Source organism: Erinaceus europaeus, chromosome 7, assembly GCF_950295315.1.
Source record: "Erinaceus europaeus chromosome 7, mEriEur2.1, whole genome shotgun sequence".
NCBI classification, from domain to species: domain Eukaryota; kingdom Metazoa; phylum Chordata; class Mammalia; order Eulipotyphla; family Erinaceidae; genus Erinaceus; species Erinaceus europaeus.
In genome coordinates, this window is record NC_080168.1 from 44,719,626 (window position 1) to 44,863,804 (window position 144,179).

General features: G+C 44.6%; 1 protein-coding gene across 1 annotated transcript; it reads right to left on the minus strand.

Moving 5' to 3' along the window:
* Positions 1 to 39,022: 39,022 nt before the first annotated feature.
* On the minus strand, positions 39,023 to 118,422 carry NUAK1 (NUAK family kinase 1). Its single transcript, XM_007537104.3, has 7 exons — positions 117,476 to 118,422; positions 79,928 to 80,048; positions 61,371 to 61,522; positions 57,839 to 57,904; positions 48,775 to 48,894; positions 46,496 to 46,628; positions 39,023 to 41,995 (listed from the first exon to the last, which is right to left on the minus strand). Exons 1-7 carry the CDS (start codon positions 117,728 to 117,730, stop codon positions 40,836 to 40,838), a joined length of 2,007 nt encoding a protein of 668 aa, XP_007537166.1. The 5' UTR covers positions 117,731 to 118,422; the 3' UTR covers positions 39,023 to 40,835.
* Between the last annotated feature and the right edge of the window lie 25,757 nt (positions 118,423 to 144,179).

Consider the following 144,179-nt stretch of genomic DNA (forward strand, 5'->3'; position numbering starts at 1 on the left):
TTGTGCTACATTTCCTGGTGCAACCACCTGCCCTACTCCACCACCCTCTCTATTACCTTCTCTCTTTTTTTTTTCTTTTCCTTTTTTTTTCAGTATTACAAATCCACTTCTCCCAACAGCCTTTTTTATTTATTTTTTTTCTCTTTCTATTTTATTTGATAGGACAGGGAGAAGTTGAGAAGGGAGGAGGCATAGAGAGAAAGAGAGAAACACCTGCAGACCTGTTTTACCACTTGTAAAATTTGTAGGTGGGGACCAAGGACTTAAACTCAGGTCCTTGAGCATTTTAACATGTGTGTTCAACTGGGTCTACCACTGCCAAGCCTCTTCCTAGTGATTTCTTCCTCCTACATGATACAAATTAGCCCTTCCTCTTCTCACCACCTAGATGATACACCATCCCATCTCCCATCCAGACCTACCTATAAGAAAGGCTCTTTACCTTCATCCTTTGTCCCCAGCCTGTCAACACTACTCCATGAGAGGCAGCGTATACATTAATATATATAGTAATAATGTGTATACATTAATATATATAAATAATATATATAATAATGGTAGCTTTCTTCTGTCTCAGATTTGCTTTTATAATCTTGCTATTTAGCCCATCAAGAACTGAGATCTAATTTCCCTACTCTTTTTCTTAAAAGTTTATTCTATTTTTTATTTTAAAAAAGTGACATTAACAAGACCATAGGGTAAGAGGGGTAAAACTCCACACAATTCCCAAAACCAGACCTCCATATCTCATCCCCTCCCCTGATAGCTTTCCTATTCTCTCACTCTCTGGGAGTATGGACCCAAGGTCATTGTGGGATGCAGAAGGTTGAAGGTCTGCCTTCTTTAATTGCTTCCCCACTGAACATGGGCATTGACTGGTCGATCCACACTCCTAGCCTGCCTCTCTCTTTCCCTAGTAGGGTGGGGCTCTGGGGAAGTGGAGCTCCAGGACACATCGGTGGGGTCGTCTGTCCAGGGAAGTCTGTTTGGCATCATGCTAGTATCTGGAACCTGGTGGCTGAAAATAGAGTTAACATACAAAGCCAAACAAATTGTTGAACAATTATGGACCTAAAGGCTAGAATAGTGAAGATGAAGTGTTGGGGGGGGGGGTCCTCCATTTTGTAGATAGCTAGTAGGCATATTTCAGTTATATTTCAAAGGGCCTGTAGCTATACTAGTTTTTTTTTTTTCTCTGAGCCTGAAATCTGATATGCAGGTGGATCTAAGTTAGTGTCTGGGGAAGTTTTGTCATGGCTGGAAAAGGGACAGAAAGCTCAATCAGGAAAGAGAATAGCTCTCTAATATAGGAAAGGGATATAAATATTGTTGACTATAAACCCCATCGATTTGATTTGGTCTGGGGCCCATATTCAGCTTAGGAGCTTATATGACCTCTGTATCCCTGTAGATATGAGCTCACATTCTGTGGTCATGAGTAGTAACGTTCCAAGGTGCCCCAATATTAACCCATCTTCATCAGGTGTAGCATAGAGTCTGTTGTCCATCCTCCCTTAGGAAGATGGAACATTTTCTACCATAGTTGATCCAAGTTGAGGACAAAGTCCTATGGGGGGCCCATAAAAGGGTCTTTTTTATTATTCCTGATAGAGATGACCTGAAACAATGGAGAGAGGGATTTATTTGAGGTCTAGGCCCATCAAGTCTGTTTGGGAATCTCAGGACTCCCTGATTAGGGCCCCCAGCTGATAGTGACTAAAGAGTCATCATTAAAGCATGCCAGTCTCTTGCCCTTATTCAGCTTTTGCAGTCCTTGTTTTGCTAAGGTTAACTTTGGAGTGAGTGAGAGAACTGTAATAGGAAGTAGGTGAGGAGGGTATCTAAGTCTAATTAGATACTGTTTCATTAGGAACTTTATACTTACTCATTGCAGACTATTGTGTAGTTTTTCTTTCAGGTATATATTTTGCCCTAATTTATGGATACATGTGAACATATGCTCTATCTCACGGGACCTGGTCTATATCTAGGTTTTGGGGGTTTGTTAGGAAGTGAACCACCTGGAATGGAATTAGAGAATACTATGAAAGGAAAGGTCTCACCAGAGTAATGAAGCTGAAGGGTTGTCATTCCACACCTGAAGTCTCTGGGCACAGTCTTAAGTGAAGCATGCTGAGGTGGTACTCATTGCATTGATTAGGTCGAAAAATGCAGAAGAATGAAACTGAACCACTTTATCTCACCAGAAACAAGTCAATTCCAAAAGGAACAAAGACCTGGATGTTACCAGAAACTATCAAATACTTAGAGGAAAACATTGGTGGAACACTTTCCCACCTAAGCCTCAAGGACATCTTTGATGATACAAACCCAATTGCAAGGAAGACTAAAACAAAAACAAATCAATGGGACTACATCAAATTAAAAAGCTTCTGCACAGCCAAAGAAACCATCACCCAAACAAAGAGACCCCTCACAGAATGGGAGAAGATCTTCACATGCCATACATCAGACAAGAGACTAATCACCAAAATATACAAAGAGCTCAGCAAACTTACCAACAAAAAAGCAAATGGCCCCATCCAAAAATGGGCAGAGGATATGAACAGAACATTCACTACAGAAGAGATCCAAAAGGCTAACAAACACATGAAAAATTGCTCCAGGTCTCTGATTGTCAGAGAAATGCAAATAAAGACAACATTGAGATACCACCTCACTCTTGTGAGAATGGCATACATCAAAAAAGACAGCAGCAACAAATGCTGGAGAGGTTGTGGGGACAGAGGAACCCTTCTGCACTGCTGGAGGGAATGTAAATTGGTCCAATCTCTGTGGAGAGCAGTCTAGAGAACTCTCACAAGGCTAGACATGGACCTTCCAAATGACCCAGTAATTCCTCTCTTGGGGATATACCCCAAGGACTCCATAACACCCAACCAAAAAGATATTTGTACACCTATGTTCATAGCAGCACAATTCATAATAGCCAAAAACTGGAAGGAACCCAGGTGCCCAACAACAGATGAGCGGCTGAGAAAGCTGTGGTATATATACACAATGGAATACTATGCAGCCATTAAGAGCAATGAACCCACTTTCTCTGACCCATCTTGGATGGAGCTAGAAGGAATTATGTTAAGTGAGCTAAGTCAGAAAGATAAAGATGAGTATGGGATGATCCCACTCATCAACAGATGTTGAGAAACAAGAACAGAAAGGGAAACTAAAAGCAGGATTTGACTAAATCTGGAGTAGGGCACCAAAGTAAAAACCCTGGGGTGAGGGTGAGGGTGGATATTAGGCTTCCCAGGGTGGCGGGGGCAGGGGTGGGTGGGTGAGATGGGACACAGTCTTTTGGTGGTGGGAATGGTGTTTATGTACATTCTTATTAGTTTGTAGTCATATAAATCACTATTTAATTAATATGAGGTGAGAAAAATTGATTGTATGTCTCAAACTTTTTAAAGCACAGACTGAGTCTTTTTAATACATAGGCTAAGTCTTTGCTATGTTGACTCTTTCAAAAGCCTAGACCAGGAAGAACAGAAGCAACCAGTGGCAAAGCTATATACAAATAATGTCAAAGGACATAAATTATGGTGGTGTTGGGTATTATACAGCAAATCCTAAAAAAGGGATTCTTAAAAGTTAACCCAATTACCAAATAATGTGATTATAACAATAACTATCTATTGTTTTCTTAAACCGTAAGACAGCAAGAACCTCACATTTCCACTATAGAGCCTATATTTCCCCTAGTCCTGGAACCTCAGGGTGGGGTGCACTTTCCTGCATGCTTCTCTCAATTCATACCAAATAATATTCTATTTATTTTATGAGAGAGAGATAGAGAGGTGCCAGAGAGCACCACTTCAGTACATGCAATGCTGGGGACTGAACCAGGAGCCTCAGGCATGCAACTCTGATGTTCTACCATTGAGCGATATCCCTACTGCTCATTTTCCTTCTGTTGAATAGGGAGTTCAGCTCAGCTGAAAGATGACCATCATAATCTAATCGGGACACAGGTCTAATCACTGCTAAGTGGGCTCCCCCATGGTGTGACCAAGAGCCAGCCAACAGTCAAAGAATCAATGTTTCACAGCAACAGAGCCCCAATCCAGTGAGGAGGAAAGGAGGGGACGAGGGGGCAATCCAGCCTAACACACAGCTGGATCTTCCCTTCCTCAGCCCCCTAGTTAATGGATGCATGAAATAACTGGGCTCACTAATGAGTTAAGAAGTCATTTCCTGGAGACACCCAGGGCAGGTGTCTCTCTGGGTCAGATGGTGGTTGACTCTGCTCTTAGAGATGAAAGGGACTCTGGGTTGACCTGAAATAATAGACTTTAAGATCTAGATCCCACTGAGTGCTCATGGACAGTCACAGAACTGTGGTTCTGGAGCCATAGAACCGATAAGAACAAAGGAAATAAGACAGAACTGCTTGGGGGCCTGGAGCCTATATGATGTGATGGCAATCTTTGAGAAAAACCAGGCAGACCTTACATGGAAAAATTGCAAGACCATCTAGTACCAAGCAGTCCAAAAAGAAGGGAATCAGACTCAGCAGTTTAAAATATATATATTGGACTGGGGAGACAGCAAAATGGTTCTACAAAAAGACTTTTCTTTCTTTTTAAAAAATATTTATTCCCTTTTGTTGCCCTTGTTTTATTATTGTAGTTATTGATGTCGTTGTTGTTGGATAGGACAGAGAGAAATAGAGGAGGGGAAGACAGAGAGGGGGAGAGAAAGATAGACACCTGCAGACCTGCTTCACCACCTGTGAAGCAACTCCCCTGCAGGTGGGGAGCCAGGGGGCTCGAGCAAGGATCCTTAAGCCTGTCCTTGCGCTTTGTGCCACTTGTGCTTAACCCGCTGCACTACCACCCGACTCCCACAAAAAGACTTTTCATGACTGAGGTTCTGAGATCCCAGGTTAAATCCCAGCATCACCATTATCCAGAGCTGAGCAGTACTCTGGTATCATAGTACTATTTATCTATGTATTATCTTATCTTTCTACTCTCTCTCTTCCTCTCTCTCTTTAAAAATAAATAATTTTTTAAAGGACTATACTGTGCCCTTTGCGACTTGGAGTTGTAATCACTGGAGTTGGCAGTGATTACAATTAGTAAAGTAAGGAAGGAAGTGAAGGACAGCTATGGGATGATTTCACTCAAAAGTGGAATATAGGGAATTGAAATGCATGAGTTTGGAAAAAGAAAAAGCATTCGACCCCTAACTGTGTGACCTTGGAGAACCATAGTGATTTTACCATTTCTGCAGGAGGAGGGGCAGGCACAAGACTTTGGTGGTGAGAGGGGTGTGGAATTATATACCTATTATTTTATAATCTTGTAAATCAGTATTAAATTACTAATAAAATTTTAATTAAAAAATAGTAAAATAAAAAGAAGAAGAGGAAAAGGAAGAAGAGGAGGAGAGTGGGAAGGTATCAGAAAGAGACAACAATCCAGGGTTGGCAAAATAGATCACCTCACCTGGGAAAGTATATGGTCTATCATGTGGGTGCGACCAAGGTTCAAGCCCAGCTCCCTGAACTGGGGGTATACTCTTCATACTGTGCTCGCTCTCTCTCTCTCTCTCTCCATCTCTCTCTCTTTGAAGTCAGCTTGGACCAGTGAAGCCCAAGCAATGGAAAATTAATTAAATTAAATTAAGGGGATAGCAGTCTTAGCACATTGCAGTTTAAATGTCTTGGGCCAGGAGATGGCTCAGAGGGTGAATTGTGTGTCTTACTGTGTGTGAGGTCCCAGGTTTGATCTTCAGCATCCTGGAGCACTATGAATTGTGGCATAGTGCTTTAGTCTCTATCTATCTATCTATCTATCTATCTATCTATCTATCTATCTATCTATTTCTGTGTGTGTGTGCATGTGCATGTGTGTGTATGTATGTGTGTGTGTATGTGTGTATGTGTTCTCCTCTCTTCTCTCCCTCCATATCTCTACTTTTAACTATTGAAATATAAAATGTGAAATCTGAGCCTGGGAAGCTATTGAGTGGCATCATGCATGGGCAAGTCCCTACCCATTCCCGAAGCCTCATTAAAAAAAGATAAATATCTTTAAAAAAATTAATGGCTAGAAAGACAGCAAAATGGTTATGCAAAAGACTTTCATGCCATCAGCTCTGATGTCCTAGGTTCAGTCCTCACCACCATCATAAACTGGAGCTGAGCAATGTGCTGGTCTCTGTATGCATGTGTCTCTCTGTCTGTCTCTGTATCTCTTCATTGAAGTAAATAAAATATTTTTTTAAAATCTTACAAACATGTGTGGCCATGTAAAGATTAAGGCAGAACCTCTGCTAAGCAAATGAGAAACCTCCCCTCCCCCAGCATCACCATAAATACACTTCTCAAGGGGAGTGAAGACCAGGAACTCCTGAGTTTTCCACCTTTGCCTCTTGGTGCCATTCCATTGACCCAAAGAAGCCTAGTGCCATGGACTTCAAAGCTGGGCTGTCACTAAGGACACTGTCCCCACAGATGTGTGCAGGTTGAGACTGGAGAGCCAGTGCCTGAGACCACCCCCCAACACACACTGAAGGCACTCCCTTCCTAAAAAATATGTGCTGAGATTGTTTGTTTGTTTATTTTTTAGATAGAGAGACAGAGACAGAAAGTGAAAGAGATCACAGTACCAAAGCTTCCTTCAGTGTGGTGGGACTCGAACTTAAGTTGCACTCATGGCAAAACAGCACACTATCCAATGAACTATTTTGCCAGTCCTGTACTAAATCTCAAATTCAGCAACTTTAATATTTGGTGCTTCATGACCTGGGCAGACATCAGAGCCCAAATTCTTCTAAAGAGTCTGGATGTTTAAGAGAATGGTGAAGAGAGAATGAGAGAGAGAGAGAGAGAGAGAGAGAAGGGAATGGGGAATAGAAGAGTGACAACTGCTCCACTGCTTGTGAAGCCTCCCCCCTGCAAGTGAGGACTAAAGATTTGAACCCAGGTCCTTGAGCATAGTGACTTGTGCACTCTGCCAGGTAAGCCATTAATGTTAACAAAACCCTCACAGTCAGGAGAAACATTCTGAACCTGACCACCTCTTCTCATCCTTATGGTCACCTCTGGAGTGGAGGCCACCAGACTTCCTTGCTTGAGAGGCTCTGTCCTCTCCACAGAGTCCAGCATCCACTCCACCCCCAGAGCTCTTCCCAACAGGAGGCAGACTCCACTCTGTGAAATGCAAGGGCCTTGCTCCCTGCTGGAGCCAGAGAGCTTGCTGTGGCTCCCAGGGCTGCACCTGCTTTGGTCCAGCCTGGGAGACCTCACCTTTCTGTCCAGGATCCCTCTCCCCCCTGCTCTCCTGCTGGCTGTCAGAGAGCCAGGATGCTCTCCTGTGGGGCTTCACCTCCATTTGCTTTATAGTCTGAGCTAGGAGTCTTGCTTCCCAGCTTATGTTTGTTTCCAACAAGCCCCCCCCCCTTTTTTTTATTCATGTGTTCCTGTGATTTGGGGCAACAGTACTTGCAAGCAAGTGCATCTGTGTTCTGAACTGCATTTTTTTTGTGGGAGGTCTCCAAGGGGGACAAGTTGCAGATAGTGGGATAGGACTGTCTGCTGGAGTCTGAGAGAAGTAGCTGGCTTCATGTTGAGGCATAGGTGTTTCCACTAGGAGTTGCTATATCAGGGTGTCCTGAGTGGTACAGGAAGAGCATCTTAGGGGGCCAGGCTATGGTGCACCTCATTAAGAGCAAGTTCTAAGCATGAGGACCTGCATAAAGATCCTGTTTCAACCCCCCAGCTCCCCGCCTGCAGGGGGGATGCTTCCCAAGTGGCGAAGCAGGTCTGCAGGTGTCTATCTTTCTCTCCCTCTCTATCCCCCTCTCCTCCTCTCTCAATTTCTCTCTGTCATCCAATAAAATGGAAGAGAGAGAGAGAGAGAATGGTGGTCTAGCCCTTCCCCAAAGTAAGCTGACAGGGGCTGGAGCATCATGGGTAAGTATAGGTTTGTAAATGAACCTTGGCTTCCCATTCTGGCTCTGCCATTTTACCACCTCAATGCCCTTAGGTGGTTCCCATAACTGTCTTCAAGTTCTGTCACCTCACATGTAAAATTGAGGTGATGATAATATCCACTTGATAGAGGTGGAAAAGGTTAATTAAGATAATTTACATACAACACTTGGCCCAGTTTCTGACCTATAATCACAAGATTCTTAATCACTGGGATTAAAAATAAATTGGGCTGAGGAGACAGTCATGGAAGTACACTGGGCTTGCATGCCTGAGGCTCCAGAGGTCCTAAATTAATCCCTGGCACCCATATGCCAGTGCCAGTGCTCTCCCCCATGAAAATCAATCAACCAATTCATTTATGCATTTGATAGAGGTAGAGAAAATTGAGAAGGAAGGAGGAAATGGAGAGAGAGAAAAAAAAGACACCTGCAATACTGCTTCACCATGTGTGAAGCTTCCCCCCTACTGATAGGGACTCAAACTCAGGTCCTTATACGTGACCAGGTGTGCCACTACCCAGCCCCCAATCAACTGTGTTGTTGTTGTTTTTTTTAAAAAGAGTAAATCTACTGTCCTTTCCTGTTGTGAAATACATGTTTGTTTCTAGACTAGAACTCCTTTGTTGAAGCCCCACTCCTAAAGTGATGGAATTTGGAGATAGGACTTTAATGGAGGCAATTAAGATGAAATGAGGTCATAAGGGCGCGTCTCTGATCCAATAAGATGAGTATCCTGAGAAGAGATACCAGAGAACCCTCCACCAAGTGAGGGCACAGGGAGAAGTCAGGCTTCTGGAAGCCAGGAAAAGGGTTTTCACTAGATATCCAGCTTGCCAGGCTTTTATCTGCAATTTCCAACCTTCAGATTTATGAGAAAATAAACAGCTGCTGGGAGGGTCACCTGTGACTGCAACAAGGCAGGACTAGAATGACTTCAGGAACTCACTGAATCACTGGTTCTCCAAAGGTCATGTGTTCACTTTACTGAAGTTGATTACACCTGCCAGCAGAAGCAGCCTTGGCAAGACTGGGAAGTGCTGTTATCAGAGCCTCAGCCCAGAGAGGCAAGGCTTAGTTTGGCCCTGCTATTCTAAACCCAGGAGCATGAATGCCAGTAGCAGAGAACACAGTCACACAAGAAGCCTGGAGTTGTGATTGCTGTACTCACTCATCAGGAAAAGTGTGCAGGTGGCCTGGGGAAGAACATGCCTACATGGGAGGTTGATGTGAGCATGGTGCATTCCTTATACAGTAGGTAGCACCACCCAGGTGGCTTTCTCCACTGGAGGCTGTGGAAGACACATGGGGTGACCTGCTTTAGTGGTCTTCTAGCTTTTATGGGATGCTTGAATCAGTATGATTTTAAACAAAACCACTCTGCATCTTTTATTTTATTTATTATCTAGAGCACGGCTCAGCTCTGGCTTATGGTGGTGCAGGAAAAGAACCTGGGGTGTTGAAAACTCAGGCATGAAAGTCCTTTGTGTAGGCTGCTTGCTTTCTTTCCCCCCCCCCCCCACACTTTTCATATCTACCAGTTTAAAAATCATTCTAAAAACAGCTTCCACTGCTTGAAGTCAAAAGTTGGAAATTCTCTAACATTATTTCAGTCCTCTCACAAGGCAAGTGAAACTCAGGTAAAGCAAATAAATTGCTAGTAATATAACAGAGAAGGAAGATAAGAAAAATTATTAGAGAGAAAAGCTTTAATTTGCATCTTTACATTTTAAGGAAGAAGAAATTGTCAGAAAGAAAAAACTATAACTTATCGGCTGGTTAGACAGGAAATCAGACATTTACAAAACACACTTAAATCAACCTCTGTACCTGAACAGAGGAAACCAGCGGCTGTATATCCTGGCTAAATAACAAAGGGACATGTGACTTGTAGCCATGTGGCCAGTGTAATGGGGGTGGGGAAGAAAGACAGACCTGGTAGGGTAAATCTGGACATGACCCCCATATTCACAGGATACCATGGTTTCACTTGGTTTTATATGTGTTTTAATTAATAAGTATTTTTCCCTTAGCACTAGTATTGCATTGTTCTGTAATTGATTGTGGCCAGATAAACTAAAATGTTTGTAAGGTATTCATATTTTCTAGGTGTTATTTCAGTCATGTAGCAAGTGATGAATTAGAATGTCCAATGCTAATACAGGGATAAAAAGTCAGAATAAATAAATAAATAGCTGCTGTTTAATTCACTCTGAGCTGGCTAATGCAATTCCATAGATCACTCCTTCCCATAAATAAAACTGTCTTTTGTTTTTTAGTATTGAAAATAAAAACTATCTCCAACCTCCTTAGTTAATTTGTAAGAATAAATTATCCAGGACCTTTTTTATTTCAGTTTGGTGGGCCTCTCTAGAATCTAGCTGGTCAGATTGGATCAGAGAGATCGGTAAAAATCTATCAATGATCATCTCAAACAAATATTTACACATTTGCATCAGCTATTGAACTTCACCCCAAATGTCATGTGTGATCCAGAAGGAAGGCATTGTCCAGGGTCATTCAAAGCTGGGTTTTCAGGATCTCAAAACAGAAATCAACTCATATAAAACATGTCCAGTTGCTGGCCTATTGAAGTCAGCTTTCATTTGAGGAGTGTCAGAGCCCTGAGACTGAGGGCACCAGCTCCTGGAGGAAAGCACATCCCCATGTGTTTCTTGAAAACCCACTACAAACAAAATAGAGCCACTGTGGGGCTCCCAAGTCACCCCAGCCTGGTGGTGACTACACATCTGAGAAACACGAAACCTGAGCTTAATGGCTTTTCCTTCCCTCTGACAGGTGAGGGGCTTTCAGAGATGTCAGTACATCTGAGTCTCATGTGGAGCTTGGAGACAGGAGAAAGGGGCAAAGCAAGGGACAAGGGTCTTTTGAAATTAAATGAGACAAAAATCACTTTCTCAAAGCTAAATTTTAGGGGCAAGGGAGATAGCATAATTTTTATGCAAACAGACTCTAATGCCCAAGGCTCCAAGATCCCAGGTTCAATCTCCCACACTACCATAAGCCAAAGCTCTGGAAAAAAATCTGAGGCCAGACAGTAGTGCACCCAGTTGAATTCACATGTTGGCATGTGCAAGGACCCAGTTCAAGCCCGTGCTCCCTCCTGTAGGGGGGACACTCAAAAGTGGTGAAGCAGGTCTACAGGTGTCTCTCTGTCTTTCTTCCTTTCTATTTACTCCTTTCCTCTCAATTTTCCTGTCCTATCTAAAAAAAATAGAAAGAAAAAAAGGAGAAAATAGCCACTGGAAACTGGACTCATAGTGCTGGCACCAAGACCCAACAATCCTGGTCGCAATAAAAAAAATATTAAAAATGAAAAAAAAGACCAATTTTAGTTGTACACATCACTTTTCCAGCCATAACCTCATTTTGGCTAACTAATCCATCCACCCCTGTAATCCCTATGGAAGCCTACCAGACCAGCCTGGAACAGAGTGGGGAATTATTCTACTGTGTGCATGCAAATGCGTGAGCACGCACATACACACACACACATTCTCATCCACATGAGTGTATGTACATTCAAATGCATGTGCATGAACACTGTGCCTATTCATGCCTCCAGGTTTATCCCAACATATGCAAAAACAGAAACACACACACACACTATGGGGGAGCTGGCATCCCCTTAGGCAAGCTTACCATCCTCACCCCTAGATGTGGTACCATCAAATGGCTGAATTAATCACTGAATTAAATGTATTGTGTATTTCCTCACTGAAATGCATCACCCAGTCAACGCCACTCAACAACCCCATTCAGATTCCCAATTTCATCCAGAATCAAGATGGGAGTTTTTTTTTCTTGATTTATATTCCAGGGCTGTACTTCTGTCATGACAGCCGGGATGCAATCTGTCACTGACATATATGGAAGCGCCACAGCAAGGAGGTGTGATCCAGTGAAAGGCCACAGCTCCCCCACTTATCCAGAGCTCGGCAAACAAAACACCATGGTGCATGTTCAGTAGAATAGGTGATAAATCCCAAACAGACCTTAACAGATTCAATTTAGCCCTATAACAAGTGTGAGAAGTAAGAGGTCTACCAGTGACATTCACGAGTTATTCACTGTGTTATTTGGGCTCTCAACTCCTTGCCAGTGTAGTGTTGGCTCAAATACAGAACAACAGAATCAAATAGATGGGTGAATATGATTAAAACTGCACATATGTTGGAAAAGCAGGAGTTTACAGAAACAGGTGGAGAAGGTGACAACTTAAATCAGAAAGAAAAAAGGAAAGAACAGCCAATATATGGTATTGACATGGGAGCTCATGGACCAAGGAAAAAATAAATCTGGATCTTACTTAATGTCACTCACAATGATAAGTCCCAGATGCATTAAAAATATGAATCAAGGAGTTTCTCGCCTCTCTTCTCAAAGGTCAACTAGGAATACCAAAAGAGACTACCTGGGACCACAACAAGACAGGACTAGATGATTTCAGGAACCCACCAAATCACTAGTGAGTGCAAACACGTGTGGCTCATGGACAACAAGGAGACTAGGGAGAGATTAAGTGGCTAGTAACAGTCCAGCAGTTTAACAGTTAAGACACCACCTCCAGTCTGTTTCACCAACAAAAAGATGGCTGAAGGGAAGAGAGGACTCCCCTGAGACTCACCAAATGCAACTGTGAGTCTCCATTGCTACTGCCCTCAGAATCAGAAGAAGTGGCAGGGATTCCCTGTGCTGACACCAGGGGACAGAGAACTAATCAGGAAACTCAGGATAAGATCTATAACTCGGTGGCCTGGCAGTGGAGCTGTGAGAGTCTCTTTGTATAATGACTGGATTATCTATGCCCCACCCTGCTTTATCTATGCCCCACCCTGACTCTTGGTCAGGAGTCAGTGATTAAGCTAAGAAGCCTACTTATAGTCTAAAAGCCCTCAGGCTCCCATAGCCTACCGGGAAGAAAAAGAACAAAAGAGGCTTTTAAGGCACTGTGCTCTGACTCAGGGATTAAAATACTATTGAAACAACTGTCAATTTCCACAGCTGTGAACCCTTTAAGTACCTTACTTAGACACAAGTCAATCCAGGCAAGAGTGATCAGTAATTTGAAAAATACTGAGAGAGATACCTCATAACATAATATATAAAATGGTTAAACCAACAGGAAGAAATATTGGAAAAATGAATGAGGAAAAGAGCTAAAAGCCTCCCAAAGGTAGAAGTACAAAATAATGAGGTCAACATCCAAACACTAGTTAAGGAAATAATAACAGAAATGAGTAAAGAGTTTGAAAGAATTGTCACCAGAAATGCACAAACAACAAATGAGACTCTGGAAGAAAACACTAATTATCTCAAGGTTATTAGAGAGCTGAAAGCTGAAATAGCTGAGCTAAGAACACAACTAGCTGCACAAGCTAAAACAGTATCAGAACAGGGTAACAAAATAGATGAACTCCAGAAACAGTAGAGGAGACAGAGAATAGAATCAATGAGGCTGAAGACAGAATTAGCAAGATCAAGGACGAATTAGAGACAACTAAAAAAGAAGTAAGAGATCTCAAAAAGAGATTAAAAGACTCTCAAAACAACAACAGAGACCTATGGGATGACTTCAAAAGATATGCATTATTGGCTTAACAGAGGGAGAAAGAGAGGAAAGGGAAGAAAGCATTCTTCAGGCGATAATAGCTGAGAACTTCTCTAGTCTAGACAACATCAAAGACATACAGGTTCAAGAAGCCCAGAGGGTCCCAAACAGAATTAACCCAGACTTAAAGACACCAAGACACATCCTATTTAGAATGGAAAGGAATAAGGATAAAGAAAGGATCCTGAAGGCTGAAAGAGAAAAACAAAGAATCACTTGCAGAGGAAAACCCATAAGATTAGCAGCAGACTACTCCACATAAACACTACAGGCCAGAAGATTATGGCAAGATATCTATTGAGTGCTCAATGAGAAAGGCATTCCACCAAGGCTAGTGTATCCTGCTAGATTGTCATTCAGACTAGATGGAGGCATAAAAACCTTTTCAGACAAGCAACAGTTGAAAGAACCAACTATCATCAAGTCATTCTAGTCCAGTCTTGTTCTGGTCACAGGTGGTCTCCTTTGGTATTCCTAGTTGATCCAGGAGAGGAGAGGAGAGAAACACTGCTGCTGCTCCGTAGCCCCGCCTCCAGAAGTGAGGCTCCACATTGTAGTTGGGAATATGTCTGATCTCACTGCCAGAGTTATGATGGGGTTCTAGTATACTAGAAGAGTACAGGAATGGGTTTTTGTTTTCTTTTTCTCTTTTACAGCCCATTGAGATGAGAAGACTATGGCAGAATTCAGAAACTGTAAATTAAAAAAGAAATAAAGGGGATTGAACGGTAGCACAGTGGGTTAAGTGCACTTGATGTGAAGCACAAGGACCAGCCTAAGGTTCCTGGTTCCAGCCCCTGGCTCCCCACTTGCAGAGGTGGTGATGCAAGTCTGCAAGTGTCTATCTTTCTCTCCCCCTTTCTGTTTTCCCTTTTCTCTCAATTTCTATCTGTCCTACCCAACAACAACATCAATAATAATAATAACCACAACAATAATAAAACAACAAGGGCAACAAAAAGGGGGGTGGAATAGTCTCCAGGAGCAGTGGATTTGTGGTGCAGGCACTGAGCCCCAGCGATAACCCTGGAATCAAAAAATAAAAAAGAAACAAAGGAAATAAAAAAGAAAAAGACTGACAGTGGTGACTACAGCACAATTTAAAATCCTATCAAATTAACACCAGTGAAGTTCAAAAGCGAAAAAATCTTACTAAAAAATTCCAAACTATCTTTAATTATTATGATAGAGACAGAACGATAGCATCAGTGGGGGAGAGATAGAGAGACAGACTTACAACACTACTTCACCACTCATGAAGTTTCCCCTCTTCAGGTGGGGACCAAGGGCTTGAATCTGGGTCTTTGCACATGGTAATATGTACACTTGATGGTGTTCACCACTGCCTGGGTCCCCAAACATTTTTTAAAAAGAAATTATTAATACATTTAATATAGTCATTAATTATATTGTCATTTCTGGGATCTTCAGTTGTTACAAAAATGATGCAAAGATTTAAGTATAGGTGTGAAAAAAAAATTCCAGGACACACAGAGTTAGGGGTCAAAATTGAGATAGTTGGGAGAAAGAGAGAGAGAAAATTCAAAACACCAGACTTTGAATCTGAGTCTCACATATGGCAAAGCAGCACACTATCCAGGTGAGTTATTTTGCTGGCCCTACTATTGTGTTTTAAATAAATGATCACACTGGACTGTGGTAGACATCTCCCAAGGCAGGTATCACTTGTGCTTTGCATATATGGAAGCTGAAGCCCAGAGAGTAATAATCAGAAGTAACCTTCCAAGCTACATGGTGATGCAGCTGGTTGAGCACACACATTACCTGTGCAAGGACCCTGGTTTAAGTCCCTGATCCCCATCTGTAGGGAGGAGGGGAGTATAGGCGAGAGTTTCAAGAGTAGTTGTAATAGTGCTGTAGGTATATCTATCTATCTACCTATCTATCTGTCTGTCTGTCTTCCCCCCTCGCTCTCACTTTCTCTGTCTGTATCCAAAATAAATTTTAAAAATACAGAAGTAACCTGCCAAGGTCTTGGAACTAGAGGGAATTTTGGATCTACACAGTGGTGCTAAGATCACTGCCAGTCCCTCCTGTGTTCACCACTCCACATCTTGTCGTTTTCTCTCTCATCAGGGATAGTGCTTACATGGGGTTAGGGAACACCCCAGAATAGACCCAGGGTGAACTCCAGGAAAGTTCCCAGCCTGGATGCTACATAGTGGGGACAGCCTCAAGCTCACAGGCAGCATCTGGAGGTGCCTAGCTCTCACTCCCAGTTCCTGGGAAAGAGATAATACCTTAGTCAGCTTGAAATTCCACAGGTCTAAAGGCTCAAAGAGCTATATACATCTGGAAGGGGAGTAAAGCTGTCCTTGTAAACACAGACATCAGGGATTCACATTATAAAACCCTCTAACCTGTTCCAGACAGCTTGGCCCCCCATTCTGGGGAATAAGTAGCCTTAAGTCATATGCATCTCATGTGGCTATTGCACTTGAAGGGAACGAATTTTAAATTTTATTTAGTTTTATATTTTAAGACTGATTAGGCTTTTTATTAATTGCCACCAGGGTTATCACCAGGCCTCAGTGCCTACACAACAAATTCTGCTGCTTCTCCCTCTTCTTCCCTCTCTCTCTTAGAGAAACAGAAAGAAATCAAAAGGCAAGAGGGAGATAGAAAGGAAGAGAGAGAGACACCTGCTTAATCACTGTGAACCCTCCCATGCTCCCCCAAAGGGAGACTTGATGTGGGTCCTTATCCATGATGATGTGTGTGCTTGACTGTGTGCACCGCCACCTCTGTTTGATTGATTGACTGATTTTTGTGGGGAAGGATAAGGAAAGAGAGAGAGAGAGACAGAGAGAGAGAGAGAGAGAAGAGGACGAGAGAGAACCACTAGGCTCTGGCATATGTGGGGTCAAAGCTGGGGCCTCACACTTGCATGTCCTATGTTTAAAGGTACTGAACTCTCTTCACTTTCCCTTGTGACAGCAACATATAACTAGTGGTAGCTATATTGGTTAACATGAGGCAAGACCTCAGAGCACACCCCATGAAGAAGAGCCAGACCCCATAACAGCAAGAGGAGGAATTGCTGCCTGATCCACCAGAATCTGTTCATATCCCATGGCTGCAAAACCAGGCAACAAAATTTCATGGCTTAAAGAAACACAATCTTTATATCCAGGAAACCCAGCTGTAAGAAGCCCAGCACATTTATCTGACTGGGCTAACACCAAGGTATCACATTGCTTTCTGTATATGAGAAGGGGAGAACCCTCCTGTACTCTTTAGATTATGGCCTCTCTCTCCATCTGCAAAGCCAGCAGAGCAGCAGAGAAACGTCAAGTTTTTCCCTTTCCTCTTACCAGCATATATATCCTGATTGGAGCCCACCCAGATAATCTAAAAGAAGCTTCTCATCTCAAAACCATTGACTAAACCACAGTTTCAAAGTACTTTTACCATGTAAGGTAACATAGTCAGATTCTGGGTGTTAGGATGTGGACATTTTTTGAGGTTTCAAGTCACCTACCACAAAAACCTCTACTGAGGTGGAGGAGATGGATTTCCAGAGATGAAAGAAGCCAGCACCATGGTCAACTCACAGGGCTTCAATCTCTTCCTTTTATGCAATTGGGGCCCCATAGAATTTTGCAATGTTCATCCTGAGCACCTGTATGTGTGACTCTGGGAGACACTTCTGTCCTACAAACAGGCCATCATAAAAGGAGAAAGAGAGGTACAAATAAGCACGTATACTCAACTCCACTCTGATTTGACCAATCAGGTTAGGCCCTTTTCATCCCTCAGAGGAAGAAGATTCAATGAATGAATAAGTAAGAAGTGTATCACCTCCAAATATTCCTGGTATTTGAAAGAGGGAGCAAAAGTTCCTTACTGAAAAGGGGGACAAAGGAAATGTCTCTGAAAGGGCTGTCTGCCTCAGCACTTCCAGCTACTGGATGGCTAAAGGATTCTTCTACAAGCCACAGCACGTACCCAGTACTTCACCACATCAGATGCTTCCAGCTAATGCAGTCAGAATTCTGATAAGACCATAAGGTCCTCACCAACTGTGATCACCCATTTCAGCTGGCCCACAAAAATGTCCTGTGGGGTTGACCTTTCCCTGCTGTGGAGGACTGAGTGAAATCAGCATTCCTTTGAGTTCTCTCTGCCTCAGTTCAGTTAATCATACCCCCCTCCCTTGAAGCAAAGGATTTGCAATTTTAGCCACAATTTTTCCCTGTCTCCAGTACCAGTAACTAAATTTTTCTGACTTCATCCTCAGACAATCTGGAAGCTCCAACTACCATTATAATATACACCCCCATCCCTCCCATGAGTTTTGTGTGTCCTTGGGTTGGGGATCAAGATATCTTACCAGTGTCCCCTCCTAGCCATCAGGAAGCATCAACCACTCTCCTCCTCCTCCTCCTCCTTCTTTTGAAGGTTTATTTAAGTTGATATGACATAGAAATTGAGAGGGGAAGGGAAGATAGGGGGAGAGAGAGAGAGAGAGGCATGTAGCATGCTTCCCCACTTATGAAGTTTCTCCTCTGCAGGTAGGGACCAGGGGCTTGAACCTGAGTCCTTGTGACTCTCTCCTGCTTCTGAAGTGACACCTCTTAACCTGGGTCACAGTTGTTCCTACTTCTTTGATGATGTTGCAGTCTGGGCTAGCTTTCAGCTTAGTTCACTATTAGCTCCAGCCCCTGTCACAAAGCCTACAGCATGAGACATGGCTTCCCCATTGTTGAATGTTTCTTCCTACTTTGTCAGGATGAACAGTGTCATTTAGATGATGTTGGGTCTTAGGAAAACAGTGAAACACAGAGATAAGAATTGTGTGACCTGAGCTCAAAAGGAAGTGAACTTTAGTGAAGCAGGTGTGACACTTCTCTAAGATTTTAATAGAGACCTGACCCATGTCAAGAGGCAGCATGCAAAGCCCAACTGTCTCTCAGGCTTCATGAGAACTATGCAGACTATCTGAGGAGAGAGGAATACATAGCAAGGGCTCAGTCATATGAATTCCTCAATAAAAGAGTTACAATAACCAGGATATATTTCTACCTGTGTTCCCCTCAGGAGTTTCAATGCCACCCAGACAGCGGTCAGAGTGTGCATTTGTGACCAAGCATCCTTGGAATCCAATCTCATTTCCACATGGTACAGGCAATAAATTCACACACCACTCAATCTCCATCACCTTGACTAAAATTTGTAGTTGTACTGACCTTGGTTGTTGTGAAAGCTAGAAATAATGTTTCTAAGATGCCTGGGGCTTCAAATAAATGATAACTGCCTGCAGTATCCAGTATAGAGAGAAATGAATTGCTACATCCATCAGCTTTTTGAAGAAGTTCTGCCCTGTGCAAGACACAGGGCTGGTGACTGTCACAAGTGATCATGGTGAGCATGTTGTTATCATGAGAGAAAGACTAGTAGGATTCCCATCATACAAGCAAGTAGGATTCCTCAACTTAGCTAATAAAGACATAGGGTTTTTAGTTAAACTTGAATTACACACAAATAATGAATAACATTCTGGTGGCACTTACTTATGCTTTTTTAAAAAATGAAGCACAATCTAGTAACATTTTGATATTGAAATATGCATTGTATAGCTGATACATGACAAGTATGGCCTGGTAAATAATAAGACAGAATCTCAACCTATGAGGAGTACTGTAAGCATTAGTAAGTACTATAAGTACTGCCTGAAAGCATTAAGGGCCAGTCTTTTTGAAGGGAATTTGTCAACAATTATCAAAGACATTAAAAGGAGCCCTGATCTTTGACCTAGAAATTCCGCTGCATAGGATTTTCTGATGTGTTGGATATATTTTTTAAGTATTTCTAAATACTTCAGACAGTCTTTGCAAAGCATCTATGAATGCAGAACATGAGTATTTTCAAGAGACAAATGAAAAAAGAAATCATGGAGACTAATGTTCTTACAGTTATTGGAAGTTATTATGGGATGAATATAGAGGGCCTCCCCAAGCCTCAAATGATTATGTTGGAGGCTTAATCCTCAGAAGGTGATATAATTTGGAGGCAGAGTCTTTATGGCTTTATGGGGGGAAATGACAGTTTACAGGAAAGTTGTCACATGCAGAGAGTTTCCAACTGCCCTTTGATAATCATACCATACGTGAGGTGTGAGGTAGAGTCTTCACAGAGACTTCAAGTCTTTCAAGTCAAAATATTAGACTCTAGTCTTATAAGGCTAGTGTCTTGCTCAAAATGGGGAAAATTGCATGCAGAGATAAACACACAAACAGCGAAGGTGATATGAAGAGGCACAGAGGGAAGCTGGTCAAGGACAGAGGCTTGGCAGCCTTCCCTCACAACCATCAGAAGCAACTGACCCTGTGAACACCTTAATTTGGGGATTGGTCCTCCCTCTAGACTGTCCTAGTTATCTAGTACTTATTATATTTCCTCTAGTTATACAATCAATAAGCACTGAGTACCTACGACAAACCAGACCTGTATTAAGAATGAAACAGTTGGGGGTGGGGGGCGCACAGTAACACACTGGGCTAAGCACACATAGCACAAGGACCTGTGCAAGGATCCCGGTTCGAACCCCTGGCTCCCCACCTGCAGGACTCGGCTCCCCACCTGCAGGGGGTCACTTCACAAGTGGAGAAGCAAGTCTGCAGGTGTCGTCTTTATCTCCCCCTCCTCTCTCCGTTTCTCTTTGTCCTATCCAGTAACAACAGCAGCAGCAAAAGCAACAACAACAGAAAAAAGATAGCCACCAGGTGCAGTGGATTCATAGTGTAGGCACCGAGTCCCAGCAATAACCCTGGAGGTACAAAAATGAAAAAAAAGAAACAGCTGATTTAGATATAGTTGATTTTCTTTTTTGTTTGTTTTTGTTTTGTTGTTTTTGTTTGTTTGTTTTTTGCCTCCAGGATTATCACTGGGGCTTAGTGCTATTGACAGTGACTTTTTTTTTATTTAACAAGAAAAAGAGAAATTGAGAAGGGAGAAGGAAATAGGAAAAGTCAGAAAGACTCTGCAAGCTGTGTTCTGATGTCTGTCCTTCTATATCTTCCTTTGCAAGATATAAGAGGGGAGGGGAGAGGGGAGGGGAGAGGGAAGAGGGGAGGGGAGGGGAGGAGAAGAAAGAAAATATAAGATGAGATGGTAAAAAAAGAGTTGAGGGGCTGGGTGGTACTACACCTGGTTGAGTGCACATGTTACAGTGCACAAGAACCTGGGTTCAAGCTCCCAGCCCCTACCTGTGAGGGGAAAACTTCATGAATGGTGAAATAATGCTGTAGATGTCTCTCTTTCTCTCTTTTATCTCCCTTTTCCCTCTCAATTTATGGTTGTCTCTATCCAATAAATAAATAATGTTAAAAATAACCTGACACATTAAAAAAAAAAAAAGAAGAATTGAGCCAGGTAGGCCACTCAGTTGCACGAGACCCTCAGTTCATTCTGTGACTCCACATTAAATTAAACAAAAAGTCAAGGAGAAGAATGAAGATGCTTGAGTGAGCTTTATTATTGTTATTATTGATTTAATAATGATCAACAATATTGTGGGATAAGAAGGGTACAATTCCATACAGTTCCCACCACCATAATTTCATATTCTATCCCTTCCATTAGAAGTTTCCCTATTCTCTATCCTTCTGGGAGTATGAACCAAAGAGCTTTAAAGTAATGGAGCTGAAGGGTTGACATCCCACGCCTGGCATCTCTGAATACAGTCCAAAGTGAAACATGTTGAGGTGGCACTGGTTGCTTTGATTTGGCTGAGCTCAGCAGATGCAGTATCAAATGGTGTGGATCAAGAAAAGCATGGAGGAAAACAAGCAAAAGCCCAGAGGTTCCAGGACTGGGGGAAATACGGATTTTACTGAGAATGAGGAATGTTCCTTGCTGTCTTAGAGTTTAAGAAGGTAATAGATAATTATTATTATAAGCAAGTTATTTGGAAACTTGGTTTACTTTGAAAATCCTGTGGTTGAGATTTTCTGTACCATACAAGACCTTACCATGATTTATTTCATTTAATGCTATTCACAAATAACAATATCTTATGTACCCTGACAGGACCAGTTGTTTCTGGTCTCCCTGGCCTAAGATTATAGGTGATTTAATATCTTTTAAAAGTTATTATTAGAAATGAATTTTTTTTGCCTCCAGGGTTATTGTTGCAGCTTGGTGCCTGCACTATGAATCCACTGCTCCTAGAGGTCATTTTTCCCACTTTCTTGCCCTTGTTGCTTTTCTTATTGTTATTGTTGTTGTTGGACTGGCATAAAGATCCAGTTTGAGCCCCCAGTTCCCCACCTGTAGGGGGTTGCTTCACAGGCAGTGAAGCAGGTCTGCAGGTGTCTATCTTTCTCTCCCCCTCTCTGTCTTCCCCTCCTTTCTCCATTTCTCTCTGTCCTATCCAACAACCACGACATCAATAACAAAAATAATAACAACAGTGGTAAATAATAAGGGCAACAGAAGGAAAAACAATAGCCTCCAGAAGCAGTGCATTTGTAATGCAGGCACCAAGTCCCAGTGATAACCCTGGAGGCAAAAAAAAAAAAAAGTGGGGGCATGGGGAGAGCAAGTGAGGAAGGGAGGGAATGAGGAAGGAAAGGAGGGAGTGAGGGGAGCACTCCTCAGCTCTGGCTTATGGTGGTACAGAAAGCAGAACCTGGAACCTCAGAACCTCAGGCACAAAAGTCTTTTGGCATAATCATTATGCTGTCTTCCCCATCCTGAAATTAAAAATCTTGTGCCACGTTGGAGGAAAAGAAAATGATTACGGATATTTCAGAAAGCAATCTACTAGCCCTGAGTGAAATTAAATGTGCAAACATCGTTTGGGGTACATATATCCTAAAGAAATTCTATTTATGGTAATGGGCACTGCTGGAGGAATAACAAAGTTAAGTGTAATGAATGTGTTTGTGGGAAGGCAATACAGCAAAAAGAAGCAACAAGCTCTACCTCCCTCAAGCAATGTGGATAGATTTCGAAGGAATGTTATTAACATGCAAAATGAGTAAGCAATCAGAAACACAGGAACAGACATAAAAGCTCATGCATAAGAAAAAAAATGAAAATCAAATCTATACTGAGATACCCACTTTTCACCCCTCAGATTGCTAAAAATAAAAAAGTTAGACTTCACTGTGTTGGCAGGACTGCAGATTAGCTGGCATCTCAGACATGACACCATCTTATGGAGAGTAATTTGGAAACAGCTCATGAAGTAGTGCTGAGTTTGTCCTTTGAGTCCATTTCTTGGAATCAACCCTGAAAATGTGCCTCCTCAAATTCAACATTTACCCAGGATTACTTTCTGTCACAGCGTCTCTGTGAATAGAAGAATGGAGGCAGCCATATTTTTCAGCAATAGGAAATTGAAAAGTCTACTATACACTGGCATGATGGAGCTATATGAAACTATTTTAAAAATGGAGAAAACAGCTATATACTGATTTGGAGCCACTCTTAAGATATACTGCATAGAATATAGGTATAGAATTCTGCATATGTATATGCTACATGGCATGTAATCATAAAGAGGAAAATGTGTGTGTGTGTGTGTGTGTGTGTGTGTTGTCTGGTGTTTCTTTTTGTAGAAAAGTCACAAAGAAAAAAACCATAAACCAATCATAATAGTTATCCTTATGACTATGAAACCCACAGAAGGGTTAGGATGGGCTGGAATGATCTTTGAGTGGAATTCTTAATGTGGTTTTGTCTTTTGATCTATGTGTTTTATATGTTAAAAAATTAATTAAACCAAAAAGAGGGGATACAAATATCAAGACAGAAAACCCACTTTAGAATACAAGACCTAACTACTCATCCTTAGTGGGCTATATTCTATAAATAACATTCACAACAAAGGAATTTTTCAAAGAAACCTTAAGTTTCAATCAGTAGCTTTATTGTTAGTGATGATATTTGTTTAAAATAATGCAGAATTGATTTAAAAAGCAGGAGGAGAACAAGGCGTATAGCACAGTGCCATATGTGAAAATAAAGAACACGTTCACTGGTTATATTTTACAGATATGCCCATATGTAAGACCCTCTAGAGCACACAGAATGAATAACTGGTATAGCAAGAGAGAATGGGCTTGGTGCTGGGGAAGACAAGAAGTGAAAGCAGAGTTTTTGCAGGGACTAAGGATGACAAAGTATCATGAGCCAAGAGGCCTGACTTTCAAAATTATAAAAGAAGCAAAGTATGGTGATAGTAAACAATGAAATGCTAGCTCTAGGGCTGGGAGACAGCATAAAGAATCTGCAAAAGACTTTCATGCCTGAGGTTCTGATGCCCCAGGTTCAATTCCCCAGCACTGTATATGTCTCTGTCAAATAAGCCAATATATAGGATTAAAAAAAAAAACAGTATTGAACCTCTTTGAAAATTATTTCTAAGTGACACCCACCATTTTTAGCAATGAGAGATATCTGAGACACTGTGGCAGCTTTGGGAAGGAGGGTACTGTGGAAACACTTCTGTTCCCCACCTGAGTGGTCAGTGGGACTATGCAGATACAATTTAGCTTCCATCGGTTGACGTTAAGATTGAGAGATTGCCCAGGAAGGCCTGTGTGATCACACAAACCATTAATTGCAGCAGAAGGAGATAGACAGGCAAGTGAGGTCTGAACTGCATGAAGAGGGTCCATGTGTGTTGCTGTCATGAGCATGGAGAACAGTTGAGTCCTGGAGTTGAACACAAGGACTACTGAACACCTACTATGTGCCAGGCATTCAATGCATAGGATCTTGTTCACTAGTCACAGTGGATCCATAGGAAGCTAGACCAGGGATGATAAGGATCTAGGATTTAAGAGAAGGAAAAATGCACAGGAGCGGACTGGATGGCGGTGCACCCAGTTGAGTGTACACATGGCCGGGTTTGAGCACCACTCAGCTCTTGCTTATGGTGGTGCAGAGAATAGAACCTGGAACTTCAGAGCCTCAGGCATGAAAATCTTTTGGCATAACCTTTATATTATCTCCCCGACCCTGAAATTAAACATATTATGCTATAGCATATTGGGAAACCAAGAGAAGCAGGTTTGCCAATGGAGGGGGTGGGGGTGGAGTGGTTCTGATTTGGATCTAGTTAATTTGAGTTGGATTGGGGTGGGGGTGGGGTCCCTGAAGAAGATGCGGATAAAAATGCCCAGAGGAGGCTGAGGAAGAGAAACAACAGAGACACACTGACAGCACCACTCTGCTGGCTGCATCCGCCCACTCGCCTGTGATCACAAACTCCCATCTGCTGCACCATCACGCTCCTTCGCTCTTCGGTTGTTTCCAGAGCTCAGTGCTTTCCTGCTGCCCTGGGAAACTGCAGTCCGAGCCAGTCCTGCCCTGCTGACTTTGAAGCCATAAAGGCTGTTTCGGACTTCGTGAGATTCCAGATGGCACTCTGGCAGCCCTGCCCATGTGCCTTCTGCCTCCCACGCCCCGGAGGGGCTCTGCTATTTGACAGCCCTCTGCCTCCCATCTCCAAATGCTCCAAACAACACCTTCTTCCTTCTGTGCCCTTCCCCTGCACCTCCTTCATTCTTCCTGTAGCCCTGCCTTCTAATACCCTGGAGAGATCATGGGTTCTGGAATCAGACAGACCTAGCTTAGTCCCTTCACCATGTAGTCTAGGGCAGCTCACTTCACGTCTCTGAGGCTCAGACTGTTCACATATTGTAGCAGGGGAGTGAGAGGAAACAGGACAAAGGACACAGAAGTCCCCTCTGAGCTCTGCCAGTAGAGTTCTAGACTAACATCTACATGGAAGAATCAGAAGAGAAATAACCATGTTTCAGGGAGACAAACATTTATTGAGACAAAGTAAGGATATAAAAGAGAAGTATGCAGACTCCCAAGAGAGGCATACAGACCTGAGAGAGAAAGGAGGGGAGAGAGAGAGAGAGAGAGAGAGAGAGAGAAATATGCAAAAGTTCAGACTTTCAGGGAGTCCGGCGGTAGCACAGCAGGTTAAGCGCACGTGGCGCAAAGCACAAGGACCAGAGGAAGGATCCCGGTTTGAGCCCCTGGCTCCCCACCTGCAGGGGAGTCGCTTCACAGGCGGTGAAGCAGGTCTGCAGGTGTCTGTCTTTCTCTCCTCCTCTCTGTCTTCCCCTCCTCTCTCCATTTCTCTCTGTCCTATCCAACAACGATGACATCAATAATAACTACAACAATAAAACAACAAGGACAACAAAAGGGAATAAATAAATAAATGTAAAAAAAATTTTTTAAAAAAAGTTCAGACTTTCCCTGTTTTTAAACTACTAGGCTTGGGGGTGCATGGAACCCTGAGGGGATGCACTTGAGCCTTTGTCTCCAGGAGCTCACATCCACATTTTATGGCAATGGAAGTCACACGTGGAGAGGGAAATACTGCTGGTGCAGGATGCAGACACATTGATGCTTCTGGCCCCTCTTCCTGGCTACTTGCAGGGTGCAGGGGGAAGGGTTGCTAATACCCTTTCTTCAGGACTCTTTCTCTAGGCAGACCCCTAACAGTATCACAGGGTAGCAGCACTACCTGTCTTGGTAGGCCTGTTGTGAGGAAAATGTCCAATGCAGGGCCTGGTACAAAGGAGAAACACTGTGATGTGTGTCTCTATCTGGCTTTCAGACCCCATGCTTGATTCTCAGTGACATGATAGACCTTGATTCTCAGAGACATGCTGCACCATCTCTCTGACATTATTCGAAGGAGAGCTCCTGTCCTCAAAATTAATAAGGTCCTCTCCTATATGAGATTCAAATCACTAATTAAGACTATTACCTCATTGGGGGATTAGCATAAGACTAATATGTTAATTCATTGAATGAAAATAGAGCCTAATTGCCTTAAGTTAGTGGAGTCAAAATACTCATGAAAGAAATGTCCAGGATGATTGCTTCCCCTCCAGTCTTGCTTTCTCCCTGGATGGTCCAGCCCTCCCTCATATGTCTTCTGTCTGTTCAGCTCAGCTCTGTGCTTCCAGTTCTGCCTACATCTCCTTCTTCAGTCCTCCCTCCATGCTGCTGTTATATTGTCCTTCCTCCTCTCTCTCCTGGTATTTAAGACCCAGAGTCAAAGATCAGATTATAGGTCCTCTCCTGTTCAATCATTGGCCTTGCATCCATCCTTGGGGGCACATTTTCCTTTCTTTGTTGCATGGTGCCAGGAATTCTGGGAAATGTAGTTATTCTGTATCAAGCCACATACCTTAATTATTTATTTATTTTAAACTATATATATATTTATTGGATAGAGACAACCAGAAATCTAGAGGGTGGGGAGAAGATAGAGAGGGAGGGAGACAGAGAGACACCTATAGCCCTGCTTCACCACTCACAGATCCTTCCCTCTGATGGTGGGAACCAGGGCCTCAAAACTGGGTCCTTGCACATTGTAACATGTGTGCTCATCCAGGTGCACCACCACCGGTCCCCACATACCTTATTTCTTTAGGATTATAAAGCAGAGGTAACAGCTAAGTAGTGATCTATAACAGCAAGTAAGAGGTCTTGGGTTTCATCACTAGCACCACTAATGGCCAAAACTGAGCAGCACTCTGGAAAAGAGAAAGAAGAAGAAAGGAAGGAAGGAAGGAAGGAAGGGAGGACAGAAGAAGAAAAGGGAGGAGGAGGAAGAAGGAAAAAGAGGTGGAGAAAAAGGTGAATGACTAGGAGGAGGAGACCCATGTGCAGGAGCCTCAGCTTCCCATTGCAAGGCCTGCCTCATTATCCTCATGCCCCCTGGACTAGTCTCAGGCAGCTCTCAGTAAATGAACTGTCACCTGACCATCAGTACCAATGAGAAGGGATGGGCTTGGCTGAGACAGTAGAGGCTGAAGGAGACAAAGAACAAAGAAGGTTGTTTTTTGATGTTCATTTCTACCTCATTCTTATTTAAACAAACCACCACAATGAGCCAAGTATCATATTCACCACCACCACCAAAAACAAACAAACAAACAAAAACTGCCCAACATGCCTGCCCTTTCAGCATTACTTAGTTACTGTGTGGTGCAGCCCTAGAACTATAAATCATGGGGCAGCAGGAAATGCATTGATTTCACTACCCCAACCTCCAGCCTTCATGTATTGCCTCCTGGTGCATTAAGGCCTGCAACCCCCCACTGCAAAGACACTCACTGCCTTTCACTTTCCAGATGAGGGATTCAGACTCCCATTTATTTACTGCTTCTCCTAAAAGGCTCTTCCTTCCCAATCCCATTATCAAGAGGTTCTGCAGAGATTCATGATGAGAACATCTCCACCGCCTTTTATGTGCCTTCTTCTGGTCTTCGCAGGATAAGCTGGCTTTTTCCTTGTGTTCCAACCAGCTGGGCATGGAGGGGACAATTGTGTCCTTTCCCCAAGATTGGCATGGAATATCTAGATATCATACAGGAACCAGGATGACCTTTGGCACAAAATCTGGTGCCCACAGAGAGTTTGTGTTGGTGAAGTGCTTGCTGATGGCATGAGTGACAAAAACAATGATTATTCATCCACAGCAAGCAGCTCTGCAGGCTCAGGTGGCAGGGCAGGATTGGTAAGGGAAGCCCTGGAGTTAGATGGCTCGAGTTTAGATTCAGGTCATGTACTTACTTCCCAACTGGATGACTTGAGGTCTCCATTTACTCGTCTCCCAACTTCCATTTCCTCCCCAGTATTACTGTTTACCTTCAGAGACCAAGAGAAGACAGCTTCAAGTGAAAAAAGAAGAGGGCAGGAACCACAAACTACCAGCTGTCAAATTGGCTCTAACACCCAGGCCCAAGAAGGACAGAGGTTCCTGTGTGACTCTGTAGGAGGCACAGTTTCAGAGTCTATCCTTACCACCCTTCCTGTGAGAGTTCCTTTGCTATTTGTTTCAGTCCCAATTCTCCTGGTGCCTGTCTTGTTCTTCATTCTCTCCTGAAAATTTAATGGCTGTTTATCCTTATGGAATTTTCATTTGATATATAAAAGCTTTTTAATTTGATATAGTCCCGTTTATTCATTTGTGCTTTTGTTTCTCTTGCTCATGGGGTGGAGTCTCCAAATACATTTTTAATGTTAAGGTACTGGGAAAGCTCTCCATCTTTGACAGAATATTAATTTGCTGGGGTCCAGGTGGTGGCACAACTGGTAGTATATATGCTACAGTGTTCAAGCCCCCAGGCCCCCACCTGTGGCAAGATATCTATAGAGTTCTCAATGAGAAAGGCTTTCCACCAAGACTACTGTATCCTGCTAGACTGTCATTAAGACTAGATGGAGACAAAAATCCTTCTCAGACAAGCAATAGTTGAAAGAATCAACTATCACCAAGCTTGCCCTGAAAGAAGTTCTGAAAGGTCTCCTATAAACAGTCAGACCACCATAAATAGGCCATATATCAGAACACTCTAAAAATCTACAAGAATGACGTTAAAATATCTTCAGTCTTTGATATCAATAAATATAAATGGCCTGAATTCACCTATTCAAAGGCACAGAGTAAATAGGAAGATGGATCAGAAAACACAACCCAACAATATGCTGTCTACAGGAAACCCACCTAACTCAACAAGACAAACACAGACTCAAAGTGAAAGGATGGAAAACTATCATACAAGCCAATGGCCCACAAAAAAGGGCAGAAACAGATATTCTCATATCTGACACAATAGATTTTAAAATAAATAAAATTTAAAAAGATAGGGATGGACACTACTTAATGCTCAGTGGATCAGTCAACCAAGAGAACTTAACAATTATTAACATATATGCACCCAATGAGAAGCCATCTAAATACATCAAACTTCTACTGAAAGAGCTACAGCAATATATTAACAGCAACACAGTAATAGTAGGGGACTTCAACACCCCACTCTCTCAACTTGACAGATCTTCCAGGCAGAAAATCAATAAAGACATGAGGGAGCTAAATGAGGAGATAGATAAACTAGAACTATTGGACATTTGCAGAGTCATTCATCCCAAGAAACTGGAATACACATTCTATTCAAGTCCACATGGCTCATCCTCAAGGATAGACCATATGTTAGGCCACAAAGACAGCATCAGCAAATTCAAGAGCATTGAAGTCATCCCAAGCATCTTCTCAGACCACAGTGGAATTAAACTAACACTTAACAATCAACAAAAGATTAGTAATAGTCCCAAAATGTGGAAGCTCAACAGTACACTACTTAACAACTACTGGGTCAAAGAGGAAATCAAGGAAGAAATCAAAATGTTTCAAGAATTCAATGAAAATGAAGACACAAGATATCTAAATATTTGGGACACAGCTAAGGCAGTGTCTGAGAGGGAAGTTCATAACCATACAAGCACACATTAGGAAACAAGAAAAAGCACAAATAAATAGCCTGATTTCACATCTTAAAGACCTCAAAGAAGAAGAACAAAGGAACCCTAAAGCAACCAGAAGGACAGAAATGACTAAAATTAGGGCAGAAATAAATAACATTGAAAATAAGAAAACCATACAAAAGATCAATGAAAATAGATGTTGGTTCTTTGAAGGAGTGAACAAAATCAACAAACGTTTAGCCAGAATCACAAAACAAAAAAGGGAGAAGACCCAAATAAATTGGATCATAAATGAAAGAGGATATATCACAACAGACACCGCAGAAATTCAGCATATCATGCAAGACTTCTATGAACAACTCTATGCCATGAAGCTAGAGAACCTGGAAGAAATGGACGATTTCCTAGATACCTATGAACTTCCAAAATTAAATGAAGAGGAACTAGATAACATGAACTGGCCCATCACAGCTAATGAAATTGAAACAATTATCAAAAACCTTCTCAAGAATAAAAGTCTTGGATCAGATGGTTTTACAAATGAATTCTGTAAAACCTTCAAAGTAGAACTAATACCTCTACTTTTAAAAGTCTTCCAGAAGATTGAAGACACCAGAATACTCCCTTCCAGCTTCTATGAAGCCAACATCACTCTGATACCAAAAGCAGACAGGGATACAATCAAAAAAGAAAACTATAGACCAATATCTCTGATGCACATAGATGCAAAAATATTGAACAAAATTCTAGCCAACCAGATACAGCAGTATATTCAAAAGATTGTTCATCATGACCAAGTGGGGTTTATCCCAGGGATGCAAGGTTGGTTTAATATACATAAATCAATCAGCGTGATCCACCACATCAATAAAAGCAAGACCAAAAACCACACGGTCATATCAATAGATGCAGAGAAAGCCTTTGACAAAATACAACATCCCTTTATGATCAAAACACTACAAAAAATGGGAATAGATGGAAATTTTCTGAAGATAGTGGAGCAAACCTATAGCAAACATCATACTCAATGGTGAAAAACTGGAAGCATTTTCCCTCAGATTAGGTACTAGACAGGGCTGCCCACTATCACCATTCCTATTCAACATAGTGTTGGAAGTTCTTGCCATAGCAATCAGGCAGGAGCAAGGAATTAAGGGGATACAGATTGGAAGAGAAGAAGTCAGACTCTCCCTATTTGCAGATGACATGATAGTATACACAGAAAAACCTAAGGAATCCAGCAAGAAGCTTTTGGAAATCATCAGGCAATACAGTAAGGTGTCAGGCTACAAAATTAACATTCAAAAATCTGTGGCATTCCTCTATGCAAACACTAAGCTAGAAAAAGTTGAAATCCAGAAATCAATTTCTTTTACTATAGCAAGAAAAACACTAAAATATCTAGGAATAAACCTAGAAGAAGTGAAAGACTTGTATACTGAAAATTATGAGTCACTACTCAAGGAAATAGAAAAAGACACAAAGGAGTGGAAAGATATTCCATGTTCATGGGTTGGAAGAATTCATCAAAATGAATATACTACCCAGAGCCATCTACAAATTTAATGCTATCCCCATCAAGATCCCAACCTGGAAGCAACCCAGGTGTCCAACAACAGAAGAGTGGCTGAGCAAGTTGTATATATACACAATGGAATAATACTCAGCTATTAAAAGTGGTGACTTCACTGTTTTCAGCTGATCTTGGATGGACCTTGAAAAACTCATGTTAAGTGAAATAAGTCAGAAACAGAAGGATGAATATGGGATGATCTCACTCTCAGACAAAAGTGGAAAAACAAGATCAAAAGAGAAAACACAAGTAGAACCTGAACTGGAATTGGCATGTTTCACCAAAGTAAAAGACTCTGGGGTGGGTGGGGGGGGGGGGGAGAGAATACAGGTCCAAAAAAGGATGACAGAGGATCTAGTGGGGGTTGTATTGTTACATGGAAAACTGAGAAATGTTATGCATGCACAAACTATTGTATTTACTGTTGAATGTAAAAAATTAGTTCCCCAATAAGGAATTAAAAAAATGAATATTGATCTGCTGGGAAAGACTATGAAGAAGCATTTCCCATAAACAGGGATAGAGAAAAGGCTTCCCAGCCTAAAAGCAACAGGGAGCAGTACAGTGCTGTACAAATAAACCAATATATGCCCACCCCTGCATGCTGTGAGAGCCCAGTGAATGACTTGGTGTGTCACTCTATCTGTACAGCATCAAAAAAGATGACTGAGACCAGCAAGTTGCTGGAGGAGACACTACAGGCTAACAGGAGCCAATTGTTAAATGTCCAGGAATTTTGCTAGCTCAGTGGTATCTAGAAACTGAACAAGATGAGAGAAGTTATAATATAGGAACTGGTAGACTGCAAATCATGTTATTGCCTTAAACCCATATCCCTGACCTTGGGTAGCTATTCACTGGGCATTTACTGGAATACTAAGATTTAAACACACACACACACACACACACACACACGCGCGCGCGCGCGCGCGCACACACACACACACCACTACAAATCCACTGATCCCAACTGCCTCTTTTTTTAAATTTCTTTTTAATTTTATGTCTACTTTATTGGATAGAGATAAATTGAGGAGAAATAGAGAGGGGAAAAAAAAGATACCTGCAGACCTGCTTCACTACTCATGAAACATCCCCCACCTCCTTCAGATGGGGAGCAGTGGCTCAAACCCTGGTCCTTTGGCATGGTAATGTGTGTGCTTAACCAGGTGCACCACTGCCCAACCCTCCCCACTTTTATTTATTTATTTTTTTAGGAAGACACAGAGAGGTAGAAAGACAGTGCATGGGGGTCAGGCTCAAATGTGGGCAAAGCAGCACACTGTCCAAGTTAGCTACTCCACTGGCCTATGGGTGGGTTTTCTAAATCTCAGTAACTCACATTCCTTGTTCACTCTCCTTGGCCAAAGTGGCTACTCTTTTTTTATTATTATCATTATTGTAATTTTAGATTTACCAGATGTGATTAAGGAGAGGACAGCTCTGAGGCTCTCAAGAGCCTGCCACTTGTCCAGGGGACCACAATGACAGATGTATTATTTGACCTCCACAGCTGGTCCTTTCACTTTAGAATGCTCAGTGAGTAGCACTCTCAGTAGCTTCAATTTAGCCATCAGCTGAGGCTGAATTAGCCACATCACATGGGCAACCTCACTCCTCTACATTAGTTCCCCAAAAGAGAAGCTGTTTCCCCAAGCTAGCTAACCTGCTTCTTTCCATCCCCAGCCTGGCATCCAGCTGCTGGTTTGTGCAAAGAGTCAGTCTGTTCAGGGCTCATGGTCAGGGACCAGCTGTGTGTCCCTGGGCAGGACTGCAGCCCTCACCTCTTTGGCACTGACCAGGAAGCTTGGTTCTGGGGCCTGCATCTGGCTTTCTACTTTGCACACATCCTCTTGTCTGGCCTCCAAAACCTGATGGCTGAAGTTTCTGAAATGCCCTAGGCATCTGCTGAATCAGATGGTTTTCAGCTTCAGTGATTCACAAATTCCAAGACTGCAGAACTTTCTCAGGATAGCTTAAGATAATTTTTTTTTGTTTGTTTTTTCTTTAAGTCCCGTTTCCAGCTGCATATTCCTCATCTTCAGTTTCTGTGGGCAGTGAGGTGTCCCTTTGGAAGTCCAAGACAGGGCCATGTCTATGTCATTCCACCCCTGATCTTGGCTTTGATGACATGGTGATGCTGTTTTTCATGCAATGGAATTCGCTGTTGCTATGCCTGACCCAGACAGCCCCGCCTGACATCCTGCATCTCCATATGGTTTCCAGCAGTGACTTTGAGCTCACAGACTTCTTGAAGCCATGTCCCCTGTGTCGTATGCTTTACATTGGTTTGTTCTAGCCCCCCCCCCCCCCGCCAAGAGAATTGGATCAGTCCTGTTAATTTCGTGGGCCTGCTTGGCCCCGCCCCAAGGAACCCCGAGAGAGGGTTTCTGAGTCCGAGAGTTCCTGAGTTCCTGAGTTTGAGAGTTTTCTGGGTTACAGAGTAAGAGAGAGTTCCAGTGTGCCAGAGTTTTAGAGGGTTCCCCAGTATGAGAGTTCCAGAGTTCCAGAGTTGGAGAGTTCCCAAGTTCGAGAGTAAGAGAGAGTGCTTGCGCCGCCGCAAAGAGACAGCAGAGTTCTGTTTGGTGATTAGTTTGTCTTAGTTTATGAATCGTTGTTCTTGAATAAAGAAATACAGCTTCCCTGCCCAGCCGTTGTCTCCGCGTCTCTGTTACCCGCCGTGAAGCAAGCCGGCCGGCCTCCAAATTTTAACAACACCCCTGAGGCACTCCAGCACCAGAAAGAGCCAGTGCAGCCCTGTTGGGAGGGAGCATGCAGTTGAAAGCACAGCTTTAGACAGAAGGGACTCAGCCACTAAAGGCCTACGGTCTCAAATGAGTTCTGAGTCACTCAGCATGGAGGCTCACTCCTTTCTGTTTCACTCTAGAGGCATTAAGAACTCTGAATCTAGGGAGGGAGGAGCCACAATGGTTACAGCACTAGACTCTCAGGCATGAAGTCCCAAGTTCAAACACTGACATTGCATGTGCCAGAGGAATACTCTGCTCCTCTCTCTTTCTCATAAATAGATCTTTTAATGATGAAATTAAGGAAGAACTCTAAATAAATTCCATCTGCTGACACAGAATCTTCAAGAACCTAATACCAGTGGAGTCCTGATGGACAGTAGCTTGCATCGCTGTGTTTGTTTGGAGAGGGCAGTGCCTTTATTCCTTGATGTGTCTACTTTGCTCCAGCAGGGCAATACCATTCACACAAAAAGAGATGATGACAAAGTGCGGTTTGTGAAGCACTACACTGAATGGCTGTCTGACTTGGGTCAGTTCCTGCACACCCCCAACACTTAGGTTTCCTCATCTGTGAAAACAGACATCCGGGTACCCTAGGAGGCTCATACAGATGTTTGTAAAACTACTGTACACTGCCAGTAGCTCTCTAGCACTTGAGTGATAGCTAACACTAGTAATTGCCCTTTATGCTGGATTTTCTCCCCACAAAACAGACAAAAGCTATGGCAGAGACAGTTATACATTTATCTCATTTCATTTCATTGTCTACTCTGAAGTTTTCAGGAAGTTAGGTTGGGGGTCAGGTGACTTGAATTCTGGCCAATGGGATGTGAGCACAGTGATGGACATATTCAAGAGTGGGCTTTAAAAATAAAAACTAACGAATATTTGCTTTGTGTTTTCTCTTTCTCTCCTTGTTTCTTAAGTTCTTCCTTTGAGTGAGATCATCTGGTATGCATCCTTCTCATTTTGGCTTATTTATTGCACCCAAGCTAAGGACTCTGGGGGAAAAGGGAAGGCAGGAGCTTGGGGGGGGGGACTTAGGGGTACTGGTGCATGATAGCATAAAAAGACCTCAATTGGGGGTGAATATTTTACAGATCCTATCAAAGGGAGAAGAGAAAGTATCTCTATGTGTCAACAACTGTACTGTTAATGCCCCAGTAAAATGATTTTTAAAAATCCTGATTTGTACTCTGCCCGCCCCCACCCTCTTTCTTTCTTTCTCCCTCTTTCTCTCATGTGCAAAACTCAGAATGGAGGAAACCAAGATGGAAGAACCACAGGAAGGAAGCTCAAATACCTGTGTGCTACATGGAAATACAATGACAAAGAGAGCTGCCCTGTCTTGAACTCAGTGCAAGTAACAACACAAAAAAAAGTCCTTGTTCAGCTGAGCCAAAGAGCTTTCAGAGTTGGTTTGTCATGCTAGTGTATCATAACCTATCCAGAATATTTCATGTGAACTAGTGCACAAATGGATATAGGAGTAGCTAGTCAAGCCAATAGTGGATAGTCCCAGTCAAGTAGAGTCAGTTTTTCATCATTAGGACAATAGTTATCACCATTATTTTTATTTTCTTTTATTTTTATTTCATAGGACAGAAAGAAATTGAGAGGGAAAGGATAGAGAGAGAGAAAGAGACTTGCAGCACTGCTTTACCATTTGTGAAGCTTCTCCATTGAAGGTGGGAAACTGGGGGCTTGAACCTGGGTCCTTATGCAAGTCATTATTTTGGAACAGTTGCTAGGCCAGAGAGGCAACTCAGAGGTAGCATGTGCCTTGCATGTGTTTAACTCCTGGCAGCTCAACTTCAACAGCAATAAATAGCAGAGTGACACTCTGATCACTCAATGAAAAAAGAAATTTATTATGATTGTTAATTTTCCATAAGAACCAGACAGTTATGACACCATAGGACAGGTTTTGTGACATGAAAACCTTAGTCTGCACTTGTTTTTCTTTATCTAGGGTCATTTCTGCTGTACTTTCATGTCCCCAGACTTTGCCTTACTCTGTGAATTAAAAACATCCTCTTCATAATTTTTCTCTTTAATGACAGGGCATTCCTATAGTGGAAACATATTCTTATTTCAATTGTATGTCATGGCATGGAGCTCATCTGGGGACCATTTCTCATGAAAGGCACACAGAGCCATAAATGATCCCAGTCAGTCCACTTGAGAATGTGGCCACCACACAGGCTGAGCAAAACACCACACTCCTGGACCATGGACTAAGGTTGTCCTAGCCAACGAGCCAGAGATTAACCCTGTGCAGTCTGTTTTCAAGATTCTTTCCATACACTGCCTGAACTGCTCATTCTTCATCTTCAGACAAACAGTGGCCAGGACCTCTTTTGAGGGGTATTTTTCTAACACTCTTTCTATAGGAGTCACCTCCCCCTCCCAGATTTTTTTTTAATCTCTGAACCCTATCTATTTCCTTCCTAGCATCTAGAGCCAGCTATCTCTTTTTTGCAGGGGATGAGGGAGTTTATTCTCCATTGCTCCCACTAGATCTACTAACTATAATGCCTACCTTCTCTCTAGAATTCCATGTATGTGAGCTCATAAAGCTCCTATAAGGTTGAAACAGATCCTGGTTGGACCTACAGCTATTATAGCTGAGTTCCCAGCTAAAATCTTTCTAACAAATGTATTACTTTTCTATTCTATTGCATTGTTAACTCTGAGAGTGAGGAATTATGTAAGGCTATGTTATAGTGGGTAAGAAAGTTGTGGCCCTTAAAGTATATATAGTGTGGGTTATTTTTGTCAACCCCTGCATACCTTCCTTTGGGGAAGTTGTCCTCCCCAACTTTTGTGTTCTGAAAGAACTGTCATTCAAACATGGACTGGGCACATGATCCAGGCTGGCCAATCATAGCATCGCTCTATCTGGACTCTGATTGAGTGGGAGGGAAACATGTGACCCCAGCTAAGATAGTCTTTGGCATATAACATCTGTGCCATGCCAGGATCCTCTATTCCCTTTCTACCTTCTGGGAATATGGACCTTGTATGTCCTATTGGTCCAGTTTCTATGCCATGCACATGCTGTTCCCTCTCTTGAGGCTACAAGAGTCAGAAAGATAGCATGTGGCAGAATCCAAAAGAGGGCATGTGTCCCTTGGATCCTGCTTCTCAAATCCTGCTTCCAGCTGCAATGCCAGCTGTGTTTCCTCTTCAGAGAATTCCAAATACCTTCTCCTTCTGTGCTCAAACAAATCTGGGTGGGTTTTGCTGCTGACACCCATTCTGTCACTTACTTAACTAAGAGAAAAACAACCAAATAAAGAAGCAAGGTCAGTACAGTTCATTGCAATTTATTTAATTTAAGGAAAAAAAAAACAGAAACAAGAACAAAACAAAAATCAGTTTCCAATGAAAACATAAACACTTTGGGTGGCTATCCAGCTTTATTTGTTTGTTTGCTTGTTTCCCCCTGAAGGCTGTTCTGGGCTCAAACCAATCAAATGAGTGAAAACCGGTTTCTGACTGGAGCCATAAAGCATGTTGCACCGATTAAATTACACCAATATATTATTATAATACCTTTGAAATGCCTTTCAGACCAATAAATTAAAAAAGACAAATTCAAATAAAAAAAGTCCACTTTTATTACAAAAAATAGAAATTAAATAAAAGTCACAACATGGATTTTTTTTAATGTGCAGTCAAGTTTCTCTCTCTCTTTTGTTTCTTCTAGGAATGATACCATGCCAGTAAATCCCTACAGGACATTTCCAGTTTGGCAATTAGCAGTCAGTTGATCATTCACATTTGTACTCAAGACCTTAGGCATATTCAACACTCCCTTGAATTTCACCTTGAAAAGTGCTCCCATCACTAAAAAGCAGCACCTCCAAACAGGGCAGGAAATTCAGAGAGTACTTAGCATTTTTTGTTTGTGTGTTCGGTTAGCCTGGGGTCTTGAAGCACTTCCTGAAAACTGATCAAACCTTGAAATTTACCTGTAAAAAAAAAAAAAGAAGAAGAAGAAGTAATAATTCTACTCCTTTGGCAAATGTGTAAACGAAGACACAGAAAAGCCCACTGAGGCTAGGAAAGGACCAGGAGAAGTGACAGGGGATCTCCTGTTTGGTCCACCAGCTCACAAGAGTGTCTCTCATTTGTAATTCCACAGCAATGATTGGCTGGTAGGGATGAGAAGATTGAATCAGGAAGCGGGGGAGACACTCTTCTCACTGTCTGCCCTTTGCAAGGGTAAAGTCAGCATCATATCTAGAATCAAAGCCTGTCAGCAGACATCAGAACAAGTAGGGTCTATAGGACCTACTGATCCACTCCCCTCCAGTCCTCACTGGAGGGAAAAACATAGCCCACAAAATACCACAGGTGCGCAAGGCCACCAATGAGTTGAGAGCAACACCAGGACTCAACTCTGATCTCTGCCTCTGAGTGAGAGACTCTCTTTGCCACAATCCACAGTCTGGGTTTATTTACAAAAGAGAACACACATGTGTTTGGGGTGAGGGGAGAGAAGAAAAGATGTAGAATGGTTTCTCTTAATAGTGTCAGGTTTACCTACTGCTTAGGGGAAAAAAAAAGGAAGATGCTAAACAGATACTATCACTTGGCAAAAGGAAAAAATATATCAACCAGCAGGTGTTATATCTAAGTCACAGGCCAGCTGCCAGCATGGAGAACTGGCAGTGTGGCAGTTCTGGCTACTTGGAATTATGTAAAATGAGATAGAGGATGGAATTTAAGGGTGCAGAAGGCCTTCTACATACCCCTCACTGCCCCCCCCCACTCACTCACACGCTTCAGTAGCTATAGTTTTTTTTTTCTCTCTCCCTTTGAATCTGTAAGGAATTCAGGAAGGAGATGGAATTAATTGAATGAAAGGAAACTGAGAAGCTTCTCGTAATACACTTCTTAGTTCCCATTTAACTATTTCTTCTCTCCCAATGAATTGTTGTTGTCTGTTGGTTCTCAAGAAAACACCCCAAACTAGTCCTCTTTATAGTTCCAGGTGACCAGAAGTTCATTCACCACCTTAAAACAGGGTTTTGATAATCCCAGGCCCAGAGAATCTAAAGTCCTTCCAAACTCCCATATAATATCATTGATTCCAAACCTACTGTCTGAAGATGCTCTATTGTGGCGGAGATGTACCGTCTCCTGTCATCCAAGTGTCAAAAAGGAAAATACCCAGTTGCGTTGTTTTTTTAAGCTAAGAGTCCTGTTACTCCTCTTCTTTCATCTCGAAGACTATCTGGGTGGTTTCTAAGGGAATTTTCTCTTTTCTATAGGCTTCTTCCTAACCTGCTCAGTTCTTTCAACACCAAATTCATTAAATGAATGGAATTTCTTTCCCCCAAAAAACCTACCTACTTGAAACTATGACTCAGAATGCCTAGATTTGGGGGGAGAAAGCACATCCTACCTAACTTTCCTTCTTTCATTCAAATATCCCATCTACACTCTGACTCCCTAGAAGCAATCTTGCCTACATCAGAGGATACCATTTGCTATTAGTGAACTGGACAAATGGCTGAGCCAGTTAGTTACTCTTTTAGAGATTACAGAGAGTGTTGCATCTAACTCAAAGCATTCATGCAAGTGGGAGTTCAAGAGGCAGCATTCCAGTTAATATTGAGACTAAAAAGAAGTTGACAAGTTGTCCCCTGATCAGTGTGGATCAATTTCCATTCTGTGCAAAGATCAGAGGGTCCCCAGCTTCATTCTACACAATAGTATAGACGTCTGACACCACCATCTTTTTCCCTTTCTGGCCTCGGGAGGTCATGCTGAAGAGCAAGGCAGACATCAGGAAAATGGAGGCAGATAGCAAGAAGCCCCCAGTCACCATGGGCTGACTCTTAAGTCCTTGGCATTCTTTCTTTGACCAAACCTCTGTCTTCTACAGAAGGCAGGAGAGCAAATTCATAATTGCCACACCAGCATCATGAAAGTTATTATAGACCCCTTAGAACACCTTAACCTAGCAGCCAGAGTTCATCCAGGTCAAGGATCACAACTACATGACATGAGTACTGCTACCCCCTTCTCCTTTCCATGGCAGCCATTACTATTCAATCAACATACTCCTTCCCCATGATCCTGGGCTGCTCAAAAGCAGCATACCCAGAAGCCATTACCAGTTAATCACTGATTCTATATCAGGTTGCTGACAGCTTGCCAGCCCCAAGCAGTCAGATAAAGGTTGCTCTGTGAGGAGAGGGGGAGCAAGCTCTCTGAGCTCACCCCAAACAGATGACTCCAGTCTCTCTTGCTCCTCCAACAGAAGCATTCAGAAGACTTCTAAGGAGTGCTTCCTCTCCCATTCACTTGTTCCCCAGGCCCTAAGTGTTGGCCAACACCACCTCCCCATGGCACCTGCAGTCCTCTAGAATCTGCCAGAAGGCAATGCCAATTAAGACCCCAATTTGGGCCAACAATTGGCAGGACTGGCAGAGAACCCCACTTCTCTCCTTGAGGGGCTGGCTCAAGACTGCAAACTTGGCCAAGCCCAACGGCACCAGTCTTTTTCCAGTCCATTGCCACAGTCGGCAAAGAGGTAACCAGCTCACCAGCACAAGTCACTGCTCCTCATCCTCCCTTCTTCCTTGTGCTCACTCCTGGCCCCCCGCCCCCCCCCCAAACCCCAAGGCAGCTAGTTGAGCTTGTTGCAAATCTCCAGCGCCTTCTTGTAGACCTGAGTCACGTCATCCATGTCCGTAAGAAGGGAGAAGCTGCTGTCTCCTAGTCGGTTCCGGTACCGCTTCAGGTACTGCGGCCGAGATCTGTTCTGAAGCCCCTCAAAGTCCTGAATCTGGAGGAAGTTCTCAGCGGAGACACAGCTGCGGATGCGCTGGCGGGTGGGCCGGTTCTCTTGCAGATCCAGTAGGTCAAAGGAGTCACTGGACAGGACACTGTCATCGCTGATAACACTTGAAGGCCGGCTGTAGCTGCGGGACAGACCCTCGGCTAGGCCACCACACGGCTCCCCCCCCAAGGCTTCTAGGATGGGCACATTGGGGCTGGCGAGGGCTGGGTCCAGAGGGCCTGCTGAGTACTTGCTGTTGTGTTTCAAGATGCCCTTCCTGCGGCAGGATAGGCTAAGGGAGGGCACCCTGGCTGGGTCTGGGGGGCTGGGGGAAGGGGGACCATCGGCCAGGCTGTCATTCCCATCCAAGAGCTCTGAGGACTCACTGCGCTCTGGGGATGAGTAGTAGCCTGACTCTCTCTGTTGGGTCTTTTTCAAGATGCCTTTCTTGGGCATCGTGGCTGACTGCTTGGGGCTGAGTTTACCTGGCACTTCTGCCTCAGGGGAGCTGGGGAGGGGCCCCACAGTCCGACATAGGTCCTGCTCCATCTTGAAGGTGGAGGGCAGGGCAGGTCCAACCACGCCTTCGATGAAGCCAGTGCTGTGAGAGCGATGCTCACTGTTGCTGCGCTTCTTGAGGATGCCCTTGGGCCTCTTGGAGCTCAGCTTGGAGGGGCTTTCTGGCACTGAGTCTGGGCCTGACTGGACAAAGTCACTCTCCTTTTTGGACTTCTTCAGTGACCGCTGCCGCTCCAGCACCACCTCTGAGGCCCCGGGTTTGGCCAAGCCCTTCAACTTAGCCTCGGTCTCGGCCTGCAGCCCTGTGGAGCGGTGGTGCCAGTCAATGATGCGAGCCAGGAGTGGGGACTCAGAGGTGTGGAGGGCGTCACAATCGCAGACGCTGCTCTTGTAGCCCCAGTTCACCCACCAGTGGTTGGCAATGTCCTCAATGGTGGCTCGACGGTCAGGGTTCACCATAAGCATCCACCGGATGAGTCCTCGAGCATCTGCAAGACAGGAGGCAGGAGGAAGCAGGCATTACACAGGTACTCTGGGCTTTGTGACAGCAACATTCAGGGCTGACACTGGGGACTTGCTCACTTTAGGGGAAACCAGCTGATGCCTCAGACCAGCTATGTCTTCCAGAGTGAGCAGCAGAGCATCTCTGAGACTCAGCCATGATCTGTGCCTTATCACATCCTTGTCCTGTCACATGCTTGTCCACAGGAGCTTGCCATCAACTCAGAGTTTAGAAAAATGGGAAGGTGGCTCTGTGGTAGAGCACAAGCCTTGCATACATGAGGGCTTAGGTCTGATCTTTGGCCCCACAGAAGGGAGCAATACTGGTAAAGCAAGTGACATCCATGCTGGGAAGGCAGCATAATGTTTCTACAAAAGACTTTTATGCCTGAGGCTCCAAGTTTCCAGGTTCATGGCCTGCTTTAAAAGGGGGGGGACACAGTGGTACAGGGGGGGCCTTATGGAGGGCAGAGTGGTGCTTTGCAAACTCTCACCCATTAAAAAATAAATAAAATCTAGGGGGCAGAGCCAAGATGTTGACTTGGAGGCAGCTGCTGCCATGAGCTCCAACAACAGTGGCTGGATAGGCCACCAGGTTCCAGATGCTAGCAGGATGTCAACTAGACTTCCCTGGACAAAAAACCCTACCAATGTGTCCTGGAGCTCCACTTCCCCAGAGCCCTTCCCCACTAGGGAAAAGAGAGGCAGGCTGGGAGTATGGATCGACCTGTCAATGCCCATGTTCAGCGGGGAAGCAATTACAGAAGCCAGACCTTCCACCTTCTGCATCCCACAATGATCTTGGGTCCATACTCCCAGAGGGTTAAAGAGTAGGAAAGCTATCAGGGGAGGGGATGGGATACAGAGGTTTGGTGGTGGGAATTGTGCAAAGTTGTACCCCTCCTTATCCTATGGTTTTGTCAGTTTCCTTTTTATAAATAATTTAAAAAAAAAAAAGAACAAAGAATGAAACATGTAAAAAATTTAAATAAATAGATAAATAAATAAATAAAATCTAGGCTGCAGTAGAGTAAAGCTTTGCCATGTGTGAGGACCTAGGTTTGATTCCTTGTACAGCAGTCAAAAAGCAGAAAACAGGGCTGACAGAATAGCTCAAGAGAGACAGGGCCTGAATTCTATCCTGGGAAGGTACTAGCTCCCCTTGGTCATTTTTGTTGTTGATCAATAGCTGGCAAGGTCCTGGGTGACCTGAACTCCTGAGAAGTAAACAGGATGGTGGTTTATCTGGGAACTTAGTCACTATACCCTGCACCTCTCCAATGAACCAGGAATCCCCACCTTTTTTTGCCAGTAGGCAAGTAGGTGAGGCAAGTAAGACTGATATCAGGGTTCCTCTAAAATTTCTTAAATAACAAAAAAGCCAGTTTTGGGGACTGGGCAATGACATACCTAACTGAGTCCACACATTATCATGTGCACGGATCCAGGTTTAAGTCCACTGTCCCCACCTGCAGAGAAAAGCTTCACAAGCAATGAAGCAGTACTGTAGGTCTCTCTCCTCTATCTCCCTCTCCCCTGTCAGTTTCTCTGTCCTATCAAATAAAACAAAAGAAAAAGAAAAAATGGCCACTGGGGGGAGTCGGGCGGTAGTGTAGCAGGTTAAGTACACATGGCTCGAAGCCCTAGGACCGAAATAAGGATCCTGGTTTGAGCCCCTGGTTCAAGCCCCCGATTTGAGCCCCCGGCTCTCTACCTTCAGGGGAGTTGCTTCACAAGCAGTGAAGCAGGTCTGCAAGTGTCTATCTTTCTCTCCCTCTCTGTGTCTTCCCCTCCTCTCTCCATTTCTCTTTGTCCTATACAACAACAATGACAACAATAATAATAAATACAGCAATACAAAAACAACAAGGGCAACAAAAGGGAATAAATAAATAAATATTTTTTTAAATGGCCACTGGGAATGGTGGATTTGTCTTGCAGTTACCAAGCCCCAGTGGTAAACTCAGTGACAATAAACATATATTTTTTTAAAAGTATGATACAAGATAAAAATCTTTAATGCTGTAGAAGAGATAACATCATGGCTATACAAATAGACTCTAATGCCTGAGGCTGTGAAGTCCCAGATGCAATCCCCTGCACTACGATAAGCCAAGAGCTGAGCAGCGCTCTGGCTTAAAAACAAACAAACAAACAAACAACTTTAAGGAAAAAGATAAGATACATGCTATTCACATCGCATCTAATCTACCTGTTTCTCATTAATTCACTTACTCAGATATGTTTCTGTAAGATCGGTGATCAAGGTGTTTGTTTTCCTGGTCATCTGCCTATATTCAAAGAACAGCAAAAAACTGTGTGTCTTTCTCTCAGTGGTACGCGTGTGTTTGTCCAGCTAAAGTTAAATGACTGGATGGCACTCAGCTTTCTTGTTTCTGCTCTCCTGCTGGAAAACGGTGAGCTTTCCAATTTGTCCAGTCTACAACATTCACACCGTTCGACCACCTGTTGCTGATTTTGTTGTTTAGAAAGGCCCTGAGCATCATGCTAAAGGGTTGTCTAGTGTCTAATGTACTGAAATGCCCACTGTTCTGATGGGAGCATCTGCTGTGCCTTATGGGGGAAGGGTGTGTGTCAGACAAGCTCCACTCAGGCAGGAGCTTTAATGAATCAGCATTTTACAGGAGGTCTTTTCAGACAGCAGTGTACATAAAATAAGATTACAGATTGATCAGTTGATAAATTAATATAAGAGTAGGATCTGGAAGAGCTGTAGCTCATCTGGTAGAACTTTCCCCATGCCATGTTCAAGGATTTGGGCTCAAGCTTCCATGGGAGTACCATGGACAGCACCAAGGGAGCTCCATCGATGGTGGAGCAGTACTGTAGTGTCACTCCTCTCTCAGCACCATGGATAGCACCAAGGGAGCTTCAAGGATGGTGTAGTGGTATTTTTCCTCTTTTCTCTTTATTTCTCCCTTTCTCCTATCTCTAGATCCCTCGCTTAAAAAAAAAAAATTGGCCCAGGAGGCTGTTTATCAATATTGTACATGTGTGATGGCCTGCCTGAGTTCATTCTCTATCATATCACTTTAAAAAATATGGGTTGAGACTCACAGCAGTATAGTCTATTATCCCAAGAAGCAATGCCATAGAAACTGTATAAGACATAACTAAGGTGGGGGCTAATAAAGGATAATATAATGGTTATGTAAACAGATTCTCATGCCTGAGGCTCTAAGGTCCCAGTTTCAATACCCCACACCACTATAAGCCAGAGCTGAGCAGTGCTCTGGTAGTAATAATAATAATAATAATAATAACTAATACAGTGAGAATTAACTGTGTAACTGTGTGGGTATGGATGCACATACACATTCAGTGGGTACATTATAAAGTGTCTGTGTTCTAAGGATAGTCACCTATACACAGCAGCCTGTTTATACTTGTGTAAGTCTCCCATCAAGGGATGGAGCTCACGGTCTTGGTTGTTTTGACCAATAGAATATGGTAGAAGGGACACTATCTAGCTTTCAAGAACACACAGTTAAGAAGGGCTAGCAGTTTCTTCATTTTCCTTCTTAGAGCCCTGAAGGACAAGTAAGAAATCCAGGCTCTTTCTGTATTGCAGAACTGTAGGAGAAGCCTAGACAAGGTGAGAAGAGCTCTAGCTACTCTAGTATCTGCAGAGATGTGGCTGGGTGGTGGGTTTTTAACAAACTGAATTTATTTGGGGGTAATATGGGATGGAGTTACCATGTAGCAATAGATGAAGAGGTAGTACCTACATACCCACCAGGGGCATAACACCTAGAGCTCGTACAGGTTAGTACCCTTGGTTTCTATGTCTGTGGGACTGGGAAGGAGTTACTGGCACAAATTCTCCAAAATGTTTTGTATTTTGCCTCAAGGGTTATTGTTGGGGCTCAATATCTGTACTATGAATTCACTGTACCTGGAGGCCATTTTTCCACTGTTGTTGTTATTATTGCTGTTGTTGTTGCTGTTGTTGGATAGGACAGAGAGAAACTGAGAGAGGAAGGGAGGACAGAGAGGGGGAGAGAAAGACACCTACAGATCTGCTTCACTGCCTATAAAGCAACTCCCCTGTAAGTGGGGAGCCAGGGGCTTGAACCCAGTTCTTTGTGCCAGTCCTTGCACTTCACACTATGTGCACTTAACCCAGTGCATTATCACCACCACCACCCCAAAAAAATGTTTATTTACAGTGGAGAGAAGCCTCCAAAGAAGATATGGGACTTCTCCAAGTTCACCCGGGACTTGTAGCCAAATAAGACCCCTCAGCCTGACCTTGTCAGAGAACCACTGTTCTAAAGTTTTCATTTGAGACAGTTTGGGTAAAGTGGCCTAGGAAGTCAGCTTTGCCAAAAGACAAAGATATGAAGAGAAGAAAAAGAAAGAAAAGCAGAGACACCTCACAGGCACTGAAATGAAAGCAGAAAATCTGATCTAGGGCAGGTATGCGCCCCCTCCCCCATACCTCTGCCCCCCCGTTAGACACACACCTGAGGGCTGCGTGGGCTCCCGGTACTCCCCACTGCTGATCTGCCGAATGAGATTTTTGTGATCAAAACCATCGAAGGGCATCGTTCCGTAAACGAGAGTGTAAAGCAACACACCCAGGGCCCAGCTGTCCACCTGGAGCAGAAAGACAGGACATAGAGAAGCTGGGAAACAGATTCCAGGAGCCCACCTGAGCCATCAGCATCACAGCTTGTAAGCCATCTCCCCCAATGACCCCAGGGCCCCAGGAAATGAAGTGAGCACCTGGCAGATAAATTCCCACCAAAGTTGCCAACTGGTGCTCAAGGTACCTGGTCCCAACCTCTATAAGAACCCTCTTAACTACATTATCTTCTTTAAATTTCACTCTAACTGTGTGAATCAGGGAGGGCCTAGATGGTTTTTACCCCCATTTCACAGGTGAGACTACTGGAAGGAACTAGTGGTTTCACCCCAGCCACGGAAGTAAGACTGAGAAACAGAGACAAAACTGTGGAATGTATTCATCTTGAACAGACAGCCTCTCCCTGCTCCTTGCTGCCACAACTCATAGGCCCAGCACCGCAAGATCTTTTATTTATATTTTTTCAATAGAGATTAGACTTCCATGTGAAATCTCCCACTTATTAACGGTAGTTGTTTGCTTGTTTATTTGCTTTATACTAGTAGAGCATGCTTTCAAGGCCAGATTACATTCTGCTGGTTTGGAAACTCTGAACTTGATCATCAGAGGCTGAAAGGGCATTCATGATCTGTGATGAACTCACAGTCTTGAGTCTCTGCACTTTTGCAAATTGAATCCCATTCTCCTTCCTTACCCTTGTTTTAGAAAGACTTTCCGCTTTCCCTGCCATTGGTAGTGGCATCCTTTCCTCACCACCACCATCACCCTCACCACTCCGCCACAACCCAAAACACTCTCAAACAGATAAATATTTAGAAGGGAACATATAAGCCCATTGAGAGGCTGTAACTCAAAGGCTATGGAATGGATGAATCCCTTTATAAAGAGAACCAGCTTTTCAGAAGAGAACAGTCATCCATAATTCACTCTAACTCAAAATAACCTTTCCACAAGTACCCCACCCTGAAAGTTTTAGGCACATCAAGAAGTATATTTCTGTGAACGAATACAATGAAGATGCATTGTCATAACAAAAAAATGCATACTGTCAAAGACATGAGTAAAGAAGGTATTATTCACTGTTAAGTCAGGGGCTTTTGGATTTGTTTTTTATTTTGCCTACTATATTAGGGGCAAGTGAAAGCTGTCTAAACCTGGGGAAGTGATATAGTAAATTATGGCATATTCAGATAGTCAAACATTACATCATCATTCAAAACTGTTTTAATAATAATTCAGAAAATGCCACAAAATAATCTAAGTTATACAAAAGATAAGCTAGACATAGGATTATGTACACACATCATTATCTTACTTATTTTTTAAATGCAGGGATCTACATTGGAAAAAAAATCTAAGTGTCACAAAAGTATTAAGTGGTCATTAGCTTGCAAGAGTTTTGCAGGTAATTTAATTTTCTCTTTTAGAATTTTCAAAAAAAAAATTTAGGGGGGCAAGGCATTAGCACAGTGGGTTAAGCACACATGGCGCAAAGCAAAGACCAGTGTAAGGATTTCGGTTAGAACCCCCGGCTCCTCACCTGTAGGGGAGTTGCTTCATGGGTGGTGAAGCAGGTCTGCAGGTGTCTATCTTTCTCTCCCCTTCTCTGTCTTCCCCTCCTCTCTCCATTTCTCTCTGTCCTACCCAATAACAACATCATCAATGACAACAATAATAATCACCACAACAATAATAAAAAAACAAGGGCAACAAAAGGGAAAAAAAAAATAGCCTCCAGGAGCAATGGATTTGTGGTGCAGGCATGAAGCCCCAGGAATAATAACCCTGGAATCCATTAATTAATTAATTAATTAAAGACAGAAGCCAAAGGGTAGAGAAATTAAAAGCACCAAAGCTTCCTTCAATGTGATTGTAGCTGGGGTTGAAACTGGGTTGAGTGCATGACAATGCAAATCACTACACAACTGAGTTATTTTGCTGAAGCCTAGAATTTTCTAGATTTCCAAATATTCTCATAAAAGGGTATATTATAATTTTAATCAGCATGTAAGAGAAAGGTTTTGTTTTGCATGTCTTTTTTTTTCAAGTTATTTCCAGAATCCCTCTAGATTTCTTTCCTTCCCCTACATCTAACCCCAGTAACACACACACACACACACACACACACACACACACACACACACACACACTGCTCACCTCAGGACCCCTGTAAGGCCTGCCATTGACAATTTCAGGAGACGCATAGAGTGGGCTCCCACAAAACGTTTGCAAGAACTTGTCCTTCTGGTACAGGTTGGAAAGCCCAAAGTCAGCAATCTACAAAGGGAAAAGGCAAGATACCAGGATATTTGTTAGATTTTTTTTTTCTCCTACTCTTTCTTAAAATTTTCAGGTAGAGGGAGAGAGATAAACATTAAACCACCACTCCAGTACTCACTGAGCCTCCCAAGATGCTACCTATGGTGTTTCATGCAGTGCTGGGGCTCAAACCAGGGAGCTGGCATATGGTAAGGGATATATTCTACTGGACACACTATCTCTAAGTTCTTTTGTTAGATTTTTCAAGAGAAGTCAGAAATCAGAACTTTATGTGAAATCTCCTGATTACTAATGTTTTCCATTATTCTGTTTTTAAATATTTATTAAGCAGACAGAGATAGAAATTGAAAGGGAAGGGAGATATAGAGAAGGAAAGAGAAAGAGAGACACTTGCAGCACTGCTTTACCTCTTGTGAAGCTTCTCCCCTACAGATGAGGATCTGGGGCCTGAACCCAGGGCTTTGTGCATGGTAACCCATGAACTCATCCAGGTACACCACCACCTGACCCTGTTTTATTTTTAAAGAAAGGTTAACCACACACACTTACAAAGTCACACCACCTCCACCACTGGCTTCTGCCACTCCCCCAGCTGACTTCCATTTAGGCTTTTCAATAGGCCGAGTAATTCCCATCCATGCCCGGAAAGCAGCCCAGCCGGCCCAGGGGCCCTATTTTGAATGCAATCTCCAGAATAAGCCAGTTTTGTCATAAGTCGGCCCTGAATGAGTGGAATGTCAATGAAAGCACCAGAGGGACCAATGCTTTCAGGAAATACATTCTCGAGGGCTTATACCTCGAGAATGCATTTAATTGCCCCAGATTCCACTTTCTCATCAGAGCCCCTGACTTGCTAGCAGGAAATGGGTTGCAGGTTTTATGAAGTGTGGCCTGTCAGTCAAAGGAGAAACCCTGCTGTCTCCCATGGCAGCAAAGCAGGATGAGAAACGTCCCATCCACCATGTCTTCGTGTTTGGGGACGGGGTGAGCTTCCAAAGACACATGCATGAGAGGGACCCACATTCATGCCTCCAACTCTCCCAGCCTGGACACCCTTGCTCTCCTGGCAATGTGTTCCAGCCCCTTTCTGCCCTCGGACTGATGGCTATCAGGCTCTATAGGCAAAACTGTCATAGCTGCCGACATAAGATTAATAGGAACCCAGATTAGCCCCTGTTCTTGGCAATTGGGTGGAAAAAGCAGCATCCACTGACACATACATACAGGGAGTTCTCAAGTCAGAGCCACCTGAACTTAGGCTTCAGTGCCAGGATGCCATGTTTATGGAAATTCTTACCAACTCTGAGAAGAAATGGCCTCTAGTCAGGAAATGTCTCAGAAGTCTGGGTTTTTACATCTGTGGAATGTCTAGCCTATCCCCACCACCACCAGTGTCAAGGTCTTCACCCAAGTAAAGAGGGTGGGGGGGTAATAATGGTTAATGCAAAAAGATTCTCATGCCTGAGTCTCCACAAAGTCTCAGATTCAATCCCCTGCACCACCATAAGCCAGAGCTGAACATTCCTCTGGTAAAAAAAAAAAAAAAGAGTAAACGATATAAAGAATACAAAAGAGGTTGGAGACATAGCTCACCTGGTAGGGTGCATGCCTTGGCATGCACATGGCTGAAGTATGAGCCCCCCACACACACTATATACAAGCTACTATGGCATCAGAGAAGGCTCCAAGTTCTCGCTCTCTCTCTCTCTCTCTCCCTCCCTCCCTACCTACCTCTTTCCCTCTCTCCCTCCCTCCCTCCCTCTCTCCTTATTCATGTGTCTGTCTCTCTGATTAAAAGAGTCGGCCCTGGAATGACAAAATGGCACGTATGTGAGGCCCTGACTCTACAAACTTTTACTTATTTGTTACCCTATTTAATTTAGGTTATCAGTGGAGCTCAGTTCTGGCACTATGAATTGATCCCTCCTGGTAACACCCCCACCCATTTTATTAGATAACAGAGAGAAACTGAGAGAGGAGGAGACAGGGAGAGAGAAAGACACTTGCAGACCTTCTTCACCACTTGTGAGGTATAACCCCTGCAAATGGAAAGCAGGGGCTGGAATCTAGGTCCCTGGAAATGGTAATGTGTGGATTTAGCTGGTACCACTGCCCAGCCCCACATTTTTGTAAAGGATATCAAGGACTTAAGACAGGAATGAGCACAATCTAATATTATTTGCTTCTCACCTTTAAATCCAAGCAAGTCACTTTATTAATAGTAACTTCATGACACTCAAAAGAGGGTGTCTCCCAACATCAAAAACCCTCAAAAGTGAAGGAAGAAGAAAGCTCTAAGTGAGAGAGATAGTCCTGGAGTTTAAAGCACATTGAACAATAAAAATGAGAAGCCCATTCATTTCTCAAGTCTCCCTCGGCCTTAAGTCAGAAGGTCTCCGCTGGGCACTCATTCGTCTCCAGCAGCTGCATGTTCATCAAAGAGAGAGAGGCCCCAGGCTCACCACTGGTGGCAGAAGCCAGCATCAAACTAGAAAGGATTAACACTGTTGGTTTTCCACCACACTCCATAAAGAGAGCCTGGAGCAATTGCTACCCGCTTCTGAGACTGCACTGTGTGAGGGAATGTAAGGGGTGCAGTGTTCCAGCATCTCTGCATGCAGATCCAGCTACCCACCCACCCTCGAATCAGCATGAAACCTCAGGCACTTTCCTCCTCCAAGCAGCCTCAGAGCTCTTTGGAAGCTTGTTACTGAGAGTCCAGATCCCTGCATGACTCAATGCACTCATGCCACTTGGAATCTGGGTTTCTACTTCTATGCAATGGGGATGATGGTAAAAGCACAAGCTATCTCCAAGGGCTGATAGGAATTGCAAGGGCTGAAAGACAGAAAGTGCTTCCTTCATCTGTGCCAGGCTCAGAAGGAACCTTCAATGTTTGCAGTTGCCACTTAAACCTCTCCAAGTCTGACTTCTTGCAGAGAAAACAGAATGGCAGAAAGCCCCAGCCTGGAATCAGGTTAACTGAGGTGATGGTAACAGCAGCAATCGCAGCAACACTGCTATGTACTGATATGTACTGGTCATTGCTCTGTAAGTACTACATATATGAATCTATTCAACCCTCCCAGGAAGTTACCATCATGCCCATTTTGCACATAAGACATACAGACAGAATTGTCTGGCCTGGGACATAGGGAAAGAGCCCCTTGACCATGAATCTCTACAAAAGGGGAACACCAGTGGTTAGGGAGTAGGTTTTGGGGAGGAACTTTTCAGGTGATAACAACCCATAAAGGAAGACACACTCCACAGCTCCTTTCCAACTGGGGTTTGACTGCTGTGGCTTTGTCCCTTCTGCCAGGCTCCTGAGCTGTCAGAAAGTTAAGGTAGGGGCTGGAATAATGAGCAGAAGTGAAGGCAGCCTTTGCTGACCCAATATCAGAGCTCATCCTGCCTCTCTGGAGAGACTGGAGATGATCCAACAGAGGCAGCTTGGAAAGCATTAATTGGAGAGCAGAGAAAGATGAAAATGTAGGTGCAGACACACACACACACACACACACACACACACAAAAGAACAAATGAGCAAGAAGTTTGTGCATTCACACAATCAAAAGCTGAGAGGCCTCTATCTTGAGCTTCTTGCTTTGTCTTGTTAAGCCTCAGAAGTTTCTAGCTCATCTCAGCTTGGCCATTCAAAGCTTCTTTCAGCTGCTCCTCTTATCCACAGCAGCTTAGTCACCAGGGCCACCAGGCCACCTGCCCTGTGCCCCCCTCTCCTCCCCAGTCCTTTGGAGGGTGGGAGTTGGGGGAGGGACAGAGACCCAGTCCCTGCCTGGCCCCTCAGTGCATTGTCAGGCTCTTTTTATATTTTCCAGGAGCCTTCTCTGGGAATTGTCTGCATTCCGTTCTCCCAGTGAGTGGGCTGGTGGGCCTGGCCCATTTTTATTAATTTACAAATTAATGCTAGGCTAGGCGGCTATTTTCGTAGCTGGTGCAGCTTCCACAGAGGGCGGCATGTGGCGCAGAGAAAGCGCATTGCTCTCATTCTTTCTAGCCTGCAGACTGTGAGTATTTTTAGAAGCCACGCCCTCTGGCACTGGCCAGAGCCAGTGTTTCTAGTGCCAGATGTGCTAAACATCAGGTGAAGAGGAGTAAGCTGCAGGGCTCACACCAAAAACTGCACGGCAGGGGAAGAGTTTCAAGTGTGCAGGCTCTCCACCCTTGAGATGGGAGATGGACCCAAGCTTGGAAAAGCACTCTGGTGCTCAGACTCTGGTGCTCAGAGCTGGTTAAAACGCTGTCATCCCCCGCCCCATGGAGACACAGATGAGATAGGCTTGCTTGAACACAGAGCCCAGCTTGTGGCCATGTGTCTGCCTGCCTCTGTCACAACTGCCTTTCTAAGCGGTAACAGCAAAATGCTGAGTCAGGAAGAGTGCAGGAACGCAGCCGGAAGGCAAATCTACACCAGCTGAAAGCCATCTCCAAAGACCTTGGGAGTGGGTGTGAGATGATGAAAAGAGAACTGGCCTGGAAGTCAAGCATGTGAGTTCTCATTCTGGCTGTCAGGCAGGCAGCTGAGAGCGCTGTACCGCATTTTAGGGAAACAACGGCAAGCGATGGCGTCTATCCTCATTCCCCATGGGCTCTCAGGCTCAGCACCGTGAATTCCAAGGCCAGAATCATGCCCACAGTAGGGGCTGGAGAAGGACTCTCAAGTTTCCATCACTGTTTGTGTTTTTGTCATCACTGAGGCTTCACTGCTCCAGAATGACAAAGAAGCAGAAAGAGAAAGACCACAACACCGAAGCTTCCTCCAGTGCAGTGAAGGCTGGGTTCAAACCTAGGCTATGCACATAGCAAAGTAGTGCACTGTCCAAGTGACCTATTTCACTGGCCCCCTCAAGGATTCTGTAGTCTCTAGGAGTCTCATATCCTATAAGCATTCCTCAAATGAGCAGAAGGAAGGATTCATTAATGCCAGAGACTAGAAGATTTGTTGTTTAGGGGAAAGAGACAGGGGGGGGGGGGAGAGACTGACTTACCTTGAGAAATTTCAAAAATTCTGAAGGTGGCTGGGGACATATCATAATAACTATACAAAAAGTCTTTCATGCCTAAGGCTGAGGTCTCAGGTTCAATCCCCAGTACCACCATAAACCAGAGCTCAGTAGTACTCTGGAGAAATAAAAAAAATAATAAAATATAAATAAAATGAATTTTGGGCAGGGAGATAGCATAATGATTATGCAAAAGACCTTCATGCCTGAGAATCTAAGGCCCTAGGTTTGATTCCCCAGCACCACCATAAGTAAGAGGTGAGCAATGCTCTGGTCTCTCTCTGTATCTTTCTCTGTATATCTTATTAAAATAATTTTTTTAAAAGATTTTAAAGGAAACTCTAAGGAAAAGACAAGAAGAAAGATATGACCAGCTCCTTCCCTTGGATCATGTCACATGTGTCTGCTGTTTCTCTACTTAGTGCACAGGACTCCTGCCTGAAGGGCTTGGTCCTGGGAGCTAGGAGGCCAACCCTGGTCTCAGTGCTTATGCAAACACCCCAGCCTCCAGGCCCCTGCCCCATTGTTCCTAGCACAATTGGTTTTAGAATTCTGACCATTCATCTCTTCCATTGGGGAATGCTATGACTCCATAGGAAGCTATGTGCCTTATCACTTCTGGGACTACATCATGGGACAGAGAGGTCACACTGTGCCACAGAACCTAGTCCCCAAGCCAGAGGCTCACATTCCAGGCCTTGTAAAGGCTATATTTTGTGGTGAGAGCTCTGGGGGCAGGTGGCAGGGAGAATCTGAAGAGAATGCTACAGGGTGGATGATATAAACCCTTAGAACAGGCCCCTCAGACCAGACCCAAATTCTCTGCCTGTGGTCTAGCCACCCCTCTTGGTCACTCACTGCAGCTCAGTTTCTCTCCCTAAGGCCAGGCATTCCAGCAGGTGCCATGGATATGAACAGTCAAGCCCTAAAGGCTTCAACCACAGCATTAGCTAAAGTTCTGGCATTTGTCATTGGCACCCAAGATAGGACACATGGCAGTCACACAGTAACTGCTTTGAAAAGACTCCATGAAAAGGAATGAATGAGAGGTCAGAATATATTGGAAGACCCTAGCAGGAGCAGATAGCATAATGGTTCTGCAAAGAGACTCTCATGCCTAAGGCTCCAAAGTCCCAGGTTCAATGCCCCATACCACCATAAGCCAGAGCTGAGCAGTGCTCTGGTCAAAATTTAAAAAAAAAAAAGTTTTTTGCAAGACCCAGGTTCAAGCCCCAAATCCCACCCGTAGGGGGAGACTTCAGGAGTGATAAAGTAGGCCTGCAGATGTGTCTCTCTCCCTATCTACCAATCGCCTCTTAATTTCTCTCTGTCCTATCAACTGTATGAAAGAAAAAAAAAAAGATAAAGCAAAAACTTAAAAAGAAATGAATGAGCAACCAGTAATCCCCAGAAATATGGGCTAACAGCCCCAGTGAAAACCTGAAAGTAAAGCCATTTACCCAACCCACTAACTACAGTGACCACTGGCTGAGACTCACACCAAAACTCTTAACTAGACTTACAGCCCAGTGCTCAGTCTTTTAAAACAAGCCTGCTGGGATATTTCTCACTCAGTAACACAGTTGAAGATATAGGGTTAAATGATGTCCCCAATGGCAAACAACAATACAGGGTGAAACTGTCTTTTTCTGGTGTCCTTTTTTTTTTTTCTGAAATGAAGACTTGGGGGAAGGTGGGCCTGGAGGGTCTCCAGCATGTGTCATATTCTCAAGCTGCCTCCACAGTCACCATGGAGCTCCCTCACTGCCATCTTTGGTGCTCCCTTGTGTTGTAGGATACCAAACTTGGGCCTCACACAGTAAGGTCTACGCTACTGAGCCATTCCCCAGCCCCAAGGTGAGGTTGGCTAACTCAGGGCTGAGCAGTGGTGGACCCAGGTAGCAAGCACATGTTATAATGGTCAAGGACCCTAGTTCAAGCCCCAAGTCCCCACCTGCAGGGGGAGGCTTCATGAACAGTGAAGCAGGGCTGCAGGTGTCTCTCTCCTTTCTCATCTCCCCCTTCCCTCTCAATTTCTATCTCCACCCAAAATAAATAAATAAATGAAACAGAAATATTAAGAAAGAAAGGGAAATTGTCTAACTCTGCATAGCCAGTGCTCCTGCTAGAACAACTCAGCCATCTGACCAGTACTGGAAGAGACCCTGAGGTTCCACTTCCTGCTCCTGCAGAGAAGGACTTAGACCATCTGTGCCTCTCCTTACCCTCAGGGTTTCACAGAAATAGGTGAGCATAGCGAGTCAGTCTGCAAGAAGCCACGGCTTCCAAGGCTGACAGTGAACAATGGTCACCACCATGATCTGCACACAGAATCCAAATGCCAAAGAAGCTTTGGCCTGCCCAGCAAGGAAACAGTCTCCCAGCAGTGCACCCCTCAACTGAGAGCAACCGGAATAACAAAGTGAACAGTACAAGGCCATTCCCAGGCCCAGTGCAGAGAGCAGGGGTGAGACACTCACATCACCAGAGGCCAGCTAGTGGGAGCCCCCCTGGATACTGGGAGACAAAGGCCATTGCATAATGAGACCCATGCTGCGAGTTCCATTTATTTTGAAGCCATCTTTGCTTACTTTGCAGACATGATCAAAAGGACATGGGGAGCACCCTATAGGAGGCACTTGAGCCCTGCTGGACAGGAGAACTTTGTCCAGTTCCAGTGGCAGCCAGCAATAACACCCCCCCACCACCATCACACACATGGAAACCCAGTTACATGGGGGGTGAGGAGATTGGGGAAGAGTTAGAGGAAGGGTGGGAAGTAAGAAAAATAGGAGACAGGGCAGGTGGTGGTGCACCTGGTTGAGCACACACTTAAACCATGTATAAAGATCCAGGTTCAGGGGCTGAGCAGTGGCACACTGAGTTACACATAGTACAAAGCACAAGGACCTGTGCAGGGGTCCTGGTTTGAGCCCCCAGTTCCCCACCTTGATGGGGGGGTCACTTCACAAGTGGTGAAGCAGGTCTGCAGATGTCTATCTCTCTCCCTATCTTCCCTTCCCCTTTCAATTTCTCTTTTGTCCTATCAAAATAATAATAATAATAATAATAACAACAATAATAATAACCACAAGAGCATGGAGCATGGAGCCCCAGTAATAACCCTGGAGGCAAAAAAAAAAAAGATCCAGGTTCAATCCCCAGTTCCCCCACCTCACGAGTGGTAGAGCAGTGCTGCAGGTCTCTCTCTGTCTCTGTTTATCTCCCCCTCTCCTCTTGATTTCTGTCTCTATCCAATAAGTAAGTGAATAAAAAAGAAAACTTGCCAAAAACTAAAAAGGAAAATAGGAGACCTGGGCTGGGCTGGGCTGGGCTGGGCTGGGCTGGGCTGGGCTGGGCTGGGCATGACAGAAAGTGGCCAGGGAACAAGGTCCAATTAAAAAAAAAATTCAGAGCCCTGTAAGGCAAACAAAGCACTGGTGGTTTGAACTTGACTCACCCCTGATTCCACTGCCAACCACTGTGCTACTTCAAACTAAACAAAGTGACTGAGCCTCTCTGTGCCTCAGTTTCCCCTTCAAGGAAACGATGCAGGTAGCGTCAAGTGCATGTCTTGCCAGATTGCTTTGAAGACTGGATGGCAGCACTGGGACACACGCAGGCTATGTGCAACTGTTATACGTGTCAGTGGTGATGAATGGAGACCATAAGCTTCATGAGATTAGGGCTGCATCCCAGTCACCCCCGTTACCCCAGCCTGAAGAACAACATCGGGCATGTGGTAGGAGGTACACATGTGCCTGCTGGATTTCACTGCTGGAAGCAAACTGTCCTGCCTGCCCCCACCCCCAACCAGAGAGGAGAGCAGCCTCCCTGGTTAGTTTCCAGGCTGCAGCTTCCCACAGGCCTGTAACCCCCACCGCAATGCATATCAATCAAGGTGACAAGAGCTTTACCTTAATGTTGCAGTTGTCATCCAGCAGTATATTTTCCAGCTTCAAGTCTCGGTGGACCACGCCGTTCTGAAAAGAGAAGGCAGGCGAGGGATTGAATGGGAGCGGCTGGGAGGAGGAAGGGGAAGGAGGGTGGTGAGCACAGGGAAATGTTTGACAGATGAAAAAGACACGCCAGCCCCGGTGGTCTTCCCCTCCAACCTGGGGGCTGCTCACTGTCATAGAGCTGCTGCCCCTGCTGCTCCCCACTCTGTCCTAAGAAGGGGGGACAGGAGAGCATTAGTCACTTGCTGTGTGGTTCAGGGAAAAATGACTGGAATCCATTCTCCCCCAGAGCCTGTAAAACAGCAGGGGGATTCTTTGTGGGAATGTAATTCCACTGTGTGAAAGCAATCCAGTTGCAGACAATGTCTGTCTGTGATGTGATTCCCAGGGAAGAAGCTGATTTCTGTACTGGGGACTCAGAACATTGTGGGGTTATGGCCCCTGCTTGTCTGTCTGTCTGTTCGTCTGCCTGCCTCTCCATCACTGGGTAGGGGCCTGGCTCAACTTCTCCTGTCCTAGGATGCTAATCCACACATGTCGTGAATATCATCACACAGCTGTCCCAGACTACTTCCTAAGCAGCTGAGATGGAAGGTTCTGGAGCCGCTCTCTGATTGGCAGGACTCAACACAGCGGGGAGGAGGAGGGGCAGTGAGAGTGGGGAAAGTAAAGGGGACCACAGCCACTGGCTGAGCAAAGCAGGTTGCTGTTTATTGTACTGGGTGACTTTTCCATCTGGGCAGGGTGGAGAACTGAACTGCAACCACATCACTGAAAGGCAGAAGGAGTTTCTGATAGGCTATAGGGTTCAATTCTTGCCAGCTGTGACAGGTGCAGGGTTCAAATCTTTCTAAAAAAAAAAAAAAAAAAAACTCAAAGAGTTTATAAGGGGTTAGCCCCAGGAAGAGAAGTAAAACTGAAAAGCATTAGTTATTTGGGACCAGGTGGATGACTAGCAGGGAGTAGTTTTTTTAATACCCTTCAGCTTAATTGGACACTTGCAATAGAAGCTGTTCTTTTAAGCAAATCACCTGGTCTTTCATTCAAGACTTTTTTTGTTGTTGTTGTTAAGAGCCTGCTTGTTCACAGTGAGTGCTTAACTGTTTATTTTCCACTCCCCTTAGACAGTTCCTCATAGCTCCAAAACACTGGCTGGAGAGACAGAAATGAGTATTTCTTCTCCTTTTTCAAACCCAGGATTTGAAGGATGAAAAGACAGGGAACACTAGATATCTAGTTTTGTTGAGTCTTCAATGCATTACTGCATTCCTGGTTTTCTTCATAAGAGAAAGTGAGTCTTACAAAGTCCTATTCACACAAAATCTGAGTATTCACACACTGTAAACCATGAGAATATGGTCTGTGGTTCTTTATGGTGATGTCTGATCATAATGTACAAAATCCTCTGTGATCTGAATAAGTGCCTTTGAGTCAGCCAAGAGAAGCCAAATAATGTTCGCCTGGGTCAAGGGTTTTAGATTTGAATAATTTCTTAATAAAAATCTAATAATTGCCAGAGCTGTTCTCAGTTAAGCAGATTACTTAACAAACCAGCAGGACCCAGGATGCAACAACTTAGATGAAGAAACTGGCTCTACTTTGGCTGCCAGGGGCTTTAAGTCTGCTGTCTTCAGACCAAATAATTGTTGCAGGTCTCACAGTTTGGGGAATAAAGTTTGAATGGGATGGGGATCACAGCTACAGTGACTGGTGACAACAGTGATAAATGATTTGGAATTATCTGTGTACTTTCTTCTCTAGAGACCAAAGGCAGCTAACTCGCATATTGTATTGTATTGTATTGTATTGTATTGTATTGTATTGTATTGTATTGTATTGTATTGTATTGTATTGTATTGTATTGTATTGTATTGTATTGTATTATTAGTGATTTAGTAATGATTAACAAGATTGTAAGATAACAGGGATATAATTCCACATATTCCCACCACCAGATCAATGTGTCCCATCCCCTCCATTGGAAGCTTCCCTATTCTTTATCCTTCTGGGAGTATGGACCGAAGTTCTTCATGAGGTGCAGAAGGTAGAAGGTCTGGCTTCTGTAATTGCTTCTCTGTTGGACATGGACATTGGCAGGTTGATCCATACCCCCAGCCTTAAGCTGGTTGTTTTATGAGGTTACCCATTAGGCATGTTGCAATGAAAATACATGCATGATAAAATAACCATGTATGTAGGTCACATACATGTATATACCTATCTATGCAAGGTTCAGAGAAAGGGTAAGAACCTAGGACCTAGAATTCCACTTCTGGAATTTTTCTCAAGTAAAGTATTCAAATGACAGGAGAAGGCCAATAAAGAAGTTGATAACTATTTGTGATGACCATAAATCACAACCAGCTGAAATGTCCAACCACCACAATAGTCACAGAAGATTTTTAATAATAGAAAATGTTTTGATTAAAATACAAGGTTAAAAAAAAAAAAACACAGACTACATGCAGTATGGTACTCCAGGTTGGGTTCTGGGAGAGAGAAAGGTCACTGGTGGAGAAACTGGTGAAGCCAAAATGAAATCTGGAATTTCATTAATAGGGCGTATGAATGCTGGCCTCTCAGCATTGACAAATGTACTCCAACCAGGCTGATGAAATAGCTCACTGGACAGTGGGATACTTTGCCATATACATGACCCAGGTTTAAGCCTGAATCCTACCCCACTGAAGAAAGTATTGGTGCTGTGGTCTCTTTCACCCTCTCTCTCTGCCTCTCTGGAAAAAAAAAAATTATATTCTGGTTCATGTAAGATGTTAACATTAGGGTGTACATAGAGACACATAGGAAGTCTCTCATTACAGTCATGAGACAGCAGTTTTCAGACATTTTTTTAACATAAAAAAGTTTAGGGAGTTGGGCAGTAGTGCAGCAGGTTAAACACAGGTGGCACAAAGCACAAGGACCAGTGTAAGGATCCCAGTTTGTGCCCCCGGCTCCCCACCTGCAGGGGAGTCACTTCACAAGCAGTGAAGTAGGTCTGCAGGTGTCTATCTTTCTCTCCCACTCTGTCTTCTCCTCCTCTCTCCATTTCTCTCTGTCCTATCCAACAATGACAACATCAATAACAACAACAATAATAACTACAACAAGGGCAACAAAAGGGAATAAATAAATAAATAAATATTTAAAAAACAGAAATTAAAAAAAAAATTTAAAAGTTTAAGTGGGGGCCAGGAGATAGCACACAGGACTTAGACAGGACAGGTTCCAGGTTCAATCCCTGGCACCAACAATAGCCCAAGCTGAGCAGTACTCTGAAGAAAAAAGGAAGGAAGGAAGGGAGAAATGGAGGGAAAAAAGAAAAGTTTAAATGAAAATGAAATGAAATGTTAGGAAGATTGGAAGGGAACAAAGAATGCCGATGCAGCTGGTGATGTCCTGCTTTCTACACGTTCATGGCAATGAACGGATGCCATTGTAACCATGTGGAAAGAGCCCAGCGGGCCCTAGAAGCCACCTGTGGCCATACCTTGTGACAGTAGTGCACAGCAGAGACGATCTGCCGGAAGAAGTGTCTGGTCTCCCGCTCACTGAGTCTGCGCCGCTCACTGATGTAATCGTACAGCTCCCCTTTGCTGGCGTACTCCATGATGATCACAATCTTATCCTTGTTCTCAAACACTGTAGGGGGGAGAGCACACACAGACACCCTGTTTATCCAACCCGCTCACTCAGGCCAACAAGAGATGGTGGAGATGTCACTCGGCAGGGGACCGACAGAGCCCAGTCAAGATGCAAGTGTCACGAGGAGGACATGAGTCAGTTTTGCAGCCAGGGGGGACAATGACAGCACTGCTTTGTGTTGTGCTTTTGGGGAACCTGCCCCCTTCCTCAAAGAGACCCTCTCCTACTAGAATCACTCCCCTATAGACAAAAGAACAGGAAATAATGAACACAACCACCACTTACTAACCATTTGGTTTTAACTTACTATTATCTATGTATTTTTGAAGGGACAGAAAAATTGAGAGGGGATAGGAGATAGAGATATACCTGCAGACCTGCTTCAGCATTTTTGTTACACAGTTCTACGGAATGAACTCAGTACTTCACACAAGCACAACCCCACTGAATAATGACCCCAGCCCAACTTTCTATGCTTCTTTCTCTTTCTTTCTTTCTTTCTTCCTTTCTTCCTTTCCTTCCTTCCTTACCTTATTTTTTGAAAGAAAAAGAGGGAGAGATGGAGCTAGGGATATAGCATAATGGTTCTGCAAAAGACTTTCATGCCCGAGGCTCTGAGGCCCTAGGTTCAATCCCCAGCAACACTAGAAGCCAGAGCTGAGCAGTGCTCTGGTCTCTATTTTTCTAGCTGTTATCTCTCTCATTCAAAAATAAATAAAATATTTTTAAAAGAGGGAGACAAAGCAAGAGTGAGACGAGAGACATCACAGCACTACCCCACCATCCACGGAACTCCCTGGCACCATCCAGGATCAAATAGTTTTGGGGATAAGTGGTGCTAGGGCTTAAGCTCACATAAGGTGTGCACACTACCAGGTTAGCTACCTCCCAACTTCACCTTCAAACCATTTGATAAGGATCAGTCAGCAGGATCGACAAGCTACTTCAACCCCCAAATAGGTTGCTGATCAGTCAGTCGCCTCTTTGCTCAAAGTCATTCCACATTTATCCTCAAAATAAAACCCAAAGTTCAGGATGGGGCTCACCAGGCAGGTACTCAGTGATCTGGGGACATTTGACTATTACACATCTCAGGTGACACTCTGCTGGAATATAAGTAGCGATAGGTCTAGTCTATTCACTGAGTCTCCCCTGCTCTCTCAGAACACTGGTCAGCATATATGGTGGTGGTGGTAGTACATGTGTTTGGGGTGTGTCCAGTAAATCTATTAGGCTGTTGGAAAAACCATGACATATTTTTCTCTCTGTTCTTCTATACAAAAATGTGTCATGACTTTTCCAACAGCTTAGTATTACTGAGTAGACTCAAAAGCTTCCTAAGTACATCCTGGGCCATTACAGTAAAAAAATCACAGATTACTAAGCACTGCTAAAAGAGAGCCTGACACTCTTTAGCAGTGACTACTCAACTGGGGAGATGCCCATGGAGTGTTGGGGGAGACCAGGAAGGACAAGCTCTCAGGCCACTCTCAAGTTACCTGTTTCAGGATCTGGGTTTTCGTGTAAGATGTTTTGAGTGGTCTAGGGAGTCAGCCTCGTGATTATGGGCAAAGACTTTTTCATGTCTGAGACTCTAAGGTCCCAGGTTCAATCCCTGGCACCTCAAGAGAGCAGCAAAGAGAACTCCATGGGTAGTAGACTGGTGCTTTGCTGTACTGTTGATGGTCTGACTGGCTGGCTGGCAGCTCCCCTTCCTCTGAAGGACCATCCTCTAGGCTCAGACACTGAGAAGAAGGAGTTTTGGATCTGTTTCACAATTGCTGTGTGACTCCAAGGGAGCAGCTTTTCCTCTCTGGGCCTGTGTCAACTATAGAGTGTGGGTGAGATCTGTAAGCTGTTGGAGGAGTTACTGATGTTGAGCACAAGGTGTTGAGCACAAGGTTACTGATGCTTAGCACAAGGTCTATACCTTCCTACGATATACACTCATGATGCTGGCATTATTGTTGGCAGTGGTAGTATTGGACCCCAGAGCCTACCACTGAGGCAGGCAGGCAGACAGACACACACGCATGCAAGCACAGACAGCACACAGCTGCGCTGGAAGCTGCCCAGGCCCAACCCTCCCCCCTTCCTCCCACACCTTGTCACTGGCTGCTAGAATCTCAGGCCCCTCCATTTCCTCTGTGGCTCCTTCAAGTCCAGCCAAACCTCTCTGATAAAACCAAAGGGGGAGAAAGAGGGCAGGGAAGGGGGAAAGGAGAACTGCCAAATAAAGTTGGCTGCTCCGGCGCCTGCTGGCCTTGGGGTGCCCTGTCACTTTGGCTTCTGCCAGGGACTGACCACAGCCTGCTGCAAGCTGCTCATGAACAATGAACATGGGCTTCAAGAATGATCCAGGGACAGGCCCTAAAGAGAGCAAGTGGAGCTTTCTGAATTTATGAAAGATTGAAGGAACAATAGAGAGATAGCTCAGAGAGTAGAGTGCACTGTATGTGAGTGAGGCCCTAGGTTGGATTCCTGACATCTCACCACACCCTGGTCAGCACCAAAGCAACTTCATGAATGATGGAATGGTGCTTTGGTGTCTTTATCCTCCCCCTCTTATCTCCCTATCTCTGTCTCTGTTATTATATAAAATAAAAGCAAATCAAGCAGGGGTGGCTGCCTGGTGGTGCTGTGTATGTGTGGTCCTCACTTCATCACCTGGCACCACTTACAAAATAAAAACAAAATAAATTTGTTATAGGAAGTCTGCCGGTTATCCAGATGAGAGAACTGTCCAAGGGGCCAGACCTGGCTCCAGGACAGAAAAGTCTCCACGCCCAAAAGCACAGTCAAGGCCCCGGCTGTCACTCCAGGGCAGCTAAAGGCAAGCAGCATGTCTACCTTTGGAGCATAAGGGACTCATCAAGAAGGCTGCTTGGTGGGCTGGGGAGACAGCAAAATGGTTATGCAAACAGATTCTCAGGCCTGAGGCACTGAGGTCCCAGGTTCAGTCCCCCATACCACCACAAGTTAGAACTGAGCAGTGCTCTGGTAAAAAAGGAAAAAAAAAAAAAAAAAAAAAAACCCAGAAGTAAAAATTTTAGAAAGGAAATCTACTTCCTGGTGTATATGGAGCTTCTTGTGCCCTTTCTACTACCAGCAGCATTCCTGAAGACCTACTATGTGCAGGCACCGTGCCAACAAACACTGGCATGAATTCAGTCCTAGGAGTAACCTTCCACAGATTGGGAAACTTGGGAACTTGGCAGATGACTACCCACAAAGTCATTAAGAAGCATGTTTAATATCTGCATGGCTGCAGGCTACACTTTCCATGCCCTGAGCTCCATACCATTACACACCACAGTAGCCTCTCCAAGCCTCAGTTTCCCCACTCAGTCAATAATAATCCCCTGACACAGTGTGCTGCAGGGTCACACATCCTCAGCACAGTGCCTCGGCCAGTGCTCACTCAGTGGAAGTCACCTCAGAATTTGTCCATCACCCTCTTAGGAAGCCTGGTCAACACAAAACCCTGTGACTTTTTCCCTTCCCTGCCAGCATCCAATTGTTCTTTGAAATATGCTGTGGCTGCTGCAGAGTCACGGGACTTTCAAGCAAGAAGAAACTCTAGAGATGAACTCCTGTTTTGCCAGAAGCTCCAGGGTTGTGATGGCTGAAAGCAAAACCTTGGGAATTCACCTGAATTCCTGCACCACTGGCCCAAGTCCCCTAACCTAGAGATAGGTCCCACTTACTGGAGCAGTGAGGTGACAGCAACCTCTCTGCCATTCTTCTGGCAAAAAGGGCTGCCTCCCTTAGGCACTTTGACAGCAGGTTATTTATAAGCCCAGAAATCTTGTCTGTGTTTATGTTATTAGTCACTAAGCAAAAGCAAAAGCTTATTTTCCACCAGTTGGGAAGGGTTTCCTTTCTGAAAAGAAAAAGGAAAAAAAAAAAAAAGAAGAAGAAAGCCTGTCTTTTGGCCAGACAGCTTTGCCCAGAAGCCTGGTGGCTCCAGAATGGTCAGGAAAAATCTGGCCCTTGACATGCCAGGCCTACCAGGAAAGCTCCATCCCTGAATAGAAACTGAGTTCAGCCTGAGTCAGCCAGCAGGCAGGGCCAGGTCCATGTGCGGCAGAGCTGAGCTCCACTGGAGCCACACACATTCTAAAGTACTCACTGTGGGGACGTGGGGACAGCACCAGGGATATTAAAACGAGTCTTTACCAGGGTAAGAAAAGAAAGAAAGGCCGGGGAGATAGCTGGCTCAGAGGTAGAGCATGGCACGTGCACGCCTGAGGCCTGGGTTCAATTCCCTGTACTGCCAGAAGCCAGAGTTGAGTGGTTCTCTGGTCTCTCTCATAAATAAATAAAAGAAAGTAAACATGGGCCAGGCAGAAAAGGGAGTGTAAGAACAGAAATAGAAGCACCAAATGCAGACTCACCAGGAGTTGGCAGATGTCTGGGATCTGGGACAAGAGAAGAAAGAGGCAGTGCTTGGTGAAGCACAGGGAGCTTTGCAGGCTCCTAGGCCACTTCAAACAATGCCAAGGGTGAGAAAAGACAGATCAAAGGCCAAGGTAGCATCCAGGGCTCTGGACCTCTAGAACAATCCGTGGCTCACTTTGTCCCCAAGGTCTTCCTAGACACTTCTCTCTCCTTCCTCATCTCTAATAACAAGAGTTAACATTTACTGAACCATTGCTGTGTGTTACAAATTGTCACATTAGCTCCTACCAACCATATAAATGAATATTAATGTCCCTACTCTGTAAATATGGAGCCAGCTCTCAGGCAGGCAAACAACTCAGCCAGTACCCACAAGCTTCCCTGTGTCTTCTTTCTGTAACTAACCATCTCCCAGAGGACACATATAAGCCAATGTCACAAATGTGATCAACTAAAGGATTTATCTTCAGGAACACCAATTTTGAATTTTCTAAGAATGGAATCATACTATGCAAGTACATCCTTTGGGGTCTGGCTATTTGTCTCAACATTGTGCTTAGGAGAATAATCCATGTGATCACAGACTGCTCCCCCAGATGCTCTGGAGAACTCCACTGTGTGGATGTGCCATGGCTTAGCTGTCAGTCCATCCTGCAGTTGATTGGCAACTGCATTGTTTCTGTGTGAGAGTCATTATGAATAATGCTGTTGTGAAGAGTCTTGAGCATGTTCTCAATGTTCTTCTGTGTGTTTCGATGCTCTTCTATTGGGCAGAGAGCTAGTAAGAATTTGACCCCAAGTGTGTGTGGTCCCAAATGTGTATGTTCTTAACACAACTCTCCACCATCCTCCTCCATCGGGTTTACTCAATAAAGAAACTCAACTCCATCATTAAAAAGAACTAACATCCTAGGGCCAGAAAGATGGCTTAGCAGGTAGAGCACAAGCCTTGCATGCATAAGGTCCTGGGTTCAATCCTTGGTATCAAATATGAGAGTGGCGCTCAGGTCTCTCTGTGTGTCTGTGTATCTGTCTCTGTTTCTCTCTCTCTCCTCTCTCATTAAGTAATTTTAAAAAGAAAAAACCAATACCACTACCTTTTCTAAAAATGCTCTTTAGTCAGCCCATCTAAAGTATCTATCTGAGCATTTTGCTATGTGCAAAAGGGGCTATAAACACAATACAGTCTTTTTTCTTCAAGCAGTGTTGCAGTTGAGTACAACAGTTCTTACAAGATGAAATCAAGTAGGAGCTAGTGTAATATAGATGATAAGTACCTAGATGATCAGAGAGAAAGATCTGGTGAGGTCTTTGGAACAAACTAGAAAAGATTCCTAGAGAAGCAAACATGGAACTGAACCATCAAAAACAACTTAAGAGCTGATTTTTTTTTTTTACCATTGTTTGGGCATATCCAAAATATCCAAACTCTCATTTTTCTTCTACTGTTCACAGCAAGGCCTTCTTCCCAGACACGCTAACTTGAATTATTTCTCTTATTTTCTGTTTATTTTCCATTTCAAGGGAGAATGGAGAGGGGTTGCTATAGTAGCAGCTACTTCTCCAAGTTAACGCTGAATTTCATCAGATGTTCAGTTTGACAGTCCAGTTCTGCCTTCTGATTGTCTGGCTTCCACAGGCACACTAATTACTCAGCCCCTAACGATTCCCTCCTGCTGCCCTCGGGGTTAGTAACATAACTTAAGAAAATGTGTATTGTGAAAACAATGCTCTGGCCTGGGAGAAAGAAACCCTCATGAGTGAGGAGGTCTTGGGATTGGTAACCACCCAGTGAACATTTTGGAAGCAAGTGTGTGAGGCCATTTAGAAAGAAAATGCACTCTGGAAGGGAGTGGATGGAAATCAATATGCAGGGTGCTCTGTGGAAGACAGGTTGTTTAATATATATATATATATATATATATATATATATATGGAGGCTATGTTTCTGTTCAAGAGAGGAAGACTGGTATGTTGGCTTTATGCAGGAAGGACACAGGCCTGGGGTGGACCAGTCAGAATTCTCTTCATGCCTTTGCTGTCTTTGCTATCAACCCCATCTCCTAAATTATTAGTTCCAGGATGCTGCAGTTCATTGCTGGAAGAGCCTCCTCTCCCCTGTGGCAGCATTTTTACTACTTTCCTAAAAACCACTCCACTCCACATGGGTGCTCTCTTATTAAATGCCAGTAGGCTTTTTATAAAGAGTAATTGCTCACTTCAGAATGGAGGACTGGAGAGATAGTGTAGTGGTTATGCAAAAAAGATTTTCAGGGGCCAGGTGGTGTTGCACCTGGTTGAGCGCATTCGTTACAATGCTCAAGGACCCGGGTTCGAGCCCCAGTCCCCACCTTCAGGGGAAATGCTTTGCAAGTGGTGAAGCAGTATTGCAGGTGTCTCTCTGTCTCTCCCTCCCTATCATCCCCTTTCCTCTCGATTTCTGGCTGTCTCTATCCAGTAAATAAAATAAAGATAATAAAAAAATATTTTTTTTAAAGATTTTCATGCCTTGGTCACCATACGTCCCAGGTTCAATCCCTAGCACCACCAGAAGCCAAAACTTAGAAGTTCTTTGGTTAACATGAAAAAGAAAAGAAAGAAAAAATATATGAAACAAAGTCATCTTTCATTTGTAAGACTTTGCTGCCACCTGGAATGCAGGAATCAATCTTGAGGGATAGGTGGTAGGGCACCTGGTTGAGCACACAAGAGCCAGGATTCTTGTCTCTTGATCCCTGCCTTTAGGGGGCAGGGAAGATTCTCTCCAACTCTATCTCCTCCTCCCCTCTCAGTTTCTCTCTGTACTATCAAATGAAAGAAATAAAAAGGAGAGAAATGGCTACAAGGAGCAGTGGATTCATCATGCAGGCACCAAGTCCCAACAGTAACACTGCTGGCAATAATAAAAAAGATTCAGTCCTCAAGACCTTCCCTTCTGGAGCTCAGTTGCAAACAGTTTACACGTCTGCAGCTTCACAAACTGCAATTCTGAGCAGAAGGCCCAGCGTAGTGAAAGTGAGCAGCGTACTTAGCTGGGTGGGCAGTTCTCCCACAATGAAGGAGTCAGTCGGCCCTGAGGCAATGTGTTTCCTGGTTTGGACAATGCCAGGCTCTTTAATGCACTCATTGTCTTCTCTTAAACCCAAACCCCTTTCTGGCTAGTGTGCCCAAAGAGAACCACAGTCAACAAGGCCACCCACAACCACCAGTGGGTCTACAGAAGAAAGAACAAATGGTAAAAAAAAAAAAAAAAAAAAAAAAAAAGCTTGTGAGCCACCTTGGGAAGATGGACTACAGGAGGATCACCAAGAAGCATCTGTTCCTGCTAAGCTCCTCAGTGGATGGGAGAGGACCAACATTAAACCCTAGAAAACTTGGTCAGGACAAAGGGAGAAGTGGCCTGACAGAACCAATCCAGGACACTATGTTGGAATGGCCATGGGAATCCATCCACCTTCTAAAACCACCCCTGGGGTATTTGCATAGAGCAGACAGAATTCTCACTGAAGAGGCCTCTGAGATGCCAGAGGCCTTCCTAATACGCAAAGCAGATGGCCCAGGTAAGCAGAGAGCATCCCAGTGAGATTCAGAAGAATCTCTAGGAAAAACCAACAGGATTCCAGTTGAGCTTCCAAGGGCCAGGTGGTGGTGCACCTGGAGAGCACACACACTCAGTAGAGCACAAAGATCCAGGTTCAAGACCTGTCTACACTTGCAGGGGGCAGAAGTGAGGAAGTTTCGCAAATGTGGAACAATGTTACAGGTTAGACTGACTCTCTCTCTGTCTATCTATCTATCTCTCCCTCCTTCCCTGTCTCCTTTTCTATCTCTCTGTCTTTCACCCTCTGTCAAAAAAGGGGGGGAAAAACCAACAAAACATGGACACTGGGAAATTGTGCAGGCACTGAGCCCCAGAAATAACCCAGTGACAAAAAAAAAAATTTTTAAAAGAAAGGAAAGAGAAATGAGTTTCTAGTACAAGTGTATATTATTCAGGCACTAGGAAATACTGCATTCCAGGAAGCCCAGGAGGGTGAGGCAGGACAGCGCAGGAGCAACCTTCATGTTCAGTTATTTGATTTCTAATCTCCAGCCTGAGAGAAAAACCGCTTAGGTGTAATCAAAAGAAAACAATGAAAATAATACACTTGAAGCATCCAATAGCACAGCTATATACAAGATACTGGATACTGTACAGCAAACCATAACAAAAGGACTTTTCAAAGTTAACCCAATTACCAAATAATGTGATGATAACATTAACTATCGATTGTCTTTTTGAACCCTAAGACAGCAGGAACCTCACATCTCCACTATGGAGCCCCTACTTCCCCCAGTCCTGGAACCCTTGGATAGGGCCCACTTTCCCATATGTGTCTCCCAATCCATACCAAATAATATTGCATCCACCGATCACAACCTAACCAACGCAACGATTGCCACCTCAACATGCTTCACCTCAGACTGTGTCCAGAGACTTCACGTGTGGAATGACAACCCTTCAGCTTCATTACTCGGGTGAGACCTTTCCTTTTATAGTACACTCTAATTTCATCTCAGGTGGTTCACCTTCTAACAAAGTCCCATAACCTAGATATACACCAGTTTCTGTGAGAGAGAGCTTATGTTCACACATATCCATAAACTACTGTAAAATATATACCTGAAAGCAGAAGTACACTAGAGTTTGCAGTGAGTACCCCCCTAACACTTCCTCTCCACTATTCCAAGCTTGGGATCCATGATTGCTCAACAATTTGTTTGGCTTCGTATGTTAACTCTCTTTTCAATCACCAGGTTCCAGATGCCACCAGGATGCTGGCCAGGCTTCCCTGGATTGAAGACCCCACCAATATGTCCTGGAGCTCAGCTTCCCCAGAGACACACCTTACTAGGGAAAGAGAGAGGCAGACTGGGAGTATGGACCGACCAGTCAACGCCCCTGTTCAGCGGGGAAGCAATTACAGAAGCCAGACCTTCTACCTTCTGCAACCCTCAATGACCCTGGGTCCATGCTCCCAGAGGGCTAGAGAATGGGAAAGCTATCATGGGAGGGGGTGGGTTAAGGAGATTGGGTGGTGGGAATTGTGTGGAGTTGTACCCCTCCTACCTTATGATTTTGTTCGTTAATCCTTTCTTAAATAAAAAATTAAAAAAAAAAATAATAATACACTTGAGGGTCAAACAGCTAACTTAATAGGAAACTCATTAGAAATGTGGCTGGATAGACTCAGGGCCAAAGAATTGGCCTGTGTGCCTCCAGTGTTGTGTTATTAACAGAAGGTGGGGTGGGCATCCTGATCAGCTACTGGGTGTTGTTAAAAGGCTCAGCAATTTACCATGAGTTCAAAAGAGAAAACTGGAGCACAATGCAGCCAAGTTCAACAAGCTGTTTCAAGGGCCTCTGAACCCCTGATGAAGGCAGCAACCAAACAGCCAAGTGAGCAAACTCAAGCCAAATGGTGGCCCTCACTGTTTGCTGCTGATACTCCATCTTCCCTGACGGCAAAGGACCAGACAAGAGTCTCCAGCAGAGCCCATTTCCTCATGATTCGGGGAATAAGTCCATGTTTCTGCAGGTGGATTAAATCCAAATCCTGTGATCTGGGAGATGGTGCAGTAGATAAAGTACTGGACTCTCAAGCATAAGGTCCTGAGTTCAATTCCTGGCAGCACATGTACCCGAGTGATGTCTGGTTCTTTCTCTCTCTCCTCCTATCTTTCTCATGAATAAATATCATATTTTTAAAAATTTGAATTTGAACTTTAAATTCAAATCCCTGGGTTCACTGCCCACTCTCAGTAATACTTACAAGCTCTCCATGAGATTCCACCCGGCCTTCTTTGCCTGAGAAACCCTGATCTGGGAGATCTATTGTCAAGCTTCTCTGCTAGCATCTTCCAAGCGATAGTTTCTAATCCAGCCAGAGAAGACTTCTCAGGTCTCTAAACATCACCATCAAGAACAATCAATTCATTGAATAATTTCATTCATTATCCCACTTACTCCTCACAGTCTTATTTAGAAACTAGGTTGAGGGGGCTATGCAGTGGTGTACCCAGTAGGATGCATATGGTACCATGCACAAGAACTAGGGTTCAAGCTCCTGATCCTTCCTCACAAGGGTGAAGTATTACAGTGGTGGAGCAATGCTGTTTAAGTTCATGTGTTTCAGCTCTCTAGCTTCCTTATATGAGTAAAACTGTAGATTCTCAGAAGTCTTCTCCTAGGCAGTATATTTAATATAGATTTATTATATACTTATATAAAATACAATGTATTTAATATGTTATTAAGAGGGCACATCCTTAGCAGCTCTGGAAGTCACACACTTACCAATGAAGACACATTGGTCGGCCTATTTGTGTCTTGCTAGGTTAGAAAAATGTTTTGGGGGCCAGGTGGTGGCATACCCAGTTGCACAGATGTATTATAATGTGCAAGGACCGGGGCTCAAGTCCCTGGTGAAGCACTGCTGTAGGTGTCTTCTTTCTCCCTCTCTATCTTCCCTACTTCTCTCTCAATTTCTCTCTGTCTCTACCCAGTAAATAATAAATTAATTTTAAAAAGACTATTTCAAAGGAGATCACAGCTAACAAGCAACAAATGTACATCCCATTTTATCTCAGAAAGTCCGGACCACCCTTATCTATGATGGGAGGTGTGATGAAAAGGTGGACCGTCCTAACATGTCACCTTGCTAAGAGATAATAGAGAAATGCAATCTCCTAGGGCCAGGATGCAAGATTTCCAGAAACAAAATACCAGGGCATGAAAGCAAAAGCCCAGGCAGAATCTCCACAACTCCCCCCCACACCTTTTTGCTGCCACCAGATGGGGTGTGAAGGCAAGGCTCAGGGTGCAGAGAGGTGGTCAGACTGGGTCTGGGGCTTACAAAGGGGAAATGGGGGTGGGTGCAGGGGTGGAGGGATAATGTGCCTTTGATGTTTGAATTCCTGAAATCAGAAACTCAGGCCAAAGTTTTTTTGTTTTTTTTTTTTATCTCTTCCATCCTAAGGGACCAAGTTGAAAGCTCTGGCTGGCACTTCCTTTTCAGCTGCTCTTCCCAGACTGTCAGTGGCCTCCCTGCTGAGAGAGCAGGTGGCAGTGCTTTTGACTGGAAACAGGGGTCCATCCTGAGATGGTGCCAGAGATTTTGCTCTTCCTCACTTATTAGGTTACCTTTTGTTTCACACGCCCGCCAAAGTGTATTTCTTTCTTTTATTTACTTAGCATCAGAAGCCAGTTACAATGTGCATTGACAAATTTGAAGGTTAATCACCTTCACTCCTCAGGGTCAACAGGAGAGCAACCCCAGGGTTTGGTGAACCAGTTGAAAGGAATGTTCTTCGGGATTTGCTAGGAGGGAGCAATCATTCCTGGAAGCCACTAATTTTATGAGCCTGAGAGGATGGGGACAAAATTATAAATCACCTACATTTTCATGCTCTAGTGTTTAGAAAACACTTGACCTCTGAGTAGACTGGGTTTCTTCCTGAGATGCATGCAGAACTATTTCCTGTCATACCCACAGAGCTCTCCCATATATCTAAAGCAGCAAATTCTGAGAAGGTCGTGAATTCTGCCAGGAGTCTAGGACCATGTTTGTCCCCAACACTCCAGATGACCTGGTTAGGGTTAGAACTGGCTTCAGGATATTGTCAATTGGACTCAATGTGCAAATCTACCAGTCATGAGTTGATGTAATTTTGCAAAAATGTACTTAGCCTTTAAGTGGAATGTTCCTTCCCATGAATTAGTTAACAGTTTGAACTTCATGGCTATGAGGATTCAATGAGACATGCACACATCCATGCACGCATACTTCAAAAACTCAGCAACTCCTGGCTAGCATTAGTATTCATTATTTTATTTTATTTTTTACCAGAGCACTGCTCATCTCTGGCATACGGTGGTACCGGGGATTGAACCTATGACTTTGGAGCCTCAGGCATGAGACTCTCTTTGCATAATCATTATGCTGTCTCCTCATATTCACTCTTTTAAAAGTGTAGTTTTTTAAAATTTCCCTTCTCTCCTTAAAACTAGTGTTTTGCCCCTGTCCTTGGTATTAAATGCACAGTCCCTCCATTATCCACTATGGTCAAGAGCTGGCCCTCTGTAGCCCCAGTCACTCCTTCCAGCACAGGCTGCCTCCCGCCTCAGAGCATCTGCACAGGCTGTTCCTTCTGCCTAGAATGCCAAGGGCTTCAAGAGTCTTCCTTCTCCCCCACCCAGATCTCAGGTCAAAACCACTTATTTGTTCACTCATCTACTTGCTGAATGCCAGCCCGTCAAGACCAGAACTTGTCTTGTTCCCCCTTGTATTCCAGGACATGGCACAGTTACCTCTTTGTTTGTTTGTTTGTTTGTTTGTTTGTTTTTTTAATATTATTGTCTCTTAGAAATGGTACTGAATCACCTGTTAATGCAATCCAAAATGGTTCATGAAAGCCCAAAGCTCCCAGACAAGACAGGGTTTTTTAAGTCGTTGCCATTTCTGTTCTTGGTACAATTGCTGCTTCTGGTGGTATGTAATGGTGGTGGTGGTGGAGAGAGAGGGAGAGAGACAGAAGACACGCACACAGGTTAATGGGGAGGGTGGAGAAGGTCCTGAATCTGAGAGGTAAGTTGTAGAGCCAGCAAAACAAGAGTCTGGAGCTCTGTGTCAGGGGCACCAGCTAGCAGTGATGCCCAGTGCTATGAGCTGAAAACTGGGCCTTCTCACTTGAAATTCCTATGTTGAAATTCTAAATACAGCACCTCAGAATGTGACTGCAGTTGGAGCTAGGTTTTAGAGAAGTAATCAAGTTTAAAATGAGGTTTATTTTGTTTTGTTGCCACCAGAGTATTACTGCAGTTCAGTGCCTGCACTACTCCACCATTCACCAGTGGCCTTTTTCACTTTCTTTTTTGAGAGAGAGAGAAGCAGGGACCCTTACAGTGCTGTTCTACTACTCATTAAGCGTCCCCCCTGCAGGTGGGGGCCAGGCACTTGAATCCAGGTCCTCAAATATAGGAACACGTAAACTCTGCCAGGTGAGCCACCACCCAGTAGAAGATGTGATGACACAAGAAGAGATAGCCTTCCACAAGCCAAGGAAGGAAGCCTTAAGTCTAGAAAGCAAGTCCACATCCTAGACTGTAAGGATCTTGGAATCCAAGATAATATGAGACCAAAGACTCCTATAAGGACCCCAGCCCATGGTACTTGTTTATGGCAGCCCAGACTGACAGGCCCAGCAGATTATTAACCTTCTGGTGTCTTAAGAGTTTCCCAAACTGCAAAACTCCTGGTGTGCCCTCCTCATAGGCTTGTAGAAAAGGTCAAGTAGAAGTAGGCTTTTTTTTTTTTTTTTGGGGGGGGGGGCTTTGCATAATCTACAGAGTTCCACAGATAACATCAGCATGTCCAACTTCACTCTCAGACCAGAGTGCTGGGATGCTGGATAATGAAGCAGAATAAGTCCTGGGACCTGGGGCTAGAGGGGTAGGAGCTGGGGCAGTGCCCTGGCACCCTCCCACTCATCATTCCCTGTGGAGGAAGGGTGCTACCCTCCTCCACTGCGCTTCAGAGAATGTGGGAGAAACAGAACTTGCGTGGGAGAAGGGAAAGAGAACAGAATAGAAACCAGAGAGCTCTAAGAAATGAAAAGAAAAAGAGACCAAAAAAAAAAAGCCATAATTAAGTCCCTGAGAGTGTTTTTGGATATAATCAATACCTTTTCCTTGCATGGTAATCTGCCAAGTAGTAGGGCTGGTTTATGTTTGTTCATTTTGTTTTGTTTTAATCCCTTTGAGAGTCTGATGGAAGTTCTGAGCTCTGTCCCTAGAAAAATATAACGTAAATACTTAAAACATTAAGTATCAGCATAGCTCGATCCAGCAATGACAGAAGGGTTCTATATCTGCAAATGTTCAAAATGACAACAGCCAGTCATTGTGTCCTAGAACTGTGGCCAGTGCAATTGAGGAACTGAATTTTTGATCATTTCACTTAATTTCAAGTTAAATACCCATGCTTGTCCAGTGTATTTGATAATATTGATAATATTGTTAGGTGTTACTCCAGGCAATCATAAATCGTTTATGGTTCCCCCCTGAAATGCCCTTGTCAATGGATTCCACATTAAGAGCCAGTAATGATTATACTATCTTCATAATAATTATCTTTTGAGAGGATTACTAGCATATATGTCATATCATCTATCAAGAAGCCTATGTAAGAGGCAGACCAGTTATACTCCCTTTTATAAGTGCTACCACTAAGGCAGTAGAAGGGTCACCATCTTGCCCAAAATCTCACATATAGGCTATGACAGGGGACTAGGACTTAAACCCAAGACTGTCTGATATGAGAACACAAGCTCTTTTTTTGAGGTGTTTTTTATTGTTTTATCAAAGGATGGCTATACTCTGGTTTCTGGTGGTGCTGGGGATTGAACCTGGAACCTTGTATCTCAGACACAAAGGTCTTTCTGCATAACCATTATGCTATCTTCCCAGTCTCTGAGGTTTTCTGAATTGAAACCTAAGATCTTAGTTGAGGCCTTGATGGACACTAATCACTTAAAGTATTTTTTTCATGCTTGGGGTCATCATTAAACAAATAAGCAAAAGTTTCTCTTAAGATCTCCACCAAGGCTAGGACTAAGGCCAACTTGACCAGATAAGGGGCTATTCTTCCATGAAGGGTACTTTATGGGCTTTCCTTGGGTCAAGGGACAGATTCTTCTTCCCCATCAGCCTGGATGTTCCCCAATCCTGTGATGCTAGTGAAGACATCAAGCTTCTCCAGCCACAAACTACCTCCTCCCAAAAACAAAGCCTGGGTATCTGGAAGCTGAGAAGACACTCTCTGCAGTTCCTATGAAGAAATTCTAGCTCTAGATTGAGAAATCCCAAACACAGAGAGTTGAGCCCACACCTGTCAATACCACACAGCTCATCCTTCACGACTGTTTTCAGGTTCCTGTGGTAACTGAGACACATGGAATTTAACTGGATTTAATAGAGCTCACCCTCATTTTGCATTTTGTGTTTCTGCTCACTTCTACCTTCTAGAAACTTCTCTCAGGGTTTGGGTGGTAGCGCAGCAGGTTAAGCGCACATGGCGCAAAGCGCAAGGACTGGCTTAAGGATCCTGGTTCAAGCCCCCGGCTCCCCACCTGCAGTGGGGTGGCTTCACAAGTGGTGAAGCAGGTCTACAGGTGTCTTTCTCTCCCCCTCTCTGTCTTCCCGTCCTCTCTCCATTTCTGTCTGTCCTATCCAACAACAATGACATCAATAACAACAACAACAACAATAATAACCACAACAATGATAAAGCAACAAGGGAAACAAAAGGGGGAAAAAATAGCCTCCAGGAGCAGTGGATTCGTGAGTGGTGCAGGCACTGAGCCGCCCAGTGATAAGCCTGGAGGCAAAAAAGCAAAGACAAAAACAGAAACAAAAAACTTCTCTCATCTACCAGGCATACTGAGATTTGTTTTTATCAACCTGGAATTCTACATGCACCAATTCTTCCTCCAAAGAACTTCTTTGAGTTCTTCTGCATCTCCATGAGAACCTCTTTCTTTTTTCAGTAGCAACAGAGAAGGCAGAGGAGCAGATGAGAGAGGGAATGAATGAAAGAGATCACAGTTCTGAGGCTTCCTTCAGTGTGGCAGGGCTGAGCTCAAACCTGAGTCACACACATGGCAAAGCAGCACACTACCCAAGTAAGCTAGAAACTTCCAATCTCCAGGCCTCCATGATCGTAGGACAAGCTGCTTACATATCTATATAATGCTTTTTCTATCACACCTTCTACTGCTTGAGTGTGGGATCTATAGCATATTCCTCTTTAAATTTCTCACTGCAGTTAACAAGAAGCATATACTCAGTGGAACAGTGATTCCCAAACCTGCAAAATACCAACTGCTGGGCCCCCCTCTGAACTCATGACCCAGCAGAAACTAGGCAAGGCCTGAGACTCTGCATTTGTGATATTCTGTGATATGTTTAACAAGAGTGTGCACTTTGGGAATCACTGCAAAAAAATATCTGTGAAATCAATAAGTGACTGAAATGGTGACATTTCCCTTGAAAACCTCTATCTTCCCAAGGAATCCAAAAACTGAACATTAAAAAAATTCAAGATGAAAAATGTCATCAATATGTACTTCTAAGTAAGGAGTAAAAATAGAAACAGAGGAAAAGAGAATGACAATAAGGGAAAAAGGAAAGAAAAAGAAGCAGAAAATCAGAAGAAGGGAAGTTCTAAATATCAGAAATTTTTTATGGTAAAATCTGGTTTCCTCCTAGCCCTTACTGTATAACTTAATGTGATCATACCAGAAATTAAAAATACATTCATTTTGAGAGTTGGGCAGTAGCGCAGTGGGTTAAGCGCAGGTAGCACAAAGCACAAGAACCAGCATAAGGATCCTGGTTCAAGCCCCCGACTCCCCACCTGCAGGGGGGGTCACTTCACAGGTGGTGAATCAGGTGTGCAGGTGTCTGTCTTTCTCTCCCCCTCTGTCTTCCCCTCCTTTCCCCATTCCTCTCTGTCCTATCCAAGGACATCAATAACAACAATAATAACTACAACAATAAAACAACAAGGGCAACAAAAGGGAATAAATAAATAAATATTTAAAAATATATTCATTTTTTCGGCCTCATCCATACATCAAACAAGCAAGCTGGTGAAACAGTATGACTCAGTAAATTCAAGGCTAGGAATTTTTCATAAGAAAATAATCAGTAGTGGATGTAAAAATAATTCAGGAGAGTCACTAAAACCCTGTTTAAACAACCGAAAACGTGAAACAATTCACATGTTTAACAACAACAACAACAAATTTTTGATTCACTAAATTATGGTATGGCCATAAATGGTATACTACAAGGTTTTTAGTGTCCTTATAGAGGAATATTCATTAACATTAGAACAGATGCATGAAACAATGAAAAAAACTGAAGCTTAAGAGCATCATAGATAGTATGATCTAACTTTGGATTAAAAACCACATGCAATCAAAGACATAGATAAAAATAGAGATATAGAATAGAGTTATTTCTCAAACTGGAAATTAGAGCTGAAACTGCTTTTTTAATTTTAACACTGGTATTCTGATCATCTCTACAACAAACATCTATTGTTTGTTCAAATCTGTCTCAGAATCTATTAATATGTGTGTATGCATTTCTCTCTATTTCTCTACATAATGGCCCAGAGTTGAACTATGAACTTTTTTCTTTTATCCCACCAGGATTATCACTGGGGTTTGGTGCCTGTATGAAGATTCCATGGTTCCCAGTGGCCTTCCCCTCTCCCTTTTACTATTATTTTTTTCCTTTCTTTCTATTTGGAATATAGACAGAAATAGAGAGCAACACTGCCTCACCACTCATGAAGCTTCTCCCCTTCAAATGGGGATGGGGGCTTGAACCCACGTGTTTATGCTTGGTAGCATGTATACTTTACTGGGTGTACCAGTATCATGATCATTTTCAATTTCCTACTCACCCTGCCATCCTGCAAATACCAAATGCAACTTGGATTTCATTTTCTTTCTCCCTAATTCCTGGCCCCACCCACTAAAATGAATTCCTCAAAGAGCCTCACTTTGAGTACCAGATGCTAGAGCTTCAGCTGTGGACAATGATATTTACCATGTCTCTCCACTGTTACTTGGTCATCCAGCAAACCACCATGTTTCTGAAACCAGCACAGTTTCACATGCTGGCTTTCAAGAAGGAGGGTTGCCTAGCAACCACCCAGGAATAGGGAAGAAGGCAGCTGCCAGAGCTATTTTATGACCCAACTCTGGCTGTGTTCTGTGTGTCTGGTTGCATTCAAGGTAACCAAATCAAGAGACAACACCCGGCTATTTGCATCATGAGGAAAAATACTTGGATCCTAGCCAGATAGGCAATTACCTAAAAATCTTGGCAGGTCCCATGATATGAGAAATGGTAACTGATATGAGATAGGGAAAAAAAAAATCACTGACCTTCATAAATACTGATGATATGAGGATGGCTGAGGGATGACATGATCTCAATCTCTCGTCTGATGTGAACCATGTCTTGTTCATCCTTAATTTTGTCCTTACGGATGGATTTTATAGCGACCTATAAAGTCAGGAAATGAAATGTTACTCGGGAGAACTAAACAGATGCAAATCAGCCATTGGGGGGGGCTTGGAAAATAAATACAGATGTTCCTCATTGGCAAAACCAGCAATAACCAAAACAAACCTTCGAAATACCCCCGCCACAGCTTTCACTTATAGCAAAAACATCCTTCTCCCAGCAACAGAAAACATTAGGTTTTCAACAGCCTGGGGTTGAGGAGGTGTTTTTGTTGCTGTTGTTGTTTTCTTTTCACAAAGCAGAGACTGCTTAACAAGGCTAGATTCATTTGCCTTAGGAATCCTGATCCTTTGAAAGACAACGAGAGAGGGAGGAGGAGAGGTTGGCTTACAGAGTACTTGTGATGTAACCTGGCTAAGTGAAATTAGCATCTTTTCTGTGTAGATACTGTACTGATGCAGGAAAGCTCTATCATGTGGGCCTATCTGCAGCCTCCAACCTCGGGCTTTAAAACACCATCCAGCCAGGGCTCTGCTTATGCAATTGCTCTGAAGACAGATTCTTCCCAAAGCCTTCTTCTTGCCCAAGGCACCTTCAAAACCACTTGATATGACTCCCCACTCCCACCCCTGCCAAAAAAAAAAAAAAAAAATACTTCACTAGAGAAAATGCATGGTAAAACACAGGGAGGGATAGTTAAGACCCCCTGTCCAGCCCTGCTTAGTTGATTCCAAAAGTTACATCCACGCCAATGTTGCCTGCAAAATTAGACTAGAGCATTGTCATGGCCCAGGCCCAGGCCCAGGCTCAGGCCCAGGCCCAGAGCTGTGACTCAGAGAAGCACTCCAATAAACAGGCATTAAATGACAACAGCAATCTAATAAGGAGAAATACATCTGCTTGCGGGTTCCACTTTGTTCACCAAAGTTGATTTGGTAATTTAATCATGTGCCTTTGGGATGGGGGAGGGTTTGTATGTACCCAAGAAAAGAACATCCTTTTTGTCAGCATTCCTCTCTTTTTCCCCACCCCACTCCCTCCCTTACCCTCCACCCCCCCCCAGCTAAATCATTACTGTTGTGAGTAAAACCAGGCCAGACCAGCCTTAGCAGGAATGCCCTGGCTTCTATGAACATTCACAAATTCCCGGACTCACACCTGGTCCCCAACAAAGATTAAATGTGAAAACATTTCTACAACAGGATCAGAGGCCGGGGTGGGGGGTGCATGCCAGACCAAGGTAAGGCTCTGCATTTGATCTCAACACTACCTGAGACCATGGACAGAACCATGGTCAGTACCAGTGGAACTCCATGGTGGATGATAGAGTAGTACTTTGATGTCTCTCCTCTCCTCTCTCATCTTCCAAACAGAACAAAAAAAGTGGGTCAGGTAAACTCCCCTCCCCCAGTAGTGTCATGCATACCCAAGACCTTCATTTCATTCCACATATAAAGATTAACTTAATCAAATATGATCAGGCCATCTATGACTCTACAAGCATTGGAAAGCTATTATTACTACCTATTATTACCTATTATTACTACCTATTATTACTACCTTTGTCCTCTATTCCTTAATGTGACTAACAGATCCCTGCATTTCTCCTTTACAGAACCTTCCCCAGTTGCAGTGAGATCAGTATTTGTGTTGTCACTTGACCACAGGATGCTGGGCATCTTATTCAGGGCTTTATCTCCAGCACTTAACACTGGGTTTGGCACATAGCAGGCCTGAGAAAACATCTGTGTGGGCAAGGGGGGAGGGCAGGTAAACAGAAAGGGAAGAAGGGAAATTGGAGGGAGGGGTTGATGGTATCAGGTGATAAGAGACCAGGCAGAAACAGTGGTACTGAGACATTAAAAAAAAAAACTTTTTAAATTTAATTTAATTTAAAAAGGAGAACTACTGGGGCTGGGTGGTGGCACACCTGGTGGCACACCTGAGCGTACATGTTACAATGCGTAAGAATCCAGGTTCTACCCCCCAGTGCCCACCTGCAGGGGAAAACTTTGTGAGTGGTGAAGCAGTGCTGCAAGTGTCTCTCTCTTTCCATCTCTATCTCCCCCTACCTTATTGATTTCTAGCTGTCTCTATCCAATAAATAAAAGATAATAATAAAAAAAATTAAGAACTACTCCTGGACAGAAACTGTAAGATGATGCCTTACGACTTTCTTTGAGGGGCCAGGCAGTGGTACACTCTGTTAAGTACACTCTGTTAAGTGTACACATTATCATGCACAAGTGCACAAGGATCTGGGTCCCAGGCCCCACTCCCTTCCTGTAGGGAGGATGCTTCACAAGCAGTGAAGTAAGTCTATAGGTATCTCTCTCCCTCTTTGCCTCCCCCTTCCCTCTCAATTTCTGTGTCTATCCACAATTTAAAAAATAATTATTTTAAAAAGACTACATTTAAAAAAATACTTTTTTTTGACATCCTACCCACACAGGCCACCAAGGCATGGAACATGCAGATATGAAACACAGGAGAGCAGTGGTAAACCCAGGGGTGTGTGGGTGTATGTGTGTGGGTATGTGGGAGTGTGTGGGTGTGTGTAGGGGGACCAGCATGCCTCCCCCCCAGCTGGTGGCAGACTATGCATCCAAAGGCCCCTTGCCCCCAAGCATTCTGCCAGGTTCAGAGCTACCAAAGGCCCTCACAGCAGCCCCATTCCCTATGTGGCCAGACAAAGCTCTCCCTCCCACCCACTCCCACCCCCATGCTTACGTCAAATGGAAAGCTGTGACTGGGAGGCTTTCTTTTATCAGAGCATTTTATGTCCCTACTTAAAAACCTGCCATCCTCCAAGCCTGTTCTTGGAGGGAGCAGACAGTGAACACACACAGACTGGGGAGGATGTGGGTGGCTATTGGACCATGTCCTGCATTCCTCCGAGAACTAAAGATGGGCCCAGGGCAGAAGCCACCCCTTTGATTGAGTAGCAGGCTGAACTTGGCCCCAAGGAGAGCCTGTCGTCAAGTGGCAATGGGCATACATTCTTGACCACCCAGGGTCAGGGGAGGATAGCAGCATTTGGAGGGAGGGGAAGGTGTACTCAGTTATCAATTCCCACCACTAGCATGGAGCAGGAAGCTGACAGTCCCACGGTGCATTTGCCAGGATGCTGCTCCCAGCCCAGTGTGAAAAGGCGAGTGCCCACATTCTAGGTAAAACCTTGGCCGACACTGAGGAAACGAAAAGGGCTCCATAAATGTTAATAATCGTAGAAGCTGTCCTTCCACAAAAGCTTCCCTTTCTTCCTCCCATGAATCTTCTATTGAGCATGGAAAAGAGGACTCATTCTGTCCCAGGTTCCAAGATGCAGTGTGGGAAGTCAAACGTGAGGGATCACTAAGAACTCTGCCAGTGCCCAGGCAGAAGGGCAGACGCTGGGCCCAGCTCTCAAGGGCAGCAAGGTGGCTTAGCCAAGGTCACAGAGCGGCTAATGGTAAATCTCAGAGACAACGGCAGCAGCTACATAAGAGCAGGCGTTCACTATATGGCCTTGTGCTAAGTGCTTTCCAGATCTTTGCATCCTTCTCATCACTCAAGCTTCAGCATCTGCCACCCCCTTAGGAAGATCCTAACTGCTTCCCCCCTGCTGATAAGGCCACTCCTGGCCACCCACCTCTCTGGCCATATATCCCCCATCTTATCTTCACACCATCTGAGAGTATCTCCCTTCTTCCTCCTGCTACATATTTGACCTATGAGTGCATCCTGCTCTGGGCCTGTTTTTATGGGACCCAGAGAGCTAAGAATAATCTTCACATATTTTTCAAAGAGTTGTTGAAAGAGAGCTCTAAATGTAGTTCCTATAGTACAGAGTCTACTTCCTGAGGTGATGACTAGCCTGAATGCAGAGCACTTGTCCAAGGCTAAGTCACGGCTGAAACTACTCCTTGCTTTTGTGATCAGGTAACTTCTCTGTGCTCCAGTTTCCTCATCCTGTCACGTGGGGAAATAATGGTACTGGTTTCATATATCTCTTGGGAATTAAATGTTAGGTGCCTAGATTGTGCCTGGCCCAGGAAAAGTACTCAATAAATGTCAGTCCTGTTTAACCTAAAAACATGCCCCTAAGGGACATGAGATGGCTCACCTGGTAGAGCACTAGTTTCACCAAGCAAGAGGCTCTGGGTTCCATCCTAGACATCATATAGGAGTAGCAAGGACAGCACCAAGGGAAGCCCTATGGATGGTGAAGTAGTGCCATGGTATCTTCTTCCAGTGAACGATTTCTCCTTTATTTTGAAGAAGCATCAAAACTGCCTGCTCTGTAGCCTGCAGGGTGTACTTTTCAACAAAAGCTAGGCAACTGAGGAGTTGGGCAGGCTTGCCAGGGGCTCAAACTTTTGCTGGCTGGGGACCTGGAGGAATCCATACTTGACAGGTCTCAGTTTCCTCCCCTGATAAATGGGCTGAGCCAGCCCTACTTCTTGGACTGTTGGAAGGAGGGGATATGACACAAAAACAGCACTGAACATGGTAGTAGGTGTCTGCTGAAGGTCTGTGAAGGAGACCTATCAAGAGTGATGCAGGGCTGGGGAGGCAGCATAGTGGTTCTGTAAGACTTTCGTGCCTGAGGCTCCAAGGTCCCCAGTTCAATCTTCAGCACCACCATAAGCCAGAGTTGAGCAGTGCTCTGGTAAAAACTAATAATATAAATAAATAAATAAATAAATAAATAAATAAATAAATAAATGCAGGAGCAGCAGGAGAGACAGCATAATGATTATGCAAAAGACTTTCATGTCTGAGGCTCTGAAATCCCAAGTTAAATCCCTCACATCACCAATAAAGTAGAGCTGAGCAGTAAAAAAAAAAAAAAAAAAAAAGGGGGGAGTTAGAATTTAGGCTCAGACAGGTCAGGTCCTGATAGGAGGGATAATAAACAGGGAGATAAATCAGTAGATAAAGCACCAAACTTGCATGTGTGGAGGCCAGGTTCAATGCCCTGCACCAGAGCAGTATTCCAATATCTCAGAAGATAACTAATGGGGGGGGGGGGTCTAGGCAGTGACACTCCTGGTTGAGTCATGTACAAGGACCTGGGTTCAAGCCCCTGCTCCCCACCTGCAGGAGGGAAGCTTCACAGTGAAGCAGTGCTGCAGGTGTCTCTCTCCCTATCTCCCATCCCCCCCCATTTCTTTTTATCCTATCAAATAACAGAAAGAAAAAGAAAGTGGGGGGGGAAAGGCCACTTGGAATGGCAGATTAGTTCTTCAGACACCAACCCCCTAGTGATAACCCTAGTGACAGTAAAAAAAATAATAATAATAAATCAGTAAGTGATAAATAAATACAAAGAAATTGTTCTTTAAAGGTAACTTTAAGATAAGATGAACAGGGGGGTCAGGCGGTAGTACAGCGACTTAAGCTCACATGGCACAAAGTGCAAGGACCACGTAAGGATCCTGGTTCGAGCCCCCGGTTCCCCACCTGCAGGGGAGTCGCTTCACAGGCGGTGAAACAGATCTGCAGGTGTCTATCTTTCTCTCCCCCTCTCTGTCTTCCCCTCCTCTCTCCATTTCTCTCTGTCCTATCCAACAACAAATGACAGCAACAACAACAATAACTACAACAAGGCTACAACAACAAGGGCAACAAAAGGGGGGAAAATGGCCTCCAGGAGCAGTGGATTCATGGTGCAGGCACTGAACCCCAGCAATAACCCTGGAGGAAAAAAAAAAAAAGATAAGATGAACAGAAAAGACTTAGAGGACCCCGAGGGTCTCCTATGACCAAGGTGATGGCCCCTCAATGCAGATGAAGTTTCCTGGTGTCCTATGGCAGCCCAGGGGGCAGTGGGGGACAGAGCAGTGGGGAAGGAAGGTAGTCACATATGGCTTTAGGATCACTAAGTAGAACAAGTTGGCCTTCTAATCCTGTCAACAGCAGCTGGCAGTGTCCCTGCCATTCACAAGGTGTGAGCTCACCCTAGCTACGCTCCAGGAGCTGGTGGGACTGACTCACAGGCAGCCCTGGGGATCTCCACTTACCCAGGGCCCTGACCTTGTCTAGTTGGTAGACAGAGATTGGGCCATACAGGTTCAAAGCCCCCCAGGGCCACCAGTAGCTGTCAGGAATTTTGTTTTTGTTTTTCCTGGGTTATTGCTGGGACTTGGTACTGGCACTATGAATCCACTGCTCCTGGTGGACTTTTTAGTTTTTGTATAGGACAGAGAGAAATTGAGGGGGGGAGTAGAGAGGGAGAAAGACAGATACCTACAGACCTACTTCACCACTCATGAAGCATCCCCCATCCAGGTGGGGAGCGGGGGTGGGGGGGAGGGTGGCACGAACCTGGATCATTGCATGGGTTCTTTCGCTTAACCTTCCAGCCCCTCAGGCAGTCTTTCCAGAAAGGCTGTGCTCACAGGCTAGGCAGTGGCATATTCAGTGGAGTGCACACATTATCATGATCAAGGACCTGGGTTCAAGATAGCTGATGATGCCAAAAGCTGGCATTTTCAGGCCCAGGGTTTGAGCTTCTGCACCACATATGCTCTGGCCTCCCTCTTTTCTCTCTCCACTCCCTTCCTCTCTCTCTCATAGTGTGTGTGTGTGTGTGTGTGTGTGTGTGTGTGTGTGTGTGTGTGTGTGTGTGTGTGTGTGTGCCACCAGGATTATTGCTGGGGCTCAGTGCCAGCACTATGAATCCACCTGTCCCAGCAGCCATTTTTCCTTTTCCCTCTCTCTCTCTCTCTCTCTCTCTCTCTCAATCTATCTATCTGGGGGAGTCTCAGAAAAAAGATTTGAGCCTGAGTGGATTTTGGGACAGCTCAGATCAAAGGGCCAATGGTGGTGATTGACAGGAGTCATTCACTATAGAGCAGAGCTCTTCCTTACCCATGTCGTACTCCCTGGCATGGGGCACCCCTCCCCAGAGCCTGTTGATCTAACTCTTGGCTTCCAACCTGCTTCTGTCTATAAAAACATCCATGTTGTAACAACATGAAGCAACAGGTCAGAGAAGAAGAAGCCCGGGGCCCTGCGGCAAGGCTGGCTTTGGTCCCTGTGGGGCCGCCTGCATTGTGTCTGTCCTGAGTTGGCCAGGCTCCTCATGGAGAGTTAGGGGGATAGGGAGGGGTCATTTAACTCACTGCGGGGGGTTGGGGGGTGGAGCTCGGGCTTCAGGCTGGCCTGTGTGCATCCCCACCCTGACTGGTGGGCACAGCCTTTCTATTTATTTATTTATTTATTTATTTTTATTGCCACTAGGGTAATCACTGGGGCCCAGATGCCTGCACTACAAACCCACTACTACGCATAGCCATTTTTTCCTTACTATTTTATTTGATAGGATAGAGAGAAATCGAGAAGGGAAGGGGAGGGAGAGAGGAGAAATGCCTGTGGACCTGCTTTACCACTCTTAAAGCTCTCCCCTATAGGTAAGGAATGAGGGCTGGAACCCAGGTCCTTGCACATGGTAATTTGTACACTCAGTTGGGTGCACCACCACCCAGCTCAGTATAAATATATTTTTCAAAGTGAGCAATAGTTAGCACACCACTTAAGATCCTTTGACCTGATGGGAAAACTTAATGAGACAGGGAAGGCCCCAGATCCGTTGAACTGGGGTGAGGGGACCAGGTGGCATCAGCCTCATTCACGAGCTGCTCCAGTGATTTTTCTGTGTCCTGGTGGTTCAGAAGAGCCATCCTGAGCCAAAGGGTCATGGCCATAGGGCACCTATTGTTCCGGAACTGAACTACTCCCATGCAGTAGCAGGGGTATTAAACATCAGCTGATGAATGAAAAATGAATGAGCTGTCCAGCTATCCAGAAAGGAATTGCAAACAAGCTGCTCCTTGGGGCATTCTGGTGACCCGAATTAATTTTGCCCTGCAAAGTGGGGGGCCTGTTCCCAGCAGACACTCAGCTGGTCCTGGCCTGAAGGGAGGGGGGGGCAAGGCCACAGGAGCTGGGTTATCTCCTGCCCTGCCTGGGAAGCTCCCTTGGGCTCCCACACCTTCTACAAATCAATACATCCCAAGGGGGTGGGGGAGAATGAGCCTTGGTGCCCTCAAACCTGCCTGCTCAGTTGAAAAGGATCTGGCTGGGGTTGTGAGGCTTCTCTTCCCTGGATCCTCTGAAATGTTCTTCCAGCTCTGCTTTAGTAAACTCCCCCTGAATGAAAAGGCCACAGGATCACAAGGACCCTAACACAAGCAACACCAGAGTCCTGGAAACAGTGAGCAGGCAAGGCCGATCAGCAGGAGTGGCCAAGCAGCTGTTTCTTTTTGGACTTGCATTTCCCCAAAAACCAAATGAAGACCTCCTGCAGAACTAAGTGCGACTATTTGTCTTTGAGGTTTTACAGTTGTCCCGGCAGGAAGAGACAGGGCTAGACCAGAGAGGGCTGAGGTTACTTACAAGTTGGACAGCCTCAACTAGTAGCATCTGATCACAGATGCTGTTTATAATACAGTGTGAAGAAGCTGAGGGTTATGCAACTTTTATTCATCAGCCTCCGAGGCCAACAGGGTCCTCCTCCTGGCCAGGGCTGCAGAGTCCCACAGTGGAACATTGACTTTGATATCCACTAAGGCCCCTTGGTCCTGGTGGCCCTCTGCACAAAAAGGGTCTCAGCCAAGCACATCACAGGCTCTGTTTCCTCATCTGCAAATGAGGGTGGTAAGAGTGCCAGCCCTCCAGGGAGACGGGGCAAAGGCAGAGCACAGGTTGCATGAGTGAGGTTCCGGATTCGATTCCTTGCACACCATGTGCCAGAGTTGAGTGGTCCTCTGGTGTTTTTCTCTCTCATAAATAAGTAAGTCTTTTTTTTTTAATTTCTTTACTGGGGAATTAATGGTTTATAGTTGACAGTAAGATACAATAGTTTGTACATGCATAACATTTCCCAGTTTTCCACATAACAATTCAACCTCCATTAGGTCCTTTTCTGCCATCATGATCCAGGACCTGAACCCTCCCCCCCCCCACCCCAGAGTCTTTTACTTTGGTGCAGTACACCAAAATAAGTCATATATATACACATATATATATATTTTTTTTTTTGATATACCAGAGACATTAAGAGGGGAGTTGGAGTAAGAGAGAGAGACACCTGCTTCTCTGCTTGTGAAGCATCCCCTCACAGGTGGGAAGTGGGAGCTCGAACCTGGGTCCTTGCACATGTGAATGTGTGCTCTCAACCAGATGTACCACTGCCCAGCCTCCTAAATAAGCCTTTTTTATTATTTATTTTCCCTTTTGTTGCCCTTGTTGATTTTCCTTTATTATTGTAGTTGTTGTTGTTGATGATGATGTTATCATTGTTAGATAGGACAGAGAGAAATGGAGAGAGGAGGGGAAGACAGAGAGAGGGAGAGAAAGACACCTGCAGACTTGCTTCATCACCTGTGAAGTGACTCCTCTGCAGGTGGGGAGCCGAGGGCTTGAAACTGGATCCTTATGCTGGTCCTTGCACTTTGTGCCGCGTGCGCTTAAGCCGCTGTGCTACCACCCGACTCCCTAAGTTTTTTTAAGGCATGTCAACTCCATGAGATTGCTGGAAGCTATAGGAAATAAAAGACCCGCAATCACTATGGAGAGTGATGAGCCCAGCCATCACCTGCAGATGCCAGAGCAACAGACACCGCCAGATGTCCTAAGCCATCATGCTCGGTTTACAGATGAGAAAACTAGGGAAGTTAAAGGCACTGGCCCAGGATGGGAGATAATATGCCCCAAGTAGAGCACATCCTTTACCCTGTGTGAGGAGCCAGGTTCAAACTCCTGGTGCTGCATAGCAGCACCACGTACAACACCAAAAAACATTGTAGGAGGGGAGTTGGGCAGTAGGTAGAGCAGCAGGTTAAGCACAGGTGGTGCAAAGCGCAATGTGTCTTTTTCTCCCCTCTCTGTCTTCCCCTCCTCTCTCCATTTCTCTCTGTCCTATCCAACAATGATGATATCAATAACAACAATAATAATAACTACAATAACAATAAAAAACAAGGGCAACAAAAGGGGGAAAATTTTAAAAAAACATCATAGGAAAGGTGGAACAGTGCTGCAATGCCTCGCCTTCCCTCTGTGTCTCTCTTTGTCTCTCACCCTTTATCTAGAGGAAAGGGGGAACATAGCCACGGGGGACAAGTAGACTGAGGCAGGCAGGGAGACACAGCAATAACAGCTCCACTGGACCCAAAAATAAAGTTCAGGTGCATGGTAGTCAAGATAATGTTAGTACTGGCCAAGGAATCATAATCAAACACCTAGCCTCTGGGCTGAAATCACCATAAAGAGGTTTAATGTTTACAAGTGAGGCAGGTCTCAGCAGGAAAGTCCCCAGAGCTACTGCATTATTAATAGCAGGAGCAAGAGAGTGACAGAGACCTCTGTGCAGGTTGGCAGATGGTGACATGCTTCACAACAGGACACAGCATTTTATCTTCACCTAATGCCTTTGGTTTCCCCCACACAGACACACTGGGGACACTGTTCCCAATCCAATTCAGTCTATATTTCCTTCCACTTCCTGAGGCTTGACTTGACATCATGGACTTAGGAAGTTTTCCTCCTGTTACCTTTTTAATTTATGGGAGATATCATTTTTAAATCTTGACTTCAGGCTGCCTTGGGGATAATAAACAAGAAACACAAAAGACCCCCAAGAAACAAATTTCATTTTCCTAAGAGAAAGGAAATTGGGCTGTGAAGTCTGGCTTATCTACTTGAGCAGAAGCTGAACACAAAGGCTTTTAATTTCCTAAGTGGTTAGATAGAGCCAGAAAAGAAAAAAGGGGGGGGGGTGACTTTAAATTTTATCTACTATTTTCACCATGGGTGATGTTATAGATCAGTGACAGGGAGAACTCTCCAGAAGTTATACTTATCTGACAATAATCTTCTTACTGATAAATCTGATTTCTAGCAATTTAGAGTATGCACAGAGTTGGGGCTAGATGGTAGCACATCAGGTTGAGCATATACACTGCCATTCACAAGGACCCAGGTGCAAGCCCCTGGCCCCCACCTCCAGGGGGGAAGCTTCATGTGTGGTAAAGCAGGTCTGTAGGTGTCTCTCTTCTTCCCTATTTTCTTCTATTCCTCTCAAATTCTCTCTGTGTCTATTAAAAGGGGGGGGGGTGGCCACCAAGAGTGGCAGATTCATCATGCAGGCACCAAGCCCCAGGAATAACCCTGATGAAAGTAAATGAAATAAAAAGAGCATAAAGACATATCAAATAGGCAGGAATGGTAGCCCAACTGCAGCCTGCATCCCTGGAAACCTTGTTCACCAACTATGAGAAGTTCTGAGGAGTGGCCGTTGAAGCCCTCTTTTTCTGTTACCTAGATAGGGAATATTCTGGTCCCTAGTCCAAAGCCCCAGTGCAAAGCCCATCTGGAAGCTTCTCAGCCGGCTTAATACCACCCACAAGCCTGCCAGGGATGCTTGTCACTGCAGCCCCTCTGGCTATAGTGACATAGCTCAAAACAGTGACAGTTGGGTCTCTGGGGAGCTTACTCAAGACAGGACATGCTGACCCAGCACCGTTGCTCAGTTCCTGTCCCGGGGAGACAAGGGCAGAGGTATATATATGGTCATGATAGAGGCCCAAAGAGCAGGTAGCCTGGGAAGGGGAGTACTAACTCTCTGAACGTTTGTATGTGTCATTCTCTCCACTCACCCTCCATCATCTACAGCCAATAGCCTCAGCAGACTAACCCCTCTACTCTGTCCGCTGCAAGGCACATACAGGCCCCTTTCAGAGTCAAGCTCACCAGGATGTGTGGGGTGTGTGGGCTGCATCCCCACAGATGCTGCTTCTGTTTTAGTCATACAGTCTCCAGGGCCTCACAGGTGCCTGGCACGTGGCATGTGCCAAAGAGCTGTCACACAGGCAACACCTGAGCATGGTGTCATGTGAAATAAGTTAGACAAAGACAGGCAGAGACAGGCACCTCTATGTGTGGCATCTGAAAGAGCCCGATTCAGAAACAGAGAGTGGAACAGAGGTTGATGGGTAGGAGAAATGGAGAAGGCATTGATCAAAGGATACACCTGGGAGGTGGTGCAGCAAATAAAGTGTTGAACTCTCAGGCATGAGGTCCAAAGTTCGATGCCTGGTATCACAAGTGCCAGAGTGGGTTCTTTCCCTCCCTCCCTTTCTCTTTCTCTCTCTGATTGAACAGATTGATTAACTAATTAATTAGAAAAAGGATTTCCAGCTATCAGATGGATCAGCTCTGGGGATCTAAAGCCCCAGCATAGAGACTGGAATTATTAGCATTACATTATATACTTGAGAATCGTTCAGAGCAGACCTTAAATGTTCATCAACACACACTGAAAAACAGTATCATATTGGGCCGGCTGGTGGTGCACCTGGTTGAGCACACACATTACAATGAACAAGGACCCAGGTCTGAGACCCCAGTCCTCACCTCCAGGGGGAAAGCTTTGTGAGTGGTAAAGCAGGGCAGCAGGTGTCTCTCTGTCTCTCTCCCTCCCTATCACCCCCCCTCTCAATTTCTGAATGTCTCTATCCAATAAATTAAAGATTAAAAAAAATAAAAAAACATCATATGAGGTTATCAGCCAGATCATGATAATCACTCTGTGATATGCACATGTATCAGAGCATCACATTCAACACCTCACACTTACATGTTATCTGTTTACAACAGTTCAGGAGCTAGAGAAGAAAAGACTCCTAAGAAAAAATAAATATTTCTTTAAAATGTGTAAGACTATATACACTTTAAAACTTTAAAATAATTTCTGAGAAAAAAAAATACTCTCTAAATCTTCAAATTAAACCATTTGATTATGAAAAGTATATGTATGTAAATACACACACATAAATGAAACCAATGGAGGGGTCACAAGAACTTTAGTGGTGGGTGTGCTAAGTTGTACACATAAATGTGTAGGTAGGAAACTATGCCCCTGAAATCTAACTTTATAAAACAATGGGGAATCAGTACAACTAGAAACAAAACATACATGTTTAACCTATAAAACATGATATATATTATATATCACATATGTATATTCATATGACATAAAATATATATGATTTTATATATATATGTCATCATAGGAAGCTCACCTTTTCACAGCTACCTACCACAACATCTTCTCTTACCTGTCAATCTCTCAAGTGTTGGGTCACAACTTGTTCTGAAATCACTGAACCTGAACTTGTCTCTTTAACATGAAGATAATGATGGTGCCTTCCCCCCCCCTGCCCCCCACAGAAAGGCTGGGAGACGACTCACATCGATAGCTCACAGTAATTGTAATAATTACCAGTGCTCAAGCCCTTCCACTGTGCCAGGCACTGGGCACCATCCTGTTAAATCTCTCAACATTTTGCTAATAAAATTCTGCAGAAACATTGCTACTTCTCCTTTCTTAATATAAACTGAGTTGGAGGAAGATTAAGTAACTTACCCTGGAATGCCCGACTAACACACAGGAGAGGTGGGTCTTGCTTAAAAGACCATACTATTATTTTTAAGGTGAACTTTTCTGTTTAAGAAAGAGAGCGAGAGACCAGGCCATCACCCCATCAAAGACAGTGCCAGGGATCAAATCTGGGACCTCATGTATGCAAGGTCTGAGCACTGCACACTGAGCCACCTCCCCAGTCCAAGAGCCACACTCTAAGTTCTCCACCACACTGACAAGGCAAGTAATACAGCACCTGGCATGTCGCAGGTGTCTGATAAACAGGAGCTGAATCAGGATCTCTGGAGGTGAAAACCAGAGTCACACTGTCTTGTTCTCATGCTTGGTGTTTTATCTTGTTTTGTTTTTAGTTACTATGTAAACCACTTGCATTTTCAAAAGCACATTTAGTTGAGGAACCAGGTGGTGGCACACCCAGTAGAGCACACACATTACTGTGCTCACAGAGCAAGGTTTAAGCCCATGGTCCCTGCAGCTATGGGGGGGGGGGGGGGGGGGAGGCTTCACAAGCGCTGGAGAAGTACTGCAGTTATCTCTTTTTCTCCTTCCCCTCTCTCTCTGTCTCCTTCACTCTGTCTCTGTTACAATAAAGGAAAGTAGAAAGAGGGGAATACTAAGACTACTGAGAGTGGCGGTACTGAGGAGCCCCAGAAATAACCCTACTGGCACAGGGCAGGTGGCGGGGGGGGGGGGGGGGAGCATACTTGGAAGTGTTCCTTGCTGCTCTCTGTGAGGTTGGCCGATATAGTCAGGCAAAAGTCAGAATCAGAGAAAGAAGGGGCAGGGAGACCAGTCCCGAAAATGATGCGATCGTGAGTCAATTCTCCAGCAAACAGTTTGGGAAGATCTGCTCTGGATAAGGCACTGGTTCAGGTCGCAGAGAAAATGGTACAGATCTGACCTGCACACTGTTGACAATCTAACTGGAAAGGGGCAGTGGACTGAGCAGCAACTCTCTGCCCTGCACCCTTTCAGCCTTCCAGTAGGAGCACTCTGACTTGGCTCTGAAGACTAATCCTACCCTACTGATGCTGTTTGAAAAGATTTGATTGGTCAAGATGCTTCATTCTCTTCACACCAATGGGTGAACCTGTGACCCTAGCGTTTGGCCAAGGAGATGCTCTTTCTAAGATTTTCTAAGTTCTTCCCCCACAACATGATCTTTAAAAAAATATATATTTTATTTATTTTGGATAGAAACAAAATAATTAATAGGGAAGGGGGAGATTGGGAGAGAGAAAGAGAGACCTGCAGCACTGCTTTACCACTAGTGAAGCGTCCCCCCTCCAGGTGAGAACCGGGGACAAGAACTTGGGTCCTTGAACACTGTAATGAGTGTGTTCAACTAGGTGTGTCATCACCTGGCCCCAGCCAGCATCATGATCTTAAGATTTGTTAGAGAGAGAGAGAGAGAAACCAGATCACTGCTTTGGCATATGTGATGCTGGGAATTGAACCTGGGACCCTATGCTTTACCACTGTGCTATCTCACTGGTCCTCAAGCAGAGTGGGTTTTGTTTGTTTGTTTGCTTTTTTTTTTTTTTGGTGAGACCACAAGAAAATGAAACTGTGTGTGGCCCATCCACACATAACTCCCTCGTTTCCATCTCTATATAGTAATCACATTCCCAAACATTGAAAGCATCGAGTCCCTGGACTAGTACTCGTTGAAATGCCACTGTGAGGAACCATCTAGGCATCATTTTCATAGTTTCCCCACACACAGTAAAGTCATATTAAATTATTACAGAGTTCTGCCCCCTTTTCTTTCCAGCTTGTTGGGATTTCAGCATATATTATTTTATTTTCAACTATCGAATAGAAAGTCACAAAGAAATATAATTGTTTTGTTCACCCACATCCCCAAAATCAAGGAAGGAGACTAGCACCCTAGCAGAATGTTCAACAAAGATTTGTTGAGTCTGAGTCAGACATGATGAATAAGACAAGTCTTGGTTTTTATAAGAATGATTCCTTTCAAGCTGGGTGGTGGCATACCCAGTTAAGCACACAGACTATCACTCACAAGCACACACACTTAAACACCCAGTCCCTACCTACAATGGGGTAGCTTCAGAAGTGGTGAAGCAGTGCTGCATATCTCTCTCTCTGTCTCTCTCTCTGTGTCTCTCTCTCCCTCCCTCTCTCTCTCCCTCCTTTTTTAATCTCCTCTCTTAATTTATATATATATATATATTTATTTATAATTATATATATATGAGGTAGAATAGAGATAGAGAGAAACTGAGATGGAAGGGAAAGATAGAGAGGGAGAGAGAGATAACCTATAGCAATGCTTCACCCATTGTGAAGCTTCCCACCCCACAAGGGACCAAGAGCTAGAACCCAGGTTCTTAAACACTGTAACATGTTTATTGTACTGGTTGCACAACTGGCCAGACCCTCTCTCAGTTTCTGTCTTATCAAATTAAAATAATAAAAAAATACTAAAAGAGAGAGAGAGAGAGATTTCCTTTCTCACCCATCCAACTCACTAGCACCAATGGGGTGCCAGTTTCTGAACTTGGTCAGACAACCTACCCAGAAGCTACTCCAGACCACAAACCCATGGATACAATACCCTGACATGTAAATGACACCCCTCCTCCCTTGAAGACAATGTCACCCCACATTATTTAATTCTTCCTGTCATCCCATTAAACAAGCTGCTTTTGCAACAACAGAGGGAAAATGAAACTTGGAAAAAGGAATTCCCCAGGGCTGGGTGTTGGTACACCTAGTTGGCACACGCATTACAGTACACAAGGATCCAGGTTCAAGCCAGTTTCCACCTGAAAGGGGGAAGCTTCCTGAGCAGTGAAGCAGTGCTGTGGATATCTCTTTCCCTTTCTATTATCTCCCCCTTCCTTCTAAATTTCTGTCTCTATCCAAAATAAATAAATAAATAAGTAATCATTTGAGAAGAAGGAGGAGAAACTCCCCAAGTCCCTACAGATCATAAAGGCAACACTCAAAAGTACAAGCCAACTACTTGGATTTAGTGAGCAAAGCTGCTTCCGCTGGGGTCACCCCTGTTTTCTCCTCTCCTCAAATCTACAGGCCCCCAGAGTAAAATAGAAACAGCCTGAGCCCTGGCAGGGTGATGCTTCCTTTCTCTAAAGTTGAAGCCCCAAGAGGAAACAAGCTCAGATATGGGACTGTTCAATGTTGCGGCCAGGGGAGCAGAACAATTTGAGTGTACAGCTAAGCAAGGACACCCCTTTCTGGATGAGGCATCGCCTTTATGGCAACACTTCATAAGAACCATTCCCTTACAACAAAACTGTCAAATCCAGCAACCGCAGGCCAGAAACATCCCGACTGAAGCCGGCCAAGCTGCTTTCTGATGTACTGTACACACAAATACCAAGAGTCCCCAGATGTTCTCCATGTAAAACATTTGGTTTGAGACACAGGCCCTCCCCCCCCCCAAAAAAAAAAAAAACCTCTTACATTTGTTTAATGGACTCATACAGTTCAACTCAAATATCCTGGAGCAGACATCTGAAGCCAGCCCGGCTCTGATGCAAGCCTCCCATCTGCAGAAAAGACGCACAAGTAAATACGAGCATCCCCGCCAAGATTTATGCTCCCTGCATCTTTAAGCAGGTCATAAAAATGTAAGCTATGTATGGAAAGCAATGCACGTCGCTTTCAAGTCTGTTTCTAAGTCCTAATCTAAGACCGATGGCCCAACAGAGAGTGGGCCTGGTGCTGCCAGATTCACAAGAAGCAGAATTCTGCTGCTTACAGTCTGGAGAGAAGCTAAAAATCTGTCACTTGTACAGTCTGGATTACTGAGATAAAGGCAGGTTTGTCTTGGCTTTAATTTTCAGTTATAATTTCTTTGAATATGTGCTCTACTCCTCTCTTCCCCTATTCTTCCTCAGTGATCCCAATAACTCTGATATTTGTCATTCTGATGGAGTCTGCTATTTCTTGGAGAATTGCTTCATTTTTCCTAAACCTGTCCTCTCTGACAAGCTTTAGTTTCACAGAGTGTGGTGGTTGTGTCTTCTAGCATTGATATTCTCTCCTCCACCTGACTTAGGCTACTTTCTATGCCTCTTACCTCAGCCTGAACTACATTAAAACTGTCTTTTACAACTTGTAGCAGCTCTGTTTGGAGTTAGTGGGTTTGGTTTTTTATATATACTTTGTAATTCTTTGGTAAAATGGCCTCTTAGACTCTCAAATATGAGATCTTGAGTTCAATCTCTGGCATGACATGTGCCAGAGTGATGCTCTCATTCATGTCTCCTCTCTCTCTCCTTGCCTGTTTCTCTCTCCTCTTCCCATCTCTCAGTAATAAATAAAATAATCTTTAAAAAATAATAATAATAAAAGAAAATTTATCCCAAATAGCTGGGGGGCAGCCCACTTAGTGAAGCACATACTTTACCATGTGCAAGGACCTGGGTTCAAGCCCCCATTTACCAGATGAGAGCACCGAGCAAAGGGGAAGTTTCATGAGTGGTGGAGCAGTACTATAGTGCCTCTCCCTCCCTCTAGCAAAAAAAGAAATAGGAGTCTACCAGGAGCAGAAGTTATGGCAAAGCCCTGGCAAAATTAAGAAAAAATATCCTAAGAAATACCATAGAATCCATGCACTGAACCACTACAGAAAGTCACCTACAGGGGGCTAAGCAGTAGCTCAGCAGGTTAAGTGCACGTGACGTAAAGCTCAAGGACCAGCTAAGGATCCTGGTTCAAGCCCCCAGTTCCCCACCTGCGAGGGGGTTGCTTCGCAAGTGGTAAAGCAGGTCTGCAGGTGTCTATCATTCTCTCCCCATCTTCCTCTCATCTCTCCATTCTCTCTGTCCCATCCAACAACAACTATAAGAACAATAACAACCACAACTAGGGCAACAAAAATGGGGAAAATAACCTCCAGAAGCAGTGGATTCATAGTGCTGGCACTGAGCCTCAGAGATAACCCTGGAGGCAAAAAAAAAAGAAGAAAGAAAGAAAGAAAGAAAGAAAGAGAAAAAGAAAGAAAGAGAGTCACCTATAGTTTTCCTCCCAGAGATAGTCTCAAGGTCTCAAGATAGAGCCAAGACAGGGAGGTTCACTTTACCTTGAACCTTTTGGTCTTCTTTGTGAATTTTCTGTGTTGAGCATGTATTACTTTTACTATTAGAAAAAGAAGAATGTTATCTTTTAAAAAGGTCACAAAAGAGAGTTGAGTGGTAGTGCCATGAGTTAAGTGCATGTGGCACAAAGCGCAAGTAAGGATCCCTGTTAAAGCCCCCAGCTCCCCACCTGCAGGGGAGTCGCTTCACAGGTGGTAAAGCAGGTCTGCAGGTGTCTATCCTTCCCCTCCTCTCTCCATTTCTCTCTGTCCTATCCAACAACGATGACATCAACAACAACAATAATAACTACAACAATAGAACAACATGGACAACAAAGGGGAATAAAAAAAAAGGTCACAAAAATAGGAATTGAAGTTGATAAAAGAAATGACAGATGGCCAAGGAGATAGCATAATGGTTATGCAAAAGACTTTAATACCTGGGACTGCAGTTCAAGTTTCAGTTCCCAATCCCACCAGAAATCAGAGCTGAGCAGTGCTCTGGTGTGTGTGTGTGTGTGTGTGTGTGTGTGTGTGTGTGTGTTTAAAATAAGTAATAAAGAACAAAAGAGAAAAAGAAAACAGATGACTATAAATAGCAGGCATAAGAACACTAAAATAGAGTTCTGAGGACCTGGTAAGAGAAGTTCCCCAAAGGCATCGAGAAAAGACTTAGCTACCTTTGCTCTCTTTACTTTCCTTTGAGATGGTAAACAATCTTCTCAGTCTAGACCTGGATATTGAGAAAGATCCTCATAAGAAATGGCTACAGATTTTTAAAGAATCAACTCTTACATGGTTCGTGTACTTTCTTTGCTTAGAAAGACAGAACTCTCTGTTATAATCTGTATTCCCATTTAACCAACCCATGCAGTTAACTAGCATTCTCTATTTCCTAGACAGAGACTCATGGTAGATTAAGCTCTAGGGGCCATTATGCTATTCATTCATTCTCTACTTTTCCCTGTGCTCAGTTATCCAACTTACACACATCCCTGTCAAGACAACTGCCCCAATATGGCAGCCTCTACTATCCATGGAAGAACTCATCCTCTAGGAGGGTCAGCACTTATAACCCACTCTATTCTAAGGAGTAAAAGCTCCAGGTTGCTGACCTGTGTTTACTCAGCACTGCCAAGAAACAGCAAAATACAGTAAGGTAGCACAGAAAAACACTCACTAGACTGCCCTGCATACAGTATTTACTCCAAAACGCATTATTATCACTGGTGAATAGGCGTTCTGCAGAGATGTGCATAGGTCCAAAGACCTTCAAAATATGGTTCTGGAGGGGCCATGTCACAGAGCAAAGTGAGACAGGGGTTGGGAGACAAGGAGCAGCTGTGGCCACTTTCATGAGGACATTTCAGGTCACCTCACTAAAAGAACTCCTTCCAAGTGGCCTTCTATCACCCCTCGCCCCCTCGGGAATGGATTTTTCAGGATGGGATTGTTTTCTTGAAATAAACAGACACACAAAGGTCACTACACTGGGGCCTAAAAAGAAAACACAAGACGGCAGCCGATTTATAGGCAGCTTCTGATGCAAAGGATCCAGTGGTCCCAGCAAGATGGCTTTGGGCACACCAGTGCTCCCAGGAGAGAACACATGGGGAACCATGAAGGGGGGTGGGGAGGAACTTGCCTACCTGTCGGCAAAGGCCCCATCTGACCAAAAGGAGACACCTTCCTCCAAGAATGCAGAGCCCTGGGCATTTGCACACAACGTGTTTGAGCCAGCACCACATTGCAACATTGCAACAACCAGGTCTCTGTATATAAATAGCAATGCCCAGGGCCAGGGAGATAGTTCAGCACATGAGAGTATAGGACTTGCATGCCAGAGGGCCCAGATTCAATCCCTAACACCACTATATGCCACGGAGAAGCAGTTTTCTATTCTCTCTTATAAAATAAATAAGTTTTTTCTTAATCTCATTTAAAAATATACCAATGCCAGTGTGCTGCTATGGTTCTCTTCTCTCTCATTAATAAATCAATATTTAAATATGTATATGTTTATATAAGAAGAATAGATAGATGAGTGGATGGATGGATGCCAGGGCCAGGGAAATAACTCAGGAGTGAAACATACCTTACATATATGGGTTCAGTCCTTGACACCACAAGTATAAAGTGGTGGGTGGTGCTCTGGTGCCCCCCCAACACATTTTTGTTTTGTTTTGAGACAGAAGTGGAGGCAGGCGCTTCCTGAGGTAGAGCCACAACCAAGAGAAGAAAAGCAGCTGTGGGGCAGGTAGCTCAAGAGGTGAAGGGCAGGACTTGCATGCAGGAGGTTTGGGTTTGATCCCCAGCACCACATGTGCTAGAGCAGCAGTATTCAGATTCTTGTTCTCATTAAGTAAATAAAACTTGAAAAATTAATTAATTAATTAATTAATTAGTAGGAAAGTCAAAGAACTTAGGTGTTCCCTCATTTTTCTGTTTGTGACTCTATCTTTCTACAGTTTCCTGGAAAACATGGAAAGAGAGAGAGAGAGGTGAGAATTCACAGCCCATCTGTCAACATTTCAGTTTATACCTGCCTTTAAGGACAGACAGCTCTCCCTCCTCATTCTCTAGCCACTTAGAGAAGCAAGAAATCATTCTTGCCCAGAACTCCTGACCCACTTGGGAGGCCCTTGAAAGAAGACCAAGAGAGAGAAGAGCTAGAGAGTACCCAGTATGTGCCTTCATTGAGACATACAGAAAGAGGCAGCCTACATGTATCCTTTTTCATTCTTTACTTAGAGGGAAAGAGAAGAGAAATACCACAGCACCACTCCATCATCCAGGGTGCCCACCTTGCTGCTGCCCATGGTGCTCCAGTGTGGTCCTGGGGCTGGAGATCAGATATGGTGCCAGGAACAAACACTTGCAGATCACCAGAACTCATGATGCCTGCCAGTAATGAAGTCTAATATCTGTCACATGCCTATAATAGACAGTGCCTATAATAGACAAGTTCAAAGACAGAGGAGATACGCAAACTGGGAATTAGTACACAAGACATTATGTGCTATGGGAGGATTGGGGAGTGGCGAGGGATAGAGCTCCATGTGTTATCAAATACCTCTCACCCAATTACCAGATGCCCTAATGTGCTCTGGCTCTGGGGATTGAAAAAACAAAGTACAAGGCACTGTACTCAGGCTGGAATTTTTATAGCCCAAGATCCATTGGAAGTAACTGACCAAACCCCAGAGACAGTGTAACAAGAACACCCAACTGCCCACAGCTGCTAGAGTGATCTCTTACTTCCCTCACCGTTCCTCAGATGGTCACTTTGTCCTTGACTATGATGTCCCACTGGGCCCTGAGTCACTGCAGGGATTTTATGAGATTTCTCTGCCTCAAACCTAAGTCGGAACACAAGCCTCCTAAATTCCACCGGAAAATTGGTGGCTAATCCAAACATTTCATAAAATTAGAACTCATTGTGGAGCTGCAAGGAATTCAGACAGTGCCGCCACCAGAGAAATGTAAAGTATTTGCTGTCATTTTTTCCTTCCTGAGCTGTTTTAAGCAGCAAATGCTTTCTTCTCCTTCTTCTTGAAGGGAGGGTGGGGTGGGGTGGGGAAAGAAAGAAAGGGAGGGAGGGAAGGAGGGAAAGACTGGGAGGGTTTTTGGTTTTGGTTTGTTTCCTCTGGGGTTTGCAAAAAAAAAAGAAAGGAAAAGAAAAAGCCTAGCCAGATGGAGAATTGAGGAAACCTACCTGACTCCCTAGTATCTCAGTGAAAACAGATAATACAACTTCCCAAGCTGGAATGCACCCTGCCTTTGTAAGGACGGTGTTTCTCCTAGAAAGTGGTTCTTCTGCTCCTTTGTTTTTATGTTCTGGGGTCTCCTTAGCAAGATGGTCTAGCAGCCATGCCACCCATACTGACTGAATAGGTGCTGGGAAAGGTGACTGAGTGACACCCACAAGCAGGACAGATGGAACATGGCTCCCAGTGAAAACAGACAGACAAGGGAGCCCTCGACCACTGCTTCTTGGGGAAAAGTCATGGGGACACAGCACACAGATTCCAGAAGGGGCTGGAATGGAAGCTCCGAGAGAGGAAGCACCTCATCTGTCTGCTGTCACTCTCCCCTTGCCCCGATGCCTAACAGGCATGCAGTGAATACTTGCTGAAAGAATAATGCATCCCCAAGCCAACCTGGTCCAGAGCCGCTCATCTTATAGAGAAGTTAGTGGAAGTCACAGAAGGGACAGCTGTTGACCAAGGTCACACAGTGTAATGTGTGCGTACCTATAGTCCCAAGACTAGAGACATCACTCCCAGGCTCATAACATTCCATAGTCAGACCGAAAATACCTATTACATTTGAGGACCTGGGAAGTAACCCATGATTTTCATGTTTAAAGTCCTGAGTGACACATGAAAGCACCAAAGACAGACACAGATGGAACTCCACGTATAGTTGAGCAGTGCTTTTATGTCTCTTTCTCTCTCCCTTGTCTCTAAAATTATCAGAAAAAATAATGGACCAGGAGGCAGCTCAGTAGCATCATGCATATGCACAATCCCTTCCACGGCATTATATAAATAAAGTTTAGGACTGGAGAGACAGCTAACTGGTTAGGGCACATGCCTTGCCATACACATGGCCCAGGTGCAAACCCTAGCACCACGTGGAAGGTACTATGGCATCAGGGGAAGCTCTGGTATTGGGATGTATCTGTCTATGTATATGTGTGTATATGTATGTATGTATATATATCTTACTCCATATGAATGAAAAACTAGGCTTGTGAAACTGCACACAGGTGAGGCCCCAGTTCTGGAAAAAAAAAAAAAAGTATTTATTTATTACGTTCTTACTGTGTGCCAGGCACTGAAGTAGGCACTGGAATAAGAAAGAACAGTTGGGGGGGGGCAGGTGGTGGCGCATCTGGTTAAGTGCTCACATTACAGTGCACAAGGACCAGTCTTGTACTTGGCGTTCAAGTCCTTGGCCCCCACCTGCAGGAGGAAAACTTCACAAGTGGTAAAGCAGGGCTGCAGGTGTCTCTCTGTCTCTCTTCCTCTCTATCTCCCCTACCTCTCTCAATTTCTCTCTGTCTGTATCTATACAATAATAAAAAAATAAAAAGAAATGAAAAGAAAAAACAAAGTCTTTCAAAAAAAAGAAACAATAGTTGGAGTCCAGAGGCTAAGTTTCCCCACTTATTCTTTTCACCCACCTGGAGACAATACCTCCAACCTCTAAGTCAGAGTTCTGTGGGTGTCAAACCAAAGCAGGAAGCTGCAGACACTTCCGAGGCTCTAGACCCACAAGAGGCCACGGAACCTAGTAGTCACAACCATGTGACCCTGAAATGTGGTAATCCAGCCACAAATTCTGGCTCAGTGGCATGACAGGTCATGTTCTCTGAATCTCTCCTTCCTCCTCTATCACAGGGACACAGGCTCCAGGAAGACAGGCATGTGGAGGGGCGGGAGCACATGCTTACCATGGGGCTAAGGTGCCCTGAGAGTGTAACGGGGTGAGAAGAGACACTCCCACACCCAGAGGGTTCTGCCCCAGCCCCTCCTATACATCCAAGCCGGTGGGTACAGCTGGGTGGAGATTTCCTCTGGATTCCTGCCTTGTTCCCAGCTGCCTGATTGCCCACTCACACCATTTGCTGCCTCCTTGAGCCTCCCAGTTGATTCTGCCTGGGAAATGGGTTTTAGTTGAAGAGGCAAAGGGTGGGCTCTCCCTGGAGGGGGTGGAGGGAGTGCATCACTGCCCTGCCTTTCCATCTCTTATGCACAGCTCACCACAGAGGAGGAGCGCTCACCTCTCCCCTGCCACTGCTTCTGCTGATTGGAGAAAGAGTTCCATTTAGGGGAGTCAGGCTATGGTAGCACAGCAGGTTAAGCACATATGGTGAAAAAGCATAAGGACAGGCAGAAGGATCCCAGTTCGAGCCTCCAGCTCCCCACCTGCAGGGGAGTTGATTCACAGGTGGTGAAGCAGGTCTGCAGGTGTCTATCTTTCTCTCTCCTTCTCTGTCTTCCCCTCCTCTCTCCATTTCTCTTTGTCTTATCCAACAATGACGATATCAATAACAACAACAATAATAACTACAACAATAAAAACAACAAGGGCAACAAAAGGGAATAAATAAATAGATATTTTAAAAAAGAAAAGAAAGAGTTCCCTTTCACATTGACTGGGGTGTATATTGGGGTGGGGGGGGGGGTCAAACCAGGTACCTATGCTAAATCAAGGCCCACTGAGAGCTTCTCAAGGTTGGTCGGCTTCTCTTTCAAAGCCAAGGTGATGGGATGGATGCAAAGGCAGGAAATGGAGCAGGGAACTAGTCTGCTTACTGACTAGGACCAGGTGTCTAAAAATGACAAAAGGCAAATTCACAGTTTAGAACCATCTAGAGGTGGTTAAGCTCCTTTGGGGTAGAGGTCAGATGATTTTTTTTTTTTTAAAGATTGATTGGCCAACTAAATAACTCACTTGGATAGTGTATTGCTTTGCCATGTGCACAACCTAGGTTCAAGCCCATCTCCCCACTGTTTAAAAGAGTGCTGCAGGTCCCCCCAACTCTTTCTCAAAATAAATAAACAAATATAAAGATTGATTGGCTCACTGATTTCTATGAGCAACCAAACACCACTTCACTCTGGTGTCTGTGCAGTGTCAGGGATTGAACCTGGGACCTTGAGCATGCAACAGAGTTCAGAGATTATTCCCTGTTATCTCCCCATACCTGGCACAGAAATATAGCTCTGCAAATATCACAATAAATATATTTAAATGTGTGACCTACTGGGAGAAGGGACACCTACCGCAAGCAGAAATGACAGAGGTGTTTCAGCCCCATCTCAGGGAGCTGTCTAGAAAGGCAGCCACACCCTCAGATGGAAGTGATCTCCCCTCCAGCCAGCCAGCATTTCTGGATACAATCAGGTGACTAGGGACCTCAGCTCCCTCTGGGGTCCAGTGGGGAGAGCCACAACAGCTGCCTCACACCATGAGTCTCAAAGTCTTTAAAAGTTATCAATGTAGGGGTGCATAGAGGTGGCACACCTAGTTAAGTGCACGTGTTACCATGTGCAAGGACCTGGGTTCGAGCACCCACTCCTCACCTACAAAGGAGGAAGCTTCATGAGTGGTAAAGTAGGTCTACAGGTGTCTCTCTTTCTCCCTCTTTATCTCCCCTTCCCTCTCAATTTCTATCTGACCTATCAAAATAAATAATTTAAAAAAAATCCAAGAGCAGTGGATTCATCATGCATGTACCAAACCCAAGCAATAATCCTAGTGGGGGTGTAAAAAAAAAAAAGGCATCAAAACATAGCACTTGCAAGTGTGAGGCTCCACTCGGTTCCTGGTACCATAACTGATAGAGCTGAACAGTTTTTGACATCTCTCTATCTCTAGCTCTCTCTCATAAAATCACTTTTTTTTTTCTTACCTTACAAATAAAAGTTTAAAGGCAAGTGCTTGTCTTGAGCTGAATGAGGACTCTCTGGTACCCATCCAGTGGATCCAGAGCAGCAAAGTATGAAGGTGATCCCAAGGTGGCTGGCTCTCTGGACCCAGCCTGTACCAAATATTCTGAAAAGGGTTCTTAGAGTAAAGACACTTCCCCTCCCACCCCCAGCAAGAAGTCCTCCTGCCAAAAACCAGAAGGCTACAATGCACTAGGTACAACTCCTAGGTTTTCTTCTCAGGAGCCACAGGTACCCCAGAAATCTTTTAGTTTCAGCCTCTTCAAAAGTGAAGGGGGTGGGAAAGGGCTTGACACTGGACCACCTATTGTTTGCAGTGTACAGTGTCCAGGCTGCCCAAAGCACAAAGATAGCAAGACCCCATCCTGCCTGGCCAAGAAAAACACATAGAGAACACTCAGTGGGAGCCGTCTCCTCTCCTAAGGCCCCAATATGTAGACTTTGTCCTCCCACTTCTTAGATTTAGACAGAGGCAAGTCCCCACCCACAGGAGGGAAAGCTTCACGAGTAGTGAAGCAGTGCTACAAGTGTCTGTTTCCCTCTCTATCTCTCCACCACTCCTCTTTCAATTTCTGTCTCTAGCCAGTAATAAATAAATAAATAAATAAATAAATCATTTTAAAAGAGAGAGAGAGTCAAGTTGACCAACTCAAGGTCATTAGAGGTTCAAGGTATGCTTTCAAACCCAAACACCTGGCTCTAAAGTCAGACTCATAGCCATCCCCATGCTCTGTTTTATTTCATCTCATTTCTTCCTTTCTTTTAATGTGACACTGGGCCTCAAACATTTACAGTCCTGCTGAGAAGTCTGTCTGGCCCAATTTGCTAGTCTCTCATGCTTTCCTCCTTTCTTTCTTTCTGTCCTTCTTCTTTTTGAAAGAGAAATGGAAAGACAGAAAGAAGAAAAAGGGAGAGAGACACTACAATTCCACTCCACCATCCACAAAGTCCTCCTCCCAGCCCAGTGCTATCCATGGTACTACCACGTGGCACCAGGACCTAGAGCTTCACACAAGGTAAGGCATTCAACCAGCTAAGCTATCTATTACCCCTTCTACACACACACACACACACACACACACACACACACACACACACACACACACACACTGCCTCTTACATCTGCAGGTTAGGTCTACTATTGTCATCTACCACCCTGTAGAAGATTGGAAGATGCTGCCCTTTAGAAGTTGGCATGCATGACACCCAATTTGTAGTGAACCAACCACAACCAGCAAGGATCCCTTCTCCCCTGCAGCAATCAGCTGCCTTTTCTGAAACACGTGAATAAAACATTTGACACCAATGAAAGGGATGGGGCCTTCTGGAAGCACTACGACAAAGAAAGAGCTCCTGCTTTAATTAGGAAATTGTCCTTGGGCCAAATACAGTAGATGCAACTTGAATACCAGGTTCCCCTCCCTTCCAGGCAAGGTGGGGGAACCTACCACAGGCTCCTCTTAGTGTCTTCCCACTGGAAACCTCCTGCTGGCTCTCAATCTCTCTAATCTCTCTAATGCAAGTAAAAAAACCAAGCTGAATTCTTCTCTGAAGTTTAAGAGGCACATCATGATGGTGTTTTTTCCAGACATACATTAGCTCGGCACTCCGGCACTCTAGCCAGTTTACAGTTCTTAAAGTGCTTGATTTATAACCCGGGGAGAAATGTTTTGAAAGCTGTGCAAATGTGTTTTGCATCTCAAGCAAGCCTCCTCTGCAGAGCAGATTTCCAGGGCTTCTCAAATAGAGGGGATTGAGGGAAGGGTTGGGGCTGGAGAATTGAAGGCCAAGTGTAGAAACAACCCAAGGAGCCCAAAGAATTTGGGGCACAGAGGTCAAGAATGGTGAGAACTAGGCTCCCTCTTCTTGTCCAGTCATAGGTCAGTGGGGTCAGAGTGGCAGTGGAGAGGCCTGGATGTTGCTGGGGTTTCTTCACAGTGGTGGGAAAGGGGTGGCCCAAGAAAGGAGAGGGTAGGGGCCCCAGGGTCCTTCTCTACTACCTCTCCCACTCACAGAACTCCCCCTTCTCAGGGCTACTGGTGTACTCTTCATATAGCTGTTCATTCGTTCACTCTCTCACTCACTCACTCATACTATATGATAACCTACCACAGGCCTGATGTCAAGCTACAGACCAGGATGTAGGTGATGAAGACAGATAGCACCTTTGCCTTTGTTCTAAGGTTGCAGATAATTCATCAAACCCACACAGTTTACATGTAGAGGCTGGAGGCAGGGAATGAGGAAGTGGAAGATTGGATACCCAGGCAAATGACTCAAATGATGTGGCAATTCTTTTAATGCAGCACCAGAAAATGAGGCAAAGGCCCTATGTATGCACTGAGCAGTAGTCCCAGCCCTTACTTATTTATTTATTTATTTATTTATTTATTTACTATATATGCTTGGGAATGTGTGGCATAGAGGAAGCAGCACAGCTCCACCATTCATGGGTGCTCCCTTGGTGCTGTCCATGGTGCTGAAAGAGAGGCACTACAACACTGTTCCGCCTTTCATGGAACTGTCTTGGTGCTGAGAGAAGAGATGAGACACTACAGCACTACTCCGCCATCCATGATGTTCCCTTGGTGATGTCTATGGTGTTGATAGATACACCACAGCAGTGCTCCACCATCCCTGGAACTACCTTAATGCTGTCCATGGTGTTTTCTGGGTCTCAAGCACAATATGGCTGCATATTTTGAATTACCACTGAACTCTGAACTATCCATTAAACAGCAATGGGTATGAGTCCCGGGTGAAATAAAACAAAGAATCAGAGGACAATGGTGACTATTTAGAACATTTTTATCAATACTGCCCCCCCTCAGAAAGAAAGGAAGAGAGGAAGGAAGGAAGGAAGGAAGGAAGGAAGGAAGGAAGGAAGGAAGTCCTGTAGCTATTAGCAGTCACTTCCTATTTACTTTCAACCCATCCCTGGGGTAGGCATCCTGTTCCTACAGATCTGTCTCTTTGGCATATCAAAAGAGAATCACATACTATATAAACTTTTATTTCTGCCTTCCTTAACTTTGCATAATCTTTGCAAGATTCCTTCATACTGAAGCATGTATCAGCTCCTCCTTCATTCCTTGTTATTGCTGACTAATATTCCACAAACAGAATTATTGTGGACTAGAGTGTAAAGACATACTCTAAGTCAGGTAGCCATATGACACCATATACATGCATTCAGCAATAGAAGCACATTTATATGGCTTCCGCTCTGGGGCTCTTATGAAATACTGCTGTGAACTTTGAGTGCAAGCTTCTGTGCGGGCATGTGTTTGCATTTCCCCAGGATCAACCTGCCTGTGGAATGGCCTGGGTCTAGTTGGAACATGCACTTCAAAGTTGACTGAATAGTCTTGCCATCAATTCAACATCTGGGTGCTCCTGGGCCGTTTCCAGGAAATGTTATCAATCCAGCCAGACTCAGGGTGGGTCATATGGCCCAGCCCCTCCCAGTCCCCGGCCTGGGAGCTTCCCATCCCTGCACTGCACAGTGTCGTCTGGGCCGGCTCAATGATAAATTCATTCTGCTTTCAAGCAGATACTTCACAAATCATAACTTACAGATGCTCTGGGCCTTTCATGTGGGGAAGACAAAGAGACAGATTCTGTCTGACTCTGGAGCCACTGAGGATAGGAAGCCGGCAAGCCCTGGGTAGATATCTCCCTCGCCCTCTCCTCTTCTCCCTCTCCTGTGTGAGTGCCTAAGCAGAGGTAACAGAAGGAGAATTGAATCGATGTAGGCTACAAGTGAGGACGAGCTGCCTAGTTTGCAACCTTCCATGTCCAGTTGTTGTCTTTTCCTCCCAGAAGCAAAAAAAAACTCCTTGAGGTCAAGCTGATGATCTGCAGCCCTCCAAGCTTCCTAAAATACTCCTGGGTTCACCCTCACAAGCTTTTCTGAGGACCTACTATGTGCTGTACCTTGGACTCAGTGTGTCTATTTCCTTTCCTCCCCACAAACCCTTCTGAGGACTTCCTATATGCTGGGCCTAGTCTCAGTGCATCACTTCCATTCCACCCCACAAATCTTTCTGAGGACCTGCTATGTGCCAGCCCCTGGGTTAGAATGTATCCACTTTCCTTCTACCTTTCTGAGGGCCTACTATGTGCAGTGTCCTGCGTTAGGTGTTGACAGGAGGTACAAGACACTCAAAAAAGAGTTTCCCACCAGACAAGAAACCTGAACTCTTCCCCTTATCTCCTGTTGCTTCCCAGCAGGAAGAAAGCTCACCACCTCACTCCACCCCACCCCCACCCCTGGGTGACAAGGGCACATTTCTGTCTGCAGGCAGGAGAATGAACCAGCTGAGCTCGCCATGGTATGTGGCTGGGAGGGAACAAAGAGCTCCGTGTGTGTCCAGGTACAATGCTCCCTGGCCCATTCATGAAAACACAGGGGCCCAAGGGGCAGATAGTTTGCCAGGAGTAGAGTCCACTCTCCCCCCACAAAAGCAGTTTTGATCCTGATCTCTTCATACCTCACCCCATGCAAAAAAGCTTCCAAGCTAGCCTCCCCATTCCCAGCCAACACCTCAGAAGCAGTTCAGCCCACCCAGAGAAAGAGAAGGAGGGGAGGGTCCAAGCCTCAATATTCACCAACCCAGGTCCCATCCGGATTATACAGTTGCATGTGATCTTGGACAAGCTGGGGTGGGGGGGTTCCATGATTCAGTTTCTCCATCTGGAAAATGAGATGCTAGCAGGTTTATTAGGAGGCATGATCAGTGCACAGAATCAGGCATGTTATATTCACTCAAGGAGCTTTCACTGCTGTTGTTATTACTAAAAGAGTATTATTACTATCCCTAGCCCATGTTGCCAACCTTCCCTCCCACTGTGTCTCGGCCTGAACCCTGCATTCCAAAACACCCAGCCGATTCACCCTGGACTCTGCCCTCTGTCTTACACACCCCATAGTTCAGTCTTCCAGAAACCACTTATTTTTAAGTTCCTTTCTTTCTTTTTTGTTAGTTTCTATTTATTTATTTATTGGGTACAGACAGAGAGAAATTAAGAGGGAAGGGGAAGACAGAGGATGAGAGACAGAGATACCAGCAACTCTGCTTCATCACTCATGAAGCTTTCCCTCTGCAGGTGGGGACCAGAAGCTTGAGCCCAGGTCCTTGAGCATTGCAACAAGTGTGCTCAACTAAGTGCACCACCACCCCACCCCCAGAAGCCTCTTCAGAAGCACCTGCCCTCCCTCACCCTGCAATATGCCGTGATCCCCTCTTTATAGCCCCTCAACAGCACTAAGAGCCCAGGAAGACAGCCACCCATGTCTGGTCTTCTGGCTCCATGAGCAAGAACTACACCATATCCAGGGGTGGCCAGCTGCGCAGCATAAAGGTTCCTAAATGTATTTAACAGCAGGGGGTTTTCATGCAGCTGGCTCACCCTGGGGTAACAGCCTTCACTCTGCATCAATCTCCCCAAATGGCTCTCCCCCTAGTGCTCAGCTCTTACCTGCTGTAAAAAAAAAAAAAAAAAAAAAAATCCAATGAAGAATAGGGCAGATGGTGGTACATCTGGTAGAGCACACACATTACCATGTGCAAGGACCCACGTTCAAGCCCGCAGTCCCCACCTGCAGAGAGGAAGCTTCACAAGCAATAAGGCTGTGCTGCAGGCGTATCTATCTGTCTGTCTCCCCTTCTCTCTCAATTTCTCTTTGTTCTATCAAATAAAAATAAATATATAAATATTCTTTTAAAAGTGTAAAAGATTCAATGGAAGAAATGTATGTATAGCACTTAGTGCCATACAACACACCCCAAGCTCTCAGAAATACCAAGTATCAGCCTGAGGCAGCCAGGGAGGTCACTTAGAGGTAGAACACTCCTGAACTTGGATGCATGAGGTCCCAGGCTCAATCACCAGTTCTGAATATGCTGGCGATGACTAGCATACCGGTCAGTTTCTCTCCCTGCCCCCCCTCCTAAGATGATTTCAGATCTGTATCTCAGTGGGCGATCACAGTAGTAGAGTGGCAACACAGGGAAGGTGTGTATTTCTGTTGAACTTAAAGTTGCAACTTAATTTAATAAACTTGAATGAGCTGTATTGCCACTTTAAAAGGCACTGGAAATTATCAGACCCCTGCACAAGATCTTACAGCCTAGTCACTGCTTGCACTGTCTCTCCCACCAGACTACACACTCCCTGAGACTTTTTCCTGTCTATATCCCAGCACTTAACACAGTAGGAAGTATATGGCAGATGGTAATAAATCTTTGTTGAACGGAAGAGAATTAGTTCAGTATCTGTAAACGTGTTTCATCTTTGTGACTAGATGAGAAGCTTCTTAAGTGTGAGAAGCATGTCTTGCCCTAGAAAAGATTTATGAAATGAATGATGGGGGAAAAAACCAAACTCAAAAACAGCTTTCTCAGACCCAGCTCAATTGCTTACGAGCTGTGCAACCCTAAAAAATGTAACTCAATAATTCTGGGCCTGACATTTCCTACCTAGAGGAGAAGTTTGGATCACGTATTTGCAGACGTCCCTTACTCCCTGAAAGTGGGTTGGGACTGTCCTTGTGAGATGGGACATCAGTCACTGTGCTTGTAATAGCCACAGGTTTTTTTTGCAAGCCGCATTACTGAGTTACCTCTCCCAGTCTGCATGATTCTAGCAGTAGGCTATGAATGACTTTGTGCCAGTGATTATGTCACCCATGTGTGGTCAAATCCATCCCCTTACTGAAGGAGGATGCCTCCTGACCAGCTAGAGCTCCAGTACCTTAGGGACGCTACAGCAACTTAGGTGACACTCTATCCACCGGTCCCACTAGGCTCATTCCAGACCCCACTCACAGACCTTGAATCCTGCTCAAGCAATACTACACACTATTCATGAAGGTAACTGAAACTGGGAGAAAGCTAGACTTGGCCTTGAAGATGCAATGAGCACGATACCTCTCCCACAAAAGTTGCCTGGTAAGGGGTCAGGTGGTGGCACACCTGATTGAGCACACATGTTACAAGTGCTCAAGGACTCAGGTTCAAGCCCCCAGTCCCCACCTGCACAGGAAAGCTTTACACGTGGTGAAGCAGTGGTACAGGTGTCTTTCTCTCTCTCCCTCTCTATCTCCCCTACCTTCTCTATTTCTGGCTGTCTCTATTCAATAAATAAAGATAATTTTTTTAAAAAATGTTAAAAGTTGCCTAGCAGAAGGGAAGAGAGACTTGGCAATGGGCTGGGTAGCCTGAAGGTCCAGGAAAATGTATGCCAGCTTATAACAAGGATTCAGTCACCAGCCTTGCCCCAAATGGTATCAAAACAAACACTGTGCAGCCAACTCAGAAATGTTTTCAGATCTTATCAGGCTCAGGCTGATGGTCTTGGCTTCCTATGGGCACACTCCCCTAGTTACCCTGCCATTGTCTAATCAACCTGAAATTCTGATTATTTTTTCTACCTTTCTCTGAGTGTCACAAGGCTAACTGTTTAATGCTTCATTCATCCCTCTCTAGTGGTCTTAAAATCTAAATGGGGGCAGGGAGACACTTCACCATATAGAAGGACCCAGCTTCAAGCCCCTGTTCTCGCCACACCTGCATGGGGGAAGTTTCATGAGTGGTGGAGTAATGCAACAGATGTCTCTGTTTCTCTCCCCCTCTCTTATCACTACTTCCCTCTCAATTTCTTTCTCTCTACTAAAAAATGAGGAAAAAGAAAAGAAACAGTCACTGAGAGCAAAGGACATGTCAGGAAATAAGCCCTGTTGGCAATTTTTAAATTTAATAGGTAATCAAATAAAATAGTTAAAAAGTAAATCTAAATAGGAAACTAAATTAGCTAATTTCCCCCCTTTGAAGCTTTCTTTAAATTATTTTTACCCAATTCTCACTTCCAGTTTGTAAACTTGATGTGTGTAGCAGCCCATTTTACAGATGAAGAAGGTGAGGTTTTTAAGTCAATGGTTTGCCCAAGGTCACAAAGCTAGCAAGGGGTGGATCTGAACTCTTACCCTCCTGCAAGGTCTTGCCATTGGACTTCTTTGTTTCTGCAGGAAATCACTCTGAGTCTTTGTCTCACAGACATGTTCAGTTAGTAATGACCTCAAGACCAATGAAGATGGGAATGAAGATGGAATGACAGCAGAGGGCAGGCTGCCCGGCTCCAAGACACCAATTCCGTTAACTGTCTTCAAAGTTGCCTTTCACAGATCTGGTAGATAATAGCATACAGTGTCAGATTTGATTCAGAAGTCCTTCCAGGACTGTGCAGAATGCTTCCATGCAAGAGGTCCCAGGTTCAATACCTAGCACCACCATTTGGCAGAGCTGAGCACTGTTCTGGGTGAGAGAAGAAGGAGGAAGGAAGAGAAAGAGGAGAAGGGGAAGCTGGAAGACAAAAGAAAAAAGAGAAAAAAATGGGAGGAGGAGGAAGAGAGGGAGAAGAGGAGGAGCTAAACAGAAGCCCTTCCAGACATGCAATTCAGTCAAGCATTCTCTTTTTTAAACATGCCTGTCCCTGAGTGGGTCCCTTGCTGATTTCACCTCACCTCATGCAGACTAACCCCCAGCACCCAAAGCAGCCTAAAGTCTTTGCTTCTCTTCAGTGGTGCTTTAGAAGACACAGGTTCATACAGAAATAAAACATCACATAGGAATTCCGCCCACAGATCAAAGAGGCAGAAAGGAGACAATAGTCTCTCAATTGCACCTCCAAAGTGAGATGGCATCCCTGGATTCAGAAGATAAGCAAAACAAAACTTAAGAGTTTATACTTAAGGTGACACTCTCTTGCTGTTCTTAACAGCTTCTGAGTCACCATACAGCAAGAGCTACTTGCTCAGCAAGTGTGTGTGTGTGTGTGTGTGTGTGTGTGTGTGTGTGTGTGATGTTCTCTAGAGCCAGGCACGGAATTTTCCACCTGACAATTCCTGGTTCTAGATCAAACTCTTACACCATCTGTGAGCAGTATGCTTTGCAGGGGGAAGGACTCAAGGAGCCCTTCACCCGACTTCAGTTGTTCCACCTGTTTGATTCAAGGTTCTCACAAGACAATTCTGCTCTAAATTCAAGTAGGAAAACAGTCCTGTGCATCCACAAAGCTGTCTGAGACTGCCAGCTTCTGGGCCTGGCTCTGCTACCAGAATTGAAATCTTTACATAATGTCTGAGCAAAACAAGAGATTTAACTGAAATGAATAGCAAAAATGGGAAACTAATCTAGGGCTGGACCAGGGAGCAGGACTCATCTCGCAAAGGAGCAGAGGTGCTATGAGCCTCTTCCACGCTCAGGGTGCCCCCTACTGGCCATTTGACTGAATTCCCGACGGAATGTTCACTGTTTTCTGCGAATAAAAAGAAAAGGACGCCCCCACAGAAAAGAGACCAGTTTATGACTACCTGACTACCGATGCAATCCTGAAATGCTCAAGTCTGTGGGCCAGCTAGAGGAAGGCCTGAAAGGAAGGCCCGGTGAGGATCTGCAAAGTGTCTGCTCCAAGATAAGGTTGCCTTCTTTTAGTCTGCCTCAGTGCGTGTCCCCTCACAGATCCCAGACACACCCTTACTTCTCAGCCCCTCACAAGCTCACATCCCAACCTGAAGCTCCCAGTGAGTCTGTTTTCCATTATCCACTCCCCCACTTCCCAGTGCGATTCTTTAACAGCTATGAAGACACCAACAAGGAGCTAAACTGAGTTGTTGCTTATTCAGTGCTGGGACTGGAGAATAACACCTCAGCATGAATAAAGTTGCCCAGGTCTCACTCAGTCTCTTCTCCCACAGGCCTCAGAATGTGCTTCTCAAAGGACAAGTACACAGCGCTCTCCTCTTTGAAATATCCAGTCGATAGAAATAGCACACTTGTTTCCCATAGAATGTGTTTACAACAGCTTAAGGATAGAAAGTACAGTGGCTCAAATTGCCAATTAAGTTGCAAGATTTTTTTTTCCCTTAAGTTACAGGAAAATGCCATATCTGTCCAAACAGTGAGATATAGGAATCAGGGAATTATCTAGCTATTTGGGTATATAAGAATCTGGAAGATGAGCCTGCTAAATGACACCCCAGCCACACACATACAGACCCATCTCTGTACAGTTGCAAAAAAAAAAAAAAAAAAAAATCCAGTATCAGCCTACCACTCTGTTCAAAATTCATTTCTGCTCTTTTTTTTTTCTCTCTCTCTCTCTCTCCTTGAAGTCACTGGCCACATTTCTTTATTTGGTTTTTTAATTATCTTTATTTATTGACTGGATAGACTGCCAGAAATCCAGAGGGAAGAGGGTGATAGGGAGAGAGAGAGAGACAGACAGACAGACAGACAGACACACCTGCAATACTGCCTCACCACTGGCAAAGCTTTCCCCCTGCAGGTGGGGACTGGGGGCTTCCCATATCCTTCTGCATTGTAATATATGGACTCAACCAGGTGGGCCACCACCCAGCCCCACTTGCTACATTTCTGAGCAACCCTGCCTCCCACAAGCACCCCCCAAAAAATGTACACAAGGAGTCTCATAATTAGTTCCTGACTTTGGTCCTTAACTGATTCAGATGCATCTGATATGCTCTGGAGTGAAAGAACCATGTAAATTTTCTGCCACACACCACACAAAATCTTTCTGCAACAGTCAGTCACTTTGAACCAAACCCTCCAGCCACAAGCAAGTGTGGATTTCAAGGGACTGTTCTGCAGAAAATGATACCAAGCTAAAGGCTAGGACAATACAGAAACACACACACACACACACACAAACACACACACACACAAACACACACACACACCCCTCTACACCCAGGGCACTAGGGCTCCTTGAGGTTGTTGTATTAATTGGTGCTGTGGACCCTGGCAGGGTTTCAGCTCTCACCCACTGGGGCAGCTGGACCAGACCCCTTAAACAATTGAGCAGCCAGGACCTGAAGAGCTGTGGAGCCTGCAGTAATTCATTCTCTGTGCGGCTTTGCTTTGGGCATTTCATTCCTACCAGAAGCCAGAGCAAACTGTCACCAACCCTCAGGCTTACAGCAGCCTTTCTTTTTGCTCGGGAACCTTCTCTCTTAAAATTAAATGCACAGACGGGAGTCCGCCCTCCCTTGCAGTGACGGCAGCATTAGAGCTATGGGACTGGGGGTGGGAGCATTGGAGGTAGGCATCACTGTGGCCCATAAGACCCAGGACCTGGGGCTCCTGCTCTCTTCAGCGAGTCTGTCTGGAATTGGAGAAGCAAGGCATTCCAGGGCAAAGTCTCAATGCGTGTCCGCGAGCAAGACCCTCGCGGTCTCAACGCTACAAAGTGCTTGCAAATCATAAACACGACTTTGCGGCTGGATGAAAAAAAAATACCCAAAATATGCGCAGACAGGATGTAACAAGTGTTTCAGGAGAGAGGCACGCCTGAGTCACGGGGCGCTGCGGGAGAGAGGAATCTGTCTGGGGGGCTCCCGGGGAAGCCACTCTGGGATGCGAGCGCCCTAGCGCGCACGGAGTGCCCCCGACCCGCGCCCCCAGCCCGGCCCTCCACTCACCACTCGGCCCGAAAACCTCTCGGTTGCCCTCTTGACTTTGCCGTAAGTGCCTTTGCCCAGGGTCTCCTGCAGCTCGTAGCGGTGCTTCAAGTTGTGCTTGTGGTGATGCCGCTTCACACCGTGCGGCTTCCTGGGCTCCGGGGTGGCCGCCACGGGGGCCGCGGTCGCCCCCGCCACCGCCTCGGGGGGCGAGCCGGGCACCCCCGGCCCCAAGTCGGGGCCGTTCCCGGCCGCGGGCGCGGCGGCCCCCTCCATGTCCAAACGCGGGGCGAGCCGGGCTGGAGAAAGGGCGAGCGCCGGCACAGCGCTGGGGATGCAGGGGTCCCCGCCCAGGGAAGCCGGGGTGCGCTCAAGGTCTCCCCCGCGGCATCTGGGAGGCGCGCGGGCTCCGGCGGGTCAGCGGCGGCCGGGACTGCGCATCTGGCGGCCGGCGCGCACGGCCCGCGCACCGCCCCCCAGCCGCTGCGAGCACTGAGCGGCGGGCGAGGTGGCGGCGGCGAGGGAGGCGGCGGCGTTTGCGCGAGGGAGGGGAGAGGGGTGGCTCCCAGCGCTGGAGGGGGAGTGTTATGTGGAGCGCCGCGCCCCCAGACCCCTCCCCGGGAGGACGGGGCGGGGCGGGCGAGCGTGGGGGAGCTAGGGGCTCGGCAGCTGCGGCTCCCGCCGCCTTTCTCCGCCCCGCGCCGGGAGGGGCGGGTGTAACCGCGACTCGCCCTTTGTGCTGCGGGCTGCGGGCCGCAGGCTCCGGGGCTTTGTCCTCCCAGGCCCGGGCGCCCCCTCCCCGAGCTCGGCCACCGCTGCTACCGCGCGCCCCAGGCCTCCGCCTCCGGCCCCCGGCGCTCAGCCTCCCTTCCTGCTGGCGCCCGGGCGGCGGGACAGGGCCGAGCCCGGGGCCTAGGGCAGCGACGGCGCTCTGAGCCGGGGCCCTCCGCGGGCCCCTCACGATTCGGCCGGGGACGCCACGGACCCGGGCGCCCCTTCATTTTCTTTGAGGTGTAGCGGCGGCCGCCGGGCCGGCTGGGGGAGGGGAGGCCGGGAGGGTGTTGGGTTACAGGCGGTGAGTCATGTTCCCCGCTCCCCTCCCGTCTGGTGGGGGGTGGCACCCTCTCCCTCCCTCCCTCCCTCCCCTCCTCACAGGCCGGGCGACTGAGGAGGGGCTGCCGCTTGGGAAAAGTTGCGCACCCCGGGGGACCCCAGCCCAGCGCCCTCCCACAGGAAAGGCGGAGTCTGGGAGGAAGGCAAACCTGGGGCTGAGCGCCTGGACCCAGTCCTAACTGCCCTCCTGAGATGGAGAGCAGGGGGGGCTCCAGGACGGAGCCGGATGCCCACCTAGCTGTCCAGTCCTCCTTTGGAGGCGAGTAGAGTAGGCACCTGGACTTGGAGCACGACACACGGCCTGTTGAGCCAGAGGCCACTTGCAGGCCTCCTGGTCCATTTGGCTTTGGGACCTCTTCACTGAAAGTCAGACTAGATCCTGCAAATGCTAACAGGGACTGGACCTCCCCGCTCCCAGCCATGAAGGAGCTAGGGAAACCAGGAGGGAAAGAGGCCTTCTGGATTTTCTTCTTCTCCTTCTCCTCCTTCTTCTTCTTTTTGTTAAATAACTACACTAGAAGGAATAGGAAGAGTGAGGAAAGAAGAGCGGAAGATGCATGGAGGTTCGTTTTCACTGGAGAAACAGCACTTGACCTTCTTCCTCAAAGCTCTGACTCATCCTTTGTGTTTGTGTATCACCTGACCCTGGACCCCGCCATTCTGCTGTAATGATCCAAACTACTGCAGTCATCATCTTCCCCTCTCTGCCCTATGCCCTCGGGTGCCTCATATTCTTATCTGTCCAAATCTTCTGCTGATGCTTGACTTAGCTTCTCTGGCCTGTCTGCTTTCTCCAGGAGCACACTAGCTATTGCATAATCACAACACAAAGGCCGTGTTTACTCGGTTCCTTTTCTGACCTATACTCTTGTAAGGCCTCCCTCCCCGCATCCTGAAACTGTATTCTGCTCCCATACAAAGTCTGTGGATGTGGCAGTGGGAGTTAGTTACCTGCGGGTGAATGAAGTCTGTCCCCTCCAAGAGGTGGGCTGAGTGACCTGGTCAATTGACTCAAATGACTTAGCATTTTCTCTTTTCCATTTTTCATTTTCATTGTTCATTTTCTCTTTTTCAAATATGGATTAGTGAATCTGCCTCACAGGTAAACAGGCTGCATCCATAGTTTTAATCAAAGCTGCTTGTCAGATATTTTTCTGCTTCTTTCCCTTACAAGGAAAAGACTGGAAATATACTACCCCATCCTTGTGAAATTAGATGTGGCCATTTAACTGGCTCAGGCCAATGGAATGTCAGAAGTGACATGCATTGCTTTTGGTAGAATTTATCTTTTTATTGAGCAGTCAGGGCACTGCTTCTTTGTTCACCCCCCTCCCACCCTACATCACACACATACACAAACACGCGGGGAATCAAACCCAGGGCCTCACACATGCAAGGCATGCACTCTACTGATGAAATGCTTCCTCCAGGGTCCTACTAGCTTGACAACCATGGAAATAGAAAGAGCCTCCTCCAGACAGCCCAATTCTCTATAAAGATGGCAGAGCAGTCCTAGCTAGCCTCCAAGAGAAAAGCAGTGTGAGAAAATGTTATTCTGGAGCCGAGGTCGGGTGGGGGTGGGTGAGGGGGTATTAGTTATAGCAGTACAACATAGCTTATTCTGGCAGATAGTGTTGTTGCCAGATGCCTGGGTCTTAATTGCTACTTGTTGAATGAATAGCACCTGCTCAACATAGGCTAATACTATTTTATAACAGTAAATCCTCCTCTGTAAGATAGTTGTTACAACTCCTATTTTCCATTGAGAAAGCCATATCAGAAAGGTTGAGTAATTGGCCAGAGATTACACAGGTTGTAATTAGCGGCACTGGGATGTAAGCTCCACCTGTTCAGTTCCTCTGCCCCATGTGTTGTGATACCTCTCCTTAAATGGGAAGAATAAAAAACACCCACTGCAATGCCTGTCTCATAGACCTGCCCTAGCACTGGGAGTTCCTCTCCAGACTGAATTCCTCTAGCATTTCTAGTTTGAACTGCACTTCAACATAATGTTATCATACATTGTGTTCAAGTGTTTTCACAAAGATAAAGCATTTCCTGCAACAAGAATCCCAGACTCCTTAATTAGGAAGGAGCTGGAGCCAGGGAGTCCAACTGCCTGGGTTCAAATCCCAGTTCTACCACAAGTAACTGACCATTTTAGACAATGCTTCCCTCTCTCAATGCTTCAGTTCTTTCCTATGCAAAATGCCTGTGGTGATAAATAAATGTTGGCAGTGGTAAAAGTAATATGGACCCTGGGGTTTATGTGAAGATTAATATGATACTGCACTCAGCAAATATCATGTTTATTTTTTCTCTTCCATGGTTCCTACTAAAATTGGGGCAGTTATAAGCAGATTAATCATGATGCTTGATTAGACTCTGATTCCTGGCTTCAATCTGGATATGGGACAGATGTTGAAGCATCTGTAGTTGGAAGCATAATGTCCACATTTGTAATGAATTTATTACAACCTCTGCTTACATAAAAACTTGGTATTTATAATACTATTTCCAAAGCAATTTAAGAGAATTGTGTTCCCTTCATGTGAAATCATTGTTTGGGAAACAATCATTATCAATTATCATTTGCCTACTATCTACTTTCTTCCAGGACCTTTATGTGTATCTTACCTCTAGTCAGAAAGCTAGAGGGTGAATGTAATGACCCCCACTTAAATACTAAGAACACACTCTTTTTTTTTTTTTTTTTTGCCTCCAGGGTTATTGCTGGGGCTTGGTGCCTACACTATGAATCCACTGCTCCTGGAGACTCTCTTTTTTCCCCCCTTTTCTTGCCCTTGTTGTTTATCATTGTTGTTTGTTATTATTGTTGTTGTTATTGATGTCATTGTTGTTGGATAGGACAGAGAGAAATCAAGAGAGGAGGGGGAGACAGAGACAGGGAGAGAAAGATAGACACCTACAGATCTGCTTCACCACTCATGAAGAGAGCCCCCTGCAGGTGGGGAGCTGGGGGCCTGAACCGGGATCCTTGCACCGGCTTTTGCATTTCACACCATGTGCACTTAACCCGCTGCGCTACTGCCTGGCCCCCAGCACAGACTTTTTTAAAAAAATTGTTTTATCTTTATTTATTTTCCCTTTTGTTGCCCTTGTTGTTTTTCATTATTGTTGTTGTTATTGATGTCGTCGTTGTTGAATAGGATAGTGATAAATAGAGAGAGTAGGTGAAGACAGAAAGGGGGAGAGAAAGACACCTGCAGACCTGCTTCACCACTTGTGAAGCAACTCCCCTGCAGATATGGAGCCAGGGGGCTTGTACAGGGATTCTAACGCTGGTCCTTGCGCTTTGCGCCACGTGCACTTAACCTACTGTGCTACCGGCCCAACTCCTGAACAGACTCTTAACAAGGTGGAGTCAGCTGTGCTCAGACATAAACCCATGAAGCAATGTCTGTGCTTTGGTTGACACTTCCACTTTTCTGTGTAAAGTTTTGGCAAGTTGCCTAAGATTGTGGCATTTCCAGCTATAATGTGTTGTCTGGTAAACATCTGACATGAAAGAGCAGCTTAATCAGGAGCTTATTCTTCTCCTTAGCAGAAGGTGGCTAGCTATCCATACAGTGGTCATTTGAATAGTTGGACCAAAAACGCCACCTTTATATTCTCTGTCTGTGTGATTACTTACTGAGAAAGCAGGTGATTTGGGAACAGAGTTTTTCCCCTTAAATTTTCCTGGGTTCTATGTAGCAAAAACAAGTGAGAGGAGTGACTAGTGGTCATAAAAGTATAAGAAAGGTTCAAGCCCTTGGTCCCCACCTGCAGGGAGAAAGTTTTGAGAAGCAGTGCTGCAGGTGTCTCTTTCTATCTCCCTCTCTATCTCCCCCTCCTCTTTCAATTTCTCTCTGTCTCTATCTAATAAAAAATAAATATTTTTTTTAAAGTATAAAAAACAAATTTACTCCTTTAGTAATATGTCTTTTTTTTTTAAATAAAGGTGGCAGAGAGGTAGAGAGAGTGAAAGAAACCACAGCACAGGGGGTTGGGCGGTAGCACAGAGAGTTAAGTGCACATGGCATGAAGCACAAGGACCAGCATAAGGATGCCAGTTTGAGCCCCAGCTCTCCATCTGCAGGAGGGTCACTTCACAGGTGGTGAAGCAGGTCTGCAGGTGTCTATCTTTTTCTCCATCTCTCTGGCTCCTCTCCTCTCTCCATTTCTCTCTGTCCTATCCAACAGCAACAACAGCAATGACAGCAATAAAGATAATAACAAGGGCAACAAAATGGGGAAAATGGCCTCCAGGAGCAGTGGATTCATAGTGCAGGCACCAAACCACAGCAATAACCCTGGAGGTAAAATAAATAAATAGAAAGAAAAATAAAGAAACCACAGCACCAAAGCTTCCTTCAGTGCTGTGGAGGCCAGACTCAAACCTGGGCCTCACACTGGCAAAGCTGCACACTATCCAAGTGAGCTATTTCACCAGCCTGTAATATGCCACTACACAGCTGACATCTGGAGCTAAGGAAGTTCTGTAGCAAGACAGGAAGAGCTCCTTGCAGCCAAGAAGCTTCCAAACTGTGAACTAGGTAGGAAAAAAAATAATAAAGCTAAGCTTATCCACAGATCAAAACAGAAAGCTCTGCTGAGGGGCTAGAAAAAACAGTAAGAATGGTGGTTAATGGGCCTAGGCTGTAGCTCAATAATACAGCACTTGTTTCAACTCCTAGTACCACAAAAGATAGTGAGGGGAAGTAAAAAGAAATGTAAAAGGAAGGGACCAGGTAGGATGGGGTTAAAAGCTTCCAAACTGGGGCCAGGCTGTGGCACACCTGGTTAAGTGCACATGTTACAGTGCACAAAGACCCAGGTTCAAGCCCCTCATCCCCATCTGCAGGGGGAAGACTTCATGAGTGGTGAAGCAGGGCTGCATATGTCTCTGTCTCTGTTCCTCTCTATCTCCCCCTCCCCTCTCAATTTCTGTCTGTCTCTATCCAATAATAAATTAATAAAAATATTTTTTCGGGAGTCAGGTGGTAGCGCAGCTGGTTAAACGCATGTGGCACAAAGCTCAAGGACTAGAGTAAGGATCCAGGTTTGAGCCCCTGGCTCCCCACCTGCAGGGGAGTCGCTTCACAGGCGGTGAAGCAGGTCTGCAGATGTCTATCTTTCTCTTCCCCTCCTCTCTCTATTTCTCTCTGTCCTATCTAACAACAATGCATTAATAACTACAACAATAAAGCAACAAGGTCAACAAAAGGGAAAATAAATATTTAATATTTATTTAATATATATTTTTAAAGGGGGAGTCGGGTGGTAGCGCATCGGGCTAAGCACATGTGGCGCAAAATGCAAGGACCAGCATAAGGATTCCAGTTCGAGCCCCCAGCTCCCCTCCCTCCACCCGAGGGGAGTCGCTTCACAGGTAGTGAAACAGGTCTGCAGGTGTCTGTCTTTCTCTCCCTGTCTCTGTCTTCCCTTCCTCTTTCCATTTCTTTCTGACCTAACAACACGACAATATCAATAACAACAATAATAACTACAACAATAAAACAACAAGGGCAACAAAAAGGGCATAAATAAATAAATATTAAAAAATTTAAAAAAAAACAAGAAAAGAAGAGAAAAAACAAAAAAATATATTAAGGAAAAAAAAACTTCCAAACCAACTGAGTCCAAATCACAGCTCCACCACTTTGAAAGTGTTAGGGTCTTGGGGAACTCCCTCTTCCTCTTTATCTCTCTTTTCTCTTGTTTGTTTGGAGGGGGGTCATTTATTTTATTTATTTATTTGTCTTCAAAATGAGGACACTAGTAATAGCTAACTCAGAAAAGTGATTCTATTGAAGATTTATTGACTTAATACTCAACAAAAGGCATTCAGGACAGTCTGGGATGAGCAAATATAACCCAATGAATGTCCACGATTATTATTTGTCACCTCCCCACTGGTAGGATAGTTTGTGTATAAAAGGATACAGGGGAGGACCTTTTGTGGAGGTGGAAAGATGACATCAGTAAACAGAATTATAAATAGAAGCAGTGGCTGTTAGAGGAATTCAATGGAAATGACCCAGATTGAGATCTCAGTTTCAATTTTCCTTTTTATCTTGTAAAAGCTCCCATTGGGAAGGCATGGGTTCTGACACCCCCAGTAGATGGGAAATAATCTAGGGATAAGAAAGAGCTGGGGTGATGGTCTCACTGTGCCCCACCCCCACCCCAACATGCACACCCCACCTGATTCGCTGGTGATGCCCCCTTGTTCATGAACTTTCCTGCCTCTGTGATGCCATGAAACCAGATGGGCTGTGAAGACACTCCCTGCTGACAATGCTTGATGCCTTCAGGAGGTTTCCATCTCCCAGTGCTTGCACTTTGTCTCAGTGTACTTGTGGGTCAGTTCCACTTGCCTTGTCTTCTTTGTCCTCATCTATGTTCTGAAAAGTATGATGGCTTCTTCCTGGGGGACCAGTACAGTGGGAGTGGGGGGTGATTTTGGCAGTGGGGGATGATTTGTCTGTCTTTCTCTCCCGCCTCTCTATCTACTCCTCATCTCTCAATTTCTCTTTGTCCTATCCAACAACAATAATAACAGTAACATCAACAGCAGTGGAAAAAAGATGGCCTCTAGGAGCAATGGGTTCATAGTGCAGGCAAGGGTTCCATTATGGAGAAAAGAAACTGACATGATCCCAAATCCCCATCCACAGGGAAAGCACTGGCTAGACTCCAGTGGCAGAGAACAACACTGTGCCACCCTGGAAAGTGGAGAAAGTGTCACACTTCATGCAGGGATGAGCTGGGGGTGGAGGACACATGGGAGAGTAAGTCCCATTGGCTATTGTGGAACCTATGAGTTTAAGACTAAATCAGAGGGGGCTGAGAGAGGTCTCCTATATGAAGAGATTTTCTTTATATTTTGTTCTTGGTATGGGTGATCACAGTCACACCAGTTCAGTGTTGACCCCAGATTCAGCATGATTGGAGGTACTGGGGAACCCTTCTTCTTCTTCTAGCGTTTGCCCTTCTTCCGTAGCCAGTCAACAGCGTCAGGTTGAGCCTGATGTAAAGTTTCGAGACCTCCTTTGAATCTAGAGAGGTGGCAGTCGTTGACTATGTGGGTCATAGTCTGTCTGTAGCCGCAGGAGCAGTTCGGGTCGTCTCTGGCTCCCCAGCGATGGAACATAGCGGCGCACCGGCCATGGCCTGTTCAATAGCGATTGAGGAGGGCCCAGTCATAACGTGCTAGGTCAAAGCCAGGTTGACTCTTGCAGGGGTCTGTGATGAGGTATTTGTTCTTTACCTCAGCTGACTGCCAACTCTGTTTCCAACAGTCTGGAACAGAGAAGTTCAGTGTAGGCGTAGGGGACCAGATTGGGTGACGAGACGTCAAGCGTTGGACAGGGTGGGCGAAGATATCCGACTATATTGGCAGGTCCGGTCGAGCGTAGACGTGGGAAATGAACTTAGATGATGCCACATCCCGACGAATATCTGGCGGGGCGATGTTGCTAAGAACTGGCAGCCATGGAACCGGGGTGGAACGGATGGTTCCAGAAATTATCCTCATGGAGGAATATAATTTGGAATCGACCAAGTGGACATGGGGGCTACGGAACCATACTGGGGCACAGTATTCTGCAGTGGAATAGCATAATGCCAGAGATGATGATCGTAGTGTGGAAGCGCTCGCGCCCCATGAGGAGCTGGCCAGTCTTGCAATGATGTTATTCCTCGCGCCCACCTTTGCTGCAGTTTTTATGAGATGTTTGTGAAATGACAGAGTGCGATCGAGAGTAACGCCAAGATAGACTGGCTGGGCTTCATGCCGGATTCTCGTATCGCCAAGCTGCACATTAAGCTCACGCGAGGCCGAGGCATGGTGTAGATGGAAAACAGATGATACCGTTTTTGCAGTGCTAGGGATTAGTTGCCATTTTTTACAGTAATCAGATATCAGAGACATGTCTTTCATGAGTGTTTCCTCGAGGATGTCAAACTTGGATGCCTGAGTAGCACAGCAGATGTCATCGGCATAGATGAACTTCCTTGAAGAAGTTTCTGGGAGGTCATTGATGTAAATATTAAATAGTGTAGGAGCCAGAACAGAGCCCTGGGGGAGGCCACTTGAGACAAGTCTCCATCTGCTAGACTTGTCACCCAGATGCACCCGGAATCTTCTGTTTTGGAGAAGAAACGATATAGTGTTGGCCACCCATGGAGGCAGGCATCTTGAGATCTTGACTAGGAGACCACGGTGCCAGACCATGTCATAGGTTGCTGTGAGGTCAACAAAGACAGCACCTATCTTTAAATTCTTCTGGAATCCATTTTCAATGTAAGTTGAGAGGAACCCTAACGTGGACAGACACAAAGTCTCTGCCTTCATTGGATTTACAGATGAGCATGGGCAAATAAATGTGTTGTAGGCCAGCTAAGATTGAGCAGAAAGATTAAAGCAGGTTAAGAAGGAAGAAGATGGTGAGGATGATAAGGAGAGGACTTTCTTTTTTTTTTTCCTCCAGGGTTATTGCTGGGCTCGGTGCCTGCACCATGAATCCACCGCTCCTGGAGGCCATTTTTCCCCCTTTTTGTTGCCCTTATTGTTGTAGCCTTGTTGTGGATATTATTATTGTCATTGTTGATGTTGTTCGTTGTTGGATAGGACAGAGAGAAATGGAAAGCGGAGGGGAAGACAGAGAGGGGGAGAGAAAGACAGACACCTGCAGACCTGCTCCACTGCCTGTGAAGCGACTCACCTGCAAGTGGGGAGCCGGGTCTCGAACCGGGATCCTTACGCGGGTCCCTGCGCTTTGCACCACATGCGCTTAACCCGACCACCAGGAGAGGACTTTCTGATAAGGCGACTTCAGATTAGAGGCTCCAGGGAAGTGTCTCAGGGAGTGTAAAATCTGGATATCTAAGGAACAATCTGGGAATCTAGGAGAAGAACCTCACTAATAGAAGGCCTCTTTCCTACATGCAAAGGCCCTGAGGCAGGGCTATTTTTAGCATGTCCACAAATAGTGAGAAGTTCACTGTAAGTGGAGTGAAATAGGAGACTATAGCAGGAGTTAAGACCAGAAAGGGAGTCTGGTGGTAGCAGCGGGTTAAGCGCACCTGGTGAAGTGCAAGGGCTGACTTAAGGATCCTGGTTCAAGTCCCCGGCTCCCCACCTGCAGGGGAGTCACTTCAAAGGCAGGTCTGCAGGTGTCTATCTTTCTCTCCCCCTCTCTGGCTTCCCCTCCTCTCTCCATTTCTGTCCTTTCTAACAATGACGACATCAATAACAACAACAATAATAATGACAACAACAATAAAAAACAAGGGCAACAAAAGGGAAAATAAATAAATATAACAAAAAAAATTTTTTAAGAATTTTTTTTGTAATTTCATTTATTTATCTTCCCTTTTGTTGCCCTTGTTGTCTTTTTTTTTTTATTGTTGTTGTAGTTGATGTCGCTGTTGTTGGATAGGACAGAGAGAAATGGAGAGAGGAGGGGAAGACAGAGAGGAGGAGAGAAAGACAGACACCTGCAGATCTGCTTCACTGCCTGTGAAGCGACTCCCCTGCAGGTGGGGAGCCGGGGTTCGAACCAGTATCCTCATGCTGGTCCTTGTGCTTAGCGCCACCTGTGCTTAACCCGCTGCGCTACCGCCTGGCTCCCCCCAAAAAAAATTTTTAAAGACCAGAAAGTAACTTAACCTTACAAGACTTCATGGAATAACCTATATGAATAGGTGGAAGAGGAGGAGGAGAAAAAAGCAAAGAAAAAAGAAGACTAAAGCATCATAAGGGGTGGGTGGCTGGGGAGACAGCCTAATGACAATGCAAGTGACTTTTAAGCCTGAGGTTATGAGAGTTCAGGCTCAGTCCCCAGTACCACCATAAACCAGACCTGAGCAGTGCTTCAGTAAAAAAAAAAAAAAAAAAATTCAATTTAATTTAACATCATAAATGGCAAAGTATTGTTTTCTTCTCTGTCTCCCTTATTCCCTCGATGTGATGCAAGCTCATGCAAACAATAAAGATATATATTTTTTAGGAGATCAAGGAGCAATCTAGGAGGTAGTATAATGGCTAAAGTGTTAAACTTTCAAGCATTAGGCCCTTGGTTTGATCCCCAGCATTGTATGCGTCAGAACTCTCTCCTCACTTATATATACCTAGGGAGTGGAGGAACTGGTGTCTCTGACAGATGCTGAGGAGGGGTTCCTACAAGAACTACAACACTTTAGCTTCCTTATCATGTCTTTCTTCCATGTAACCCACACAGTTCCTAGAAATATGTGTCTCACTCTGTAGATCTATCTGGACTCTGCTGATTTCTGTGACCTGCAGGACAGAGTCCATGCTCCTTAGCCTGCAGCACAGGGCAGCCTGCCAGAGTAATCCCAGTGTTAGCATCAGAGAGGCCCAGGCTAAAAGCCTGGCCTTAACAGTTACCCACTGTGTGACTTTGCTGAAGTCACTCAACCTCTCTGACCTCAGTTTGCTCTCTTTCCTTCTGTTCCTGGCTATTATTACCTGCATGCCAGCTCTGAGAGAACAGGGACTTAGCTTCCCTTGCTCCTTACTATCAAATCAGGACCTAGGACAATAAATGCCTGACATATGATAGGTACTCAGTAAATAGGCCTGAAATCAATGAGTGAGTTCATGTAGGAAGAAATCCCTGACATGCTGCTGCCCAGAATATGCTTCCCTCTTGCTGAATGATGATGCTCCGACCCCTTTCCTCCTTGGTGGGATCTTAGTGCTGGTTCCCCCACCGAACACCCTATGTTCCAGGGGCCACTATTTATTATTTCAGGTCCAGCTGCCTGTGCACATCTGCATCTGATGCCTGAGGCACGCCCTTTACTATACTTCATATGGCAAATCCCTGCTCGTGTTGGAGATTTGGCCGAAGACGTCACCTATCCTCGGGTCCACCAGGCAGAACTAAAGGTTCAGTTCTCTGTCCCTGAGGCACATAGCTCCTGGACCCATTATAGCACTTACCTCATGGCACTACAATGATTCCATTATATGCCCAGCTTTCCCCACTGGCCTGGAAACTCCCAGATGGTTTGGTCTAGAACAGCTCTGGCCACTGGAAATAGTATGTGAGCCATATACTATTCTTCACAAAGTAACTCTTCTCAAAGCCACATTAAAATTGGGGTTTTTTTTAAAGAAGATAACTATTTTTTAATTAGTTGTTACAAGAAATTAAATATGTATTAATATGTTATTAATCTAATATGCCACTAGTATTTTCATTTCAATAAGCAATCAACATACAATCAATGTTAAAAAAAACATGGTGAAATATTGTACACTCTTCTTTTGGTACTAAACCTAAACCTTTTTAAAGAAATATTTACTTATTTATTATTATTACTTATTTATTATTATTACTTATTTATTATTCCCTTTTTGTTGCCCTTATTGTTTTTCATTGTTGTAGTTATTATTGTTGTCATCGTTGTTGGATAGGACAGAGAGAAATGGAGAGAAGAGGGAAGACAGAGGGGGAGAGAAAGATAGACACCTGCAGACCTGCTTCACTGCCTGTGAAGCAACTCCCCTGCAGGTGGGAAGCCGGGGGCTCGAACTGGGGTCCTTGTGCTTTGTACCACCTGCATTTAACCCACTGCACTACTGTCCGACTCCCAACCAAAATCTTTTTTACATATATATGTATATATATTTTTTATTTGATAGGATAGAGAGAAATTAGAGGAAAAGGGGACACACACACACAGCGAGCGAGAAAGAGACCTATAGCACTGCTTCACTACTTGTAAAGCTTCCTACCACAGATGAGGACTAGGGGCTTAAACCTGGGTCCTTGCACATGGTAAAATATGTGCTTAACTGAGTGTACTACTGCCTGGTTCCACCATTGTGTATTTTATACTTAGAGTAAATTTCATTTCAAAGCTAATATTTTTGATGACCAAACTGAATTGTGACCCTAGCAAAACAATAAAGTTATATTTAACTACAAAACAAAAATAAATAAAATATGTACACACACACATACATGTCTGCTTCAGGGTTTTTTTTTATTTAAAGTCTAATTTTAGTTAATTGCATAAAATCAAAAATTTATCCCCAATTATAAGACCACAGCTAATGTATTTAACAGCCACATGATGCTAGTGGCTCCAGCATCCAAAAGTGCAGACCTAGAGCGCATTGTTTTCTCCAGTGGAAATATAAATCTGACTTCCAGTGGATGTCTGGCCTTAAGCCAGTTCCCCCCCCCCCCACTCTGCTCCATCCTCCATTGCTGATACTATGGTCTATTTACATAATCATTGTTTTGCCTGAAACCCGCCCTGCCTGCAGGGTATTAATTAATCCTGCCAGTTAAAACCCTAGCAACCATTGCTACAGAAGCTTTCTACCTTCCTGCTCTTTCCTTTTCTCCACCCCCTTTCCTAGGCATTTCCTTTTTTGACTTGCCACTTCTGGTTCTAAATATATAAAAGTGTTGTCTCTGATCAATAAAGATGCATTGCGTTCCCACTCCGCCACGAGTTCTTGGTCTCTCTCCCACTTCGCTGAGTAAGCAGCATCCCAAGTTGGCTCCAGTCAAGTTCTCTCCAACCCAGAGAGCACGTGCCCGGGAAGAAACACCCTCACGCTAGCCCCACAGTGGGTATCTAATAAACCCTACATGGGTGGATGGATGGACTGTACAACCTTTACTTCCTCTTGAGCTTATTCTTCCCTGCTGTAGAAATACACAGCCCTAGAACAGGAGTGAGAATGAATGTAAGGGAAATCTATAGAACATTCCTGGAACTTCAGTGCTCCAGTGTATACCAGTGGGCAAAGCTTGAAAGCCACACAGTCCTTTTCTCTGAGCCACACAATTCAGCAACCGAACACCTTCCAGTCTGCTCCAGAGACACCTTGTCATGGGGTCTTTCCTGACCATCCTGTTGAAACCCATAGTCTACCCTCTCCTCTCCCCTGCCCCATTTTCTGCTTTATTCTTCACCACTGCACAGGATATATTTTTTTGAACAGAGAACAAGAGAAATTAAAAGGGGAGAGGGGGAGAGAAAGACACCTACAATACTGCTTCACCACTACAGGTTAGGGTACTGGGGGGCTTGAACCGGGGTCCTTGCACATGGTAATATATACGCTCTACTGAATGTACCTTACTCAGCTCAAAATAAGTACTTCAAAAGTTGTTAAAATTGTTGTTTTAATGAAGTTTTGGGCTATATCCTTGTGATTCGGGAGGGAGGGGGTACTCTGAGATTTTCAGTAAGGAATAAAATGATCAGATCTGTGGCTTGTTACCTGGACAGAATGGTGGAAATTGACCTGCAGGGGGACAGGCTGGATTAGGAGAACAAAGAGCAACAATTCAACTGAATGGAGAAATGAGGGGGCTATATGCAGATATAATGTTACAGAGCTCTTCAAAGGTTTAAGCAAAGAAATGAAGACTTAGATTTAGCCTTACTGGATCTATAACAATCACGTATTACAATAAAAATTTCCCAAGGAGGGAGTCGGGTGGTAGCGCAGGGGGTTAAGCACACTGGGTTAAGCTCATGTGGCACAAAGCGCAAGAACCAACATAAGGACCCTGGTTGGAACCCCCAGCTCCCCACCTGCAGGGGAGTCGCTTCATAGGCGGTGAAGCAGGTCTGCAGGTGTCTATCTTTCTCTCCCCCTCTCTGGCATCCCCCCCTCCATTTATCTCTGTTCTATCCAACAATGACGACAACAATAATAACTTCAGCAATAAAACAAAAAGGGCAACAAAAGGGAATAAATAAATAAATAAATATTTAAAAATTTTTCCCAAGGAACACTAGTCTCAGGGAGTTAGATTTCATACCTAGTAGCCAGTATTTACCTGGCCTGATTTTATTTTTATTTCTAACCCAGGGAGCCAGAGCCCCTGCCCCGCTCCCAAGAGAGGTCAGCCCTGGGCCTTGCATTCTCATGTTTTCTGTCACCAGGGACTTGGGTTCCAACAGCAGGCAAGATACAGAGGACATTGAAGGCCTGGCCCTGGGAAGCCCGTCACAGCAGAAGTTCTTGGCCCACTTGCTTGGGTGTGGTCACCCTGCTATGCGCCAGGGCCTGGCAACTGCACCTGCGTCGAGCCCGGCTGCCTGGATGGCAGCTGGTGAGGTATGTGATCTGAGGTCTGTGCCCTAATTCCTTTCAAGTGCCTGATTCCCCTGATGTGTTTTGGAACCTTTATTTAAATGGCATGTTTCTGGGGTCACACGGTAGTGTGACAGGTTTAGTACAAGATCTGGTGTTCATTCCCAAGCATCACATGAACATTTTCAAAAATAATGGCCCAGGGAGGTGAGGCTCAATCCCCCACACCACATATGCCCAAGTGGATGATCTGTCTCTCTTCTTCATTAATAAGTAAGTACATCTTTAACCTTCATGTATTTTATTTTGATAGAACAGGGAGAAATTGAGAGGGACAGAGGATAGAGAGGGAGAGAGAAACAGCAGTAAGGCCTTGTACTTGGTAACACACTTAACCAGGTGTCCCATCACCTGGCCTATAAATATGTCTTTAAATAGAAATAAAAGGTGAAATCAGAAGGCATATTACCGATCTGCCTCCTATCATGATGTTCCACATCCACCTGTTCTTCCATGTATTCAACAAGTGCTATTTAAGCCTCTCTGAGTACTCAGTCAGGGCACCAGGGATAAAGGGATTAAGACTGACGTCTGTTCTTCCTGTTCCCTTTCCCCTCAGCCCCCCTACACTCCACCCAGCTAGGAGATTCCAACACCTCCCACTGGCATGGTGAGAGGCTTCCACATAAGTGGTCTTTTTCCATATTCATGATGACATTTTACTTTCTTTTTTTTCTTTCATTATTATTACTGTTGTTGTTGTAAAAAAGAGACTGAAAGAGACCACAGCTCTGAAGCTTCCTTCAGTGCATTGGAACCTAGGCTCTAACCTGGGTCATGCTCATGGCAAAGCGGTCCACTATTCAAGGGAGCTATTTCACCCAGACGTTTCACTTTTTGCAACATGTGCTAAGAGGCTGAACACCTGAGCCAGCACTCAAACTTATGTAACTGCTACACTGCAGCGAGTATCCCAGCGACATCACATCTTGCAAACAGTTCTATAAAAGTCACGAAATGCCAGCTCACTGCTAGAGAAAGGTCATTTGACAGTGTATCTAGTAGCTCTAGAGAGAAAATGGCCTGTAATACACAGAGAGGAAAAGAATAAATATTTCCCCCTCTCCTCCCACTCCCAGACACTACATGACAGAGGAGGGCATTCAAGAAACTTCCAGGAGTTTGGATGGTATGTTTCTTCTGATCTGTATTGCACTGCTTCCTTCAATATAAATATCCATAAGGGATTCCTGAAACTTCAGTGTCCAGAGTCCCCAAGTGCCATAGAATTAACTGACTATTCACAAAATCTAGTAAGCCCTGAAAAAACAATAGCCTCTGTTCCTACTGTAAAGAGTCTTTTATCTCAGGTGTCCCTACCTCAGATCCTGCAATTCTGGAGACACTCTTAGGTGGTTCTAAAAGAAATACCTTCTCACAGCACCACCAAGTGGCTTAGTCTCTGTCCACTGAAAATTCCATAAACCAGAAGCAGGAGATGGAATCATGTCAGTGTGAACCAAGGCATGAGTTATCTACAGCTCAGGACTAATAAAAAGGAACCTGGGATAATGGTGGTAGGGTGGAGACATGCAGTGGGACCCTGGAGGGGAAGCAGTCCTCTGGCCGGAAGAAGGCAGGCAATCACAGTGCTTTATCCCAAAGTAATCTGGCAGAAATTTGAAGGGCTTTAGGGCTGCAAATGACCTGGTGTTCCTTCCTTCCTTCCTTCCTTCCTTCCTTCCTTCCTTCCTTCCTTCCTTCCTTCCTTCCTTCCTTCCTCCCTTTCAATCTCTCTCTCTCTCTCTTTTCCTATTAGGACGGAGAAATCAAGGGTGGAAAGGAGAGATAAAGAGAGAGAGAGAGAGACACCTGCTTCACTGCTTGTGAGACTTTCTCCCTACAGGTGGGGACTAGGGGCTTGAACCCAGGTCCTTATGCACGATAACATATGCACTCAACACTGGGCCCCCATCCTCCCCTTTCTAGATGAGGATACTGATACCAAGGGTGTGTGTTATAAGGGTTTATTGTATGATATAAAGATAATGAAGAGCTCTTAGCAAAGCACATCACTTGTAGTATCTAGTATCTCATTTCATTCTTACATGTCTAAGCACTAATATCATTGTTATTCAAGACAGGGCAGAGCCAGAATGCTATGACCCATTCACTGGTCTTTGTTCCTTATAAAAGTTATCATTGGTTATTCAGGACCAGGTGGTGGTGCGCTAGGTAGAGAGCACACACCATAGTGTACACAGACCTAGGTTCAAGCCCCTGACCCCCCCACCTGCAAGGGGGAAGTTTCACAAGTAAGTGAAGTAATGCTGCGGGTGTCTCTCTCACATTTTCTCTGTCTCTCTCTCCATCTCTATCTCTCCCTTCCCCCTCAATTTCTCTGTGGCTATATCAATTTTTTTTAAGTGTGTGTGTGGGGGGGGTTGGTTCGATCTTCAAGGAATTCATCCTACAGGCACTGAGTCCCAGTGATAATCCTGGTGAAAAAAAAAGACTGTTTTTTTCCACTTATATGTGGCTAGGAAAAAAATTTAAAAAGAACACCATGTTATGGTATCTAACGATTATCTGGAACTGGAGAGATAATCCAGCACATAGGACACAGCCCAGGACTTGCATGCTTGAGGTCCCAAGTTTGAGCTCCAGTGCTGATTAATTCAGAGCTGAATGAGGTTCTGGTTTCTCTCTCATAAAAATAAATATGTGACTCTGAAAAAGAAATAAAGGAGATAAATAATAAATATTACCTGAATCTCAGGTTTCATGTCATAGGCAAAGATCTAATGCAGGGCAGCCATGTCCATTTGTCTGTAGCTATTTTGTTTTTTTCTTTTTCTCTCTCTTTTCCTTTCTTTTTTTTTTAATTAAATGATAGGACAGAGAGAAATTGAGAGAGGAGGCGTGATAGAGAGGAGGAAGAAAAAGAGACATCTACAGACCTGCTTCACCACTTGTGAAAATTCCCCCCTGCAGGGTTGCAGGCTGCAACCCAGGTCCTTCTGTGCTAGAGCAGATGTACTCAACCAGGTACACCTCAGTGCAGTCACCCTATGTTGCTCTTGAACCTTAAGGGCAGAATGCAGTGGAGGCCAAAACAAATACCAAAGGCTGATGTTTACTATCAGGCCTTTTACAGAAAGAAACTGCCTGCTCTCAGGATACAGACTCACATTCTCTAGGAGTCCAAAAAGAGGTGATAAGCTGGGAGAACAGAATATAAAGTTAGTGACCTGATCTGCCAGTAACATTGTAATCAGTAAGACAGAGAATAACAATACCCCCTATGTGTGGCAGTTAGATGTCAAAACTGTATACCTTTGTCCATCGCTATCTGTTAGATTAGATCCATGTTAGTGACCTGAGCTCTGAACTCCTCTCCCTGCATACTTTCCACCGCATCATGCAGTTCTCTGGGTCTCAATTGCCCCATCCATAAAACTAGGGTAATGATAAACTTCATCACAGGGATGCTATCTAAATGAAAACCAAAAAAGGAAGAGGCATGTTTGTGAAAATCACTTGGAAAATATTTTGTGCATGACTCTTGGCAGAGTCTGGGAGCAAAATGGATAGGGCCCTGAACATGACTCAGTAGGTAAAGTGCACACCTTACTATGTAGTCAGGCCTGGATTCCATCCTGGCATCACACAAGAGCCACATGAACAGCAAAAACAGGACTCCATGGGTGGTGGGAGCAGTGTTTGGATATCTCTCTTTGCCTCTCTCAAAATACAGAACATTTTTTAAAAAATATTTTGTTAGTGATTTCATGATTAACAAGATTGTAAGATAACAGGGGTACAATTCTACACAGCTCCCATCACCAAAAGAACATTTTTTAAAAGTAAATAATTTGTTTAGACTTATTTTCTTAAGTTGTAGAGAATAAAATTATCATTCTGGCATGATATGCCAGAAATCGAACACAAAACTCCATGCTGTACACTTTATCCACTGAGCCATCTCCCAGCCCACAAACATAGAAATGTTTAAACACTGGGGCAAAGAGGCAGCTCGGCAATATCACACATGGCTAAAGCCCTTGGTTCATTCCCATAAATAAGTATCAGTATATGAGGGGCTGGGTAGTGGTGCACCTGATAGAGTGCCATCAGGTTCAGTGCATAAGGACCGAGGTTCAAGCCCCCAATCCCCACCTGCAGGAGGAAAGCTTCCCAAGTGGTTAAGCAGTGCTGCAGGTCTCTCTCTTTCTCTCTTCCTATATCCTCCTTCCCTCTCAGTTTCTCTTTATCCAAAAAATTAATAAATATAAATATATGTATTAATTTCAAGGTATGTATCTTTAAAAATTATTTTTATTCTGTTTATTCATTTATATATTTTATATATTTATATAGTACATATACTATATATCAAAATACAAATGCACTGAGTGTCCAGAAATCAGATTAGGGTTTTTAATTTGAGCCAAAATTAAGAACCAGGACAGAATGAAGAAAAAGGATAAAAGATTCCACTTACCCTGCACTGTCAAAAAGAGAAAACATGCCAGTGTTCTTATAAAAGGGCATCTGCTTAGAAGCTAGGGAGGTGGCTCAATGGGCAGGACATATGCCATACACCCAGTGGGCCCTAGATTCAAGCACCAACATTGCATGTGATATAGTGCTTTCTCACAAAATAAATAAATAAACCATTTGAGTAAAAAATAGATTATGAAGGGGCAGCTAACTGGACGCTCTCCTGCTTTCACTACATCAGGAGGTCATTTAGGGAAATGAATGTGTCCTTGGGGTATTCCATTCCACTGTCCCTTTCCAATTTTGTGCTCTGTTTCTCACCCTGGGCTACCCAGAGGCCACAGCTGCCACTCATGGCAGATAAGTGACAGTGGACTTCAGCCTGATAAAGAGCAGGGCAGGGCCAGACAATGGTGCACCTGCTAGAGCACATCCATCACCAGACATAAGGACATGGCTGAAGCCCCCATTTCCCATTTACAGGGTGAAGCTTCACAAGGGCTAGAGCAGTGTTGTAAATGTCTCTTTCTCTCTTCTCTATCTCCTCTTTCTCCTTCAATTTCTCTGTCTTTATTAAAAAATACAGAAAAGGAAAAGAAAGAAAGTGGTTGCTCAGAGTAGTAGATTCCTTACCAATATAAATAAATATAAATAATATTTATATTTATAACAAAATATAAAATGACAAAATATAAATAAATAAATAAATAAATAAGAAAGGGCCCATGAACAATCACACTGGCAGCTGGCAAAGGGAGACAGGTTCAAATAGGAGATGGTGAGCAGCCCACTGAGTCCACACTTGGCCATTGCAAGATACAGAAGCTGCCTAGAGGGAGCTCAGGCCACCCATCCCTTACACAAAATGTCCTAGTATCTCTCATTGCATTGTCCTGATTGCTGACTCAGACCTCCGTGTGTGCGTGTGCGTGTGCGTGTGTGTGTCCTTAGCGTCAGTTGCCTCTATCACAAGCCCTGTGATAGCAGGGAAGAAAACACAGAAAAGGTCTGATGTTGGAAAGGCTATGCATATTGAGAATGAAAACTGTGGGTCAGACCTGGCAGTGGTATACCTGGCTAAGCACACACATTGTCATGCACAAGGATCCTGGTTCTAGTCCTCAAACCCACACCTGTACGGGGTACCTTCACGAAAGATGAAGCAGGTCTACAGGTCTTTCTCCCTCTCTATCATCCCCTCTCAATTTCTCTTTGTCAAATAAAATAGAAAGAATGAAAGAATAAAAAAGAAAGAAGGAAGGAAGGAAGGAAGGAAGAAAGAAAGAAAGAAAGAAAGAAAGAAAGAAAGAAAGAGAAGGAGGAAAGAGGAAAGGAAGAGAGGGAGAAACAGGAAGAAAGGCCACCAGGTACAGTGGATTGATACTGCTGACACAGAGAGGCAGTGGATTTATACTGCTGGCACAGAGACCCACCAATAACCCTTGCAACAATTAGAGCAGGAGGAGGAAGAAGACGAGGAGGAAGAGAAGTAGAAGGAAAAGAAAGCAAGCTTGGAGTCAGCTCTGGGTTAAATCCCAGCTCTATCCACTGCTAGCTCTGTGACTTTGGGAAAATTGCCTAACTTCTCTAGGCCTCCATTTTCATAGAATGGAAACAATAACTAGCAAATATAAGGGGATAACTGCATGAAATATACCTCATGTCTGACGCATGATAAAGACTCAGTTGAAGGGGGAATATTTTTTACTGTTGGGGCAGCAATTTCTCTTTAGCTATCTTAGTAGCTCTTTGACCCTCAGATTAGAACTACAAAGAAGCACAACAACAATGATAAACAGCAAGGGCAACAAAAAAGGGAAGGAAAAAAAATAGCCTCCAGGAGCAGTGGATTTGTAGTGCAGGCACCAAACCCTAGCAATAACCCTGGAGGCAAAATAAATAAATAAGAATTTTTAAAAAAGAAAGAAAAATAACTACAATTCTTTGCATTTGCTAAATGGGGATCAATGGAGCTGAGGAGATAGCATAAAGGCTATGCATAAAGACTTTAATGCCTGAGGCTCCAAAGTTCCAGCTTTAGTTTCCAGCACCACCAGAAGCTAGAGCTGGCAAAAATTAATAAATTAATTAAGTAAGTACAATAATAATCACAACAAATGCAGTGTGCTTCATTCTATCCTCCTTGTATTGTCCAGGAGAGTGAAGCTATTCTTGCATCTCTGAGTCAACCTCACAGGTGAGAAATGTGATGCCCAAGTGCCAACATCATCTAGAGGAATTTAGAATTCAAACCAAGGGTTTAATTTTTGTTTCACTTTGTATATTCATCTTCTTATCATTTCAAATAGGTATAGTCATCAAATCTATCTTACAGAATTATCAAGGACATCCAATTCTTCTTCTTCTAGCGTTTGCCATTCTTCCATAGCCAGTCAACAGTGTCAGGTTGAGCCTGATGTAAAGTTTCGAGACCTCCTTTGAATCTGGAGAGGTGGCAGTCGTTGACTATGTGGGTCATAGTCTGTCTGTAACTGCAGAGGCAGTTCGGGTCGTCTCTGGCTTCCCAGCGATGGAACATAGCGGCGCACTGGCCATGGCCTGTTCAATAGCGATTGAGGAGGGCCCAATCATAACGTGCTAGGTCAAAGCCGGGTTGACGCTTGCAGGGGTCTGTGATGAGGTGTTTGTTCTTTACCTCAGCTGACTGCCAATTCTGTTTCCAACAGTCTGGAACAGAGAAGTTCAGTGTAGGCATAGGGAACCAGATTGGGTGACGAGACGTCAAGCGTTGGACAGGGTGGGCGAAGATATCCGCGTATATTGGCAGGTCCGGTCGAGTGTAGACGAGGGAAATGAACTTAGATGATGCCGCATCCCGACGAATATCTGGCGGGGCGATGTTGCTAAGAACTGGCAGCCATGGATCCGGGGTGGAACGGATGGTTCCAGAAATTATCCTCATGGAGGAATATAATTTGGAATCGACCAAGTGGACATGGGGGCTACGGAACCATACTGGGGCACAGTATTCTGCAGTGGAATAGCATAATGCCAGAGATGATGATCGTAGTGTGGAAGCGCTCTCGCCCTATGAGGAGCTGGCCAGTCTTGCAATGATGTTATTCCTCACGCCCACCTTTGCTGCAGTTTTTATGAGATGTTCGTGAAATGACAGAGTGTGATTGAGAGTAACGCCAAGATAGACATCCAATGAAAAATGAGAATACCATTTTGTGGTTATTTTGTGCAAAGACCCACTCACCAAGGAAAGTGTACTGAATAAGACACAGATTCTGAGCTAAGGCCTTTGAAAGTGCTGCAGGTCAGAGAGACTTACCAGAGGCCTGGTAGAGGCACACCCCTTAGAATGTACATATTACCAAGTGTAAGGATCTGGGTTCAAGCCTATAAGGGTAAAGAAGCAGTCCTGCAGGTATCTCTCTTTCTCTTTCCCTCTCAATCAGTCCCATTCCCTCTCAATTGCTGTCTCTATAAGAAATTAAAAATTATAAATAAAGTGAAAAACAAAAATTTAAAAAGAGAGATAAACTTATCATTCCCATAACTACCTCAAGGGGGGGCTGTGTGACGGTGCACCAGGTTGAGCACACATTACAATGCACAAGGACCCAGGTTCAAGCCTCCAGTCCCCACCTGCAGGGGGAAAGCTTTGTGAGTGGTGAAGCAGGGCTGCAAGTGTCTCTCTGTCTCTCTCCCTCTCTAGCTCCCCCTTCCCTCTCTATTTCTGACCAGGTGATGGCACATCTGGTAAAGTGCACTCATTACCATGTGCAAGGACACAGTTTCAAATCCCTGATCCCCCCTAGGGGAAAACTTCACAAGTGCTACAGGTGTCTGTGTCTCCACTATCAAAACGAGCCTTTCTCTAGCTCCTTCTCAATCCTCCCCTGGGAAGATATTTCTATTGTCTGTCTGGGTTTGTCCCCCACCCTGATCCCTCCACCCGTAGGGGGGGAAAGCTTCACAAGTGATGAAGCAATCCTGTAGGTATCTTTCTTTCTTTCTCTCTTACCCTTTATTAAAAAAAAAAATGGTCACAAGGAATGGTGGAGTCATCATGAAGGTGCCAAGCCCCAGTGATAATGCTGGTGGCAAAGGAGAGACAGGGTGGGAGGGAGGGAGGGGGAGAGAAGGAGATTTCTATCAAATTACTACTGTGCTAGGTCCTAGAAATGAAATGATTAAAAGATGCATACTAATAAATAAATGATATACCACCTGATTTCCAGAAGAAGAAGAAAGACAAAAAGGAAAGGAAATGATCTTATAACTACCATGGTGTTTATTTTTTTCAGTTAGTGTTTTATACTGATTGCTATTGTTTGTTTTATTTATAACTTTTAGGTTTTTTTTTTTATAAAGACGGCAATTGATAGGGAATAGGACAGATAGAGAAAGAAAGAGGAGAGATACCTACAGGATTGCTTCATCACTTGTGAAGCTTCCCCCCTACAGGTGGAGGGATTAGGGTGGGGGACAAAACCCAAACAGACAGTAGAAACATCTTCCCAGGGGAGGACTGAGAAGGAGCTAGAGAAAGGCTCACTTTGATAGTGGAAATGAGAATGTTCTGGAGCTTGTGGAACAATGTGAATGTACTCAGTGCACTGAACTTCACACTTACGCATGACTTAAATGGTGAATTTTATGTTATGTCTGTTTTACCACACACAAAGAGCCAAACCAAGCCAGTTCAAGGAAATTATAATAGCAGTGTGTTATTATCCACCACTAATTTTATCTTTCTGCCAGTGACTCTTGTTAATTTACTGCACACCATTCTTTTTTATTGATTTAATAAAGATTGACATCTTGTAGGATAAGAGGGGCACAGTTCCTACCACTAGAGTTCCATATCCCATTCCCTCCAGTGGAAGCTTTCCTATTCTTATCCCTCTGGGAATATGGACCCAGGATCATTAGGAGATTGTCCACAAGTCAGTCAGGAATGGAGAAAAACAGAAAGAAAAAAAAATTCCTGTCTGTCTGTCTATCTCTTTAGCAAATCTGCTCCTAAATTTTTTTAGAATAATATCAAACCAGTGTGAGGTAGGAGCAAAGGAAAGAGACCACTTGAGTTAGAGTGGATAGGTTGGACTAGCAGACACTTGAGTGACTGGGCCACTTAAACGGCTGTGGGATCTGGTTTGAAGTGATTGCTTTACCTCTCAGAGGTTTCTCCCACATCCCTCAATGGAACCAGTGGTGTTTGGGAGGTTTAGATGAGTGAATACTTGCAAAGCATTTAGAAAACTTTACATATAGGGGATGCTCTGTTAGTTTGTAGCTATACCAACAATTTATACTTTATTAAGAACTAACATATGACTAGTTGGGTAACACCTTGTGGGGGAAGAAAAGGTCACCAGGTGATGGGATGACTTGCCTCCTTCCTTGGTCAGCTTAACCCCAGCCCTATTTCAGCTTTCCTACTCAATGTCTCAGAGGTGATCAAGCTGAAGTTCTCTCTGGGCACTTCTTTCTTGGTTATGCCTTTGAAAACAGAGAATCCCCGGGAGAGGGGTTTTCTCAATGAGTTGCTAAGATTTTATGAGACTATTACCCTGCCTTAAAAATAAATACAATTCTGATGTGTGCTCTATAATATAGGTGAGCCTTAAAGACATTATACTAGGTGGAATAGGTTGACACAACAGTTACTGTTTGATTCCATTTGTGTGAAGTTGGAGGAGTTAAATTCATGGAGATAGAAGGTAGAACAGTGGCTGCCAGGAGGAATGGGGAGTTAGAATTTATTGGATACAAAGTTTCAGTTGGGGGAGATGAGAATGTTCTGGAGCTTGTGGAACAATGTGAATGTACTCAGTGCACTGAACTTCACACTTACGCATGACTTAAATGATGAATTTTATGTTATGTCTGTTTTACCACACACAAAGAGCCAAACCAAGCCAGTTCAAGGAAATTATAATAGCAATGTGTTATTATCCACCACTAATTTTATCTTTCTGCCAGTGACACTTGTGGATTTGCTGCACACCCTTCTTTTTTTATTGATTTAATAATGAATGAAGATTGTAGGATAAGAGGGGCACAGTTCCTACCACCAGAGTTCCATATCCCATTCCCTCCACTGGAAGCTTTCCTATTCTTATCCCTCTGGGAGCATGGACCCAGGATCATTATGAGGTGCAGAATATGGAAGGTCTGGCTTCTGTAATTGCTTCTTCACTGGAAATGGGTGTTGGCAGGTTGATCCATACCCCGCTTGTCTCTACCTTTCCCTAGTGGGGTAGGGCTTTGGAGAGGTGGGGTTCCAGGACAAATTGGTGAGGTCATCTGCACAGAGAAGTCAGGTTAGCATCATGATCACATCTGCAACTTGGTGGTTGAAAAGCATTAAAATATAAAGTAGAACAAATTGTTTAATAATCATGGACCTAAATGTAAGAATATAGCAGATGAGATTTGGGGGTCTCCATTTTGGAAAAAGTTAGGAAGTTTATTTTAGATATATTCCATGACTTTACTAGCTTTTTGCCTGAGCCCAACAGTTAACATGCAGGTGGACTAAAGGTATTGTCTGGGCAGATGGTCTCAGAGTTGGAAATAGGACTAGAAAGCTGGATTGGGGCAGAAAGTAGCTCCTAGATATGGAAAAAGTATATAAATATCGTTAACTGCAAACCCCATCAATCTGATCTGGGGCCCATATCTATTCATATTCAGCACAGGAGCCTGTGTAACCTCTACATCCCTGTCAGTCTGAGCTCACATTCCGTGGTCACATCCTAGGCTGCACTCATTTCAGGACCAGTCTTCCTCTAGTGGCAGAGTGGCACACCCTTCTTAACCCAGCGCATTCCAGGCTCTCCATGCATCAAGAACAAAGAAGAGAGTTTGGTTCAGCTCAGTCCACAGTCTGTAGCTCCCCTGTGGTGACCAGCATCTCAGGGACTGAAAGAGCCTCTCATCCCAGGTCACCCAAAGATCCTGTGGAGTTGCTCAGCCCACTATAGAATGAGCCAAGGCTCTTCACGGGATCTCTGAATAAATAAATAT

Coding starts and splice junctions, on each gene's coding strand:
- NUAK1 (XM_007537104.3), bottom strand. CDS start 117,730: ATGGAGGGGGCCGCCGCGCCCGCGGCCGGGAACGGCCCCGACTTGGGG. Junction 61,523..79,927: donor TATCATCAGTATTTATGAAG/GTCAGTGATTTT, acceptor TCCCCCCTACAG/TGTTTGAGAACAAGGATAAG. Junction 41,996..46,495: donor GGAGCCCACGCAGCCCTCAG/GTGTGTGTCTAA, acceptor CCTGTCTTGCAG/ATGCTCGAGGACTCATCCGG.